This window comes from Piliocolobus tephrosceles, chromosome 1 (assembly GCF_002776525.5).
Source record: "Piliocolobus tephrosceles isolate RC106 chromosome 1, ASM277652v3, whole genome shotgun sequence".
NCBI classification, from domain to species: Eukaryota; Metazoa; Chordata; class Mammalia; order Primates; family Cercopithecidae; genus Piliocolobus; species Piliocolobus tephrosceles.
Genome location: NC_045434.1, coordinates 24930486 through 25074664, shown reverse-complemented (window position 1 = coordinate 25074664; position 144179 = coordinate 24930486). Strand labels below are relative to the sequence as shown.

General features: G+C 42.0%; 1 protein-coding gene, 1 non-coding gene and 1 pseudogene across 10 annotated transcripts; 2 read left to right on the top strand and 1 right to left on the bottom strand.

Moving 5' to 3' along the window:
- Positions 1–49708: 49708 nt before the first annotated feature.
- On the bottom strand, positions 49709–137712 carry LOC111539304 (T-box transcription factor 19). Of its 9 annotated transcripts, XM_023207097.1 has the most exons (14): positions 137470–137703; positions 132127–132213; positions 131807–131892; positions 128530–128611; positions 127081–127116; positions 126935–126993; positions 124589–124618; positions 71425–71689; positions 69885–70019; positions 65211–65272; positions 62663–62724; positions 58336–58524; positions 54654–54789; positions 49709–50752 (listed from the first exon to the last, which is right to left on the bottom strand). In XM_023207097.1, exons 1-14 carry the CDS (start codon positions 137530–137532, stop codon positions 50458–50460), a joined length of 1587 nt encoding a protein of 528 aa, XP_023062865.1. In that variant the 5' UTR covers positions 137533–137703; the 3' UTR covers positions 49709–50457. The 9 variants fall into 9 exon arrangements, with proteins under 9 accessions (XP_023062865.1, XP_023062866.1, XP_023062867.1 ...); XM_023207098.1 differs by lacking the exon at positions 127081–127116 and having other exon boundaries at positions 137470–137706; XM_023207099.1 differs by lacking the exon at positions 131807–131892 and having other exon boundaries at positions 137470–137521.
- Positions 100020–100122, top strand: LOC111539378. The gene has a single exon (XR_002730654.1). It is a non-coding gene; the product is annotated as a U6 spliceosomal RNA (small nuclear RNA).
- On the top strand, positions 116460–118163 carry LOC111539306 (annotated as a pseudogene).
- Positions 137713–144179: the final 6467 nt, after the last annotated feature.

The window sequence follows — 144179 nt, the reverse complement described above, 5'->3', positions numbered from 1 at the left end:
CTCCAGAGCAGGACTGATGCCCACTCAACTCTTCCCCAGTCTGGGTTTGCAAAATGCAAAACTCTACATACACTTTTGACCTCTCCTATCTGTCGGTCGCTCATGCCGTCAGTATTTGCAGCTATAAATCTGATTTTGCAGGACTTCTGATGTGCACTGCAGGCATTTTGAGCATGAATTTCAAGCTAAACCCTGTGTGAGGTGTTAGTAATTTAGGCTGTGAACGGTGAAGAACAGGACCTCCCTGGGTCAGGCCCAGTGTCCAGTATTCCTTTATCTTCCCACCCCTCAGCAACAGATAGGCCTTATAGCTGAAAAGGCAAAGCTGAACACTGGCACGTCAGCCCCCGTTGCAGAGTTCCTGCCTTCTCCCAGCCCACTGCCTCTCTGCAGTATTCTCCCTAGAGGCTCTGCCCCAGGAGCAGAGCCATAAGTGAGGGGCCAGGCCCCCTCTGTGTGGCCAGAATCCAGAGCTGAGCTTGGGAAGCTCCTCTTTGAGTCTGACTCGCACCTAACAGAGGAGCTGATTGGACACTCAGGGGTCATCATGTCCCCATGTCCCCTTGCTGCTGGGGGTATTTCCTAATGTCCACCCAAGATATTGCCTCTCTTCCCTATTCTGCCTTAAGGCGAACGATGCCCCAATCCCCTCCGCTTGGGGCATACTGATGGAGTTCTCTGCCATCAAGGGTGTTAGATTGGTGCTGTGCCTCCCTCCTCTGCCCCACACCCTCCTGCTTTCTGTCCACCTGACTTTTTCCAGTGCTTTCCACTGTAACCCTGGGGAGGCACTTGGCTCAGTGATACATAATATGATTGTCATCATCCCTCCTCCATTTCCTCAGTCAGCTCTGTTTCTTTCTCCTAAACACCCACAAACGTGCATCTATTCCAGCAGCTCAAAAGCCTCAGTGTGCATGAGGCTCTCCTGTCCGCACTGTGAAGGAAGCAACTGCCGCTTCCAGAATCAGGGACGGCAGTGTCTTCCGACTTACTGAAGATGATGACTATCTTCTTACAGTCCCACCCTTTTCAAGGGCAGCTCTTCACAGCTCATTTTCCTTACCTGGCCCAGGTGTTCCCTCACTGTGGCCAGAGTGGTCATTCTAACATATCTTTTTTTTTTAACCATCTCCAAATGGTTTTTTATTGAACACCCACTTTAGCTAGGCGACATCCTCCCCCTGCCCTTTAATCCAGGCTCAGGTACCCCCACCAGGAACATCCTTAGAAGGCACTTCCAAAGACCAGGAGTGCTGAGAGATTGGGCAGCGGGTAAGGGACAGCAGGGATAGGGAGGAAAGTGAAGACGCCAGGGAAAGAGGAAAGGCCTAAACTGGACAGCTGATGCTTTTTCCTGCCCAGCACCCATTCGTCCCTTCTTCAGGTAATATCATCTGCCACCGCACCATCAGCACCAACTCTCAGTTTCTGCGGATACATGCCAGGCCTGTCCACTCAGGGTATTCCATCTTCCTGGCCACAATGATGACTTGAGGCTGGGTACCTTTCTCATCTGGACCAATGAGAACTAAATCCAGCAGTTCTGTCAGCAAATGGGAGCTCTTTTTACCAATAACTGGTGCTGTGGGGCCACACCATGAAGCCTGAGAATAAAGCCAACTCAAAGGAAAGCAGAGCTGAGAGCCGAAGAGACAGATCCCTGTTTGGAATTCTGGGATGCAGCCAGAAGCCCAATCTAGCCCTGCCTTTTCAGCTATGTAAGCCATTAAATTCCCTCTGCCCCAAGCCCACTGGAAACAGTCTCAATCAAGGTCCTTCCCATCTAGTTGTTCTTCAGGAATTATTCTGAGGACAAGGAGACTATCTTCCCTAGGATTATAAAAGTAATTGTGTGGTGACAGACTGTTCCTTGGTCCCTGGGGTGAGAGCCACCATGGAGACAGAGTCCAGCTGGCCTTTCCGAGGATACACACTCACGACTATCAACATCTTCAAATACATCAGCACATAATCATAAACTCCATTTGTTTGTACTAGCTATTGTTTTTGTCTTCCTAGCACCTTGTTTTGGAGGAGAAAAGGTCATGACCCAGATTGGATTAATCACGTGGCCAAACACGCATGGCCACAGTGACTGATCCAAGAGGGCATGGGACTCACAACAAACCACTGAGAACTTTGGGAGTTTCTGACTTAGAACTGGACTGGAGGAAACCCTTTATTCAGGACCCCCTAGCCAGGAAGATGCAGGTCTGGAGCTGTCAGCTGTTATGGCCCCAAATGGCACAGAGAAGGCTCATGTGCAGCAGGAGGAAAGGAAGCCAATACAAAGGCCTGGTTGAGTTTGCTTGTTGTCTCCCAGTGGCCATTCTCCCCCTACTCCTTTTTACTAAAAGAATCTCCTTCCTCAGAGTTTTGGCTGCCCAAGTAAAAACTAAATTTGCAGCCTCCCTTGTTGCTAACTGTGGTCACATGGCAAGACAGTAGAAACCTGGGTGCCTGATGCCATCATGGAGCCAGTCACTTGCCTGGCCTGGACCAGGTGACTATCTCTGCACTGTTAAGGTAGAGAGAAATTAACTTCCTTCTTATCTAAGCCATGTATTTTGGTGGTTTTAACATATGAATGGTTTTTAAAACTGACAAACTAGAAAGGAGTTCTAGATGGAAGTAGTGGAAATGATTACATATAGCTGTTTTATTTTGCAAACCCCACAAATGGACATTGTCAGGATAGCTCCTGCTAAATTCTCACCTTTAAGGCTGAACTGTTCTGCGCTATTCACTTACAAATCAGAGCATTAAGCAAGGCCAACTTTCTCAGCCCCTCACTTCTAAATCTTCCTTCTAAACTAAGAGGTCAGAGCAGAATCAGGAAGGGTTGTGCTATTGGCCAGAAGGAGATGGTAAGAACAGCCCTAGCAACTTCATTTACTCCTGGGGCTCTGTGCCCACAAACTGATTTTAAGAACCCTTCATGTATATATGCAAATGGGCTCTAAGTACAGATATTTTGGTGTGAATTGTGGAGTTTATGGCAAATACAGGGTAGACGGAATTTTTCTAGGACAGGGAACAAGAGCTTACAAATGCGGTGTCTTCAATAAAATAAGGTAAGTACCTTAAGGCAAGGAATAACCACCTGACTAATGCATCCACATGAGAGGATCAAATATAACACCTGGCAGAAGGAAAATCTGGGATGCTGAGGTCCCCACTTTTGATGAAAGCCAAAGGCCCTAGGTCAAAATGGTAAAAAGTCTTTTACTAACTACAAGAAGCAGTTCAACTAACTGCTTCTCTCACAAGGATGTCCAAATCTTAGATAGAAAACAGGGACTGTGGAAGGGAAGAGGCAGAGGCAGAGTCTAGGTCAGCAGAAGACAGCAACCACGAGCAGACCTGGACTCTCTCCTCAAGGCTGGAATATGACAAAGAGCACAGGACCTGGAACATTAGGGAAGGGCCTCTGGACTGCTGGGTGCTATCGGAGACCTGGCCTTGCCACTAACTTGCTGGACAGCCTTGAACAAATCATCTTTGCTCTCTGGGCCTCAGTTTCCTCACATATACAATAAACAATTTGACTTTTATGCTCTCTAAGGATTCTTCCAACTCTAATGAAGTGTGTCTATGATTCAAGTAATGTCATTCCTCCTTTCCAAAATCTGCAGTGGCTCCCCATCACCTGTAGAATCAAGAATCAGTAGGAAGCAGTGGCTCACTCCTATAAGCTCAGCACCTGGGGAGGTCAAAGTGGGAGCATCGCTTGAGTCCAGGAGTTCAAAAATAGCCTGAGCAGTGTCGTGGGACCCCTTCTCCACAAAAAGATTTTAATTACCCAGGCATGGTGTCATGCGCCTGTGGTCCCGGCTACTCAGGGGGCTGAAGTGGGAGGATCACTTAAGCCCAGGAGGTCAATGTTGCAGTGAACAATGGTCATGCCACCACATTCTAGCCTGGGTGACAGAGCAACACCCTGTCTCAAAAAAAAAAAAAAAAAAAAAAGTCAAATGTCAATATGACACTGGCTAATAGGATTGTGTACTCTCACTTTGGCCTGTCCCCAACTCCCAACTTCCACACAGTTGAAATCTTTCCCTTTGCGCCAATTCATCACGTCTATTCCCTGTTCCCCCATCAGCTGGTTAGTCTTCTACCCACAGTGTCTTCTCTCCTCTCTGCCCATCTGACATCCTCCCCTTTTTCAAGATCCAACCCAAATCCCAACTCCTTCATGCCACTTTCCCCAGCCAGCCCACCCAGGGGGCTTTGGCCTTCCCTGTTGGTCTCCATTTACAGGTTATATACATAGTACCATACTGTCTTATGTACTGCCTCCGATCTTGCCTTCATTGATCCCTGCGTATTAGTATCTTCTTCTCATAAGGGGTATGTGCTTCTCAAGAAAGGGGCCCTATCTTTATTTTCGCACCTTTCTCTCACCCCCTGCTTCCTATTCTGTTAGCCAGAGAATTGTATTGAGTAAACACAGGTTGGCTAAATAAGTAACTCTCTGACTGAATTATGCATCTTCTGAACATTCATAAGTGTTCAGAAAACATTGCTATACGCCATAATATTTAGGGAGCCCGGGTTTTCATGAAGACAGTTTTCAAATAACAAGATGCCTCCGAGTTTGCCGATGGTCTCATAAGTAACTATGCAGTCACCTCCCTTGTACACCAGAAGCTCTTTCACCTAAGACATCTATACATTCTGAGCTGTCCTCTGCTTACCGCCTCCCACCTTCATCCCCATAACTCTATGGTCACAGCACTGATGATCTGAAAAAAAATCAAAGCTTAGAGGAAATATAAAGAGAATAACCTATCAAACTGCCCCCTCCTTTTTTGGGCCTTCTGCCTCATTTAAATCCACCTCCAGATTTGTGGACCCTGTACTTTTCATGACTAATTTTACTTAAGTAGACTCTCCTTACTGTCATTTTTTTATTATTATTATACTTTAAGTTCTAGGGTATATGTGCACAACGTGCAGGTTTGTTACATATGTACACATGTGCCATGTTGGTGTGCTGCACCCATTATCTCATCATTTACATTAGGTATATCTCCTAATGCTATCTCTCCCCTCTCCCCCCTCCCGACAATAGGACCTGGTGTGTGATGATCCCCTTCCTGTGTCCAAGTGATCTCATTGTTCAATTCCCACCTATGAGTGAGAACATGCGGTATTTGATTTTCTGTTCTTGTGATAGTTTGCTGAGAATGATGGTTTCCAGCTGCATCCATGTCCCTACAAAGGACATGAACTCATACTTTTTTATGACTGCATAGTATTTCATGGTGTATATGTGCCACATTTTCTTAATCCAGTCTGTCACTGATGGACATTTGGGTTGATTCCAAGTCTTTGCTATTGTGAATAGTACCACAATGAACATATGTGTGCATGTGTCTTTATAGCGGCATGACTTATAACCCTTTGGGTATATACCCAGTAGTGGGATGGCGGGGTCAAATGGTATTTCTAGTTCTAGATCCTTGAGGAATCCCCACACTGCTTTCCACAATAGTTGAACTAGTTTACAATCCCACCAACAGTGTAAAAGTGTTCCTATTTCTCCACATCCTCCCCGGCACCTGTTGTTTCCTGATTTTTTAATGATCGCCATTCTAACTGGTGTGAGATGGTATCTCATTGTGGTTTTGATCTGCATTCCTCTGATGGCGAGTGATGATGAGCATTTTTTCATGTGTCTGTTGGCTATATGAATGTCTTCTTTTGAGAAGTGTCTGTTCATATCTTTTGCTCACTTTTTGATGGGGTTGTTTGTTTTTTTCTTGTAAATTTGATTGAGTTCTTTATAGGTTCTGGATATTAGCCCTTTGTCAGATGAGTAGACTGCAAACATTTTCTCCCATTCTGTAGGTTGCCTGTTCACTCTGATCATCACACACCAGGTCTTTTGCTGTGCAGAAGCTCTTTAGTTTAATTAGATTCCATTTGTCAATTTTGGCTTTTGTTGCCATTACTTTTGGTATTTTAGACACGAAGTCCTTGCCCATGCCTATATCCTGAATGATATTACCTAGGTTTTCTTCTAGGGTTTTTCTGGCACAAGACAGGGATGCCCTCTCTCACCACTCCTATTCAACATAGTGTTGGAAGTTCTGGCTGGGGCAATCAGGCAAGAGAAAGAAATAAAGGGTATTCAGTTAGGAAAAGAAGAAGCGAAATTGTCCCTGTTTGCAGATAACATGATTGTATATTTAGAAAACCCCATTATCTCAGCCCAAAATCTCCTTAAGCTGATAAGCAACTTTAGCAAAGTCCCAGGATAAAAAAAATCAATGTGCAAACATCACAAGCATTCTTATACACCAGTAACAGACAAACAGAGAGCCAAATTATGAATGAACTCCCATTCACAATAGCTTCAAAGAGAATAAAATACCTAGGAATCCAACTTACAAGGGATGTAAAGGACCTCTTCAATGAGAACTACAAACCACTGCTCAGTGAAATAAAAGAGGACACAAACAAATGGAAGAACATACCATGCTCATGGATAGAAAGAATCAATATTGTGAAAATGGCCATACTGCCCAAGGTAATTTATAGATTCAATGCCATCCCCATTAAGCTACTAATGACTTTCTTCACAGAATTGGAAAAAACTGCTTTAAAGTTCATATGGAACCAAAAAAGACCCCGCATTGCCAAGACAATCCTAAGCCAAAAGAACAAAGCTGTAGGCATCACGCTACCTGACTTCAAACTATACTACAAGGCTAGAGTAACCAAGCAGCATGGTACTGGTACCAAAACAGAGATATAGACCAATGGAACAGAACAGAGCCCTCAGAAATAATACCACACATCTACAGCCATCTGATCTTTGACAAACCTGACAAAAACAAGAAATGGGAAAAGGATTCCCTATTTAATAAATGGTGCTGGGAAAATTGGCTAGCCATAAGTAGAAAGCTGAAACTGGATCCTTTCCTTACTCCTTATGTGAAAATTAATTCAAGATGGATTAGAGACTTAAATGTTAGACCTAAAACTGCCATTTTTAAAATAATAATGTCAGGAAACTCATTTCCTCACCCAGTGGCATGTATTATGAAATACCCAGTACTGCTATTTCTTTCACGAGCCTTCCAGTAACAGAAGAATCTGACACTCCCCTCTTTCCTTCCTTCCATTCTTTCCCTGCCCAAGCTTTCCCTCTGGCATCATCATCATCATCACCATCCTAACAGTGCTAGCCACAGCTGACACAGCCCTGTCATGGCCCTTATCTATTTCACCCTGCTCCAATTGCTGTCAGTGGACAACCAAGATTCTCAGGGGCCCTTCTCTCCCTTCCCCTGCCAGCCACCCCATAGCTACAGCATTTCCAGACCATCACATGATTTCTGTGGATAAAAGTGACCCACTCATGTGGTAGAGGAAAGTGTTCCAGAGAGAGGCAGGAGCCAGGAAAGGTGGCAGGGAAGGGCTGTAACAGGAGGACAGACATAAAGCTAAAACCCAAAGATCAAACTGAATGGCGGGTAGAGATACCAATCCCATTTAGAAAACTGCTTCTACTCCTTTGGATGTCATTGCCAGCTTGGGGTTTTCTTAGTATCATGATAAGGTGAAGTGTTGGAACAAATGCTGACAGCAGCACTTCCTTTCCTTCAAACACCAGATGGTGCCAGATACAGATTTCTTTCAGCCATAAGTCAACCTAGTGACTTAGAGAGTAGTCATCCAATGAAGCTCACAGAGCAGCCCTCATGAACAAAGGGATTGTGTTCCATTTGTGTCCAAGTCCATTTCTGTGAACTTAAAAATGCATTTTCCCATAGAATTGTTTTTATAAAAGACGGCTGGGTTCCAAAACCACCTGCAAAAATTCCCATCCAAAATGTAGTTGAAAGAAAAGTCACCTAGTAGGGAGAGAAAAATGACTCTGACACTAAGAATTAATGTCAAAGATGATTTTAAATAATGGGTAAAACTAGATTGGGAGTTCTTTGAGGGCACGATTTTTTTCTTATTTTATTATTTTTCTGCTTTCCCAGTCTTAGCCCACTGCCCATCACTGAATGTTTTTCTCATTAAATTTCAGTACTTGAGAAAAAAGCAGGTTTCCTTAAAAGTGTATTCAGATGTATCTAAAGACTTATGTGGATTTTCTGGTTTTTTTCTTTTTTTTTTTTTTTTTTTTTTTTTTTAGTTTCACCATGTTGGCCAAGCTGGTCTCTAACTCCTGACCTCAAATGATCCACCCACTTCAGCCTCCCAAAGAGCAGGGATTACAGGCGTGAGCCACCATGCCAGACCTAGATTTTCTAAAATGACTTCCAGGACTTTTGATCCTGACTATACAAGTTGCCTAATTTCACCCTCAGGTATAGAACTTTCACTTCCACTGATGTTTTGGTGGCAAAATTCATGCCTTTATCAATGATAATAAAAAAAAATTGGTCTACAAATGAACTAAACAAAATAAAAGAGATAAAGGAGGAAAAAAGAAAAGGAAGTAAGTAAAGGAGGGAGATTCTTCTAAAGTACCTGGCCAAAATTCCAGGGGATAAGGTGGGGAATATTGTTAAGCTAGAAAGGAAAGAAAGAGAGAGAGAGAAGAAAAAAGGGAAGAAAAGAGGGAAGAGGAGAAGGAGAAGGAAAGGGAGGAAAAGAGCAAAACCAAGACAAACAAGACAGGGGAAAGGGAGGAGACAATGCATTGCCTGTTCTTCTAGGTAGGGAAAGAAAGACTGAGGCCAGGACGAGATATTAGAGCTGACACTGCCACCTGCGCCTCTCACAGTCCACCTTGACTGGGTGGCTTATGTCTGCATGGTGTGGTTTGAGCATATCTCTGTGACCACACTGGAGGCAAGATTACATTGATCTTATGCTTACAGAGTTTCTCTACTTCGAAAGTAAACATTACAGTGAGTCAGAGAAGAGCAAGCTCTAGCCTAAGGAATATACTATTGGCATTTTATGAAGGTAAAGGTGAAATTCACCTTTTTTCTTCCCACCTGCATGATGGGAGAATATAGTACAGTGTTTAGAGCTCAGGCTCTGGAGTCAGAGAAAGTCTTAGAAATCCAAGCTCCTACTCTTCCTTGCTCTGGGACCTTGGGAAAGTTACTTAATGATTACTGACCTCTGTTTCCTCACTTATAAAGTGGAAACAATTATATCTTCCTCAAGGAAATGAAGATTAAAAGAAATATCACATGTAAATACCCAGGTACCATGCTTGGTATCTGATACATTTTTTAACATGGCAGCAATTATTTTTCTTACTATTATAAGACAGTTATTGGTGTCACAAGATTATTAAGGCTACCATGAAGACTAAATAATCTCATGCCAGCAAAGTGACACATTACATATCACCAACCAGCATAACCGGGAGATGAAGAACTAGCAAAAAGAGAAGCTGCTGAATGGGGACTGAGTGCAAATCCACAGTATGAGTCAGATCTGCAGGGCAAGTCTGTCCTCCCAACACATGGAGCTCACTGGGAATATGAGCATTCATGTGGTGGGGAAGTGGGGCAGTACACAGAGGACTTCTGCCTCACTGTCCAGCTGGTCAGCAACTAACTGTCTTAGTCCACTTGTGCTGCTAAAACTAAATACCTGAGACTTGGCAATTTATAAAAAAAGAAATTTATTTTCTCACAGTTCTGGAGACTGGAAAGTCCAAGATCAAGATACTGGTATTTGGTCTGGTGAGGACCTTCTTGCTGCAACCTCACATGGCAGAAGGTGGGAGGGCAAGAGAGAGTCAAGGAGCAGGCTAGCAAGCCAACTGAATGCTGGCAGAAGCATCTTTAATGAGTGCCTTGATCCCATTAATGACAGAGGAGCCTGATGGCCTAATCACCTCTGAAAGGCTCCCATCACCTAATACTGTCACATTGGCACCACTTGAATTTTGAAAGAGACACATTCAAACCATAACAGAAATCCACATTCTATTTGGAAGAATTTCCTATTTTTGTGAATCTTGGTAGGAGAGAGTTTGCCTCCTACATACTACAGGAACCAATTGAACTCTCTCACCCAGAGATACCAGTAGAGATACCAGTCCCATTTAGAAAACTGTTTCTACCCCTTTGGATGTCATTGCCAGCTTGGGGTTTTCTTAGTGTCATGATAAGGTGAAGTTTTGGAACAAATGCTGACAGTAGCACTTCCTTTCCTTCAAGCACCAGATGGTGCCAGATACAGATTTCTTTCAGCTGTAAGTCAACCTAGTGACTTAGAGAGTAGTCGTCCAGTGAAGCTATGAGTTATGAAAAAAGCACCTTGGCTTCCTGCCTCATGACCCACAGGAGCCAACCTGGTTCTGTTTTCGGTGATGGGTATGTGAGTTACCAGCAGCGAATGCATACAAGTCTGAAGCAAACTCAATTCTTGCCGCTTCCGAAGAAAAAATTTGACTGAGGGACATAAGGCAGAAGAAAAAACTGAGGCAAATTTTAGAGTATGAGTGAGAGTTTATTAAAAAGCTTTAGAGCAGGAATGCAAAGAAAGTAAAGTAAAGTAAAGTAAACTTGGAAGAGGGCTAAGCGGATGTCTTGGAGGACAAGTGTGGGATTTGACGTTTTGGCTTGGAGTTTTCTATGTTGGCATACTTCAGGGGTTTTGCATCCCTTCTCCCTGCTTCTTCCTTTGGGGTGGGTTTTCTGCATGTGTAACGGCCCGCTGGTGCTTGAGAGGGCAGCATTCAGTGTCTTTACACATGCTCACTTGAGGCATTCTTCCCATTCCAGTGCAATGCCCGCAGAAGGTCATATACCAGTTAAACTCCACCATTTTGCCTCCTAATGCACATGCTTGAGCTCACTCGCCCAGCTCCTGAAATTTTATCAGGAAGCTACTAATCACCAGTTTCAGGTTTTTTCTATCTATAAGGAGACTGCCTTTCCCTGGCACTGGCTATGACAAATTATTATTTTAGAGAGATAGTTGAAAACCACCTGACCATCACCCCATATTATTAGGCAGATCCGCCTCCTGCCCTGCTCATGCCTGACTAACTACCTATTGTAACAATTCCTGCATGCTTGTCATGCCTGGTTGTTCAGCTTCCCAGGGAGTTGCAAGCCCCAGATTCTATTTCTGTTATTTACACCCAGAAGAGTTTGACCTGACACCTTATAAGGTCAGCGGACTCAGTAGTTCCTCAGTTGCACTTCTTACCCAGTGATGACCTTTGTCACTTTATAAGATCATTTCCCTCTTCAGAAGCTACAGAGCATCTTGACAGTCCAACATCCCAACCAAAGCAGAGATAAACTGTACCTTACTCCCAATCAAAGACCCACCAGTCCCTCCATCAACACCTGAGTTATGGTTACTGAGTACTTAGGGAGGAATTCTTCTAAGTCCTTTGCAAGAACTAATTTATTCAGTGCTTGCACTACCCTATAAAGTAGATACAATTATTTTCTTATCCCCTGTTTCATAGAGGAGGAAATAGAGTTCAAAGAGGTTAACACACATACCTAAAGTTACAGAAAAGAAATAGGACTAGGATTTGAACCTAGGCAGTCAGACTCCACAGCCTAGCATCATATACCAACTTATATTGCTTCTCAAAAGCTGCCTAAAAATAAGTACACAGAGTTATTTAGTGCTAACATGTGCTGTGAAGAAAAACACAGTAGGGAGATGGGTAAGGAGGAAAAAAAGAGTGATGAGCTGATCTTTTTGTAGGATGCTCAGAGGAAGGCCTGTTAGAATGGAGTTGCTATAAACTGAGAGAGTGAAGAGTGAAGAAGAGTGGGTTTGGAGAACTATTTCTGGCCTTTGGTGCCACTCAGAACTAGTCAGTCACATTTCTACATAAAATATCTTCCAAGATCTGAAGAAAACTCTCTCTTCTCTACGCTTCCGTAAATCACCCCATAATTTTGTGCAATGTTCACTTTCCAGTGTTGTAACCACCTTAAAGGCCTGTTTTGACCACAGCCCTGACTCCCAATGTCTTCCTTAAATGGTAGGTCTGCCACCGACTCCAGACTCAGACCCAACAGCACACAGGCGAGTTCTTTACACTCAATCTAGACCTTGCCTGCCTCTGAACTCTCATTGTCTCTGTAGCTGCTGTATTTTTTGGCTCCCAGATCTTTTCCCATGAACAGTTCTCATTCTATATTCTTTCTTCATATGAGTCAAGGATAAAATTCTTGAACAGGACAAAGTCAAGGCCCAGGACAGAGTCCTCTGCCTCAACCAGAGACCATCCCACAGGCTGAGAATGGGTGTTGTTTGTTTCAACAAGTCTGGGTACATCTGACAACAATAGCAACCAGTCATATATTATACACTCTTCTCCACCAAAATAGCCAGAACACACATTCCTGAATGTCAGGCAGAAATGACAATACATTGTATCTACAGATGTCCCTGAGCTTACAAATTAGCTGCTCTGTTTTAAAAAGCAGAACGATGTTAATTTCTTGTATGTTCTTCCTGTAGGAATTTATCCCTGAGCCTATTGCAAATATGCATAATTTCTTTAAGAAATGGTCATTTGAATGTTATCTGTGTTGTAACTTGCTTATCTGCCTGTCGCTCTGTCATTTCTCAGCTGTTACCTACAAAACTCTGAAGTCATATTGGCACATTTCTTCAGCAGAGCTCACCACTGCCTTGCCTGGGTTGAGAGTGGCCTGCCTCTTTTTTAATTCTCCCTTCTCCCTTCTATAGAAAAGCAGACTTGCGGCAACCCCTTTTTGGAACACATTGGGAAATAAATAAGCATGAATAAATGTAATATGAGAATCACAGGAGAAGATTTTTTTATCTTGAATCAACTTCTTCATGTAATGAAGACTTCTGGATAAAAACAAAATTTCAAAAGCCTTTTCTATTATGCTCAGCAGTTTTTACAAGCCTTTCTTTCTGGCACCTTTTCCAATTATGCTTTTTCCTAGAAATCAAATCTAATGTCCTTTCCGTTTCTTCCAAAACTCCTTCTGCCAGTGCGAGCAGGGGAAAGCTCAAACCGGAGGCCAGATCCAGCTTCTCCCTGAATTGGTGTTTTGACTCATTGTGTGACTTCATGCCACCACCCACAAATCAACCACGAGCTCACCATTCCATTCCTATGGTCTGTCTTAAAGGAACTTGGTAGAGGTGGTAGAGCAATGGGATGGTACGAGTCTGAATCAATAGTTGAACATTTCCCCTCAAGTTAAAGGAGAAAAAATGATGCACACTACAATGAAGAAAATAAAACACAGTATAGTTACCTAATTAACACTCCACTGCCATTATCTAAGCATTACCTGACAATAAACTGCTTAAGGGCAGTAAAACCCTGCTTTCTCCCAACCATTTTAAGGTTTTATAGGGAATAAAATGATGCATTTGGGAAAATGGTTTTTAAAATGATAATGCCGGCCATATTGCCCAAAGTAATTTATAGATTCAATGCTATCCCCATCAAGCTACCATTGACTTTCTTCACAGAATTAGAAAAAAACTAGTTTAAATTTCATATGGATCCAAAAAAGAGCCCATAAAGCCAAGACAATCCTAAGCAAAAAGAACAAAGCTGGAAGCATCACACTACCTAACTTCAAACTATACTATAAGGCTACCGTAACCAAAACAGCATGGTACTGGTACCAAAACAGATACATAGACCAATGGAACAGAACAGAGGCCTCAGAACTAATGCCACACATCTATAACCATCTGATCTTTGACAAACCTGACAAAAACAAGCAATGGAGAAAAGATTCCCTATTTAATAAATGGTATTGGGAAAACTGGCTAGCCATATGAAGAAAACTGAAACTGGACCACTTCCTTACACCTTATACAAAAATTAACTCAAAATGCATTAAAGATTTAAATGTATGACCTGAAATCATAAAAACCCTAGAAGAAAACACAGGCAATACCATTCAGAACATAGGCATGGGCAAAGACTTCATGACTCAAACACCAAAAGCAATGGTAACAAAAGCCAAAATTGACAAATGGGATCTAATTAAACTAAGGAGCTTCCACACAGCAAAAGAAACTATCATCAGAATGAACAGAGGAGAAAAATTTTGTAATCTATCCATCTGACATAGGGCTAATATCCAGAGTCTATAAGGAACTTAAACAAATTTACAAGAAAAAAACAAACAACCCCATCAAAAAGTGGGCAAAGGATATGAACAGACACTTCTCAAAAAAAGACATTTATGCAGCCAACAAACATATGAAAAAAAGCTCATCATCACTGGTCATTAGAGAAATGCAAATGAAAACCACAATGAGATACCATCTCATGCCAGTTAGAATGGCAATCATTAAAAAGTCAGGAAACAACAGATGCTGGAGAGGATGTGGAGAAATAGGAACGCTTTTACACTGTTGGTGGGAGTGTAAATTAGTTCAACCATTGTGGAAGATAGTGTGGGGATTCCTCAAGGATCTAGAACTAGAAATACCATTTGACCCAGCAATCCCATTACTGGGTATATAACCCAAAGGGTTATAAATCATTCTACTATAAAGACACATGCACACATATGTTTACTGTAGCACTATTCACAATAGCAAAGACTTGTAATCAACCCAAACATCCATCAATGATAGACTGGATAAAGAAAATGGGCATATATACACCATGGAATACTATGCAGCCATAAAAAAAGAATGAGTTCATGTCCTTTGCAGGGACATGGATGAAGCTGGAAACCATCATTCTCAGCAAAGTAACACAAGAACAGAAAACCAAACACTATATGTTCTCACTCATAAGTGGGAGTTGAACAATGAGAACACATGGACACAGGGAGGAACATCACACGCCGGGGCCTGTTGTGAGGTGGGGGGCTAAGGGAGGGATAGCATTAGGAGAAATACCTAATGTACATGATGGGTTGATGGGTGCAGCTAACCACCATGGCACATGTATACCTATGTAACAAACCTGCATGTTCTGCACATGTATCCCAGAACTTAAAGTATAATTTTAAAAACCGATAATGCCTAATGCTAGTAGGTTTATGGCAAAATCAGTGCACTCATTTATTGCTTGTAACAAGTTAAATTGACCAGTAATTTTGAATTGTTAATGCATAGCATGAGTCAATATGAAGTTCACAACTTTTAACTCAGTCATCCCACTCCAAGGAACTTCCCCAGAAGAAATAATTAAAGAAGAAAAAGAAGGCAGAAGAGGAAGAGGAGGAGGAGGAGATGTGTTTGTGTGTGTGTGTGTCTGTGTGTGTGTGTGTGCATTTTTTTTTTTTTTTTTTTTGAGACAGAGTCTCGCTCTGTCGCCCAGGCTGGAGTGCAGTGGCCGGATCTCAGCTCACTGCAAGCTCCACCTCCCGGGTTTATGCCATTCTCCTGCCTCAGCCTCCCAAGTAGCTGGGACTACAGGCGCCCGCCACCTTGCCCGGCTAGTTTTTTGTATTTTTTAGTAGAGACGGGGTTTCACCATATTAGCCAGGATGGTCTCGATCTCCTGACCTCGTGATCCGCCCGTCTCGGCCTCCCAAAGTGCTGGGATTACAGGCTTGAGCCACCGCGCCCGGCCGTGTGTGTGTATTTTTATATACACACATACATACTTACACATATAGGCTCAGAGATACTCATTACAGCATAATTTTCATCCTTGCAAAGTCTTGGATATGCATCAAAACTATTTGCTGAAAATTCAGTATGTCCAGCAGTCTAATAATGATTTAACAAATTTTGGTACATTAATAAGATGAAACATTATACCAAAATTAAAATTATAACAGGAAGTCTATTAAAATATGGAGAAGAGGTCGGACGTGGTGGCTCACATCTGTAATCCCAGCATTCTGGGAGGCCAAGGCGGGCAGATCACATGAGGTCAGGAGTTAGGGATAAGCCTGGAAAACATGGTGAAACCCCATCTCTACTAAAAATACAAATATTAGCCAGGCATGGTGGCATACACCTGTAATCCCAGCTATTTGGGAGGCTGAGGCACAAGAATCACTTGAACCTGGGAGGCGGAGGTTGCAGTGAGCCAGGATCACACCATTACACTCCTGCCTGGGTGACAGAGCAAGACTTCATCTCAAAAAAAAATATATATATATATATATATATATATATATATATATATATATATATATATATGGAGAAGATTGCATAGTATAAAATTAAATAAAAGTATCACATTTCAAAGCAATATATAAATTAATTGTAATTACAGTCATTCCTCAATATATACGGGGGCATAGCTCCAGGATACCCTAGTATACCAAAATCCATGTATATTCAAGTTCAATAGGGCTGAAGTATCAACATACATGAAAAATTAGCCCTCTGCTTACACAGGATTTGCATCCCATGAATACTGTATTTTGATCCACATTCCTTTGAAGAAAATCCATGCATAAGTGGACCCACATGGTTCACGCTCACGTTGTTCAAGGGTCAACTGTAAATAAATGTGTATACATAAGGAGAATGATATGCTGAAATAAAAATAGTTATGAAAAATGAAGGCAGAAATTTTTTAAAGTTTCTGAAATTAATGAAAATAGGAACACAGCTTACCAAAAATAGGAACACAGCTTACCAAAATCTCCGGGATGCAACTAAAGCAGTGTTAAGCACTGCTTTATAGCACTAAAAACCTTCATCAAGAAGTTAGAAAGATCTCAAATTAATCATCTAACTTTGCACCTAAAGGAAACAGGAAAAAAGAACAAACCAGCTACAAAGCTAGCAGAAGAAAGGAAACAACTAAAATTAGAGAAGAACTGAATGAAGTTGAGATGCAAAAATTCATACAAAAGATCAATGAGATCAAAAATTGGTTCTTCGAAAAAATAAATGAGATTGATAGACCACTAGCTAGATTAACAAAGTAAAAAAAAGGTCCAAGTGTGGTGACTCACACACCTGTAATCCTAACACTTTGGGAGGTGGCAGGAAGATCCCTTGAGCCCAGAAGTTCAAGACCAGTCTGGGCAATACAGGGGGACCCTGTCTCAAGGAAGGGAGGAAAGAAGGAACGAAGGAAGGAAGGAAGGAAGGAAGGAAGGAAGGAAGGAAGGAAGGAAGGAAGGAAGGGAGGGAGGGAGGGAGGGAGGGAGGGAAGGGAGAGAGGGAAAGGAAAGATCCAAATAAGTACACTCAGAAATGACAAAGATGACATTACAACTGATCTCACAGAAATATAAAAGATCCTCAGAGAATACTATAAACAACTTTATGCACACAAATTTTAAAAATCTGGAGGAAATGGATAAATTCCTAGAAACACAGTCTCCCAAGATCGAATCAGCAAGGGATTGAAACTGTAAATAGATCACTATTGAGCTCTGAAATTGAACCAGTAATAAAAAGTCTACCAACCAAGAAAAAGGCCTGAACTAGATGAATTCACAGCCAAATTCTACCAGACATACAAAGAACTGGTACTAACACTATTGAAATTATTCCAGAAAAATCAAGGAGGAGGGGCTGCTCCCTAACTCATTCCATGAAGCGAGCATCAGCCTAATACTAAAACCTAGCAGAAACACAGTGAATAAAGAAATCTTCAGGCCCATACATCTGATGAACATAAATGCAAAAATCATTAACAAAATACTACCAAACCAAATCCAGCAGCACATCGAAAGTTAATATACCGTGATTGAGTAGGCTTTATACTTGAGAGGCAAGGTTGATTCAACCTATATATGCAAATAAATAAATGTGATTCACTACATAAACAAAATTAAAAGCAAAACATATGATCATCTCCATAGACACAGAAAAATCTCTTGATAAAATCCAACATCCCTTCATGATTAAAAACCCTCAACAGACTAAACATTGAAGGAACATACTTCAAAATTATAGAAGCCATCTATGACAAACCCACAGCCAAAATCATATTTAACAGGCAAAAGGTCGAAACATTCCCCTTGAGAACTGGAACAAGACAAGGTGCCCACTCTCACCACTCCTATTAAATATGGTACTGGAAGTCCTCGCCAGAGCAGTCAGGCAAAAGAAAGAAATAAAAGCCTTCTAAATAAGAAAAGAAGTCAAACTTTGCCAACAATATTATTCAATACCTAGAAAACCCTAAAGACTCTGCCAAAAGGCTACTAGAACTGATAAATGATTTTAGTAAGGCTTCAGAATACAATATCAACGTACAAAAATCAGTAGCATTTCTATATAACAATAATGTTCAGGCTGAGAGTCAAATCAAGAACACAATCCCATTTGCAATAGTCACAGAGAAAATGAAATACCTAATAATACAGCTAACCAAGGAGGTGAACATGTCTATAAAGAGAACTACAGGCCGGACGTGGTGGCTCATGCCTGTAATCCCAGCACTTTGGGAGGCCAAGGCGGGTGGATCATGAGGTTGGGAGTTCAAAACCAGCCTGGCCAAGATGGTGAAACCCCGTCTTTACTAAAAATACAAAAAATTAGCCAGGCGTGGTGGTGGCACGTGCCTGTAATCCCAGCTACTCCGGAGGCTGAGGCAGAGAATTGCTTAAACCTGGAGGGGCGGAGTTTGCAGTGAGCTGAGATCATGCCACTGCACCCCAGTCTGGGCTACAGAGCGAGACTCCGTCTCAAAATAATAATAATAATAATAAAGAGAACTACAAAACACTGCTGCAAGAAATCAGAATGACACAGATAAGTGGAAAAACATTCCATGCTCAGCGATTAAAAGAACCAATATCATTAAGATGGCCAAACTGCCCAAAGCAATTAACAGATTCACTGCTATTCCTATCAAACTACCATCATTCTTCACAGAATTTGAAAAAAACTATTTTAAAATTCACATGGAATAAAAAAAGAGCTTGAATAGGCAAGGCAATCCTAAGCCAAAAGAACAAAGCTGGAAGCACCACACTACCTGACTTGAAACTATAATATAAGGTTACAGAAACCAAAGCAGCATGGTACTGGTACAAAAACAGACACATAGACCAATGGAACAGAATAGAAAATTGAGAAATAAAGCCACACACACCTACAACAATCTAATCTTGCACAAGGCCAACAAAACAAGCAATGGAGAAAGGACTGCCTTTCACATGCAGAAAAATGAAACTGGACTCTTACCTTTCACCATATACAAAAATTAACTCAAGATGGATTACAGATTTAAATGTAAGACATCAAACTATAAATATTCTAGAAGAAAACGTAGGAAGTACTCTTCTCAATATCAGACTTGGCAAAGAATTTTTGGCTAAGTCCCCAAGGGCAATTGCAAGAACAAAATAAAATTGACAAATGGTACCTAGTTAAACTGAAGAGCTTCTGCACAGCAAAAGAAACTATCAACAGAGTAGAAAACAAGTTAATCCTATAGGACAGAAAAAGGAAAAGGGGAGGAGTCATAAGGGGATATAAGCATAAGATACCCAAGACAGAAACAGCAACCCTTCCGGGTCCCCTTCCATGGTGTGGAAGCTTTACTTTTGCTTTTGTTTTACTTCTGCTTTCACTTTAATAAATCTTGCCACCGCACACACACACAAAAGAAACTATCAACAGAGTAAACAGACAACCTACAGAATGAGAGAAAATATTCAAAACTTATGCATGCAACAAAGGTCCCATATCCAGAATCTATAAAAAAAATTAAACAAATCAACAGGCAAAAACAAATAACCATTAAAAAATGGGCAAAAGACATGAACAGACACTTCCCAAAAGAAGACATACAAGTGTCAAACTGAAAAAAATCCTCATCATAACTAATCATAAGAGAAATATAAGTCAAAACCACAGTTAGATAACATCTCACACCACTCAGAATAGCTATTATTAAAAAGTCAAAAAAAACAACAGATGGCGGCAAGGCTCCAGAGAAAAGGGAATGCTTATACTGTTGATAGGAATGTAAATTAGTTCAGCCACTGGAGAAAGCTGTTTAGAGATTTCTCAAATAACTTAAAAACATAGCTACCATGTATGCCAGCAATCCCATTACTGGGTATACACCCAGAGAAAAATAGATCCTTATACCAAAAAGACACATGCACTTATCTGTTTATCACCATGCTATTCACAATAGTAAAGTCATGGAATTAACCTAGGTACCCATCATTGGTGAGTTGGATAAAGAAAATGTGGTACACATACACCATGAAATACTATGCAACCATGAAAAAGAATGAAACCATGTTCTTTGCAGCAAAATGGATGGAGCTGGAGGCCATAATCCTAAGTGAATTAACATCGGAATAGAAAACCAAATACTGCATGTTCTCACTTCTAAGTGGAGCTAAACACTGAGCACACATGGACATAAACATGGGAACAGTACACACTACAGACAACTAGAGGAGGGAGGAAGGACAGCACGGATTGCAAAACTACCTATTGGGTACTATGCTCACTACCTGGGTGCAATATACCATGTAACAAACCTGCATATGTATCCCCTGCATCTACAAAAAAGCATAAATTTATTTTTTAAAAAAAGAAGATATAAAAAATAAAAATAAATAAATAAAATCTGGAGCACAAAAAATAATTATGCAAAGTGAGAGAAGTGAAAACATTTTTTAAATTTATTAGATTTTCTTGTATAGTGTTGTGTTTTCTTTGACACTTCAGAAGTGCTTTTTACAGAAAGAAAAATATACCATCTATAAAGGCAAAAGATGGGAAAGTTCATTAGGAAAAAATTTTTTCCATGAATTTTTCATTTTTATTTTCATTTTTTCAACCACTTTATTGCAGTATGATTGACATGTAAAAAGTTGCATATATGGCCAGGCGCGGTGGCTCAAGCCTGTAATCCCAGCACTCTAGGAGGCCGAGACGGGCGGATCACGAGGTCAGGAGATCAAGACCATCCTGGCTAACACGGTGAAACCCCGTCTCTACTAAAAAATCCAAAAAGGATTTTTGGATCCCGAGGTGGCGGGCGCCTGTAGTCCCAGCTACTCGGGAGGCTGAGACAGGAGAATGGCTTAAACCCAGGAGGCGGAGCTTGCAGTGAGCTGAGATCTGGCCACTGCACTCCAGCCTGGGCCACAGAGCGAGACTCTGTCTCCAAAAAAAAAAAAAAAAAAAGCTGCATATATTCAAGTATACCTCTCAATGAGTTTGAAGATAAGATAAACATATCCATCACCTCTCCAAGTTTCCTCTGCCCCCTTTAATATCATTAATGTTATGATTATTTTTTGCTTGGTAAGAACACTTAACAACATCTATCCTCTTAGCAAATTTTAAGTACAGAAGACAGTATTGTTAGCCATAGGCACTACACTGTGTAGTACATCTCCAGAACTTATTTATCTTGCATAACTGAAACTCTATACCCTTTAACCATCACCTCCTCATTTCCCCTTCCCCTGAGCTGCTGACAACCACCATTCTACTCTCTGCTTCTATGAGTTTGGCTGTTGTAGATTCCACATATATGTGAGTACGTACAGTATTTGTCGTTCTGGGTCTGTCTTATTTTACTTAGCATAATGCCCTCCAGGTCCTTCCATGTTGTTGCATATGGCAAGGTTTCCTTCTATTTTAAGACTGAATGATATTCCATCGTATATATATACTAAACTTTCTTTATCCATTCATCCGCTGGTGGACACTGAAGCAGTATTCATACCTTGGTGGATGTGAGTTATGCTATTAATACAGTGAACATGGGAGTGCAAATATCTCTCCAAGATTCTGATTTCAATTCCTTTGGATATGTACACAGAAGTGGGATGGCTGGATCATACGGTAGTTCTATTTTCGGTTTTCTGAAGAACCTCCATACTATTTTTCATAATGGCTGTACCTCTTTGGGATAAAATTTAAATGGTCATTTAAAATCAGTTTGCATGACTTTTGGAAGGTTAAACTTCCCAGAGCAGATCCCTGTCCAAGAGAAAGGGCTGCCTTTGTGGGCAACCTTGTAGACATCACACTTAAGACAGCAATGCCCAACCTAGATTTCTTCCTTCTTGAAACTTGTCAGTGGACTTAATATCTCAGGCCCAATAAATTATACAATATCCTAGCAACTACTTTGGTATTAGACAGGAGCTTAGGTTCACTTGTTTCTGTTTTAGAGCTGCTACCTGCAAAGTGCCAGGCATTTGACAAGTATTATCTGCCTTAATCTCAAAACAGCCCTACAAGCTAAGTATTATGGGGTCTCACCCTACAGACGAGGTGGTTACGGCTCAGTAAGCTTTAAAAATGTTGTCAAGTGTCTCAGCTCAGAAAGGCAGAGACAAGGTTTTAAATTAGGTCTGCCGAGCTCCCAAGATGATGGAGCCTTTTCCACTCGCCCATCCTGTTTTACCACAAAGTCCAGCAGAAAAAAAATCTGCAGTGGAAGCAAGACCTTGATCCTTAGCAGCATCTGGCTATTTGGGGCCAGCTGCTCAGAGCCCCAAGAATAAAAACACACCATTGATTCGGGCTCAAGTTATCTCTTTTTGCCAGTCTTGCCCATCACTGTCATGAGCAAGACTGGAAATTTCACTCCAAATTTCACTTTGAATTTAGAGAGCATTTGTCTGGATTTTCATAAAGAAAATTCTGGCCTGGCGCAGTAGCTCACACCTTTAATCTCAACACTTTGGGAGGCTGAGGTGGGTGGATCACGAGGTCAGGAGATCGAAACCATCCTGGCCAACATGGTGAAACCCCATCTCTACTAAAAATACAAAAATTAGCCGGGCATGGTGGCGCTTGCTTGTAATCCCAGCTACTTGGGAGGCTGAGGCAGGAGAATTGCTTGAACCCAAGAGGCAGAGGTTGCAGTGAGCTGAGACTGTGCCACTGTACTCCAGCCTGGTGACAGAGCTAGACTCTGTCTCAAAAAAAAAAAAAAAAAAAAAAAGGAAAATTATACTTTTTCTACAGTAACTACACTGATACTCAGGGAAAAAAATTAATAAAACTACCTTTAAAAATCAAGAGACAAGCTTGGCATAGTGGTGCAAGCCTATAATCCCAGCTACTCAGAATGCTAAAACAAGAGGGACCCTTGGGCCCAGGAGTTTGAGGCTGTGGTGTGTTATGATCATGCCTGTGAATAGCCACTTCACTCCCAACTGGGCAAGGTAGCAAGACCCTGTCATTTAAAAAAAAAAGAAATCAGGAGACAGAGGAGACAGTGAGGGAAAACATTATGGCAAATTAACCCACGTACTGCATCATTTTCATTTTGATTTTTATCTGTCTTAGACCGGGTCACAACAACTCCATTCCTTATCATCAGGTATGTGTGTCCAGCACCTAACTATGTTAAACTCAGAACAGTTTAAGATACCCAAGTACAGTATGGACTTCAGTGACGGAAAACCTTCCTGCCACTTCCCAGCTGAGTGCCCTAAGACAATGCCCTTACTTAACTTCTCAGCCTCAGTTTCCTATCTATAGCATGAGGATAATCATCTTGGCTAACAGCGATAGGGCAAAGGCCAAATCCGGCAAAATATCTGAAATCTCTGTAAGCTATAAAGCACCATGCCCATATTTTTGGACATTATGTTTTATACATTGATTTACTTAACATTCATCCTGGCAACCTCCTCATTTGCATGCCCTCTGGCAAACAGAAATCTGGGACACAGCACAGCAACCTTGGAAGCATAGAGAAAATGCAAACTATGAACAAACCTAGCATAAACACACAGATTTACCAGGAAATCCTTTATACTGTAAGCAAAGAAATAAATATTGGTCCATAAATGTAGGGGATTCATTATGAACTGAATCTTACTCTTTAGTCAAAGAAGGTTTCCTGAGTTATGAGTGAAGAAGGAGGGACGTCAGGCCATTTTTAAATACCAGAAAGCTGGGCCTAAGATGCACTTATGAGGGGTAAGTGGTCCATTGGCCCAGGACAGCAAGTAGATGTATCTCATCCCATCACCCAGGCTACTAAGAGAAGACGAGGGGTATGAGAAGACATTGAGTACATGGACCAAGTTCCCTGTTTCACTGTGAGTCACATGAAGATCCTGAAAGGTGAGATGTCAACTCACAGCCTACAGATGGCAAAATCAGGTTGCTTATCCTCTACATACTTACAGAGCTCTACTAACCCTTGGAATTCAGGGCTGCTTAGATGATAGAGAGAAAAAGACAAGATATCTGATGGGGGCTATCACTCTTGCTCTGATTCTGGCTTCCTCTCCTTGGCCTTTTGTCTCATCTCCTGGGGGTCTCTAGAGCTACCCAAGTAGCTAACAAGCAAGCTGTAAAACTCATCTTCAGCAAGATCGCTTTTGCAAGCATAACAGCCTCAGATGAAATAGACTGGCTTCTTAAAGGACTTTGACAGCACTCTTAAAAAAAATCCGTGAAGCAGCAGTGCATGTGAGAGGGAGTGGGGAGCAGGGATGGTGGGGTGGGCTTACGACATTCTAACAACCAGAGGTCTCATGATACCTTGGCTTTTCCTAGAGAGACAGGACTCAGGTGTTCTGGGCCCTAATAATCCACTCTTGTTCTCTCTGCCTCCTCTGTCCCCCACTTGTCCTTGTCCTTCCTCTAGGAGGCAGCAATACAACAGGTCTGTGTTACCCAGTGGGCTTGATCATCCACTCTCCAAAAGGCTCAAAAAACACAGATGGATTCTTCCTCCTGAGTAAATCCTCCTCAATTAGAAAGCTCTTCAGCTGGCCCTTTGTTAACATTTGCCTGAGGTCCATATACTGTCTACGAGATGCTCATTAGTACTGCAGGCCCTGGAGTCATCGGTTAGACCTTGGACACCAGTAAAACACGCAGAACCATCTCCTCCAGAGCCAACAACTTAATATGAAACCTTCACATTTTCACTGCCAAGCAGGCAGAAGCAGGCCTCAGAAAACCACAAGCCTTGTCTCTTTTCATACACCTCTAATATAGAGTTGTCAGGTCAGACAACTCGATCAAAATTGCAGTATAAAATCTTTTATAGAGTAAACAAAGAAATTTATTTCAATGAACCACTTAACCCGCATAAGTGCATCTTAGGCTCAGCTTTCCGGTATTTAAAAATTGCCTGACACCCCTCCTTCTTCAGGAAACCTTTTCTGACTGAAGAATAAGATTCAGTTAATGAATCCCCTGCATTTATGCAACAAGATTTATTTCTTTCCTTACAGAACCACATGTATTTCTTTGCACCAGGACCAAAATTGCATTATACCTTCCTCAAGAAGCTTTGTAAATAATTATTTGGTTTTGAAGTTTGTTTGTTTTTGGTGTCTTGCTGGTCCTACTCAGAAGGCAGCTTTTATCCTGACGACGTTTCAGTTTTAGCTATGGCTCTCTTTAAAGCTGCTAGTTTCACATGGGTAGCTCCTTCTTTAGAAGGAAAATCTGCAGTATCTTTTTTAAGTTCTGCGTCAGAAGACGGCCGGGACGCAGTTGGGGGTGATTGATGAGTCGGAGCTTTGCTGCCACCTAGTGTCCAACCGAGGAGGATGACGCGATTCCCTAGATAAAGACTTGCAAGCTCTAGAGCCTCATTTGCTTTGCTGTGGGCGTGGGTGATTGTGCAGAGTTCTGGGTCACGCGCTTGGCTCTGATTTAAGGAGGTCAACCACACATACCCACAGGCAGAAAAGCGGAGGCTGGCGCCTGCCGTCCCACCCCATCACCAGGACAACAGGGGTGGGACCAGCACTCCCCATTTCCACAACCTTTCCCATGGCCCTTGGGTGACTTTTCCTGCGCTCCTCCCCCAGTACGATATTCTCCCCTGAGGAATAAATGGAGAGACAGAGGAGGAAGCAGGAAAATGTAAGCAATGTGATCTTCTCTGGGCTCCTCGTTCCCCTGCAGAGAGCTCTGAGGACTAAACCCAAGACTTGAAGGAGAGAAATCGATTTTAATATCCAAGCTCTGAAATCTCCAGTATATGCAAATCATTAAAGTGAGGTGAATGGCCTCCCATAAGGAGGTCCCACTAGACAATGGGATAGGTTTAGAGCTGTTAAAAGAAGAACTTTAGACAAAACAAATTTAACAGAGTTTATTTGTCCAAAGAACAGTTTATGAGTTGGGCAGCCTCAGAACCAAAAGCAGTTCAGAAAACTGCTGCAGCAGCTTGGACAGCAAGTTCTTTATGGGCTAAATACCCCATTATTGTCTTTATAGACAATGCCCCATTAGGGACTCTTAAATTAATCTTTAATTTTTCTGTTAGATAAGCTTAAACTTATGTTCAGCAATTAATATCTCAGCATTTTATCTTATTTGGAAATAATCTCAATGTTTAAATTAAGAAACTAAATATTTAAATGAAGTTAAGAAACTTCAAAGACAAATACAGAAAGTTACATAGTTATAGAAAAGCTTTAGCTCTTTTAATAGTGAGAACTCAGTTTTCTTAAGTAATTGAAGCCCTAGTAAAACAAGAACAGACCAGTACTCCAAGGAAACTTTGTACTAACATACTTTTGACACTGAAGCTTGTAATTTTTAATAACATCAATAAATTCATATAAATCTTAGCCAACTTGATCACACATAAAATTCCTTTTCAATATTTTTCTTCCACAAACCTTCTACAACTTTCTTTATATCCATTCAGTTTTGTCCTACACCTTTCTCCTGTCCTACTGTGGAATAAGAAGTCATTCAATTTTAAGACAAAAATTACTTTCTTTTTCCCTTAGCAACAAAACTATAACAACAAAAATCCTCATACCTAATAGTTTTACTTACCAAAAACATGTCTTACACACCTCAGATATGAGTTGTTTCTCTTATTATTTCTAGTTTTGATTACCAGATGTTAACCAGAATTCTTAACTCTCATTAACTTTAATTTTTAGAAGCATGTACTTTCTCATAGCATGATTTTTCAGTGTGGCACAAGACATGTTTGCTAACAGACCAAATATCTTTAATTTTTCTGTAATAAGAAGCTAAAATTAGATCACCTTAAAGAAATTAATGTTTCAGTATTTTATCTTATTTGGAAATTATCTAAATATGTAAATGAATATTCATCATTTAATTTCATTTAGCGAAATTCCAAGGGTGTAAGTTACCAAAGAGATTTGGGAAGCTATTTTTAAATGGACACATTATAATACAAAACAAAGCTAACCATCATCAAGTTATTCTCTATTAGCTGTTTTTACAGTATGTGCATGTCAGACAGTCATCATGAAAGCAAGAATCCTAAAAAGTTAAATACATGATTTTTGTTGCTATTTTACTGCTACATATGATATACCTGAAGTAATGGACACTGTACTTCCACTTGTACGTTTATTCTTAGGTTGACCTCATAGATCTATCATCTGAAACATGTAGTAAAGATAACATAACTTATTCGACTAGTAAACCCAAGTAAAATTAAAATGTTATGCTGATATTGTACTCAAAACCGGTAACTCAAAAGACACAACTATTTTTATTAAACCAAAAGTACTGAATTAGTCTTGTTTTGTTTTCCAGAGATGTATCTAAGTCATGTGAACTTGAAAAGCGTTTGGGTTAGTTTCTATACTTCCAAGAGTTTAAAGAATACTTAATTTATATAAGCACTCATTTTTCTCTAAGCCAATTAGAGCTCTTTTATAATTTTGTCTATACCATCCAGAGGTAGAAAAATGTTACATATATATAACATAAATAGACTTTCTTAAACATAGACATATGCCGAGATCCTATAGCTTTCATTTTAGTTTTAGTCACGTACCAGGTACAATATATAAAACTCATCGGTTTGTAAAAGAATATCTGAATCAGAATTGTATTTCTGGCCAATGCAATGAGATTATCTGCACAGAAGGCTAGAACATTTTACCAATATTTGTAGAAAAGATTTGAAATATTTTGCATTTGCTAGTTTCCACATAGCTCCTTTTTTGTTTTCCTCCAATAAATCATTTCCCATAAATTTGCATTTCCAAAGTGCTCTAAGATAAGACAAGGTAGAAAATTTACATTTCAAAGACATGGAGCTTAGACTTTATGATTAAATACCATCATTTGTGGAAACAAAAAAGCATATAGGTGAAGGACCAGTTAAGACAAGGAGGCCAGGAAGGTAAGGCTTGTTATGTAGATTTAAGCCAATTCCTTTTCCATTGTAACAGTTTTTAGTGATGCCTCCTTCTTCTCTTTCTGATGCAGAGAGGCCTTACAAATGAAGGTTTCCTTTATGGAAGTATATTTTTCTTACAAAAGGTTCCCAAAATAATCAGCTGAAAATAGTACTTACGCTGAAAAGGCATATTTTGGAGACTAATTTAGCTGAATAGGCAGCTTCCTAGCCCAGCCTGTGTTTTTCAAACTATATTACTGAGTTTAGAGCAGAACCCAAAATGGATAGGGCAGAAAAGGCATTTTCTATGCCTGGACTCAGCATGAGACCAGAATGTTTTACAAATAGTACTTCTGATCTTGCCTTATAGTCAGAGACCGGTTTATTCTTTTTTTGTTTACAAGATGGAATGACAAAATAGTGGACTTTTTTTGAGGGAATATTTTAGGAATGGATTCTAGGAGATTATTTGCTATTTTCATAGTCTTCTATTGGTCCATTCCTGAAAGATTGAGTGGTTGGATCTGTCAGAGGCATTTGAGCCAGAGCAACTCCATCTTGAATAGGAGTTGGGTAAAATGGGGCTGAAACCTACTGGACTGCATTCCCAGATGGTTAAGGCATTCTAAATCATAGGGTGAGATAGGAGGTTGCTATAAGATACAGGTCATAAAGACCTTGCTGATAAAGCAGTTTGCAGTAAAGAAGCCGGCTCTAACCCACCAAAACCAAGATGGCAACAAGAGTGACCTCTGGTCTCCCTTACTGCTACACTCCCACCAGCGCCATTGACAGCTTACAAATAGCATGGCAACATCAGGAAGTTATCCCATATGGTCTAAAAAGGAGGCATGAATAATCCACCCCTTGTTTAACTTATCATCAAGAATTAACCATAAAAATGGCCAACCAGCAGCTCTATGGGCGGCTCTGTCTAAGGAGTAGCCATTCTTTTATTCCTTTACTTTCCCAATAAACTGGCTTTCACTTTATTGTATGGATTCACCCTGAATTTTTTCTTGCACGAGATCCAAGAACCCTCTCTTGGGGTCTGGATTAGGACCCTTTTCCTTAACACATCTTTGATATCTTTCTCAAGTACCTGCCATTTGGCTTCAGTTATTAATTTATGGGCTTTGCCAGGTGCAAGTATCATGTGAATAAATGGTAAAGATCAAGAGTCTTAGATTATATCCTTCAATGAGAATTTTAAATTCCTAAGCAATTTTCTGAGGTTTTTCCTTCAAATGAGGAAACCATTTACTATACATCTGAACTCAAGATTTTGACCAAAGAAGTTAAAGAAGCAAACCTGGTTTATCTGGGCCTAACTTTATAAGGCATTTATCTACTTTTATTTTCATCTATGGGGTAGGAAAGTATCTAAGTGAAAAATTTTTCAGAGTAAGAGAGAAGGATAAAAAGAAAATAAGAGTAATGAGAGTTGTCAGGCAAGATATTATTTCTTCTGTTTCATCAAGTAGTTGCTTAAGATTTTCATTTGCCTTTTGTAAGGATTTTTTTGGAGGGTCAATTTTTGATTCATTTTGTCTTTTTGGAGCCTCCATATGCCAATGAAAAAATACATCCCATTGTTTCTGAGGAATTTTGAATCCTTTATTTTCTAATGCACTTCACAGGTGAACAATTTTAACTAGGTTAAAAATTCTTCACTGTGGCCATTGTAACTCTTAAGTTGCCTTTGGTAAAGTCTATCCATTTTCCCTAGGAAAGCACAGGGCCTGAGTCCATAGTCCTCATACATGAGATTGGCTAGAGTTCCAGATGATGGAGTTCTAGACTCCTTGGATCCAGATGAACCCATGATTCCCTGTCTCCTCATATCTTACCTACTAGAGGCCTCTCTTCTGGAACCAGTTTGGTTTTTATCATGACTTCCAGACCCAGCCCAGATTTAAAATGTTCAAATGAACTCAGAGAACTTGACAACAGTTGCAGAGCTTATATACAAGCACAATCTCCAAATGCACAGCAAGAAGCAGTGAGCATAAAGGGTTCAATGAGGTACCTATGCCTGTTTACTCATTGCTCCCAGGAGTCATCATGGGGGGTTGGGGTAAACTCCTTCAGATTCTAATTCTGACACCAAAACTGTTACAAGAAAAACTTTAGACAAAATGAATTTTCGAAAGTCTATTTAAGCAAAGAACAATTCATGAATTGGGCAGCACTCAGAACCAGTAGTGCAGAGAGCTCCACTGCAGCAGCATGGGCAGAAAGTTTTTATAGGCTGAATACAGAAGGAAGACAAGGAAAATATATTTGGCCAGGTATGGTGGTTCACACATAATCTCAGCACTTTGGGAGGCCAGAGCTGGGGGATTACTTGAGGCCAAGAGTTTGAGACCAGTCTGGGCAAGATAGTGATACCCCATCTCTATTTAATAATAGAATATATTTAAATATTGTTGCAAATATTGAAATTGACATTTTAATATAATATTAAACATATAAATATATTTATATTTTAATATAATATTAACTATATATTATTGTATATTCATATATAATATATAAAATATATTTTATTATATATAATATATATGTTTTTTGTTTTTGTTTTTGGCAATTTCTGATTGTTAAATTCTCTGGTTCTGTCTTACTGTTTACATGGGGCTTTGATTTGCTCAGTAGGAACGTAAAGCCCTGGAGCCACTCCAGTTTAATAGCCTCCCAACTTTAAAAAAGTTTAACAGAACTTTCTAACAGAGTTGTTCAAGTCTACATTGCAAGAAAGTAGTGGGCCCACCATAGAGTTCACAAGATCTAACACTGTAAGATGTCATAGAAATAATTCCTATCATGGGTTAGGGGTTGGCCTAGAACACACACACACACACACACACACACACACACACACACACACCTATAACATCTCTTTTTGGCTCAGCTACTTACCAGCTGTGTGACCTTAAGCAAGTTTCTTAACCTCTCTAAGCTTCTGTTTCCTTCTCTATAAGAAAATAATGGAGCCTATGTCATGGAATGGTTGTAAGAACTAGACAGATAATACATGTACAGCATTTAATGCCTGGTACATTAGTAAATCTTCAATAGATGTTAGATCTTACACTAACTCTCAGAGTTAATGATCTTAAGTGCCCCGTAAGTTACAGAGAGGTGAATATAACACAGTAGGAAGGAGTATAGGCTCTGGAGCCAGACTGCCTGGATTTCAAGCGCAGCTCTACCATGTAAATAATTTAACTTCTCTGTTTCTTGATTTTCTCATCTGTAAAATGGATATTATAATAATCCTTACTTCAAAGCTTGTTGTGAGGAGTAAATGAGCTAATATATGTCAAGTGCTTAGTAGTGTGCTTACTATGTGTGAGTACAGTCATGCATCACTGAGAACAAGAATATATTCTGAGAAATGTGTTTTTAGGAGACTTTGTTGTGCGAACATCATAGAGTATACTTACACAAACCTAGAGGCTATAGCCTACTACACACCTAAGCAATATGGTACAGCCTATGGCTTCTAGGCTACAAACCTACAACATGTTACTGTACTGAATACTGTCTGCAATTATAACACGATGGTATTTGTGTATGGTTAGATATAACCATAGAAAAAGTAGTAAAAATACCATATAAAAAATAAAAAATGGTACACCTGTTTATGACATTTACCGTGAATAGAGCTTGCAGGACTGGAAGTTGCTCTGGGCGAGTCAATGAGTGAGTGTGAGTGAACATGAAGGCCTAGGACATTACTGTACACTCCTGTAGACTGAATCAACACTGTATACTTAAGCTACACTAAATTCATTTTAAAAAGTGTTTTTCTTTCTTTGATAATAAATTAATCTTAGCTTACTGTAACTTTTTTACTTTATATTGTAAGAACAACTTAAGACACAAACACATCGTATATTTACACAAAATGATTTTCTTTATCTCCATATTCTACAAGTTTTCCCATTTTAAAATTTTTATTTTATTTTTTACTTTTTACACATTTTTGTTAAAACCTAAAACACAAACATACACGTTACCTAGGCCTACACAGGGTCAGGATCATCAATATCACTGTCTTCCACCTGCACATCTTATCCCACTGGAAGGTCTTCAGGGGGATTAACACACATGAAGCTGTCATCTCCTATGATAACAATGCCTTCTTCTGGAATACCTCCTAATGGACCTGCCTGAGGCTGTCTTACAATTAACTTCTTCTTATTATGTATAAGGAATGCTGGCACAGTGGCTCATGCCTGTAATCCCAGCACTTTGGGAGGCTGAGACGGGTGGATCACCTGAGGTCAGGAGTTCAAAACCAGCCTACCCAAAATGGTGAAACCTTGTCTCTACTAAAAATACAAAACATTAGCCGGGGCCTGTAATCGCAGCTACTCGGGAGGCTGAGGCAGGAGAACTGCTTGAACCCAGGAGGCAGAGCTTGCAGTGAGCTGAGATCCCACCACTGCACTCCAGCCTGGGCAACAGAGCAAGACTCTATCTCAAAAAAAAAACAAAAACAAAAAACTTCAGAAAAATTAAGTATAAGGAGTTCACTTTAAAATAATGATAAATAGTACAGTAAATACATAAACCAGTAACCATAGTCATTTATTATCAAGTATTTTGTACTATACATGATTGTATCTGCTATAATTTTATGTATTTTATGTGCTGGCAGTACCCATAGGTCTGTTTATGCCAGCACCACCACAAACACATGAGTAATACATATATGATTGATGGATAGATGATAGATAGATAGATAGATAGATAGATAGATAGATAGATAGATTTATTACAGGGATATGACCTTATGCAACTGGGGGAGATGGCTAAGCAGTTTCTGTAAAATTGTTGTCTTCATGTCTGATGCTGGAACTTGAAGTCCTCAGGGCAAGCAGTTGGGAAGGGAAGGTGAGTGTACAGTGGAGAACAAGAATAAGCTGGAACCCATACACATGAGCCAAAACTCACACAGATAAATAACTAACATCAGTTCTTGTTGCCTCAACATGGATAGTATGAGCGTCCTACAGAAACCAGGTCCATCATCATTGGAACTAAACAGTCGCACCTGGCCCAGGAGTCGGAGAAGCTGAAGGAGGAGTCAGATAGGCTGGAGCAATTGCAGGCCCAGCCACTGCCTTGCTCCAGTGGATAAGCGAGAACTTGTATGAGCTGAAAAGTGGATGCTGCTTCACTTCCCATAAGACTCTCTCTGGGGGATCCCCTAAGTGGCAATACATAAGAAAGAGATTCTGGGAAATGTAGTTCAGCCTAGCAAAATTCACACATGACAAAGCTACTACATTGAATCGGAGAATGCAGCTAAGACCTGAAGTCAAAATGAGGCTCTTGTCTCAACTCAGACCTTAGGGCAGGCCTGTGGCAATTGATCTGACCTAGAGAACAACAGAAAAGGGTGTGCAGCCTCCTTGCACACCGGAGGATGGCAGAGTATAAACCGGGGATTCGGTGGCTTTACCAGTGTGGCAGCACCCAGAGACAGGATTATTACTAAGCTAAGGAGGTTTAAGTATCAGAGCTATTACTTGCAAAGATCTGTCCAAGACGTTAGGGGGACACTATCAAATCAATAGTCATAATTTTTACATTTCCAAAATTGTTCAAATGAAGGCATGACATGACCTCGGTCCCTCCCTCAGTCTCTGCTTAACCTGGTCCAGTGGGCATCAGATTGTCACTGAGTTCCCTATATGTTATTTATTCTACCATGGAAGAAAGTAAGAGAAATGGAGAGGTGGCAGAATTTTTTGTCCCCAAAACTTCTTCTGGGGGAAAGAATCTCCTAAAGAGAAAGTTATATTGCCTAGTGTCTTTCTTTAAGGGTTGATAATGGAACAATGGGAAAAAAGACAAATTATCACAATCTGTAAAGAAACCAACCAGCTAGTCACCAAACTCATTTCCTCTTCTTCATGGGCACAGGACTAGACATTTCCCACCTTCTCTCGTGGCCTGTGACAGATTTCTAATGGAATGTGAAAGCAAGCAACAGGCACTGTTTCCAGCTTTGGCTGATAAGAATCATCCATATACAATTTGTCCATGTACTTTCTCCTGCTAGGTGAGGTAAAAGAGAGAAGACATCCACCACCACTACCACCAAGGGAAACTTGAGAGGCTGTGTTAAAAATGGAAGAGCCACGAAATGGCTTCTTCCATCCAGAAGCCGTGTCAGAATGTCACATAAGTAAAAACTGAAGTCTTACTGTGTGAATTCACTGAGATTGAGGGTTCTAATCTATTGCAGAAGCTAGGATCCTGTACAAAGACACATACCTATATAATTGTTTGTTTTTGGTTTTGGGGAGGTATTTTTGTTTTTGTTTTTTTGAGATGGAGTCTTGCTTTGTCGCCCAGGCTGGAGTGCAATGGCACGATCTCGGCTCACTGCAACCTCCACTTCCCGGGATCAAGCGATTCTCCTGCTTCAGCCTCCCAAGTAGTTGGGATTACAGGTGCGCAGCACTATGCCCAGCTAATTTTTGTATTTTTAGTAGAGACGGGGTCTCACCATATTGGTCAGGATGGCCTTGAACTCCTGACCTTGTGATCTGTCCACCTTGGCCTCCCAAAGTGCTGGCATTACAGATGTGAGCCACCGCACCTGGCCCAAATTAGCCATTTTCTTAAATCAAAAATAAGTATCATATGAACAATGTGGTAAAGAAACTTAAAGAGAGAAAGATCCGTTTTGTCAGCCATGAGAGCTCCATAGGTAGATGGATTGTGTATTGGACCTTCAAAGTTAAATGCGGTTTAATAGGAAAATATTAAAGAAAGCAGCTCCACATGGAGAAACAGTAAGAGCCAAAACTAAGATGTGGAAAGGATAATAGTAGACTGGCTAGGACATAAGTTTTATGTAAACAAATAATGGACAATTAAACTGGAATGGCATGTTGAGGTCAATTTTGGAAGGTTTTCCATGGCAGGCTAAGGAAATTGGCTTTTATACTTATATTTCCGGTAGTGAGTCATGAAGATTCTTGAGCAGAGTGATGACACAACCCAAATGGAACTTTAGGAAGATAGTGCTCATAGCAATTGTAAGATAGCCTAAAGACAGAGAGGGGAAACCACAGCCATAATCCAAAAATATGAGAATAAGAACCTGAATGACAGCAGTGTTGTGAGACAGTTCTTTATGGGCCTCTCACAGTTTAGTTGTCCAAATAATGTCAAAATGTATTGTAAGCTCTAAAGCACAATATAAATATCAATTATTATTTTTATTACCATTAACATTATTAAAGGAAAAGGAAGGGGATGAAATTCTGAGCCAATGTTGCTGCTTAAACAAGCAATCCTCAATAAAGTTGGAGGTGGGAGACAACAGATTAAACTAACGGTTAAAGTGGGTTTTGGGGATTATTTGTAATTGTCAGTTTTTAAAATTCTCTCAGTCTCCCCATTAATATGGAAACTTCAGAGTCAATCATATCGGAACCAATGGGAAACATCTGATAAGGGATTAGAGAGAGACACAGAAACATTATGCTGGGAATTGTTAAGAAGAAGATTCTCCCATGAATAATGGTAAGTTTCTCTTTAGTGATCATAACATTTTTATTTAAAATGCATTTCTGTGTTGCTTATTTCTCCTAACTTCATTCATCTTCCACTCTTCATTTTTTTGTATCCACAAGTCACACCAGCTTTGCTGAAGTGATAACTGATAACACTCAGCCAGGATTGAGACTAAGCATAGCACATCATTGGAGGTTTCAGCCTTTTCACAGGACTTGCAATGTCAATAGAGCATACATTGATGGGAGGGAAGATGAAATTCGTACTTGCTTTTGTATTTGGATAGAAACAAGAATGTAAGCATCACTCCATGGGGACCAGTACAGGGAAGATGCTTTTCTACCCTGGTACCTTTTAAGTGCATTACACTGAAATATTTATGCTTGTTGCTTTGCAAATAAAAGGAATCCAATAAATGCTAAACTCATAACATTATTAATTTATTGGACATCTATGGTCTTGTACCTCCAGTAATCACAGGAAGTCTTCAAACAACAAACAATTCTTTAAAAAAAATAAAATAAAAAAGATAAAATAATGAGGTCAGCAGAAATAAATGGATACTTGTTAAAAGTCAGAAACATGACATCAGAATAAAGGAAAGAGAGTTTCGTTCAGTTCAGAACCGCTCACTGAGCCCCTACGATGTAATAGGCGTTTGTGTAAGTTGCCAGAAATACAAAGATGAAGGACACAGGGCCCGTCCTTGGGGAGCTTCAGCCAGTGAAGGAGAAAGAGGCCTAAAAATATAAAACTGAGGCAATTATAAAAATCATTACCTTCAGATGTCTACATTGTCAATAAAAGATTGGACTTGACAAAGTCCACCAACTGATACAAGAAGAATTATGTGGAAGGTTCTCCATTTTTGCCTAGGCTCTAGGAGGAAGAAAAATTTTTCCTTGATAGTTTAAAATCTCACACTGAGATCTTGAATTTAGGGGTGGACAGTTTAAAATCTTGAACTTGAGACTCTGGATTTAGGGTTGGTTCAACATGTGGAGACAAGAAAACCCCAAAGTAAGAAATTAACATTAAAATTGCTCCTGAACTGATCTGGTAGATTGTTTTGTTTTGTTTTTTTTCAAAAATGGCCATAAGAACATTTCCCATGCCACGTGCTCTTCTTACAAAATCCCTTTGACATACTTGCTATTAAAAGGTGGAGTCCACTTTCCCTCCCCCTTGAATCTGAGTGAGCCGCAACCATGACAGAAGTGACACCCTATGCTTTCCAAGGTTAGGTAACAAAAGGCAAGACAGCTTTTTTTCTGGCTGTCTTCTGGATGCTCACTGTTAGAACCCAGCCCCATGCCATGAGCCCAGTCACTTCAAGAGGGCACATAGAGGCTGTAGGCAATCCAGCCAACAGTTCCAGCTGAGGTCCCAGATAACATTCAGCATCTACCACCAGACATGTGAATGAAAGAGGCTTTATATGACTCAGCCCCCAGCCTTTGGTTCTTCTCAGCTAAGGTCCCAGGTACCATGGAGCAGAGACCAGACAGCCCCACTGTGCCCTTTTTGAAGTTTTGTCCAATAGACTCCATGAGCTAATTAAATGATGGTAGTTGTTTTGTATCACTACACTTGAGGGGGTTAGTTTTGCAGCAACAGCAACTAGAACAAATGGTGATATGTCAGAGGTACAGCATGAAAGCAAATATAAGCCTTTTTGAAAAAACACCCATGATTCAAATCACAGACAATGGGAGAGACAAAGACAGAGAGAGAAAGCCTCCAAAGAAGATGAGCTATCCATCAAAAATACAAATGTACAAAAAGAAATCATTCATGAGTGTGAGTCAATAGACACAGTAAGCTGCAGAATTAGATCCCAAGAACTTGGAATAGTAGTGTGATAATCAGACAAGCATATAAAATAAGTATATTTAAAATCATGTACATTTTTAAAAAACAAAAGCTGTTGTAAGACTTAGGAATAGTTTCACTGGTACAAATAACACAAAACCCAAAATAATTTACTTAAGATAGAGGTTATTTTGTCTTATGTAAACAAAGCCCAGAAGTAAGAAGTCTAGGGCTGATATGATAGCTCAAAGAGTATGGTGAACTCATAGTCCTTCTATCTTGTGACTTCTACCTCATAGTTAACTATAATTTGGTTCTCAAATCATTATAACTACTCAATCTCTAATTATTACATCTGCATTCCGGCCACAAGCAAAGGGAATCCAGGCTAAGAAGTTCTCATCCCTGCCTTTAAGAACACTTCCTGGAAGCCACACCATATTGGAGCGCATTATTTGTGGCTTCAGCCTTTTCACAGGACTTTCAATGTCTACAGAGGATAAATGTGAGGGAGGGAGGAAGGATAGAATTTGTATGCTCTTTTGTCTTTGTATAAAAACAAGAACGTAAATATCACCCCATGGAGGCACAGAACTGGGAAGATGCTTTTCTACCCCGGTACATTTTAAGTGCATTACACTGAATTATTTACATGGACAGTATGCTTAAACTCTGTACTGGGTTGAATAGTGGCCCCCAAAATTCATATCCACCCAGAAACTCAGAATTTAACCTTTCTGGAAATAACATATTTGCAGGTATAATTAGTTAAAATGAGATCATACTGGATTAAGACGGGCCCTAATCCAGTGACTAGTGTCTTTATAAAAAGAGAAAACAGACAGACACACAGGGAGAATGCCATGTGACAATGGAGGCAGACATTGGAGTATGGTATCTACAAGCCATGGAATGCCAAAATTGCCAGCAGCCGTCATAAGGTAGGAAAAGGCATGGAAGTAGCCCTCCCCTAGAATCTCACAAGCATGGCCCTGCCAACACCTCGATTTGGGACTTCTGGCCTCCAGAACTGTGAAATAATGAATTTCTGTTGTTTTAAAACACACAGTTTGTCACAGCCCTAGGAAACTAATATATCCCCCACTGGTCAGAATTTAATTACATGGGCACACACATCTGTAGGAGAGGTTGTGAGGTGCCTTGATTCTATGCTGCCAGAAATGACATAACAATTACATTCATTTAGTACCGCTGTTTGTTAGCTATATATTCTGATTGCCTCATCATACAATGATTTTTGTAATATTATTTTCCATAGAGAAACTAGAAAAATAATTCAGTCTATCTCTAACATGACTAATCAAGATTTAGTGTGGTGGGATTCGGGGTTATTAATATCTTAGAACAGTTTCTTTCCACTTCACAAACAGTTGTTGCTAATTTCATGTATATTTCTAAAATTGTCAAATTTAGGGAAACTTGTATTAAATTTCTTTTATATCTGAGACATTACAAGTGTATTTGCTGCTTATGGTGTTGCTAAGGGTTTCTGCCTTACAAACACAGGACTTCTAATATATACATTTTTAGAACCCCAGTCAAAGAGAAATAAAGTATGGTATATTGCCGGACATGGTGGCTCACACCTGTAATCCCTCTGGATTACTTTGGGAGGCCAAGGTGAAAGAAACACTTAGGCCCAGGAGTTTGAGACCAGCCTGGTCAACATCATGAGACGCTCGTCTCTATAAAAATAAAAAAGATTTGTTGGGTGTGGTGGGACACATCTGTGTTCTTAACTACTAGGGAGAATGAGGCAGGAGAATCGCTTAAGCCCTGGAGGTCAAGGCTGCAGTAAGCCGAGATCATGCCACTGCACTCCAGCCTGGATGACAGAGTAGGACCCTGTCTCATTAAAAAAAAAAAAAAAAAAAAAAAAAAAAAGGTGTGATGCATTTATGGTTGTATCTGTTTATTCCTGGCAGGAGATAATTTCCATTTTGACTAGATGTCACTGATTACTAAGTTCTCCACTTACAGATCTACATGTCTGACAACCACATCAAATAAAATTTCACAGAGCAGCTTCTGGTTCTACACGCTCCAATCTTGCTTCTCTTCCATTACCTGGACTCTTCTGATGCCATGTGCCACAGGACATGTTTATATGACAGTGCAACCTCTGGTACTTTATTTTCACATCATGAGCAGCAGGAGTATCCCTGGAAGACATTTCTTCAGTGGGAGAGCCAGGAATAACATGAAAAATGACTCAGAACCCCATAAATATATTTTATTAAATCCAAACTAAATGTATTCCCAACTCGGTTTTCCTTCACTTTGATTCCAAAATGCCCAGCATCACCCTGCACAAAGAGAGGTGTTATAGAAGGGAAGTAGGAGTGGAAAGAAAATTGGTCTTAACCAAACAGTGTTAAAATAGTTTATTTTTGCAAATTAAATACATACATATGATTGTGTAAACATATTGCGATGTCCCTTCCCAGGGCACTGAAAGAAGCCTGTCTAAGCAAGGGGCCCTAAAGCTAAGTTTCTTTAGCTTTACAGTAGATTCGCTTCTGCTAAAAAGAGATACCATCCAGAACCTGTAAAAAAAAAAAAAAAAAAAAAAAGACAAATTAATGATAACAATTATGGGCATAAGAAATGAAAACACTTTTCATAAAAGAGAGAACACAAATGGCCATAAAACTATGAAAAGACATTCAACCTTACCTAAGATGAAAATTAAAATAGCCATTCCAATTAAAAAATATTAATAGCTTTGTAACACAGGGTGATAGCAAGATTGGAAACTTACTTATTACTGTTTACATTGCAAATTGATGCAACCAGTTTGGAGAACAATTGAACAATACCTGCAAAAGTTGAGCTACACATATTCTAAGTCTGGGATTCTACTTTGAAGTATCTACCCTGCAGAAACTCTCATATATGTTCACCAGAGAAATGTACAAGGATGTTCATTGCAGCACTGTTATGTTAGATAGGAGGAATAAGTTCTAGAGTACTAGAGCACTGTCCGATGACTATAGTGAACAGTATTATATAGTTTCAAATAGCTAAAAGGAGGATATTGAACATTCCCAACACAAAGGAATGATAAATGTCTGAGATGATGAATATGCTAATTATTCTGATTTCATCATTTTACATTGTATGTATCAAAACATCACTGTGTATCCCATACATATGTACAATTATTATTCATCATGTAGAAAATAAAATTAAAAAATAAATAAATCTCTACTCACCCAGGCCCTTACACATTGGCATTTCCAGAACTTTATTTCCTTTTGCCAATGGAGCCTCCATTCCATTCCAGGCTTCCTCTTTTTGGCTCCAAAACTCACAAAGGAGCCTAAAGTTGGTCTTTGGATACACAAAAGATTCACCTGTATTTCAAAATAAACTCTAACTTATTTTGTTAGAAATAAGTGAATAGCTGTCTAAGATATTTTAAGGTATTATATATTAGTATCTCTGCAAGACAGTACTTTGGCAAGTTATAAGAGGTGGTCATTTTTCAATCTGCTAGAACTTTAGGCTATTGTGACCTAAAGTATTTTCTCAGTTAGGGTTCAAGGCTTATTACTGTGATTTGCATTTCTGGGTAAATGGAGGAAGTAGCAGTGGAGACTGAGAGAAGGAAGTGGTAGGGTTAAATTGAAAAGTATTTCTGAGGTAGCAGAGACCAGGTTTAGTGGCTAATCAGATGCAGCAAATGAAAGAAAGGGACTTTAGTACCTGGGCAAATGGTGATGTCATTCATCCAAATGGGTAATATAGAAAAAGAAGCCATTATTGAGTCTTAGGTGTGTTGACATTGAGGCAGCCATAGGAATAGAGTGGAAATGTTCTGCAGGCGGTAGTATAGTGTAAATGGAATCCAGAAACAAGAGAAGAGGTCTAGCTGAAGAATATTTATAAGCTGTTAGCACTTACATAGAAACTTGAAGTTATGGGCTTGGCATATCATTCGATGAGCATATAAAGCAGTAGATTTTAATTTTGGGGGGGTGATGGATCCCATTGGAAATCTAATAAAGGCTATGGATCCCTTCCCCTCACTTTGTCTCTTCACCTCCCAGAAATTATCCTATGTGCACATAAAATTCTGTCTATACCAAAGACCTTACTTATGAAGTTGCTGATGTCCCAGGTTTATGTACAACTCTGAGAACATTCAAGAAAGTGCTCCCTGGCTCACGTCTGTAATCCCAGCATTTTGGGATGCCAAGGCAAGGGGATCACCTGAGGTCACGAGTTCAAGACCAGCCTGACCCACGCAGTGAAACCCTGTCTCTACTAAAAATACAAAAAATTAGCCAGGCGTGGTGGTGCACACCTGTGATCCCAGGTACTTGGGAGGCTGAGGCAGGAAAATCCCTTGAATCCCGGAGGCAGAGGTTGCAGTGAGCTGAGATCACACCACTGCACTCCTGCCTGGGTGACAGAGCCCAGGTTGTCTCAAAAAAAGAAAAAGAAAGAAAGAAAGTGCTCCCCAAGCCCTTACCCTACCCTTATCCCACCTATAGTATAACTTATCTGGACTTATGAGGCACTAGCCCACATGGCAAGAGATCAGGGCACTGGAAGAATGCTTTGTTTTCTCTACTTCCTATCTCCTCCCTATGTAAACCCATTGATGAGGTTCCTACCTCTTAACGGTCAAATAACTGATCCTGGGCAATGTCATTACCACACTCCCACGACCTCCTTTGGAACACCTAATGTCTGAACTGATGAATAAGCCCTATCCCTGTGTTTCAGAGTGCTGCGAGCCTGCATGACTCACCAACTCTGATTCTTGATCTGTTTTGTGAACTCCCACCAGTTCTGGGCCATGCTCTGGGTCTGGAATTTTACAATAACTTTAAAGATGAAAATCTTAGGCCGGGCGCAGTGGCTCATGCCTGCAATCCCAGCACTTTGGGAGACCGAGGCAGGTGGATCACGAGGTCAGGAGATCAAGACCATCCTGGCTAACATGGTGAAACCCTGTCTCTACTCAAAATACAAAAACTTAGCCAGGCATGGTGGCGGACACCTGTAGTCCCAGCTACTCGGGAGGCTGAGGCAGGAGAATGGCGTGAACCCAGGAGGTGGAGCTTGCAGTGAGCAGAGATGGCGCCACTGCACTCCAGTCTGGGCGACAGAGCGAGACTCCGTCTCCAAAAAGAAAAAAAGAAAGAAAAGAAAATCTTAAAATCACATGCCAAAAAAAAAATGAGAGAGAGATCACATGCTATTTTCCTACGTCTCAGATCATAGCCAAGTATTTAAGGGGTACATTTCACAGGGCTAGGAGAGATAAACAAGATTGTCTACGGTGAAATAAAACAGCTGCTTTTACTGCATCCAATGCTTCTAGCTGCTCTATGTAACAGTTTGCCTCCTGTAAATAATTGTGCTAAACAATAGACCCACCTACAGGATGCTAAGAAAAGTGCAACCATAGGAATTTAAGGCCATCTGTTAGTTTTTCTACTCTCTCTGCTCATCTCTGCCCTATCTCTTTTCAGAAAAATATTCATTCCCCATGTGGTCAACACAGCAGGATTCTGGACTCTTGCTTGTCATCCCACAAGTTCGTGTCCAATGTTATAGGTTGACCAACTCATCCTGAGCAAATCCAGGCTGTCTCCATTTTAAATCGAAATGGAAATTTTATTGGAAATAAATGGAAATTAATGGAAAATTTATCCATTTAAATTGAAATTTTAAATTGAAATGCCCATATCCCAGGAAGCCCCTCAGTCTAAGGCACTGACAAGAAAGTATCAATGGTCCCTGTATCTTATCCTTTCTGCAGAGCAAGAAATTTATGGCATCATCTTGCTGGTAACTGACTTGGCAGCAGGCTGACCAAACAGTAGTATAACTTACACATATGGGTTCCTAATTCAAAGTCTAATCATCATAAGGATCACAAAGTCCTTCTCCCTTTCATCACCTTTGTGAACTTTAAAACTGCACAGTTGAGTCTTGGATTTCTGAATGCTTTGGCTACAGCACACTTCACTTTTGTTTTGGTGTCAGTAAGTGCACTTTTCAAAATGTCTATCCTGAAATCAATCACCTCAATACCAATCAATATTTGCCAGGCTTCGTTAGATTTTGAGATCACATTGCTCTTAATCGAATGATAACGTACTCATACCCACATTCTCCTGCTCCAGGAAATTCAGTCTTTCACCAGAATCTGCCCCAAAGCGTTTCCGGAAATGCCCTAGAGATGCTTCCCTGCTAGCCAGTCCCTGGAAGACCAGCAGTCTGCCACCAGGCCCCGGATGGTCCCTGGCCCATGAAGCCTTGCTCATTCCACAATCTCCCTGTCTCCCGCTTTCCCACTCCCTACGCCGAGCCTCCTCCCGAGAGCGAACACAGGCTCTTTTCCCTAATCGCCACCGCAGACCTGGGAACCTGATGTAAATGTAACAGGAAACTAAGGGGAAGTGCCAGCTGAGTAACGTTAACTGCTCCTGCTTGGGACAATTCTCAGTACAGGGTGACATCGAGTTGTGAATGGGAGCAAGAACTTCACCGTCAGGTAGGCCTGAGTTCTGCCCTAGTAGTTGTGTTACCTGAAAACCCCATCTATGTTCTCTGAGCTGGCTCCCTCCATCCGTAAGATGAAGAAAATGATAAATAGTATCTATCCCACATGAAAACTCATACATGAATGTTGAAGAAGTTGAAACATCCCAAATGCCCATCGGCTGATGAATGGATAAACAAAATGTGGCTGTATTTATCAATGGAATATTATTTGGCAGAAAAAGAAACGAAGTACTGATATACGGTACAGCATCAAGGAACCCGTAAGTGAAAGAAGCCAGTCACAAAAGACCATACATCATATGACTCCAGCCAAATGAAGTGTCCAGAATGGGAAATCTATAGAGAAATAAAGGAGATCAGTGACGGCCTAGGGCAGGGGGTGGAGGTGAGTAGGAAGGAAATGGGCAGTGACTATTAATGGGCGTAAGCTTTCTTTGTAGGATGAGAAAATGTTCTAAAATTAGATTATGGTGATGGGCACAGAACACTAAATACACTAGAAAAATCCAATGAATTATATATTTTAAATAGGCTGTGTAAATTATGTATCAATAAAGCTATTAAAAATAATAATCCGGCTGGGCACAGTGGCTCATGCCTGTAATCCCAGCACACTGGGAGTCCAAGGTGCGTGGATCACCTGAGGTCAGGAGTTTGAGACCAGCCTGACCAACATAGTGAAACCTCTCTCTATAAAAATACAAAAAAAAATTTGCCCAGGCATGATGGTGGGCGTCTGTAATCCCAGCTACTCTCCTGGAGGCTGAGGCAGGAGAATCACTTGAACCTGGGAGGCAGAGGTTGCAGCGATCCAAGATCATGCCACTGCAGCCTGGGCAACAGAGTGAGACTCTGTCTCAAAAAAAAAAAACAAAACAAAAAAGCAGAAAAAAAAAAAACTTTTCCAAAGAGATACGATCTTACAAAGACATAACTTTGACAAAAAATATACAAAGAACTTTTTGTCAAACCAAACATGTTTCCCCATCTAAAATTCCCAAGCACTGATAAGGATTATTTCTAAAAATTCTGGATTAATACCTGTGGGGTGCCTACCATGTACCTACCAGGCACAAGTCCAAGGTGTTGGAGGTACAGCAATGGAAGACAGTTTTTGTCCTCAAGTATAACCAAGACAGTCATCCACCCTGTAACAGCACGATTAGCCATTTCTCTAATTTAAATTTCTAACTCTAGTGACCATCAACACACCTACCTGCTCAAGTTAATAGAAATCCAGGGAGTATCCTCACTCTCTCATGACTTCCTGTTGTTACAACCCTGGACACTTTCCCCCAACATATCCCACTTAGCAACTTTAGCCCAGGCCCCAAGTGTTAAAGCTTAAGGATCAACTTTTTTAACTCACACACCAGCCATTTTCTCAAGGCATACCAGTGTCCAGGTGGCTGCATGAGTCGACACTGGGTCAAGAAGCATCTCTTACCTCCAGTTGTTCTTGTGTGGAAACCAGTGATCCGTTCAAACTACTCCTCCCACTGTGATAATATAATTTTGTTTTTAGAGGAAATATACTTTTCCTGCTGCCCAACCTTGGTCATATTGGCTAACCCAAGCCATCCAATATATTTCACTACATTTTAACCACAAATAGAAAAGGTCTTTCCTTCTAAGAGATTACTGTGTTCCCACCTAAATATGTCTGATTCCTCCTCAGCAACCTCCAAGCTCCAAGCCCTCCCCATCTAACAGGTATGTAGGAGGGATACCACAGCTCCATCCTCCAGAACCAGCCCTGCTTAACCCAAAACTCCTTGTTACACTCTTCTCCAAACTCCACTCCCCAAAAAGTGCTCTTTCAGAACAAAGTGAGTCTGTCCCAAAGGTTTACTGACTTATTCTCTAGGGACAGGAAACTCATCACTAAATAGACATACTTGTGCATACACACACACATGTATAAACACACACACAGTGACTCCTACAAGGTGCTCTAAGTCAGAGTGGTCATGACCAGAAAACATGAATTTCCAATGTTTCCATGTTGAGAATGAGAGTTTGATCAACTTCTCACCCCCAACCAGTTGAGTTCTAAGTCGTCACTTGGGCCTGACCAGTTGCTCTGGCCTCCAGGTTTCCCAGACTCCAGTTCTATTTCAGTAGCCTGGGTACTTTGGCAGGGAGGGGGCTGGAGAACTGAAACAATTGATTGGCTGGAGATGAAATCACAGGGACACCTAAAACTGTCTTCATGTGGCTGAGTCAGTTTCTGGAAGGGGGCCTCAGGACCAGGTGGCATCTCTTGTTCTGTTAAAATGCTGAATCTGAAAAATATCTCAAAGACCAGTTCGTTAGGTTTCACAATAGCGATGTTATCTACAGGAGTAGATGGGGGAGTTATAAATCATGTGACCCCCAGTCTTGTGATTCTGGGGTGGTAAACAACTTATAGAAAAACAAACTAAGCAATTCCAGGTCATTGTTTAACTATGCCTATTCTATAGCGAAGGTCAAGGCCCTACCACAATTTTAGCCTTGTCTTACGAATGCAGCTTCAGTCTACAAACAAGGAGTAGGGGGTAATTTTCCTTGCCTCAAAGTTTAACTGTGAACTAAATTTCTGTCATACTTATCTTGGCTTCCATGCTAGAAAAAGCAAAAAAGTAACTTAGCCTGTGAGGTTAGAAGCAAGATGGAGTCAGTCACGTTAGACTTCTCTCATTACTTATTCCAAAAAGGCAGTTTCACCAAGAGTTTGGGGGGTTCTAATCCTAGAAGATTGGGGGGTTGGACAGACAACACCACAGATGTATCTATAATGATGATGATGGAAAAGTTTTGGTGTCTTCAGACCACAAAGGCTGTTCCTTTATATCTTTTTTGGTACCACATATCCCTACCTTAACCTCTGTTCCAGGATGCCCATACTCTCTCTGTTCACCAATCTGGCCAGTAGCCAACAATTGGCTCAGTAAAGTGGGAATGGGTGGAGAAAATAAAAAGGAAGGAGTTGAAAGAAGTGCCACTTGAATGCCCCAGTTGCCATCCCCTACTTTGACCCGCAATTTGCACAAAACAGAATTCATATTCTTCACAAATGTGATATTTTAAGTTGCTGATATTCCCTCAAATCTATTCTAGTCTTGGAGAAAGTGGCGAAGACCTACCAAGCTTCAAATATCCCTTACTGAGTTTTTTTCTTAATAACTTAGGTGATGAAAACATTCCTTCCCTGATTTGACCACCTTTCAGTTCTGGGGAGTGTCCACCAAGTGACACGAAGGGAATCAGCAGTTTCCCATAAGCATCTGGCTCAGCATGGTGGGCAGAGGTGGTTGGTAATGACGCTGGTTCATCCAGGGAAGGGAGGGCTGGTGAGTGGGTGTGTGTGTAAGAATCACAGCAGGTTCCAAGCTGAGCATCCTATAAGACTGAGAGACAGGATCACCCCAGATTCAGCTAATGCTCATGTTATCACGCTGCAGAGGACCCCATTCAGCTGAGCAATATAATTGAAAATATAATGGAGGTTACGAGCTTCTTTCTGTTCTGTGCCCCTGGGCCCCAGGTCTTCTGTCTGCTCCAGGCTAGGGGAGGTGCAGGAAGGGTGAGACTCAAGGTGGGTTTTTATTCCCTAATTACACTTGCTGAGCTCTTGGTACAGGACATGTGAAGGACTTGGTGCCAGGACTCGCTGCAGTGACTGGTGAAGAGGCCTTGGACAGACCTGCTGGGGCAATTACAGGCCACAACAGCCTAAAGTTCTAGCAAATTGAGAAATAACCACCTGTTATAACTTACCAAAATACTGTCTTGCAGAGATACGAATATATTAACACCTTAGTGAGCTCTAATGGTATTGTAAACGGACTGGGACACAGGAACAATGCTGCCTTGGGGGCATGCTGACCAGACAGCTTTCCAAATCCGTGGATGCATTGTGCCTTGGCCACTCACATGCCAACTAGTGGCCCAGAGCTCTGGCCAGGCAACCTGAAGTCAGGTAATGTGTCTTCCCTGGACACCACGTAGCTGGAGTAGTATTGTTCCCTGAGATGCAAAAAAACAGAACAGCACAGAAATATTGGGCAGTGACACCAGCTGTGACACCATAGCATGTTAAAGGGCCTTTTGCTGTCGAAAGAGCCAACAACTCAATAGTGCCATGTTTGGACCCCTCAGACTAAGCCTTGGAGTGTGCTGGGTTTGCACAGGGTGAGCTGGTGGAACAGTGGTAGAAGTAGCTGAGCCAATGCTAGGCTCCAAGTGGAACCTTAGACTCCTCAAGTGGCGGCCCTGAGAAGGGCTGCTCAGTCAGTGCAGTCTAAAGTCGATGTTTGGAGAATGGCTCATCACCCAGGTCTGGAAACCTCGCTCCCAGAGTTATTAGCACATCCAGTAGTAGGTAGAAAAAGAAGAGGAAGACTCATGAAACTGATTCTGCTGCTCACTGGTTACAGCAATGACCTTGGCTTGAGCAGAGGTAAAAAGTCATCTGAAATAAGGTTCCTAGAGTATTTATCATTCTATTTCTCTCTTCTAGGCAAGGAGTTTCCAAACCTAGCCCAGGACCAATGCCTGGAGCTCTTGTTTGAAATGCAGATTGCTGAACACCAGCCCCAAAGATTCTGATCCAACAGGAGTGGGGTATACCCAGGAATCTGTATGTGTATCAAGGGCCCTGTTCCAAGTGATCCTGACTTAGGGGATCCAAGGACCAGCATTTGGGAATAACCACTCTAACACACCCCATCTCCATATATTATTGTCATTCACTGAGAATTGGTGGTGCCTCAGATGAGGAGCCAGTGTAACAAACAGCCAGCATATTCCTACACTACCGCACGGACACACCTATGTGTCATGGGGCATGTGTCTCTGAGATCTGCCTCCCAGCCACTTCATACCATCCTTGTAGCACACATGCACATTACACCAATTCAGTTCAGCAAATGTTTATTTGGTACCTACAATAGGCAAGGCACAGTACCAGCTGCTGTGGGCTACAAACACAAGAAGGCTAGGCCTCACCCTCGAGAGGCTTACAGTCTAATAGGGAGAGATACACTCACAGTAACAAAAATACAAGGCAAAATGAGGTGAGCTCTATGGCAGAGGTAAAAACAACAGGAGAACAGCGAGCAGGAATAGATCAGACATATCTCAGCCGATCAGATGTTGGATGCAGGGAGTGGCGTTTCCCAGGCCCCGGGAGGTGGGTCGGGTTCACACAGGTGAACTGGAGAAGCACACTCAGGCACAGGCAACGTATAGAGGTGGGAAAGTGCAATGAAATGCTCAGAGAACAGAGATGCCTGCCTTGACCAAAACGCAGGAGGCCAACAGGATAACAGAGGACCTAAGTTGGAGAAGTGGTTTCAGGCCAGATGGTGGGATCGCTCATAGCAGGATTTTGTTCTTTTTTTTTTTTTTTTTGAGATAGAGTCCCGCTCTGTCGCCCACGCTGGAGTGCAGTGGCACGATCTCGGCTCACTGCAAGTTCTGCCTCCCGGGTTCACGCCACTCTCCTGCCTCAGCCTCCCGAGTAGCTGGGACTACAGGCGCCAGCCACCATGCCCAGCTAATTTTTTTGTATTTTTAGTAGAGACAGGGTTTCACCATGTTAGCCAGGATGGTCTTGATCTCCTGACCTCGTGATCCACCCTCCTTGGCCTCCCAAAGTGCTGGGATTACAGGCGTGAGCCACCGCACCCAGCCTCTTTTTTTTTTTTTTTTTTTTTTTTTTTTTAATGAGACAAAGTCTTGATCTACCGCCCAGGCTGGAGTGCAATGCCACAATCATAGCTCACTAGAGCCTCAGCCTCCTGAGATCAAGCAATCCTCCTCCAAGTAGCTGGGACTACAGGCACATGCCACCACACCCAGCTAATTTTGTGTGCATGTGTGTTTTTTGTAGAGACAGGCTCTCACTTTGTTGCACAGGCTGGTCTCAGACTCCTGACCTCACACGATCCTCCTACCTTGGCCTCCAAAAGGGCTGAGATTATAGGCTTAAGCTACCACACCCAGCTATAGTGAGGAGATCTGACTCATTCCATTGGTGATGGTGAACCATTGAAGGTTTGTGAGCAGAGGAGTGACATGACTTCATTTCCACAAGTCTGGGCACACTGCTATGAGGAATACATGATGAGCTTTATTCTTTTTGTTAACCTTACTCTATGGCTTACACCCACGCCTGGTCTCAAAGCAGAAGTGCAAACCTGAGCTCCGTAACCACACATACTTTCCAGGCTGCACAAAGCAGGAAGCAGTGGCCTTAGATAGGTAAACTTTGAGCTCATTTAACAGCTTTGCACCTTCTCCACAGAAAAGGAAGTGAGGCTTTCCAGAACGATTTGAGAGTAAGGGGCAGAGCACAAGGACGGTACTTCACAAACTTCTGTCACCTAAGCATGGCAAGAATAAGCTGCAGAGAAAATGGGAGTGCAGAAGAAAATGGTGGAGAGATGCAATTGACATAACTAGCATCATCCAAACTGAACCCTTTCCCAGTATGACTTCTGTAATAACTCACCTCCGCCTCCAGCTAGTGGGAAGGGAGATTCCACAGTCTGACTCACTAAATCAGTAGATGGGGTTTCTAAGCGCTCTACACATAGAAGGATCTCTGTGGATAGAGGCTCCTAGGATCCTGCTTAACCATCCAATGAGGAAGGAGAATGGTGCCCACCCGCTCCTGGGCCACCCCAGCCCGCGAAGGGATGCGAGGCCACTGCTGTCCAGGTGGACACAGCAATGCTGGTTAGCGAGGGCTCCCCCAGAACCTCCACACCAGCCGAAGTGGGTGCTTGGGTGGAGAGCACAGAAGGGGGTGAAGTCACAGCTGGGTTTCCGAGGAGATATGCTCCTGGGGCGCTGGCATGCACCTCCGGGCCTGGCCCAGTGGGGCCTCCGGCACCATTGCTGATGGTCCACAGGCACGGATAGGGGCTGCAGAGACAGAGAAAGAGGGGAAGGGAATGTTCAATGGCACCCCAACGAAGGAGTGCCGCCTGACAAGCACGCACATAGTACTGAGAAGTTACAAGAGGGCTTCCGGCCATGGCTTTATTTGTAGCTGTGACACAGATTAGTCCTGTTTCTGCAGAAAAGTTAAGAGAAGCAGCAAAGTATGGTGGAATGATGATAAGATTAAGTATTCTGGTACTGGCCCTGCCACCAGTGAGTTATTTGGTTTTAGACACAGAATTTCATTTATCTGGGCTCCCTTGCAGCCTATGTAAAATTGGCAGGGCAGTAGAATAAAGGTATTAAAACTGTATGATTTCTGCATCTGATCTCTCCCTGGCCAATGTGGCATAATAACCAGGAAACATCACTGTCAGAAGACTTGAGTTTAAATCCCAGCTCTACCACTTATTAGCTCTGTGGCCTTGGCTACATTATTTAACATCTCTGAGTGTCAGTTTTCTCATCTTCAAGATGTGGAATCATAATTTTACCTACCTTACAGAGATTGCTACAAGGATTAAATAGGAGAAGAATATGGTCCTTAGCATGTAGTACTCAGTAAATGGTGGTTGTTATCATTATTTCTTCCATTCCTGGTCTCCACCTGTGATCTCTGGTGCTTGGCAGAAAGGCTGAGATCTAGAACACTTTCTTTGCCTTCTCTAGTTCTATAGCACTGGTTCACACACTTGGTTGCACATTCAGCACATTGGAATCACTCAGGGAGTTTTTAAAAGTAATATTGCTGCCTGGGTCCCACTCTCACCCCACTCTCCTGCCCCAGAGATTCTGATTGAACTGATCTGGCATGCAGCCTGAGTATGAGGATTTTTTTAAGTTTCCCAGGTGATTGTAATGTACAGCCAAGCTTGCACCTTAATATAGATGCAGTTGGAACAGGTGCAATGATCCCAATGTTTTCAGCCTTTAGTCATCACTACATTTCTTACATTTCAGAGTTTCTGCATTGCCCAATAATATTGCTTGATAATGGGCTTATTATCCAAAGGCATTATTGAATACATTTGTTTTGTTTTGTTTCTGACAAAATATTTATGGAGTCAGGAATTAGTTAAACACACCAACAGGGAAGCCAGAGTTGGCAATGCCATCATTCACCTGGTGCCATTTTTCAGTGCTACAGGCCTCCTTGGACCATATGAAACCTACAGTAGCCCATCCTCTGAGCTCTCTCTGAGCTAGCTCAGCTTATGTGGATTCTGGCCCTAATCTTCAGAAGACGCTCTTCTACATTATCTCTTACAGACCCTTTCTGATGCCACCTGGGCCAGTGGAAGAACCATGGGCTCTGAGCTGTACTGCTTACTACAGAAACTTTAGGAAGTTTTTAAGGCCTCTGAGCTTCAGTTTCTTCATCAGCAAAATAGGAATTTTAATACCTGCCTTATAGTTGTCTTTGAGTACTACAGATGACTTATATATGGATGACTTATATATATGTAAGTATCCAGTATACAACTTGGCACATGATTATTTAATATCTTCTGGAATCCCAATCTTCATTTTCTTTTTGACTTTCTACCACAGCCCAAATCAATGCTTTTCCCTCGGATCCTCTAGATCAGTGTCAAATGCAAATGATGCTCTAGATCAGTGTCAAAATGCAAACCACAAATGCCAGCTGCATATGTAAGTTTAAATTCTCCAGTAGACACATTTAGAAAAAAAGTAATAAATTTGTTAATATTTTATTTAACCAAAATATTCCAAATATTATCATTTCAACATGCATTTGATGTAAATATATATTATATACATATATTTATATCACAATATTTACATAATAACATCTATATTTACATATACTATTATATTTTTATATGTTTATATATTTTTTATATTTTAAATATAATATATATTAAAATATATTATATATTTATATATATTATATATTTATATATAAATTGTAAATATATATTAAAATATATAACATATGTAAAATATAAATTGTGGTTTTTTATGTATAATATATAAAATATATACTATATATTTGAATATATTCAACATATATTAATATACATACTATATATTTAAAATATGAAAATACATAAAAATATATAATATAGTAGTATATATTGTATATATATAAAAAATTGGGATATTTATTCTTTGTTTCACACTAAATCTTCAAAATCCTATGGGTATTACACTCACAATGTATCTCAACTTGGACTAGCTGCATTTCAAGTGTTTGACAACCACAGGCAGCTATTGCACTGGACAGCACAGCTTTATACCCTGCTATATCAGCAACACCCAGGAACTTGGTAGAAATGTAGAATCTCAGGCCCCTACCCAGACCTACCAGTCAGATTCTGCATTTTAACAACAACCCCAGGTGATTCTAAGCCATCACATTCTCCTTTTTCTAGACTTACAAATCATAAGTCATCTGATGTGTTCCCAAATCCAATCCTTTTTTTTTTTTTTTTTTTTTTTTTTTTGAGACAGAGTTTCACTCTTGTTGCCCAAGCTGGAGTGCAGTGCCTCAGCTTACTGCAACCTCTGCCTCCTGGGTCCAAGTGATTCTCCTGCCTTAGCCTCCCAAGTGGGAGGCATGGGATTATAGGCATGCACCATCATACCGGCTAATTTTTGTATTTTTAGTAGAGACGGGATTTTACCATGTTGGTCACGCTGGGCTCAAATCGGGGGATCCACCTGCCTTGGCCTCCGAAAGTGCTGGGATTACAGGTGTGAGCCACTGCACCCAGCCAAGTCTCATCTTTTAATTTTGATTCCACTTTGGACCTTCTCAAAATTCTGCATAACCATATTGAACATAATAGCTGACATTTACACAGAATGTTACTGCTTACAAAGCATGTTAATGCATTTTCTAATTTCTGCATTTGATGCTCACGGTAACTCTGCAAAGTAGGTCATATTATATCCATGAAAGAGATAAGAAAGCTGAAGCTCAGTAAGGTTAAGAAAATTGCCCAAAGCCACAAAGTCACTACTGAGGTAGAACTGGGACTCAAATCCCTGCCTGTCAGACTCAAAGGGGCCTTCTCTTCCCAGTTCACCACTCGGATTTCTTTAAGTCAGAACTTAATGCAGGTCGCTGGTGTGAGGACTAAACCATGGGGTCCTCCATGCTACACTTAGCCCTCTTACCAGGGTGGTGAGACCAGGCATCCACAATATGTCCCCCTTTTAGGATGGGTGACTCACGGGAAAGTGGACGATAGTGGGTCTTGACTTCTCAGTGTATGTTTATACTTTTTCTCTTCAATTCCTCTACAGTCAGTACCTATTTGCTACCACCATAGTTTAAAGTGTTTCTGACTGGTTTATGACAAATGATCCCAGGCCATAATGTCTACCCCCCCGCCCTTTTTTTTTTTTTTTTTTCTTTTTGAGACGGAGTTTCACTCTTGTTGCACAAGCTGGAGTGCAATGGCGCGATCTCAGCTCACTGCAACCTCCGCCTCCCAGGTTCAAGCGATTCTCCTGCCTCAGCCTTCCGAGTAGATAGGATTACAGGCACACGCCACCATGCCCAGCTAATTTTTGTATTTTTAGTAGAGACAGGGTTTCACTATGTTGGCCAGGCTGGTGCCGAACTGCTGACCTCAGGTGATCCATCTGCCTCGGCCTCCCAAAGTGCTGGGATTACAGGCATGAGCCACTATGCCCTGGCTATCCTTTTAAATATAAGAAACGGGATATGACTGAGCTGTTTCTCCAGTTATGAAAGAACTCCATCCTGTTGCCACCTTGACTTCTTAGTGGTTTAGAAGTCAGGACAATAGGTTAGACCAAGCCACCCTAGGAAAAAGAATGAACTTGAGTCCCCAGTGCTAAAGTAAACCCCTAAGACCACCAATGAGCGAGCGGATGGTGTTGGTCTTACCTGGGACCTGGATTGATTGGTCCGTTGGTGTGGGGTACAGACAGGATGCTGGCATGGGGTGTGGAGGATAAGGAAGTCCAGCTGTCAGGTCCCGAGAAAACTTGCAGATTATTGCTTGAGCTTTCTATCAAATTCACTTTGAGGAAATAACAACAGTTGAATTGACAGCAAATGTAGAAAACATAAAGATGGTGACCAGTGACATTATCCTAAGGCAAAATATAACCATGGCTTGCACCACAGGCACCTACAGTTTGTTAGTTCTTTCTCAGGGAAATAGAAAATAAAAAGAAACGTAGGTTTCTTGAATGTCGACCATATGCCAGGTGTCATTCATAGTTTAATCGTCACACTAGTGACTCCTTAACTCCATCTTATAGATAAGCCTCAGGGTGGTAGAATTATTTGCCCTGGGTATCACCGATCTGTCTAACTCATTTCACCACCGTCACTCTCTTTTAAGAAGGGACCATACCAGCCTCCCCTCAAGCTAAGCCTAAGGGCCACCAGTGCCCCAGATGAGATTTCTGAGGTCCAGGAACTCACTCTTCTCAACCATCCCCTAGAAGGTTTAACTATCTCAAGCACAGTGCCTTTTGACCAGGTGTGGTGCTCACACCTGTAATCCTGGCACTTTGGGAGTCCAAGGCAGGGGGATCCCTTGAGCCAGGAATTTGAGAACTTTCTGGGCAACACAGAGAGACACCATCTCTACAGTTAAAAAAAAGAAAGAAAAAATCATACCTTTTTACAAAAAGAAGTAGATTGTATGATCTCACTTATATGTGGACTCTAAGATTAAATTTGAATACATAAAAGCAGAGAGTACAGCAGTGGTTACCAGGGGTGGGAAGCTGGGGAAATGAGATATTGGTCAAAGGATGTAAAATTGCATTTATGTAGGATGAATAAGTCTAGAGATCTAACTTATAATCTGAAGACTATAGTTAATCATACTGTACTGTGTACTGGAAATTTGCTAACAGAGTAGATTTCAGGTGCTTTCATCATGAAAAACAGTAACTATGTGAGGAGATGGACATGTTAATTTGCCTGACAGCAGTAATCACTTCACTATGCACATTATATCAAAACATCATGTTGTACACCTTAAATATACACAGTTTTTATAGAGAGGAAAAAGAAGAATGTCTTCCATTTCTTTGAATCTCTATTTGCATAAATAGTGTATATATAAGAGAGAGGAAGAAGGCAGAGGGAGGGCGGAAGGAAGGGAAAAGGGGGAGAAAGGAGAGAGAGGAGGAAGGGTCCAATGTCTGTCTCTGGCGCTATGGTTTGAATGTGTCCCCCAACGTTCATGTGTTGGGAACTTAACTCCCAATGCAACAGTGTTGAGAGGCGGGGCCTTTAAGAGGTGATTAGGCCTTGGGGGCTCTACCCTCGTGAATGGGTTAATACCAATATTGCAGGAGTGGGTTTCTGATAAAAGGACGGGTTTAGCCTCCTGCCCTCTCCCCCTCTCTGTCCCTGACTATCCGTGTGATGCCTTCTGCAACATTATAATACAGCCAGAAGACCCTTACCATATGCGGCACCTTAATCTTAAACTCCCCAGCCTCCAGGACTATGAAAAAATAAATTTCCATTGCTTATAAATTACCCTATCTCAAGTATTTTCTTATAGCACCACAAAGGGGACTAAGACACCTGCCCATGTCTCTTCTTTTTACGATCTGGCACTTGCAAGCTCTCCAGCCCTAACTCTTGCATTTTCCATCTGTCTGCACTCCCCCTACATTCTGCTCCAAAGCTATTCCCAGACAACCTAGGGTCTTCTCCCCTTCTGTATCTTTGCTCAGCCCACTCTCTCTACCTGGAATGTCCTGCGCCTCTGCCTGCGGCACATGCCATCCTACACCTTTTACCCCTGCCCACTCCCACTCTGTCCTTTTCTATTCGTCTTTCAAGGCTCAATTTAAATGTTAACCCCTCTGGGCAGCCTTTGCTGCACCACCAGGCATATCCAGCTGCTCTTTTTCCTTCATTCCCATGGCACCCTGACTTGTGTGTTTTGTAGGCTGTTTCTCAAACTCTAGAGCACTTATGAATCCCCTGGAGATCTTGTTAAAATGCAGACCCTGATTCAGGAGTAGAGGCTGAAAGTCTACATTTCTGACAAGTTCCCAGGTGATGCTTCTGCATTATATTAGGATTTGTTATTTACATATTTGTGCAACCCTGAGCTCCTCCAGGGAAGAAGCTATGTCTTTTATTTTTGAGACAGTATCTTGCTCTTATTGCCCAGGCTGGAGTGCAGTGGCACGATCTTGGCTCACTGCAGCCTCCACCTCCCAGATTCAAGCGATTCTCCTGCCTCAGCCTCCCAAGTAGCTGTGATTACAGGCGCCCACCACCACGCCTGGCTAATTTTTGTATTTTTGGTACAGACGGGGTTTAACCATGTTAGCCAGGCTGGTCTCGAACTCCTGACCTTGTGATCTACCCGCCTCAGCCTCCTAAAGTGCTAGGATTACAGGCGTGAGCCACCACACCCAGCCCTGAAGCTATGTCTTAATCACTTTCCTATCCCACTGCCTAGAAGAACATGGTATGCAGTAGGTGCTCAGAAGATGTGATTTGATGCTGACCACAGGAAAGAACAAGGAAGTAAAGTGAGCCACAGATCAGTTTCTGCTACTGGTAAGCTACATAATCCCCCCTCCTGGCAGCAATGGTTGAGGTTGCCAAGGGTAGCAGGCTAAGGGACACAGTGACAGGTAGCTGATGACCAGGAGGACCCTCTACAAATGCAGAGCTCAGGGTGTCACCGAGGAAGGAAGGAGGCTGGAATCCAAATACTCTCCACTATCTCCCATGCCATGAACTTTGCTTGTTTTGATGAGTGTCAATCTCTTCATATTAGTATAGAATCTCCATACGGGCAGGGCATCTGTCCGTTTCATTCCTGTGCTTGAAACAGAGCCTGGCATATAGTCGATCCTCAATAAATATTTGTTGCATGAATAATTTAATGAAAAAGTAACCATTGTTTTCATTTCTCCCTTCTTTCTACAAATCTAATAACCAGGCAAGGACGGGGTCTACATAAGGCAAAGGTGGAAAAGGCAGTAGTCAATGAGAAAAAAGCACACAAACAATACCGCTAACTTAAAAAAACAATCAGACAGCAAAAATTATTTTAAAATATTAAGGTTGGGTTTGCACGTCTCCAACTGAATCCAACTAAGGCCTGAACATACAGGGATCCAGCTCCCCAGAGACCTTCCTAATAGCTCCCTAACACTAGACCCAGTATTCCCTGAACTGAGCCATGAATGCAACCATAGAAAGGAGCCACGTGAAGGCGATGAACTGAGTGTTTCAGACCCACACAACTTGACGTGGCTTTTAGAGATCTGCCTGAACTGCTCAGAACACCAGTGTCCTGGCCTTTCGTGCCAATTAGAAATCAGAAGACTGCAGGTTTTATGAAATAACTAAAAAAAAACTAAAAAACTAACATTGTTATACCTAGTTAATCAAATCTTTGTACATAAAATAACAATAAAATAAAACATAAAAACAATAATATCATAGATGTATATATTAGATGAAAAGGGTTCCATCTTGAGCTACTCCTTTTCCTAGCTGTTTATCCATTTCTCCTGGCTGCCCCAGCCCCAGCTCATACCCCAAGGGTTTAATCAGCAGAGTCACAGACCTGAGGGAGAATGGTTTCTATGCATGTATGCAGAAGGGTAGGGAGTCTGCCGGTGTCCTCGGAGGCCCGAATAGTGCTCACAGCCATGGTGGGTGTGGGGAGCAGGCAGAGGCAGAGGAGCGGCATACTGGTAATTCGAGTTTCCTGCTGTGCACACTCCTTCCGGATTGGAAAAGATCCAGCCTCCCACTAAAATAGACAAGAGGAAGACACCAAGACTGAGTCTGTGAACTCCCACACCAAAAATCAGGTGACCAGCTACTTTATACAACTACAATTCTTGTAAATGACACTGATGCCAGCCTGTGTGTTGGTACCATCCCCCGGCTGCCACTGCCCTTGCCCATGAGCAGGTAACTTGGCTTCTCTGGAAATGCATGACCAGTCCTGAAACTGCCTTTGCAAAAATTATATCAGTGAGAAAATTATGGCAGTCGGAGAGATCTAATCTACCCAATCTCCCTCTTGCCTTTAGCCTTCAAGCTGCCAAGCTAGCTTTGGAAGACATTTAGCTTATAGTTTAAATAATAGTAACCCTTCTCTAAAACTCAACTGCCTTTGTAAAGCAAATGAAAGACTACCAGGTCAGGAGCACAGAGGAGCCTGAATTCTGCTAATGTGTAGACACACATGATTGCCAGCCGTTATTCCAGATTTCACAAGATAGGCAACTTTCCCAATTACTCCTGCAGATTACATCACTATTGTAGAACCTCAGATAGGCCTTCAGAGATATCTTTTCAGGTTTTTGGCATATCTGACAGCGGTGGCTCCACCTGGACCCACCAACCAACCCCACCTGTGGCCCCACCCAGAAGTGACTCAGCACCAGAGGACAGCTTCGATTTCCTACGATTTCATCTCCGTTCCAACCAGTCAGCAGCAAGCACCTATTGCCTACCTACCCCCACTTCTTCCCTGAAATTACCTTTGAAAAAGGTAACCTAACCTACGAGTTTTTGAGAGATCGATTTGAGTGAGAGCTCTGTCCCCCACATGGCATGGCCAGACTCATGTCTATTAAACTCTTTCTTTATTGAATGCTGTCATCTTTGTGTTAGAGGTGTTTGAACCAGAGTGACTCCAACTTGAATAGGGGCTGGGTAAAGTGAGGCTGAGACCTACTGGGCTGCATTCCCAGGTGGTTAGGAATTCTTAGTCACAGGATAAAATAGGTGAGGACAACATACAGCAAAGACCTTGCTGATAAAACAGGATGCGGTGAAGAAGCCGGCCAAAACCCACCAAAACCAAGATGGCAATGAAAGTGACCTCTGGGCATCCTCACTGCTCTTTATATGCGAATCACAATGCATTAGAATGCTAAAAGACACCCCTGTGAGTGCCATGACAGTTTACAAATGCCATGGCAGTGTCAGGAAGTTACCTTATATGGTCTAAAAAGGGGAGGAACCAACCCTCAGCTATGGGAATTGCCCACCCCTTTCCTGAAAAACTCATGAATAATCCATCCCCTGTATAGCAATATAAACAAGAAGTAACTATAAATATACTCAGTTGAGCAGCCCATGCCTCCGTTCTCTCTATGAAGTAGCCATTCTTTTATTCCTTTACTTTCTTAATAAACTTGCTTTCACTTTACTCTGTGGACTTGCCCCGAATTCTTTCTTGCCTGAGGTCCAAGAACCCTCTGTTGGGGTCTGGATCAGGACCCCTTCCCAGTAACATCTTTTTGTGCAACCAGCAGGAAGAACCTATCGGGTGGTTACAGTCCTATTAAAGGACTCCATCAAAGGGTAGAAAACCTCTAAAGCAACACGGGAATATAGCTATACGAAATACGATCTGAACGCAGAAGTTAACAGAAATGCAAACTTCAGGTGCTTCTGGCTTAATTAAAGTAAAAGTCAGTCTAGGAGGCATTACACATACATGTAACTCATGGACCTACAGCTACCAGGGAATGTAGGGAATGATTAATGTGGTTACCCAGGAAGAGTGAAAGCCTCTCTATTTCTGCCAAGTGGGAAGGTGCTTTCAGTTCTTACTCTAAGCAAGAGGAATCATGATGCCTCCCAACCCCACCCCACAAACAGAATTCTGGCAGCACAGAAAGGGGAAGCTGGTCTAGCACACCTTGACAGCAAGCATTTTGGTTTGTGTTTGTTTTTTTCTTTTTCCCCTTTTTTCTTCTTTTTCATTCCACTTATTTACTGACAGGTAGCAAGCATTTTGCAGAATATTTTGGACAACTGCAAAATGTTTTGTAGAAAGATTCTGAACAGAAGACTATTTCGAGTGAGTTCATGGGCAAAGACTGAGACTTCGTAATGCAGGTCCCGAAACAAGAAGCATGTTCTCCCGCTGACGGTGCCTCAGCTGAGGGATCAACGGACAGCGATTCAGATAGGACCAGAGCTGTTCCTTAAGAACACTGACTAAGGATTGTCACCTGGGCTTCAGCAATGAAGAAATGGAGCTTGATATTAGAACCCACTGTCTTTGCTTAATACTTTTTAAATACAAGTAAACAAATTGTACAGAGTTCATATTACAATCATTCCCAACAAATCCTTTTGTCATCTTCATTCCCCTAGAGTTGCACAAACTTATGACCCAAGGGGTCCCTATCTGACTAACAGAATCAAGATGCAGGCACCCAGTGTGCAAGCCCCTCAGAACCACTAACTTTGCCACATATAACATACACGTGTCAAGAAGTTTGCTGAGAAGATTGCAACACATGAACTTTGAACTCCAGTGGTTCTGCACATGGCCCTAACCTGCACAACAAGGTTTTTATTCCAGTTCATTCCACCTAAAGGAAAAAACTGAGGGGGAAATGATAAATGAACAATAGCTCAGAGCAGTCTGAGTTATGTGAGGCATACAAAATGTATCAGGCCCAGGGGGATGTGAGTGTGAGGAGCACCTTCAGTCAAGGGCACCCCCTGCACCCATGCCCGGGGGGCAATTCTTTAAAGGCATTTTTGTTCCTGACTAGCTGCCTCACCCATTATCTTCATGTTCCTGGAATGTGTGATACAAAGAACAATGTATAACCAATCAATAGCTCATGTTACGGTAAACAGTTTATGAATCGTCTCTTTTTTTTCCTTTAAAAACCCACTTGTAACTGCTGCTAACCCAATCATACATTCAGGGGAACTTGAATCTATGCTCCCAAGTTGTAGTCTTCAAACTTGGCCCAAATAAACTTTCTACTTACATTAATGTTGCCTCAGTTTTTTCATTTAGGTTGACAGTCACTTTTAAAGAGTGCTTTTCGGCTGGGCGCGGTGACTCACGCCTGTAATCCCAGCACTTTGGGAGGCCACAGCAGGAGGATCACAAGGTCAGGAGTTCGAGACCAGCCTGGCCAATGTGGTGAAACCCCATCTCTACTAAAAATACAAAAATTAGCCAGGTGTGATGGCGCATGCCTGTGGTCCCAGCTGCTCAGGAGGTTGAGGCAGAGGAGTCGCTTCAACCCCGGAGGCAGAGGTTGCGGTGAGCTGAGATTGCGCCATTGCACCCTAGCCTGGGCAACAGTGAGAGTCTGTCTCAAAAAAAAAAAAAAAAGGAGTGCTTTTCTGAGAGCTGCTTCTCTTTATGCGGCTATACTCCCAGGTCTGGTATGGAAGGTGCACTAAGATGGAAGGGAAGGAAGAAGTAAAGAACTCCACAGCTGGCAAACTGCATAAGGGTTCTTTGCAAGCCAATATAATCCAAATTAAAGAGGGTTTCAGACACCAGGGCTAACTTTCCTACTCTGATGTCACTGACCGTGGGTTGCATTGCAGGTGCAGAGGATTCCCTCCGCCATCCTGGGACATGGACGAGGTAACACGCTGATGGGGACGTTCAACACTCCCTGCAGAATCCCAGCTATGTGACTTCACCTCTTCCTACAGCCTTCCAGCCCACAAATAAAGACTCTTCCCCACGGAGGCTACAGCCTGCGTGACACATTGCTATGGGGACCACTCCAAAATTAGCAAACACTAAGAACAGGAGAACTCCAAAACACCAGAGTGGCGAGCATAAAATTAGTAGGCAAGCCAAGAACACACTGTTGAGGCTTCAGTGCCTCACTGACATGAAAACCAGAGTCTAAGAAATTCATCGTTTGCATTCTTATCTCCTGCCTAAGATTTTTTTAAGCCCCTTAAGCCTAAGACCATTGGCTCTCTCTCTGGAAATTCTGGAAAGGGCATACATTTGTCCTTAATAGAATAAACAGTGTATTGGGTTTTGATTTGGAAGAGACCTTAAGCAGTCCTGACAGGCAAAGACTCTGAGTGTGGAGGGAATTGGCTCCAAGTACAGCCCCAGGCATCTCCCGCCTCGTGTACGCCAAACTCACAGTGAGAACAGGTCACATGCTGGCTTTCAGAGAGAGCCTCCGGAACGTCTCTTAGGTGATTTCTGAAAGACGAAAGAAAATGCACCACAGTTGTCCAACTTTTTATGTATGTCCACCATAAAGCATACCCAAAATTCTCCTTGAAGAGCAATCAATTTCTTAGAATAAGAAAACCAAACATTTTTCCCTACGCTCCTGTCCTTCCCCATTCTCCTTCCTTCAAGGTGCTGTCTCTACTTGTGCAATTGCTCTTAGAGTTCCAGTTTTACTGTTTACCTCTCTTTACCATATTAACAGCTATCCCTGTTTTTTGTTTTTTGGTTTTTGTTTTTATCTGAATAATTTGGGGATATTGTTCCTGACTGACAAGATTCAAGCAATAATAACAGCACAATTCTAGGGCACAATTACATATGTGATATGCTAGATCCACCAATGACTCTGTGAGGGAAATATTAACATATTTTTCTAATTTTGTAGATTAGAAAAGTGGATCTCGAGGAGGTAAACTGACTTATGCAAGAAGAAACAGCCAGTAAATTACAGAGCAAGGATTCAGTCAGGACCTCTTACTCAAAGTCCTAAATTCTTTGTATTATACCATGCTACTGTCACTTTGAATCTAGATTCTGTCATGTCACACGTCAGTTTATCCTTTAGGCCTTTTGTTAACTGAAAATGTTATAAGCGTGTCTTGCATATCATCATAATTTATTCCAATATTGGAGCTAGGCACAGTAACTCACTCCTGTAATCTCAGCAACTAAAGAGGCTGAGGCAGGAGGATCACTTGAGGCCAGGAGTTTGAGACTGTCTGGTCAACATACTGAGACCCCCATCTCTTAAAAACAAACAAACAAACAAAAAACAAAACCACATAGCCAGGCATGGTGGCACATGCCTGTAGTCCCCACTACTTGGGAGGCTGAGGCAGGAGGATAGCTTGAGCCCAGGAATTTAAGGCTGCAGTGAGCTATATCACACCACTGTACTCCAGCCCGCATGACAGAGCAAGACCCCGTCTCTAAAATAATAATAATAATGTATTCAAATATTGGACAGGACAGGGTCCTGTGATGTATCATTATGAACATCCGTCCATTCATGTAGAGTCTTATCAGAGCTTTTAAGGTGAACAAGAAAGATTAGACAGTTAAAAAAACTACTTAAAAGATTTGAAACTCAAGCAATAAAATCTGAACATTAAAAAGATAATCATATTTATAGTGTAGGCTTTGTCAATTAAAAAGTCAGTGATGAGCACCATAATCTTTTTCCTGGGATGGAAAACACACAGAGGCTGAGCATGGTGGCTCAAGCCTACAATCTCAGCAATTTGGGAGGCCGAGGCGGGTGGATCTCCTGAGGTCAGGAATTCAAGACAAGCCTGGCCAACATTGTGAAACCTTGTCTCCACTAAAAACAAAAACTAAAAAATTAGCTGGGCGTGGTGGCGGGCACCTGTAATCCCAGCTACTAGGGAGGCTGAGACACGAGAATCGCTTGAACCCAGGAAGCAGAAGTTGCAGTGAGCAGAGATAGTGCCACTGCACTCCAGCCTGACTCTGTCTCCAAAAAAAAGAAGGAAGGAAGGAAGGAAGGGAGGAAGGGAGGAAGGGAGGAAGGGAGGGAAGGAAAAGAAGGAAAGGAAGGAAAAGAAGGAAAGGAAGGAAAAGAAGGAAAGGAAGGAAGGAAAGAAAGAAAAGATATAGAGATGGCAGGTCGCTGACCCAAAGTAGCAGAATCATCACTCATACCCCTAGAAGTCTCTGACTCCTTTTCTCGGCACAGGAAATGTGAACCTCTCCCCATTTTTCACTTTTCCTAGGCTAAGTGTAGTTTTTAAAAAGCAATGTATTAAAGCCATGCTACTCAGAAGTAATTAGGAAAAAGGCAGAGTGAATTATTATAAATATAAATCATTTAATTTTTTTAATGTGATTTGCTACTTTTAAGAATCTGTAGTAAAACAGGTCTTTAAAAAAACAACAACAACAACATTGTTAGTTAACAGTGCTCCTGGACCCCTATTATAAGGAATAGCTAATTATGATTTGAATTTTCTAGATCTTGTTGAATATTGAATTGAATATTGGAAGCATATTTCTACTTTTTTTTTTTTTTTTTTTTTTTTTTGAGATGGAGTCTGGCTCTGTCGCCCAGGCTAGAGTGCAGGGCCACGATCTTGGCTCACTGCAAGCTCCGCCTCCCGGGTTCATGCCATTCTCCTACCTCGGCCTCCCGAGTAGCTGGGACTACAGGCTCCCGCCACCACACCCGGCTAATTTTTTGTATTTTGAGTAGAGACGGGGTTTCACCGTGTTAGCCAGGATGGTCTCGATCTCCTGACCTCCTGATCCACCCACCTCGGCCTCCCAAAGTGCTGGGATTACAGGCGTGAGCCACCGCGCCCGGCCAAGGAAGCATATTTCTATCAAAGGTAATGCAAGTGCTACTGGTCTAGTTCCTTTCAAGATAATCATAAATTCCACATTTGTATTTGCATAAACCATTCATTAGAAGATTTCACTAAAATTTCTCTACTTACCTTTCCTTGGCATCCAAGAAGGCTTTGGCAAAAGGATTGTACTTGATTTTGAGAGCTGTTATCTTGCATTTACAAAGACAAGAAGTGTTAGTAAGAGTAGGATACACACAGGCAGACAGAACCCTTTGTCTTCTCTAAAACCAGGTTAATTCCCTCTCTTTTCGTTCCCTTTCCTGCCAGGCATGGCTTATGCCTGTAATCCCAACACTCTGAGAGGCAGAGGCCCTTTGCATCTTTGCTTACTCCAGCACTTAATCACCATTACGCTGTCTCTGGCAGAGGGCATTTTATCATTGCATGTGAGGAAAATGCTAATGCCATGTAAAGTGAGAAAAGAAAGGGCAAAGCACTGGAAATAAGCAAAGCCCTGATGTGCGAAGCCTAGCATTCATTCTTTACTCATTTATTTATTTTTTTCAACAATCCTTGATCCCCTACTGCACGTGATTTACTCATCTAGTCACTTGGAACACAGTGGAGAGTAGCACAGGTCTGATCCTGCCCCTCTGGGAGACTGCCATCTAGCATCGAGTCCCTTATTCATAAAAAACAGCTTACACATGGGGCCGTGTCAATGCAAAAAGCAAACTATCACTCCCATTCACTGTCACTCTCTTTATCTGCCTTAGCCTGAGCCTGCTTCACTTCTCATTAGAGACATATAGATAGATAGTCAGTGTGATAGAGATAAAAGAGATAGAAACAGAGAAATATTTATTTTTCATCTCTCCCCACTGGGATGTAAGTGCCTTGAAGACAGGGTATTCATCTGTTTTATTCATTGCAGTATTTCCAGCATTTAGAACAATATCCAGCATGTATTAATGCTCAGCAAATATTTGTTGAGTAAATAAATATTTAGAGAATATATATATATTATATGTATATTTAGAGATATATATATAGCTCTCTTTTTTTTTTTTTGAGACAGGAGTCTTGCTCTCAGGCTGCAGTGCAGTAGCTCCATCTTGGCTTGGCTCACTTCAACCTCCGCCACCTGGGTTCAAGTGATTCTCCTGCCTCAGCCTCCTGAGTAGCTGGGATTAGAGGTGCCTGCCACCACACCCAGCTGATTTTTATATTTTTAGTAGAGACAGGGTTTTGCCATGTTGGCCAGGTTGGTCTTGAACTCCTGACCTCAGGTGATCCGCCTGCCTCAGCCTCCCAAAGTGCTGGGATTACAGATATGAGCCACCACACCCAGTATACAGAATATTTATATCAGCAAGGATCTGAGACTTGATGGAAGAAGGAAAGTAAGACCCAGATATGGTTTGGCTGTGTCCCCACTCAAATTTCATCTTGAATTGTAGCTCCCATAATTCTCACATGTTGTGGGATGGACCCGGTGGGAGAAAATTGAATCATGAGGGCAGTTTCCCCCATATTGTTCTCATGGTAGTGAATAAGTCTCACAAGATCTGATAGTTTTATAAGGGGTTTCCCCTTTCTCTTGGCTCTCATTCTTTTTGCCTGCCGCCATGTAAGATGTGTCTTTTGCCTTCTACCATGACTGTGAGGCCTCCCCAGCCATGTGGAACTGTGAGTCCATTAAACCTCTTTTTCTTTATAAATTACCCAGTCTCAGGTATGTCTTTATTAGCAGCAGGAAAATGAACTAATACAGCGCCCAACTCCTTTTGGCCCAGAACTTGTGAGAAGAAATCAGGAGAAAGAAGCAAAAGAGGTATGGGGTCAGATAGGTACAACCTAGTCTTTCTCTTGGCTTAAACCTGGAGAGGTAGAAAAGTGTGCATGAAGCTAGCAGGGGGTGCAGAGGAGACATTGGCCTCCTTCACATAGTGAAACCCCATGCCCACTCGCCACCCAGGATGCGTCTGCATGGACTTGGCAGGGAAGCTTTGTTGACAGACGGAGGTGCTGGGGCTAGGCTTTCCAGAGCTTGATTGCCATGGGGCATGTTCAAGACCCAGAAGTAGCAAGTCAGGCTGGGAGATTGCTGGATGGGTCACAGACGACCAGTCAGGTGGTTCAGAGAGAACTGTCCCGCACCTGCAGCCAGGGAAAGCTTCTGAGGGTTTACCAAGTCAGCAGCCAAATGACAAGTTCCGCACACCACCAACTAAGCCAACAGCACACAAGTGGGCAGGGGCCTTGCCTGGAGACCAGAGGAGGTTAGGACACAGTCTCCAATTCCACATGCACCCCCGACCACCTACTTCCCAGAGTTACAAAGGCCATACCTCCCCTCGTAGACCCAGACTCCAGCCCAGGGAGAAAAGCTGGGAGACAGAGGGCTATCTGCAAAACGGATTTACTTTATCATCAAAAGACTGGTCACCAGTTGAGGGACTGTTTACGTTATTAGCTAGTTCATTTCTGTTCCCATTGGCCGGCTGCAGGGGCTCTGCCAAGAGGCCAGTTTACTTACAGAAATGACATTTTCTCTGCACATCTGTGATGTGAGTTAAATCTGCAACTTCATTTCACCTGTAGGCACTAAGACAGTAGTTTCCAAACCTGGATGATCAATAGAATCTTCTGGGGAGACTTTAAAATCTACAGATTCTGAGCATCATCCTTGGAGATTCTGACTCAGTTGGCTGGGTGGGTGTCAGCCCAAAATCTGTCTTTAAAGCTTCCAAATAAATACAGATGGAAGCAACAACAAGATCTTCTTTTTTTTTTTTTTTTTTTCCCTGAGACCAAGTCTTGCTCTGTCACCCAGGATGGAATGCAGTGGCACAATCTCAGCTCACTGCAACCTCCACCTCCCAGGTTCAAGCAATTCTCCTGCCTCAGCCTCCCAAGTAGCTGGGATTACAGGTGCCCGCCACTGTACCCAGCTAATTTTTGTATTTTTAGTGGAGACGGGGTTTCACCAGGTTGGCCGGGCTGGTCTGGAACTCCTGATCTCATGATCTGCCTGCCTTGGACTCCCAAAGTGCTGGGATTACAGAAATGAGCCACCACGCTCGGCCAAGATCTTATTTTTTTTTAACCTATCAGAGTGTCAAAGATGACAAAGATTGATAATAGTGTTGATCATGGTGTGGGGGCTATAAATAGAGATGCCGTTTTGAGGGAAGCAATTTGGCCATATCTATCCATTTCCAGGTATTCACCCATGCAAGCAAATGACAGATGCGCCAGGATATTCATTGCAACATTATTTACAATAGAAAATACAGGGCCGGGTGCGGTGGTTCACACCTGTAATCCCAACACTTTGAGAAGCCGAGGCGGACGGATCACCTGAGGTCAGGAGTTCGAGACCTGCCTGGCCAATATAGTGAAACCCCATCTCTACTAAAAATACAAAAATTAACCAGGCGTGGTGGTGCATGCCTGTAGTCCCAGCTACTTGGGAGGCTAAGGCAGGAGAATCGCTTGAACCTGGGAAGCGGAGGTTGCAGTGAGCCAAGATCACACCACTGCACTCCAGCCTGGGTGACAGAGCAAGACTCTGACTCAAAAAAAAAAAAAAAATTAGCCAGGCATGGTGACAGGTGCCTGTAATCCTAGCTACTCAGGAGGCTGAGGCAGGAGAATCGCTTGAACCCAGAAGGCAGAGGTTGCAGTGAGCCGAGATCACACCGCACAGCAAGAGTGAAACTCTGTCTCAAAAAAAAAAAAAAGAAAAAGAAAAAAAGAAAAGAAAACAGTTGGAAAGAACTTAAATGTCCATTGGTGGGGGGCTGATTACGTGAAATAGTGTATTCATACAACAATATATTCTGCAGGCATTACAGAAAAGGAGATATATGTAGGTGTAATTACATAGAAAGGTAATCATAACGCACTGTTAAATTGGAGAAAAAGAAATTTGCAGATTAATAATATATACAACATGAGCCAATTTATGTGAGGAAATCCACATTCACATATATATTTACAAATACATAGAAAAGTTGTCAAAAAAAACACACTCTAAGTAATTCTTCGTCATGTCCATGGGGAGTGAGGTTCCAAAACCAGAAGAAAACAGTACAGCTTTACCTTATGGTCTTCATGTTTACTTTATATACTTCTGTACTGTCAGTTTATTATGTGTTTTTAAATAAATAAATATTATCTTTAAAGAACATTTTTAAAGTTTAATCAAAAAGAATTCAACCCTCTCTGGGTTCTTCTGATAATCATCAAAGCATGTGAACGGACCCAAAGCAGCTCACAGACAGGCCAGGCGCTAACCACTGAGCCCTCACAGCCAGGCGGCTCAAGTCACTGGGCAGCAGCAGACTTAGCTGTGCTCAGATATTGAACATTAACAAGCAGGATTGATAGCATAACAAAACCCAAGGGAGGGTACACGTTTGGATCACTTGCTACAGACTTGCTTCTAGAGCAGGAGATCCGACAGTCCCTGCCCAATTGTACCCATTCAAGACACACTCAACTCTGCACAGGCCAAGGGCACACAGGGGCCTGACAACAAAGACTCCAGAGTTTCAACAGAACTCAGGCGTTTCATGACAATGCACAGCTGTGCCTTGTTGGCATCAGGAGAGCACATGCTGGTGAGCCTTTAGCAAACAGGCAAGAGGGAGGGAGAGCAGCTACTCCGTTGTTCAACTTCATGTCTACTGAGTGTATCCAAATCCTGGAAAACCTACCTTTTATCTATAAGGACTCCCCTACCTCCCATCCTGCCATGATCTCCCAGGTGACAGTTACACACACACGCACGCACACACACACACACAGTCTTACCTCCTCATTCTGATACGCAGTCACGGCTATGAACTGGGTTTCAGGGAAGGAGCAGTTCGTTACCATTCGATGAGCACTTCCAACACGCACTATGTGAACCTGGGGTTCATACTTATGCAGAGAATTCAACATTATCTGTTGAGGCAGGAGAAGAGAAAGAGGAGAAAAGCAAAGCCCCGCGTATCACAGGTGATAAACGAGCCAGCATCTCCAGTTGGTCCCAAGCTCAGCACCACCCCAGTTAGGGACACACATTTCAAATCCTAGGCCACCTGAGCTGCCACCACACCTCTAAGAAACAAATGAAGGGAATTTTCCAGAAGCTCCAGGAAGCATAACATTGAAGCCTTTACAAGGGTGAGGGGTAGGTTGTCAGAGAGGAGTTATTCTTAAGAGTTTTCCGTTTTCTGCCAAAATCTTGGCTTCCTTTTTTCCTTCCCCTATTTTCAGCACAACAATGTGGATTTCAATCTATCAAAACATATTGTTTGCCTTTTTTTTTTTTCATTTGAGGAATCCTAATAACTCAAAATGCTGACAATGGGTGCATTTTCCAAGTGACTAAAGAATAGTGAAATCTGACATCTGACAGTTACACTTTCTATGAGTCAAATGAAAGGTGTAATGACAGTCTCCTGCTGTGAAATCTGGTAGGCAGTAACAATTCACTGTTCAATTGCCCATTTTAATAAGGAACTAGAAGCTTCTGAGTACCACACAGACTCAGGTAGTGTTACCTCTGGCCACATGAACTCCTATGGTCCCTGCCGTCTAAGCACAGAGATCAGAGAAGGCGCACATGGGCACAGGGTGGGAGGCTAAGGGAAAATCAAACACGCAGGTGGGGAAGAGAAGAATCCAGACCCTTTCATCCCATCCCTCTCCAATCCCCAGAAACCGCCTACATTATAGAAAGTAACTAACAACCTTCCATAGCAGACTAGTATTCACAATCCTAACACAGAAAACAAGAAGAAAAAGCCCCAGATGCCTGTTTACTCTAATTGGAGACCTGAAATAAAACCTTCCTTGTTTAAGGAAGGTTTGTTTTGATTTTTTTTTTCTGAAAAACCAAAGCTGATTCAATATTCTATTGATAATTATCGTAATGCCCAAGTGGAGGTAGTAATTATTTCATTTAGAAGCAGCTTTTTCTGAAGGTATTTGTCTATTGCCAGCATGCCACTTATACTAAAACAGGGGAGAGGGACTAACAAAACCCTAGTACCCACAAACATCTCCCTCTCAGAGCTGGGTAAAAAGCACAGCACACAAGACAAAACTCTGAAAAGGGCCCCAGTGATTAAGTAAACCACTGCTCTCTCACTCTCCTAACATCAGGAAGTCCATTAAAAACTGAAAGCACCAATTAAGAGCTGTTTATTCTTGTTTACATTTGGACTCCAGGGAATAATTGGCTTCTGTGGGAGAAGAGGCTGGTGAGGACACCTCTAATTGCCTAAATGCACCCTTGATATTTCTTGATTGGTGTTGCGGGGAGGCTGGAGCGGGTGGCCAGGCCTGCCCGCCTCATTCATACCTGCCCGCCTCCATTGAGCTTGTTGGTCAGCTTCACTTTGCTGAAGGAGATGGGAGCTTTCATCCAGTGGGCCCCAAAGTTGGGGGAGTCCGGGTGAATGTAGACGCAGCTGTGGCTGGAGACCTCTGGCTTGCCAGCGGGCACCCATTCCCCATTGACATACTTCCAGCGGTGACTGTCCGTAGGGACAAAGTCCAGCAGGAGGGAGTACATGGCATTGGGGTCCAACCCTGTGACACTAATCTTTAGGACTGGAAACATCCGTCTAAAAGGAAAGGGAGAAACTTAGCCACAGGAGGCACGTTAGAGGAACTCTCACCTTGTCCAGGGGCCTCTCAATACTGAGGCCTTCCGTGGAACACCCTGTGAGGAGGCCAAAAGAACAGGGCCCAAGTCCACAATCCCAATGCTACTGGAGCTTCTTTTTATAAATGAATTTAATACTAAGATTTCACTTTAAAACATGCTCCATTTTAAAGTCTGAAAACCACTGATGGAGTCATTTGACACAACAGGAACCTGAAGCCCAAGATGTATCAAAGGCCACATCCCCAGATAAAGCTTTCTTCAAAGATTTCCCACTGGCACACTGATGCCACGGACTAGCCCTTCCCCACCTCATAAAGAACACTATTCCTAAATAATAGTAATCACATTTATAGCAAAACATGCCAGACTGGGCAACATAGTGAGACACCCCCATCTCAAAAAAAAAGAAAAAAAAAATTAGCTGGGCATGGTAGTCCCAGTTATTCGGGAGGCTGAGGTGGGAGGATTGCTTGAGCACAGGAGTTGGAGGCTGCAGTGAGCTGTGATGGTGCCACTGCACTCCAGCCTGGGTGACAGAGTGAGATCCTGTCTCAAAAAAACAAAAACAGGGTTACATGGTCAAGTAACTGAGAGGAACTCTTAACTGTACGAAGTGAGACCAGTTCTTTCCTCCAGGGTGCCTCAGGGCCTTTAACATACCCTTGTACACCATGGGACTTTTTGAAGAAAGCGTGGGAATGTGCACACCCTAAACGTATGTGACAGTGGGATTATCATTTAGCTAAGCATTTTATGAGAAATTTGTGTCCAAAGAACACACTTTGAGACATGCGGATCTAGATTCATCAATCCTTCTTCTACATGCTAGAATAATACAAGTTTAATAGTTTAATACAAGAACAATACAACAAGTTTACTCTCACAAATATTTGGAGAAACTATCCAAGTAGCTGGCTTATAAGTCTAGAACATTTTCATCATCCCAAAAAGAAACCCCATGGCCATTAGCAGTTATTCCCTATTCTATTTAGACTTCTTTTTTTTTTTTTTTTTTCCAGACAGAGTCTCTGCTTCCCGGGTTCAAGTGATTCTTCTGCCTCAGCCTCCAGGAGAGTAGCTGGGATTACAGACATGTGCCACCGTGCCTGGCTAATTTCGTGTTTTTAGTAGAGACAGGGTTTCACCATGTTGGCCAGGCTGGTCTCAAACTCTCAACCTCAGGCAATCCACCCGCCTCAGACTCCCAAAGTGCTGGGATTACAGGTGTGAGCCACCACACCCGGCCTCTATTTAGACTTCATATCACCAGAAAAAAAAGCAGAGAGAAGTAGTTTCTGCCCGCTAGGCAAAAGAGAGGCAGAGTTGACGTCCTTTGTGCTTCCAACTCTAAAGTCACTGCCTAAGGTAAGATTCTGGAGCCAAAGCAAAGCCAGGCCAGCCAAAGGGCTTGGGTGTAATGGTAATACAGCCAACACTTACAGAGCACTCACTAGGTGCCAGGCATGGGAATAAGCACTTTACATGAACTAACTCAGTGAGTTCTTCACAACAGCTTTATGAGGCTGTGTTGGTGTGTTCAAGGAGAGAAAATTAATTTAAATGGGAGGCTAGGACAAGTATATAAATTAAGTTACATTTCTAGGGAGAAAAATGCATCAGATGATGCATTCCAAATCCAGGTCTTTGCTGAGAACTTCATTATCCACCTCAACACTCCTCGTCCCTTAGTGAGATGATTGCACTTTTACGTTAACTAACACGATACACCTCCAGGGAGGCTGCCTGTGTGATGTAAAATCTTTATGTTGCATTTTCTTTTGTTCTTTCTTCAATAGGATTATTGTCTTATTTTCTACTACTATCAGATTAATTCCCTTTTATGATATATTTTAATTTTTTCAGTTATCTTAATAATATTGGCCAAGTGTAGAAAACAGAAGGATCCTGAGAACACAAATGCCATTTGCAAAGAATCATAAAAGTGGGCATCAGAAATGATGCTAGAGATTATATAGGGTTATTCTGACAGCCAGCAGTCAGACCTGTTTATATGAGGTATACAGAGACACAGTCTCTGTGTTCTGGTCCAGTGCGTCTTCTGAAGTACTAAAGTTTACTTTTTATTTTATTTTAAAGAAAACACAACAGTGGCAAGTGTATAACTGTCATTTTGCATACTAAAGTTAAAAAGTACGAAAGGAGTTTAAGACCAGCCTGGGCAACATGGCAAAACCCCATCTCTATACAAAATACAAAATTTAGCCAGGCATGGTGGTGCACACCTGTAGTTCCAGCTATTGGGGAGGCTGAAGCAGGAGGATCACTTGAGCATGGGAGGTCGAGGCTGCAGTGAGCTATTATCACACCACTGTACTCCAGCCTGGGTGACAGAGTGAGACTATGTCAAAAAAAAAAAAAAAAAAAAAAAAAAAGTACCAAAACCTTTCTCAATAAGACTATATGGCACACGTAAAAGTAAGAGAAAAAACATATAATGTATTACTCATGCACTAAACTGCCAGAATAACAATGCAATTGTTCAAGCATGAGAGCATGGCTGGTGTCTTCATGATAAGAAATGTCAGGACGTTTCATAAAGTTCTGAATTATGATTTAAGAAATTACTTAATGCACTGGGTGCGGTGGCTCAAGCCTGTAATCCCAGCACTTTGGGAGGCCGAGACGGGCAGATCACGAGGTCAGGAGATTGAGACCATCCTGGCTAACACGGTGAAACCCCGTCTCTACTAAAAAATACAAAAAAAACTAGCCGGGCGAGGTGGCAGGCGCCAGCTACTCAGGAGGCTGAGGCAGGAGAATGGCGTAAACCCGTGAGGCGGAGCTTGCAGTGAGCTGAGATCCGGCCACTGCACTCCAGCCTGGGCAACAGAGCGAGACTCTGTCCCAAAAAAAAAAAAGAAATCACTTAACGCAAGACACTTTCATTTGTTTTATTTTTATTTAAAAAGTGTCTGACTGTGTTGCCCAGGCTGCTTTCAAATTCCTGGGCTCAACTCCTACCTCAGCCTCCCAAAGTGCTGGGACTACAGGTCTAAGCCACAGTGCCTAACTGCAAGATTGTTTTTCTAGTGATAATAGTTATCATGTACAGTCAGGCCTCCACATTCCCACAGTCTGCATCTGTAGATTCAACCAAATGCAAATGGAAAAATTTGAAAAGAAATAATACAACAATAAAACATAATACAAATAAAAACAATACAGCATAACTATTTACATAGCATTAACATTGTATTAGGTATTATAAATAATCCAGAAATAACTTAAGCATACGGGAGGATGTGCATAGGTTATATGCAAAATATTCTAGTTCATTTTATGTAAGGAACTTCAGCATCCTCAGATTTTGATATTTGCAGGGGCCTGGAACCAATCCTCTGTGGATGCCAAGGGATGGCTGTACTGAGTTTTACTCTGCACCTAGGACTTTGCGTAGGTGAATATTTCACTTAAGTGAAATATAACTTAAGTCTTACTTCACCCACAAGGAGGTTATTATGCCAATTTTATAGATGAGGAAACTGGGACTTAGAAAGCACACATTACGTTACATTCACCACTCCTTTTTTTTTTTTTTTTTTAACTCTGTTTTCCTTTCTTATTAGCTTCTCAAAGGCTAACATGGTTGAGCCACAGTAAAAGGAAAAGTCCCCCTCAATGTTTTCCCAAATCTTAATACCTACTTAGAGATTTATCTGCCCATTTGACAAATGGTTTTTTAGTACCTGCTCTATGCCAGGAACTGTTCTAGGTGGGGATTCAATGACAAAAATTGCAGACCCAGTATCCTCTTGCTCATGAAGTTTGCATTCTAACAAAGAAGTCAGGCAACAAAAATGTCAATACATTTTTGTTGTTTCTTTAATGTATAAGATCATTTGGGGCTGGGTGTGGTGGCTCATGCCAATAATCCCAGCAATTTGAGAGGCCAAGATGGGAGGATCACTTGAGGTCCAGAGTTCGAGACTAGTCTGGTCAATTTAGCAAGATCCCTATCTCTATTTAAAAAAAAAAAAAAAAAAAAAAGATCATTTTAAATTGCAAGAGTGCCATGAAGGAACTAAAATGCACTATGTCACAGAAGGAGACTAAAGGATGAGAAGCTACTTTAGCCAGATCTGAACAGGAAGTGACATCTGAGCTAAGACCTAAATAATGAGAAGGAATGACTCATGCAAAATGTTAGAGGAGGTGCACTTAGAGGCAAAAGAAATAGCAAGTACAGTGGCCCTTAGATTTAAATAGCCCCACTCTATTCAGAAACTAAAAGAGAAGACCAAAGTGGCTGAGGCAAAGTGAAGGGAAAATTCCAATTACTATCCTCACTGCTAATAGGTTAGAGTGCCCTCTTCTTAACTCTCTCAACTATATTATGTGAGGTCTCATAAAGAGTGTAGCATGACTTTTCATTCCAGAATAAGAAAATGTGTAATGGCTTTCCATCTTTCATGCTATGGTCGGAGCTGTACCTGGTATTTCAAAGAAGCCATGATCAATGAAAAGATGCTTAACATCATTAGCCATCAGAGAAATGCAAAACCCAAACTACAGCGAGATGCCACTTCATGGCCACTAGGATGACTGCAATATGAAAGGCAGACAATAAAAAGCATTGGTGAAGATGTAGAGAAATTGGAATCCTTATACATTGCTGACAGGAATATAAAACGATGCCGCCACTTTGGAAAATAGTCTGGCAGTTCCTCACCTGGTTAAATATACAGTTTCTCAATAATCCAGCAATTCCACTCGTAGGTATATACACAAGAAAAAATATAAACATAGTTCCACGCAAACATTTGTACACAGAGGTACATAGCAGCATTATGCATAATAGCCAAAATGTAGAAAAACCCAAATGTCCATGAAGTGATGAAAGATAAATAAAATGTGTTATATCCATATAATGGAGTATTTGTCAATAAAAAAGATGAAGTGCTGATACATGCTACAACATTGATGAACATTGACAACATTACACTAAGTAAAAGAAGTTGTTCACAAAGGACCACGTATTGTATGATTCCCAGGATATCAAATGTCCATGATATGAAATAGGTAACTCTATAGAAACAGAAAGTAGATTAGTGGTTGCCAGGGGCTGAGGAGGTGACAGCTAAGGGCGCAGGGCTTCCTTTTGAAGCAATAAAAATGTTCTAAAATTAATTGTGGAGACAGATGCACAACTGTGAATTACTGAGAACCACTAAACTATACACTTCAAATGGATGAGCTGTATGGCATGTGAATTACATCATCATAAAGCTGTTAATAAAAACAAAGAAGTCACAGTGTCTTGTCTCTTAGAAGGAGGATATATCTGGGAAATGGTAGAATGATAAATTGCTCTATTTTCTTTAGTATTCCATTTGCCAAGAACTTTATAATTTTTTTGTTTTTATCACTACATAAATAAACTGAGAAAAGATATATTTTTAATCCATTCCCTATTTTAATACATTTTTTAATACATTCCCTATTATGGCAATGAGGAATAAATAAAAGTCAGTCAATTTGCCTAAGGTCTTGTAACTGGGACCGGAACTAACCCTGCCTCCAAGCCAAGTTCCCCTCCTCCCACTCCACTTTCCCCTCTTTTGTGTCACAACGACAGGGATGCATTATCTAGGGATCCAGTAACTAACTGATCTGTGATTACCACTCATGATCAGGCTTTATTTTCAGGAATGAACTGCACTTCCAATCAAGGTGATTTTTTCCCCATTTTTTCCCTAGATCTAGCTAACATAGAGAAACCCAGAGTCTGAGGGATAAGAAATATGTAAATCAGTCCCTAAGTAACAGCATAACTTCACTTAAACCACCCTGGAAAGAAAGCCTCCTTGGAGATAAAGAGAGGAAAATGTGGCAGGGTAAATAAGCACTCCTCAAGAAAACTATACCTGAAGAACCACAGGTGGTTGGGCTTTGCCCGTAAACTGTTCGGCTTTTATTATGAGACCAGTTTTCCAGTTTTATTTCACTGACAGGGTATCTCCACAAGCCAGTGCTGCTGGAGCAGGCTATGAGAAGTGAGGTTTGCAGGAAGAAAGGGGGGCAGAGATGAGGCAGATTTTACAGGTGGGGGAACAGCAGAGATGGTTAAAAGCAAATTCAAAAAGTTAAACTTGTAAACGCTTTTCTCCATCTCTCCACAAAACTCTACTATTTATCAAATACTCATCAGAACTTTCAGAGGGGTGTGTGTGTGTGTATGTGAGAGAGAGACACACATGGTGCATGGATGCTGACATTTATATGAAGGTGAGCGGGCATAAGAATAGCAACAGGTGTCAATTAAAAATAAATAAACAAAAGGAAAAAAAGAACAGCTTTAGGGAAGCGAGGTGGCCCGGTTAGCGGCAGATTACATAAATGCATATGATCTTCTTGAGGTGCAATTTTAAAGTTCAGAGAAAAATACTCATGGGCTATAGGGACATGGAAATGTATTGGCCTGATGTGCAACCTTACTTTTCTCCTCTCTTGTACTGCCCTTACTGGAGACTATGACCATCAACTCGGTGGCACTGCACCAATACCCCTTAATCACTGACAAATTTAAACTTAGTAATTCCCACTTCTTATTTTATGATAACAAGAAATATAGCATTTTCGCCTTACGTGAAAATGTTACAAAGAAAACAAAAGCAAGAGATTTGATTTTTTTTTTTTTTTTTTTTTTTTTTTTTGAGACACAGCCTCACTCTGTTGCCCAGGCTTGAGTGCAATGGTGTGATCACTGCAACCTTGACTTCCCCAGGGTCAGGTGATCTCCCACCTCAGCCTCCCAAGTAGCTGGGACTACAGGTAGGTGTCACCATGCCCAGCTAATTTTTTGTATGTTTTGGAGAGACAGGGTTTCTTCATGTTACCCAGGCTGTTCTAAAACTTCTGAGCTCAAGTGATCCACCTACCTGGGCCTCCTGGCTAATTGTTTAAATTTTCTGTAGAGAAGAGGTCTCCCTACATTGCCCAGTCTGGTCTCAAACTCCTGGGCTCAAGCAATCCTCCCACTTCAGCCTCCCAAAGTGCTGGGATTACAGACATGAGCTGCCATGCTAGCAAGCAATTTAATTTATTTACCTCTGAAGTCTGAAATGAATTCTTTCTGTGAACTAAAGTATAAGTTTCCAGCTTAAAGGATGGACATGAAAGGAAATACTGGCTGGATATACTAGAGATGACTCAAATGAGCTCCAAGGAGGTCTTATACTTATTACTGTTATATCTAAAGGACTATTAACTACGAATAACTAAAAGTACTAAAAGTTTTCCATTTTAAAAAGAGAGGGAGGAAGAAAAGGAGAAAAGGGAAAAGAACTAGTAGAATGGGGGAGGGAAGAGAGAGAAAGAAAAGGAGGAAGGGAGAGAGAGAAAGGAAGGAAAGAAAGGAGGCCAACATCAGGATCCCAGTTTCTGGAGATAATTCCATGTTTTTCAGGGAAAAGCTTTTCTCTTTACAGCTTCTGATCAATGTCAGAGGCAAGCTTCCTATTTATATATATGAAAGTAGATCTCCACTTGACAATGAGTCTTTTCACTCTTTCATCAGCCCATCTTATGCTCTTGCAAGATTTGCTATTTTAATGCAGAACAATGATACCTCAAGTGTACAGGAGTTATCACCCCAAATGATGCTTTTTTAAAAAGTCAAGGTGACAATGTCAATGAAAAAGGGCCCAGGTCACAATGTGAATGAAAAAGGCTAGGACTGGGTAATCATACCAGGAACATTCTTCTCCACAGGGAAGGGCCACAAATCTACCTGCACCAGGCGTGGGAGTCGATGTGGAGGGCAAGGATCTGAAGGAGACACAGAGAGTCTATAGATACAGGAGAATGAGTAGAAAGGAGGCATTGAGGAATAAATGGTTAGGGAGAAAAGAAAGAAGGAAGAAGGTAGTAAAGAAGATGAAGCAAGAAAGATGTCTATATTCACAAAGGTTAAGTGTGACTAATGGTTTCATCTGAGAAACTAAGAAGTTGGGAGTAATTTCAGACCAAGTTCATTCATTATTAAGTACATCAATTTCTTATGGACTTGTCTTCCCTTCTTTAATCAAAGTATAAAGGGAACTTTCTATCTCCTGGCAAAATCTTGACCCTAAAGGGCTCAGAGAACTTAGGAGAATTTAAGAAAAAGATTTCATTTACAGGAAGAGGGGAAACACAGCAGGACATCCATAGATAAGAACAACCAAGTTCACCGCAATTAGACTTCTTCTACAAAGAATATTGTTCATGTAGTTAATATTAAATGACTTTAAAGATGAAGGATTTTGTTTTGCTTTTTAAAGACAGGGTCTCACCATGTTGCCCAGACTGCTCCTGGGCTCAAGGATCCCTCGCCTCAGCCTCCTGCGTAGCTGGGACAACAGGAGCAGACCACCACGCTGGGTTAATGTGAAGTATATTACATGTTAAATAGAGTGGAAAATTATATAGGCAATAAAAGGCAAGACAAAGTGTTTCTTAAATGGTAAAGGTACATTCCAAGGTAACATATTATTAAATTGGAATTTAATAATATGTTATTATGGTTTCAGAAACTTTTATTATTTATTCCTTATTGAAATAGATGAACCATATATTTACTTGGTGATTGTACTTATTTTTACCTTAATATATGGCCAATTTGACAGCCAAATCAATAGCATGAGGCTATTAGTGTAATTAGTATCCAATAATACAAAGAATAATAAGCAGAATGTTCTACCTATTGTCAGATAAAATAAACTTTGTACAGTTGCATCTTTGCCCATCTTTAAAGGGCAAAAGATTAAATCCAATTAAGAATTTGGGGTAATTCTGTGAAATTAAAGATATGTTTTATGTTTTCTTCTATGAAAGAAGCTAAAAATAATGTACAAATACAGGTCAAGAGAAAGAACAACTATAATTACAGTAACAAATATTAAAAGCAATAAATCTATATGAAATAAGTATGGAACCCATTTTGAGAAAGAAAATATAAAAATCAAGCAAGGTTGATATTCCTGCTACTGGTATAATTGCAATTTCTTGAAATGTCCTAATTCAGGTATGGCTTTCATTTTAGAACGCACTTTAATGCCATGTAACAGCTCCTGAGTTCACAACTCTCCAAGACTGACAAGAAATAGTTCATTTTCTATACTGTGCTTTATTAAAATATAGAAAACCAAGATATCAGGAAAGGAAGCATTTTGCACAAGGACAAAAGCCTGACAGAAAGAAGTTCAGATGGCCTCAGCTCTTCTCTATTATAAGAATTCTCTCGAGGGTGTCATAATTAGAGTTCAGCCAAAACTAAGCCTACTGAAAGTGCCTTTCAGCATTTTGTACTTTTGTGACCATGTGTATGAAAATATATGTGAACATCAGCTGAATGTTGGAGCTAGTTTGGCCAAGCTGCAAGCGGTGAGATTTTGTTTCAAAATATTTGCATCTCCTCTACAAAGTGAAATCTTCTAATATTACCTTGACAGCCCCTTAGCAGACTAGGTTTAACAGAATCTGAGAAATGCCAGCAGAGATCAGTTTCAGTTAATCCCTCAATTTGTTGCACTTAGAGGAAAGAAGGCATTTTCTCTTCTCTAAAACAGTATGATATGTTTTCATTCACTATTACTGCAACAGCTTTCACATCATCACAAACACACACAATCTCAAATGAACACTCACCACAAACACACACGGGGAAGCAGGTGAAGTGATAGGCAATGAGTTTACATTTGCCCGTTTGCTTCCACTCTTCAACTAGTCAAACATTTCTGGCAAGTTTGCAGTACTTAGGAGGAGATCATCCAGCTTCCAAATAAAGTTGTGTTTCACCTTATCTGGACGGAGTTAAGGCTTAGGTCTGTGATAGGGTTTGCAGCTAGTCACAAATTAATATTATTTTCTGACATTTGAGTCCATTTGCCCATCCCAATGGGGCATGCCCCCCACTTTATGGTAATTCCCCAGAATTTCTCCATTTAAAATGCACGTAAGACAGGTGGCTTCATCCTCTGATGATCTCAGAGAAATTAATTAAGTTGGCTGGAGGAAAGCCGCTGGAGACAGTCGTTCCTGTAAGCATGTTTAATCAGATCCCGCCGCCTCTGAGCGAAGAGCGGCAACCTCTTCAATATTCAAGGGGTCTCATCTCTCCTGCCAAGCCCTGCCAGCCCACGCAGGGCGGCAGATAAACTCACCTGCCATTCTTGGTCACAATCATCTCATTAGTGACTTCCTTGAATCTCTGCCAGAGAGGTGCATCCTCCAGGATGATCTGAAGTTGCTTCTCTGTAGGGTCGCCTTTTTCCCTCCCTGCCTGAAGCTCGCTCTCCACCACATTGAGCAGATGAGAAACAGTGCCATCGCTGGGCTTCCGAGTGCCCAGCTCACTCATGGCCACAGGCACTTCTCGAACTTTGCCGAGAGCCGTTACCTACCTTGCCTGCTTCTAGCTTCTTCCTTCCCTCACTTGCCTGCTTTTCAAACCCACTTGAACAGTGCTTGGGGAGTGGGGAGAAGACACCCTGGCTCTTGCCTAAGCTCCTAGGATGGCACCCTTTAAAAGTCTCCACATCATACCACCAACCTGTTAAGCTTTAGTTGGGGAGCGGGATGGAGGGAGGGGAGAGGTAGGGAAGAAAAAGCCCTCTCTTAATTACTCATTGGATCAGGTGGGAGAGAGCCTGGCTTTCCCATTGGCTGCCGTGCACAGAGTAGATATTTAAGAAGAGTACTCCATCCAAATTATCAGGCTTTTATCTTGTTGTACCTGAAGAGGTCTAATCGGTGTATTGAGGACCATTTTCCCATTAATTAAAATTATTCCAGGCCCAGACTGCACTGTCAGGCAAATCATGTTTGTGCATAAATCATGACATGTGGCACCTATAAAGAAAAGGGTCCTGGGGAGAATCGACAAACTTGATGCCAACCCAGGCTATAAGCTACTCTCCAGCATCTTAGACAAAGGCTCTGGAGAGAAGCATATACAGAAGGTCCAAGGCACTGTGCCAAGAAACATGACAACTGCACCGGAGAATAAAGGAAGACACTCTGTGTGCCACTGCTCAAGGGTCAGGGCTCGGGAGAAAAGAAAAGAGCTCAGGACCTCTTTCTCCCAGGGTGTCCCCTACTCATCATCTCTCTCCTGTATGTCCCAGACTTGCTCACACCCTCCTCATCTCAAGGGCCGTGCTCACCTCCTACAAATGGAGCTCTGAATGCTGTCCTTCCTCCCTAGAGTCTAGAACCCCAGTTTTTTGTTTATCTCTAGCCTTTGCCAGAGGGAAAGAAAAAAAGCAGCTAGTATCATATTAATCTCTCTAAGGAACACTCTGCCCCCAGTCGGTGAAAATAAGCTTTTTACATTATTATGCAGAGCAATTTCTATCTTTGGTCCAGAAAGGCATTATTGTTTTCTCTTTTGACAATTCATCCTTATTTTGGCATTCCAGGATGAATCCCACATTCCCTGGGAAGAAACAGTAGTAGAAAGCTTTTCTTTTGCCCTCAATACGCAGTACTAATGGCGAGTGAGTGGACAGTGGGTGGAAGGGACAAGAGCAGAGGAAGCTCTGCCTCCTCTAGCCCCCAGCCTTGAGTAGAGCCTGGGGGTAGTGAGTTTTTCTCATTTCAATACAAAGTAAGAAAACAAGAACAAAAGGAAAACGAACCCACAAAAGTAAGATAAAGTCAGGGTAAGGATGACAGAAAATGTATTCAGGGCTTCCTAGTGCTACATACCTGTGAAGCATCACATACAGCAAGGAACAAACAGAAACGGCCTGCGCCTTTACAGAATTAACCATCTGATGGAGAAAATAAATGATATAAAGTAAACAACAACTAAGTAATTATCAGTAGTGATAAGTCTATGAAGACTACATAAAAGGGTGAAGTGGTCGAGAAAAATGTGTGCCCAGCAGGGTAGGGAACTCCAGTTAGGTGGAGTCGTGTGGAACAGCTTCTCTGAGGAGGAGACATTTCACATGAGACCAAAAGCTCAGCAAGGATGTAGTTGGCAAAGAGTTGGCAGAGTGCCAAGCTGAAGAATTGCATGTGAGAAGCATGGCTTGAGCCAGGTCGAAATCTCCAGGGAGGCCAGTGTGACCAGAATGTGGTGGTAAAGAGAGTAGAATGAGATGTTCTTTGAGAGAGGGCCAGGTCAGATCACGGGGCCTTAGAAGTCATGATGAAGAATTTGGATTCTCTTCAACATGAGATAGGAAACAATTGGAGAGGATTAAGTAGGAAAACAGCATGATTTGCTTTGTGTTTGCAAAAAACCTGATTGATTTGTGGAGAATAGACTAGGAAAGGGCAAGAGCTGAAGTAAAGGACAAATTAGAGGCTATGATAGCAGTTCAGGCAAGAGCTGGTGATGGCTTAGCCTAGGGTAGTGGCAGTAGCCAAAAAATGAAGTGTATGGGTTCTAGATACACCTTAGAAGTCGATATGACAGAACAACATGAGGGACTGGATGTGGGGGTGAGGGAGAGCAGAGAACTGTGTGTCTGATGGGAACATTTATTACATGGCAGGGCCATTTACTGAGATACAGAAGGTGAGGGAGGTGGAAGGGTAGGCAGAGGTACAGTTTGGTTAGGAGACTCAAAAATTTCAATTTCATACAGTTAACATTGAAAATAATGTGGTAGGCTGAATGAGGACCCCCAGTAAATGAGGCCCATTTCCGAATCCCCAGAACCTGTGAGTGTACTACCTCACATGGGAAAAATAGACTTTTCAGATGTGATTGAGTTAAGGATCTTGAGATGGGGAGATTATCCTGAATTATCTGGTGAGCCCAGTGCAATCACAAAAATAAGAGGGAGGCAGGAGGATCAAAGTCAGAGCAAGAAGATGTAAGGACAGATGCAGAAGTCAGAGGGGAGAGAAGATGCTACACTCCTGGCTTTGAAGATGGAAGAAGGGGCCAGAAGACATGGAATGTAAGAAGTCTCTAGAAGCTGGAAAAGATAAGGAAATAGATTATCCTCTAGAGCCTCCAGAAGGAACATAGTCCTGCCAACACCTTGGTTTTAGCCCAGTGAAACTAATTTTGGGCTTCTGATTCCCCAAACTGTAAGATAATAGGTTTACATTGTTTTAAGTCACTAAGTTTGTGGTAATTTGGTACAGCAGCAATAGGAAACTAATGCAAAGACTATTAGGTATATAAGTGGAGATTTTGAGAAGGCACTGCTTAGAACTGTGATACAATTGTGGCTCTGAGCTTCCAAGCAGCCAATGCAAAGTGGGGGAATATAATCTGGCATACATTAAACCGTGTCCCTAAAATAAAAGCAAGCCTTGACCTGTGAGAAATTTCCCCCATAAGTCTTTATAAGGAAAACACTGTGAGATACAGTGAACAACGTCTCCCCAGTCTACCCGTAAGATAAAAATCCTTCCTTCAAATAGTTTTACAATCTAGAAAGGACAGAAAGACATGCTTGAGGAATTCCAGTACAGAAATGTGAAGTGTTCTGAAGCACTAGTAAGGGAGAAATGAAGAAAAAAAACAGAACTAAGACTGGAATATGACAAGGATGACCACTTACACTACTGTTATTCAATATAATACTAGAAGTTCTAGCTGCAGCAATCAGACAAGAGAAAGAAGTAAAAGACATCCAAGTTGGAAAGGAGGAGGTCAAATTGTCCTTGTTTGCAGATGATATGATCTTATATTTGGAAAAAACTAAAGACTCTACCAAAAAACTATTAGAATTTACAAACAAATTCAATAAAGTTGCAGGATACAAAATCAACATACAAAAATCAATACAGCACTTCTATAGGTCAACAGTGAACAATCTGAAAAAGATATCAAAAACGTAATCCCACTTACAATAGCTGCAAATAAAATAAAATATCTAGGAATAAACTTAACCAAAGAGGTGAAAGATCTCTACAATGAAAACTATAAAACATTGATGTAAGATATAGAAAAGTACATTAAAAAGTGGGAAGAGAGTCCATGTTCATGGATTGGAAGAATCAATATTGTTAAAATGTCCATACTGCCCAAAGCAATCTACAGATTCAATGCAAGCCCAATCAAAATATCAGTGACATTCTTCACAGAAATAGAAAAAAATCCTAAAAATTTATATGGAACCACGAAAGATGCAGAATAGCCAAAGCCATCCTGAGCAGAAAGAAAAAAACTGAAGGAATCATATTGCCTGACTTCAAATTATACTAAAGTGATATAGTAACCAAAACAGCATGGCACTGGCATAAAAACAGACACATAGACCAATGGAACAGAATAGAGAATCCAGAAATAAATCCTACAGTTAATTCATTTTCGACAGAGGTGCCAAGAACATACATTGGAGAAAGGACAGTCTCTTCAATAGATGGTGCTGACACAAACTGGAAAACCTAAAAGAAATGAATGAATTCCTGAAAACATACAACCTCCCAAGATTGAACCAGGAAGAAATTGAAAGCCTGAATAGATCAATAACAAGTTTCAAAGTTGAATTAATAAAAAAATTTACCAACCAGAAAAAGCCCTGGGCCACATGGATTTACAGCTGATTTCTACCAGACATATAAAGAGCTGGTACCAATCCTACTGAAACTATTTCAAAAAATAGAGGAGGAGGAACTCCTCCCTAACTCATTCTATGAGGCCAGCCTCATTCTGATACCAAAACTTGGCAGAAAAAAGAATCTTCAAGCCAATATCCCTGATGAACATACATGCAAAAATCCTTAACAAAATACTAGCAAACCAAATCCAATTCACCACAATCAAGAAAGCTTTATTCCTGGGATGCAAGGTTGGTTCAACATACATAAATCAGTAAATGTGATTCATCAAATAAACAGAACTAAAAACAAAAACTGCATGATCATCTCAATAGATGCAGAAAAGGCTCTTGATTAAATTCGACCTCCCTTCATGTTAAAAATCCTCAACAAACTAGGCATCAAAAAGGAACACATTTCAAAATAATAGCCATCTATGACAAACCCACAGCCAACATCGTACTGTTGGGCAAAAGCTGAAAGCATTTCCCTTGAGAACCAGAACAAGACAAGGATGCCCACTCTCACCACTCCTATTCAACACAGTACTGGAAGTTCTAGCTGGGGCAATCAGGCGAAAGAAAAATAAAAGGTATCCAAATAGGAAGAGAGGAAGTCAAATGATCCTTCTTTGCAGACGATATGATTCTATACCTACAAAACCCCACAGTCTCTGCCCAAAGGTTCCTAGATATGATAAACAAATTCAGCAAAGTTTCAGGACACAAAATCGATGTACAAAAGTCATGAGCATTTCAATACACCAACAACATCCAAGTTGACAGCCAAATTATGAATGCAATACCATTCACGATAGCCACAAATAAAAGACTAAAACACCTAGGAATATGGCTAACCAGGGATGTGAATGATCACAACAAGAATTATAAAACACTGCTAAAAAAAAAAAAAAAAAAAAATCAAAGATGATCCAAGCAAATGGAAAGTCTATGCTCACGAATAAGAAGAATCAATATTGTTAAAATAGCCATACTGCCCAAAGCAATTTACAGATTCAATGCTATTCCTATCAAACTACCCTCATTTTTCACAGATTTTGAAAATATCATTTTAAAATTCATCTGGGACCAAAAAGGAGCCCAAATAGCCAAAGCAATCCTAAGCAAAAAGAACTAAGCTTTAGGCATCACACCACTTAACTTCAAACTATACACAAGACTACAACAGTAACTACAACAGCATGGTATTGGTACAAAAGTCAACACAGAGATCACTGGTACAGGTTAGAGAAACCAAAAAAAGAAACCATATGCCTACAACTATCTGATCCTCAACACAGCTGACAATAGCAAGCAATGAAGAAAGGACTCCCTCTTCCATAAATGGTACTGAGATAACTGGCTAGTTATCTCAATCTTCTCAATATGCAGAAGATTGAAACTGGACCACTATATATCACCAAATATAAAATTCAACTCAAGTTGGATTAAAGACTTAGAAGTAAAACCTAAAACTATAAAAACCCTAGAAGAAAACCTAGGAAATATCATTCTGGACATTGGCCCTGTCAAAGACTTCATGATGAAGATTTCAAAAGCAACTGCAACAAAAACAAAACTTGGCCAGGTGCAGTGGCTCACACCTGTAATCCCATAACTTTAAGAGGCCAAGGCAGGTGGATCATTTGAGCCCAGGAATTCGAGACCAGCCTGGCCAACATGGTAAAACCCTATCTCTACAAAAAATACAAAAATCAGTTGGGCATGGTGGTACATGTCTGTAGTCCCAGCTGCTCAGGAGGCTCAGGTGAGAGGACTGCTTGAGCCTGGGAGGTGGAGGTTGTAGTGAGTCAAGGTCATGACACTGCACTCCAGCGTGGGTGACATAGCATGACCCTGTCTCAAAAAAAGAACAACAACAACAACAACAAAAAAGATTAAAAGTGGGACCTAATTAAACTTAAGAGCTTCTGCACAGCAAAGAAACTATCAATAGAGTAAACAGGCAACCTACAGAATGGGAGAAAATAATTTGCAAACTATGCTTCTGACAAAGGTCTAATATCCAGCATCTATAAAGAACTTAAATAAATCAACAAGCAAAAAAAAAAACTTTATTAAAAAATGAGCAAAGGACATGAACAGACACTTCTCAAAAGAAGACATACAAGCAGCCAACAAGCATATGAAAAAATGCTCAATATCACTAATCATTAGAGAAATGCAAATCAAAACCACAATTAGATACAATCTCACACCAGTCTGAATGGTTATTACTAAAAAGTCAAAAAGTAACAGATGCTAGAGAGTTTGTAGACCAAAGAGAATGCTTATACACTGCTGGTGGGAATTTTGTAAATTAGTGTAGCCACTGTGGAAAGCAGTCTAGAGATTTCTCAAAGAACTTAAAATAGAACTACCATTAGACCCAGCAATTTCATTACTGTGTATATACCAAAAGAAATATAAACCATTCTCCATAAAGACACATGCACACGAATATTCATCACAGCACTATTCACAATAGCAAAGACATGGAATCAACCTGGATTCCCACCAGTGGTGGACTGGATAAAGAAAACGTAGTACATATACACCTTGGAATACTATACAGCCATAAGAAACAATGAGATCATGTCTTTTGCAGCAACAGAGATGGTCATTATCCTAAGTCAATTAACACAGAACAGAAAATCAGATTCTGCATGTTCTCACTTATAAGAGGGAGCTAAACACTGAGTACACACAGATGCAAAGAAGAGATCAATATACACTGGGGCCTACTTGAGGTTGGAGGGTGGGAAGAGGGTGAGGGTTGACAAACTACTATCAGGTATTATAGGTATTATGCTAATTATCTAGGTGACAAAATTAGCTGTACACCAAACCCTGAAACATGCAATTTACCCACATAACAAACTTGCACATGTACCTCTTGAGCCTAAAAGTTGGAAGGAAAAAAATTAAAAAATAAAATAAAAATTTGGGATCAACAGAAAAGAATGTTATGATAAATAAAGCTGAGAAAACTGAATATCCTTATGCAGAAGAATGAAACTAAACCCCTATCTCTCACCATATACAAAAATCAAATCAAAAGGGATTAAAGACTTAAATCTAAGACCTCAAACTATGAAACTATTAATACTAACAGAAAACATGGGGGAAACTCTCCAGGACATTGAGTTAGAAAAGGAAGGAAGGACTCAGCCATATGTGGTGGCTCACGCCTGTAATCCTAGCACTTTGGGAGGCCAAGGTGGGTGGATCACTTGAGGTCAGGAGTTCAAAACCAGCCTGGCCAACATGGTAAAACCCCATCTCTACTAAAAATACAAAAAAAATTTAGCCTGGCATCATGGCAGGCACCTGTAATCCCAGCTACTCAGGAGGTTGAGGGAGGAGAATAGCTTGAACCCAGGAGTCAGAGGTTGCAGTGAGTCAAGATCATGCCACTGCAACTCCATTCTGGGTGGCAGAGCGAGACTCCATCTCACAAAAAAAAAAAAAAAAAAAAAAAAAAAAAAAAAGAAAGCAAAGATGTCTTGAGTAATACCACAAAACCACAGACAACCAAAGCAAAAATAGACAAATGAGATCACATCAAGTTATTAATAAAAACCTTCTGCAAAGCAAAGGAAATAATCCACAAAGTGAAGTGACAACCCACAGAATAGGAGAAAATATCTGCAAACCAGAATTATTAAGGGATGAATAGCCAGAATATATCAGGAGCTCAAAAAACTCAATTGGAAAAAAAACTAATTATCTGATTTTAAAATAGGCAAACGATCTGAATAGACATTTCTCAAAAGAAGACATACAAATGGCAAATGAAAAGTGTTAAGCACATCACTGATGATCAGAGAAATGAAAATGAAAACTACAATGAGATATCATCTCACCGCAGTTAAAATTGCTTTTATCCAAAATACAGGCAATAGCAAATGCTGGTGAGGATGCGGAAAAAAGGCAACCCGTAAACACTGTTGGTGTGAATATAAATTAGTGCAACCACTGTGGAGAACAGTATGGAGGTTCCTCAAAAAACTAAAAATAGAATTACCATATGATCCAGCAATCCCACTTCTAGGTATGTACCCCCAAAGAAAAGAAATCAGTTTTTTTTAAGACATACCTGCACTCCCATGTTTACTGCAGCACTCTTCACAATAGCCAAGATTTGGAAGCAACCTAAGTGTCCATTAACAGACAAATAGATAAAGAAAATCTGGCACATACACACAATGGAGTACTATTCAGCCACAAAAAAAAATAATAAAACCCTGTCATCTGCAACAACATGAATGGAACTGAAGGCCATTATGTTAAGTGAACTAAGCCAGGCACAGAAAGAGAGATTTTGCATGTTCTCACTAATGTATGAGAGCCAACAATCAAAACAATTGAACTAGAGAGTAGGATGCTGGTTACCAAAGGCTGGGAAGCATCGTGGGAGAGTAGTAGGAAGTAGAGATGGTTAACAGTTACAAAAATATAATTAGACAGAATGAATAAAATCTAGTTGCATTGTTGACTACAGTCAATAATAATTTATTGTAGATTTTTAAATAACTAAAGGAGTATAATTGAAATGTGTATAACCACAGAGAAATGACAAATGCTTGATTGAGGTGATGGATATCCCATTTACCCTGCTTTGATTTTTATGCGTTATATGCCCATATCAAAATATCTCATGTGCCACATAAATATATATACCTACTAGGTACCCATAACATTAATTTTTTTTTTTTTTTTCTTTGAGACAGAGTCTTACTCTGTCACCAAGGCTGAAGTGCAGTGGCATGATCTTGGCTCATAGCAACCTCCACTTCCCAGGTTCAAGTGATTCTCCTGTCTCAGCCTCTCAAGCAGCTGGGATTACAGGTGCTCATCACAACGCCTGGCTAATTTTTGTATTTTTCGTGGAAATAGGGTTTCACCATGTTGGCCAGGCTGGTCACCAAATCCTCTCCTCAAGTCATCCACCTGCCTCAGCCTCCCAAAGTGCTGGGATTACAGGCGTAAGCCACTGCACCCAGCCTAAAAATAAAATATTTTTAAACAAGTTTTTAAAGTGAAGAAAATGACTGCCTTTTAGCCCTATGAGTAAATAAAACACTAACAAGATTTTATAATTTAATTTTTTTAATTTAACAATATACAAAAAATATTTTCCCATGTCACCAAATAATTTTCTACACTATTTTGACATTTGCAAATTATCCCATCTTATAAATGAGCCATTTTTTAACCAATCTAATATTCATATGTATTTACTATTTTTCTTTTTTTTGTAGTTTTAAACAATTAAAATTCCATATAATAAATATTTAAGAACATCTATGATTGTTTTCTTACACTGTATTTTTAGAAGTAGTGTTGACAATAATAAAACATGCTAATCATATTCACATCTCATTTATAACAATCTTATAAGGTAAGTGGTAAAATTATACCCATTTTGTAGGTGAGAAACTTGAAGGTCACGGTGGTTAAGTAACTTGACCACAAGTACATAGACAATAACTACTAAGGCAAGTATTTAAGCCCAGGGAGTCCAAACAGACTTCATTTTAACCCTTCTATTTCCAGGAATTCATTTATTCAGTGACAAAATGAGAAAATCAGGAGATTCTAATTGTCTCCATAATATACATGAAAAAAGAACAGGTAAGAAAGGAAAAAAGGACTTGTCCAATATTCAATGAACCAGGAGAAGAGTTAGAAAAGGAATGACTCAGCCATGCACAGTGGCTCACGCTTGTAATCCTAGCACTTTGGGAGGCCAAGGTGGGTGGATCACTTGAGGTCAGGAGTTCAAAACCAGCCTGGCCAACATGGTAAAACCCCGTCTCTACTAAAAATACAAAAAAAAAAAAAAAAAAAATTAGCCTGGCGTCATGGCAGGCACCCAGGTACTCGGGTAATCCCAGGTACTCGGGAGGTTGAGGGAGAAGAATAGCTTGAACCCAAGAGGCAGAGGTTGCAGTGAGCCAAGATCATGCCATTGCACTCCATTCTGGGTGTCAGAGCAAGACTCCATCTCAAAAAAAACAAAAAAGGAATGACTCCCATCCCCAATTAATCTCCATCTGAGCGCAGAGTACCAAGGTGTACAAATCATGTCACTTTTAGGGAATATAGCAAGAAAGACTTTCTCACAAGTGGTCTCAATTCCCTTGTCAGGCTGGGTTAACAGAAAACTAGCAGGTGGAGCTCCTCCACCCCACTCTACTTCCTTTAACCTTAAAAATTCTTTTCTACCTGTTATATATCGGGCTGCCATAAAGGTTTTGTTATAAAGAAAAACTAAGTGAGAAAGTGTTTTCATATTTTTTAAATTAGATATAAAAGTTTTTAAAAATGTTTCCAAATCTCTGGACTAAATAATGTCTAAGGTATTTCCCAACTCTAACAATCTAGCATTCCCTCTGATATGTATTGACGGTGTAAGGAAAATGGCTGTGCTTCAGTCAGGAGTAGGCTGAGGAAGACATCCAGCATAGCATAACACAGTGGGTTTGGAGTGCAGGCACACAATCCTGTGCATTATATAATCACATGTATGTAGCCATTTGATGTAACTAGTTTGTGTGAGATCATACCTGGCTTTGAGCTATGATTATCTGTGAGTAGTATAACTACACTGCTGACTCTGTAGGAGAGGAGAAAATAAAGCCATGTCCCAATTGTGTACGGTTCCTTGAGTGTTCTTTCAGATACCCGCCACCAGTCCACCAAACTCCCCTTGGACCTCAGCTAGGGTTGGAACCTGACAATTGGCCTAGTCAGCAGGATCCCAAGGTGAGTGAGCCCTTGGCTCTGATGATCCCAGGTGGGCCATGTGGCCCCAGCATGGGTTATGGCACCAGGTGGCAGCTGTGCTGCTAGGATGGGCCCCAGTGGAACGGTGGTGGACAGGTCCCTCCTGAGCATGGAGAAGGGGCTGAAGCACCTGGAAGGACAGAGCACCCAGAAGAAGCGTGCTGTAGACAGCAGAGTTGGATGGGCGTTTTTGACTGTGCTATGGGAAGTGCACGCTCAGTCCCTGCGGGATGCAGCACAGGTAAGGGACCTCCACGCACAAGCAGAGTGCCAGGAGGCCCGGATACACAGCTTGGAATGAGAATTAGGAGCTGCCATTATTGTGGGCCTGGGCCCACCATCCCAACCAGAGACCCTCACTCGTTCTGATACCTAGGAAGAAAAACCCCTGTTTCGGGCTCGCCTAGCTGTCTATCAGAAAATAGAACATGAACAGCTTTTGGAGCCCCAGGGACGGACATAGGGACCCCCTACCATGACGGAGCACACGTCATGCAGTGCCTATACCCCAAATGAGTTGCAGGAATTAGGTAAACAGCTTTGGCAGTGCTTGGGGGAACCCCTATCCTCCTGGACGCTCCACCTTTGGGATGAGGTAGCCAACAGTATCGTCTGCTCCACCTCTGAAATGGAAAAGTAGACCTCCATTATGACCCATCTCTCCCTCTGTCGGTGATTGCAGGTGAGCAGGCAGTTAGCACAGGGCAAGGCGACCACACTTTAATTAAATAGCTGATGGTAGCCCTACAAATGGTATGGAACAATGCCAGAGAAACATCAGAAACTATGAGTAAATAGCAGTTGTATACAGATTTGGTGCAAGCAATTCAGGAGATGGGTATGCGGCAGGCTATGTTCAATCTGAATACCCGAGGGCCAGATGATGAACACTTTACTTCCCACAAGAGGGACCCTGTGTTAGGCTCTGCACACCCAAGTGCCTTCGGCTCCCAGGCCATTGTCCTCACTCCATATGTGGGGCACCACACACACGAGGTGACTACCACCATGGTGGTCCATAGGGCAGTAGAGGGGGAGTCTGTGCCACAAAAAAGGAGAAGGTACCGATTCCACAGAGGGCCACCTCATGGGACAAAATGTGACCCCAATGGGTGACCCACATGCAGTTGTGAATTGATTTGATTTGGCTGGGGTTGACCGAGAGAAAATTGATAGGCAACCCAATGAAGTGCTGTTAACTTTGTGGAGGCAATTGTCCCCGGAGCAGCAATTCCAGAGAATGCCCAAGAGGGAGAAGAATGATGCTGCTGGACCCAGTCCCACCCAAGGCTCCAGCTCAGGACTACTTGCAGACTGGTGGAGGTATAGAGCCTTTTGTGTTTGATTAGGAAACTGGCCGAGGTGCCCGGCTTGGGGGGACACCAGACAACCAAAGGCCACATGTGAAACAGGCAAGCCACTGGTCCCCCACCAATGTACGGTGGGCGATGGCGCTGGTAGACACCAGTGCAGACTGTAGCCTCGTCTATGGGAACCCAAATAAATTTCTAGGCAAGCTTGCATATACAAATGGCTATGGAGGCCGGTCAGTGAAAGTGAAACCTGTATCTTTGCACCTTGGCATCGGCCACTTAGCTACCCACTTATAATTGCGTATGTCTCTCCCACACCTGAATACATTCTGGGGTTGGATATTTTACATGGCTTGGCTTTATAAACCACAGTCAGAGAATTCAGACTCTGAGTACATGTGGTTAAGCTGGTACTGTGCGGACATACGCATCACCAGCCCCAGGTCCTGCCATAACCCTGACAAGTTACTTCCACCTGTCAATACCGCTTTCCAGGTGAGCATACGGAGATAACAGAGACCATTAAGAAGTTAGAGGAGGTGCAGATAGTGCATGGCACCCACAGCCCCTACAGTGCACTGGTATGACCAGTCAGAAAGCCTGATGGAACCTGGCCGATGATGGTGTATTATTGAGAACTAAATAAAGTAACACTCCCTTTACATCCAGCTGTACAGTCTATCACTGATTTGATGGGCCACTTAACGACGGAATTGGGACAGTACCACTATGTGGTAGACTTGCCAATGCATTCTTCTCAATTGACATTGCTCCAGAGAGCCAGGAACAGTTTGCTTTCACCTGGGAGGGGCAACGAGGGACTTTCATAGTGTTGAGGCAGGACTACGTGCCTAGCCCCAGCATACGTCATTGTCTCATGGCCACAGATTTAACCACCTAGAAATGTCCAAAGGAGGTCCACCTATTCCATGATATTGATGATACTATGTTAGCCTCTGATTCTCTTGCAGATATAGAAGCAGCGGCACCCCTCTTGCAATAACATTTGGCAGCATGCAGTTGGGCCATCAATGAATCCAAGGTCCAAGGGCCTGGATTCCAAGGTCCAAGGGTCTACCAAATTATTGAGAGTTATCTGGTGAGGTAAGAAGAAGGATATCATAGAGGCCACTGATAAAATTCAGGCATATCCCTGCCCCGCAATGATGAAGCAGCTACAGACTTTTGTGGGCCTCTTAGGATATTGGCGGGTATTCCTGCCCCATTGAGCTCAGATGATAAAACCGTTATATCGGTTGACAAAAAAAAGGGAGCTACTTGGTATTGGGACAATGATGCTGAAATGGTTTTTCTGGCAGCCAAGTGGGCCATACAGCAAGCATAGGCCCTACGAGTAATTAACCCAGGGTGCTCATTTGAACTCGATGTGCATGTGACCGCAGATGGTTTTGGCTGGGGCCTATGGCAGCCCATGGAGCACTTTAGAACACCGGTAGGCTTTTGGTCTCAACTTTGGAAGAGAGCTGATCTCTGGTATCTCTCAATAGAGAAGCAATTAGCAGCTGCATATGCTGCCCTTCAGGCTTGCGAGAGTGTGATGGGACAGGCTACAGTCATCCGTGGCCGACTTACCCAATAGCAATAGCAGGGTGGGTACATTCATGGGTAACCACCCCCCGGACTGGGACAGCACAGACATCCACCTTAGCAAAGTGGGGCGCCTACCTAGAATGGCAGAGCACACTGAGTACAATCCCCTTAGCAGCAGAATTACAAGAACTCTTGGGACCTGCAGTTCTGATGTAAGATATGGCTATGGGTCAGCCTGAGGCACTCTTAAACCCTAAGCCATCACTGTTTAAAGAAGGGCAGCCCCCCCATTCGTGATGGGCATGGTATACGGTTGGGTCCAGCCAGGGTGCTACTGCTGCCTGGACCACTGTCGTGGTCCAGCCTAGTACTGAAACCACATGGTGTGATACTGGGTGCAGATAAAGTAGTCAATGGACTGAACTAAGGGCAGTGTGGATGGTGATCACCAAGGAGGAGACCTCTGTGGTAATCCGCACTGATAGCTGGGCAGCATATCGAGGCCTGACCTTGTGGTTAACTACCTAGAAGTTACAGAATTGGCTAGTTGGCCACCTGCCCATTTGGGACCAGGCCATGCGGCAAAACCTATGGGAAATGGGCCACCAAAAGGATGTAACTATTTATCATGTGTCAGGACGTGTGCTTTTTGCTGTGCCCAGCAATGATGAGGCAGATACCTTGGCCAAGATCCAGTGGTTGGAGTCAGCACTTACACAAGACATAGCCCTATGGCTGCACTGAAAATTGGGCCATGCAATGGGTAAACTAATGCAACAGGTCAGTAAGCACTGGGGTCTATCCTTGCCCACATAGGATATCTGAGAGGCCTGCCAGAAGTGCCCAGCATGCGCATGGACATACACCAGACAGAGGCAGCTGCCCAGGGTTACACAACAAGTTGATCGTAGGGTGGATGCCCTTGGCTAGATGGCAAATAGACTACATTGGGCCACTTTCCAAGGTCACGGGGCATACACATGTTCTGACAGCTGTAGACATGGCCACCAGTCTGTTATTTGCCTACCCTTGCAGGACGGCTGACCAACACCACACCATTCAGGCCCTGCGACACTTCGGTGCCCTATATGGTTGTCCCCTGATCACTGAAAGCGATAGGGGAGCACATTTTACTGGACAGCAGGTACAACGGTGGGCACAACAGATGAACATAAAGTGGAGGTCCCATGTTCCACAAGCTGCTGGTATGACTGAATGATATAATGGACTCCTGAAAAATGGGTTACGCTTGCATGTTACTCCCCCATCTTTGCAGGGCTGGAGTTCGTGGTTGGACCTGGTGCTCCAAACCTTGAATGAATGGCCACGGAAAGGTGGCCTGGCCCTGGTGGAGGCACTGTTACACCGGGCCACTGCCCCCATCCAGTTACAGATACACACCAGGGATGACCTCCTCCGACTAGGTATGGGGACAAACAGTAACCTGTTGTTGCCTGCCCCAGCACCCCTAAAGTCAGGGGAACAAAGAATCTGGCTTTGGCCATGGACCCTCCAAGCCCCACATTGCCAATGGTTAGCTATTGTAGCCCCTGGGAGGAGGGCCTACAGTATGATTTACATGTCACTCCTTAGGTATTTAATGTATGCCCTCTGTGATTGACCGTTCATAGAGGAATGGCCAGGGAAGGAATCCTCCTCTGGGGTCCACATGTATTATCTGTGTGACCTATTATGAGCTCCCCAGTGACTCTGGCACAGATACAGGACCCAAAGGAACCATGGGGAGCTGAGAAGGTGTGGCGCCATTGCCTAGGGCAGAAGGCCTTGGTGGCTGCATTGTTATCCAGGAATGAAAGGTTGGCCTGTATTTTGCCCGAGGGGTGTGATTTACCCTGGTTAGTAACTGTGCCTGCTTTATCGTTTTGACCATAGGTTGACATGCTCCAACAGAATTATGGACTGGGCCCACACCTACACTGAGGTAACCAGTGTTTCCAACTGCTGAATCTGCACCGCTCTTCCAGCAGCAGCTGTGGATGGCTTGCCCTGGCACATACATCTAGCGTCTATGGAAAACTGGACATGGTTAGACATTTGGGGTCCCATGGCCAACGTTTGGAATGCAACATGACAAGCTTTGGATAGAGGATGCCACAAAACCCATAGCATGCCCGCCCCCTGGCTGACTCATAGCGACTATGATGGATGGGGCTGGTTAGTGGGAGAACATGTGGTGCCCCCACCACAGGTACCACAATGTATAGAGCAGCATTGGGGCAAGGCCACCATGGGGTGGCTACCTGCCATAGCCTGCACAAATATAACATATGTCATCACACCACAGGTATGGTGGAATAGGCGGCCTCATCAATACTGGGCCCCAGTGGACTTAGTGCCCCCCTGGAAATTTATAGACCCATGAAGACACAGGATGGCCATCTTTGCCATCTTTGCCAGTGAAATGGACTGGCTGCTGTACCTAGGGGGGGCCTTATGTGCCTGCCGCTGTTATTCCCACATTACCTAGATGCCCAAATAACTGGGAGGCACTACGTTCCCAGTTTTTGTGAGTGCGACGAACCCCCTGGTGGCTCTGCCCCTTAGCATTAACCATCCCTGGAACAGGCGTCACCTGTAGAAATGCAAGTTGCCGCCCTTGCAGAGCACACTGCTTGAGCCTTGAATTACACCCAGATTGCCCTCCTTCTGTTGACAGATGAGGTTGATCAAACCAGGAAGGTGGTACTGCAGAACTGGGTGGCCCTCAACATATTAACTGCTGCCCAAGGTGGCACCTGTGCTCTTTTGGGAACACAATGTTGTGCCTTCATCCCTGACAATGAACAAAACATAACAGCAGTTTTGCAAGAGTTTCCCAGGAAATCAAGGCAGTTGACCGCCTTACTGATGACACCCTACAGACATGGTGAGCATCTTTAGGCTCTGGCCTATGCTGGACTCTGATAATTATGGGCAGCATAGCAGGAATATTAGTAGTGAGTTGTTGCTCCCTATACTGCTGCTGTGGCCTATGAGTCCAAAGTTCCACCCTGTGGACACGTCTCCCCACTACAAGGACTCCCTCGGCCTAGAGGGTGGAGTGTAAGGTAAATGGCTGTGCTGCAATCAGGAGTAGGCTGAGATAGACATCTGGTACAGTCTGACACAGCAGGTTTGGAGCATAGGCACACAGCCCCATGCAATATGTAATCACATTTATGTAGCCATTTGATGTAACCTGCTTGTGTGAGCTCATATGAGGCTTTGAGCCATTATCGTCTATAATATAACTGCACTGCTGACTCTGTAGGAGGGGAGAGAATAAAGCCATGTCCCAACTGCGTATGATCCCTGGAGTGTTCTTTCCATTACCCTCCACCTGTCCACAAATTCCCTTCAGACCCCAGCTCAGGTTGGAACCTGACAGATGGTACTACATGAATGTTGCCATTTCACTTATTAGTGAGGGGCTAATTATTGTGTGTGTATATTTTTTTAAGTGGGCAAGGCATGGTGGGTCACACCTATAGTATCATCACTTTGGGAGGCTGTGAGCCCTGGAGTTCAAGATCAGCCTGGGCAACATAGCAAGATCCCATCACTACAGAAAAATTAAAAATTAACTGGGCATGGTGGCATGTGCCTGTAGTTCTAGCTTCTTGGGAGCTTGAGGCAGGAGGACCACTTGAGCCCAGGACCACTTGAGGCTATAGTGAACTATGATCACACAACTGCACTCTAGCCTGGGCAAAAGACCAAGACCCTGTCTCAAAGTCTCAACAAACAAAAGCTTATAACATTTCATGGAAGCCTCATCTTCCTCAGATATGATGTTCTGGCTTTCTATTATAGTGGGTTACTGGCTTTCTGAATTATTTTCTAAGAGCTTCACGTTTGTGTTCCTGGCATATTTTGTAAGTAGGTCCTGGCCAAGCTTCTTAGGAACAAGTCACTCATTTTTTTCTCTCTTCAGGTGTCTTTGCAGCACAGTACTTCCGTGAAATACAAAGTTCAATCTTAGACAATGTGCTATACAATATATCTTCAATATTTGAAAATAGAGACTCATATCTGCATCTTAGGATTAAATCACTAAATTGTTTTGCCTACAATATAATAAGCCCATATTACTTTTAACCATAAGACCCAACAGCTATGCTTGCTTTGGTAGCACATTTACTAAAACTGGAATGATACAGAGAAGATTAGCGTGGTCCCTGTACAAGGATGACATGCAAATTCATGAAGCGTTCCATATTTAAAAAAAAAAAAAAAGATCTAGTAGCTGGCACAGAGTAGGTCCTTTATTATTACTGTTTGGTTTATTATTAATCTCTCAAGGTGTAATGAGGCAAAAACTGATATTAAGAAAAAAATTAATAACATTTGGAGGCATCATATTTACTGAGGCATTTTTAAGAGAAAACTGATATTTCATAAAGTTTTTTTCAAGAACATTTTTATTTTTAAATAATTTGGGGCCAGGCACAGTGGCTCACCCCTGTAATCTAAACACTTTGAAAGCCAAGGTGGGAGGATCACTTGAGGAATTCAAGACCAGTGTGGGCAACATAGTGAGACCTTGTCTCTATAAAAAAGTTAAAGAAAAATTAGCTATTTATAGTGGTGCATACCTATGTCCCAGCTACTTGAGAGGCTGAGTGGAAAGGATCCCTTGAACTCAGTAGCTGGAGGTTAGAGTGAGCCATGATTGTACCACTATACTCCAGCCTGAGCAACAAAGCAAGATTCTATCTCTGAAAAAAAAAATTATGCATCTTTGCTGTATTTGAGATAGTCCAAGTGTGAAAACATTAAAAGATAACTTCCCATTCAGAAATCAGAAAACATTTTTCAATAACAAATAATAAAACTATTTATGTTTTCAGTCAAATGTTACATGCTTCTTCTCAGATTCTGGGAATGTTGCACTTTCAACAAAGTGTCCAATCAAATAAAACCAAGACACACAGACATCTCCCCCCCAAAAAATCAATGCAATTTAAAAAAATACTGACATTCCGTCTATGAAGACTATGAAGAAGCTATGCCCTGGTGATTTAATATTAGGATGGAGATGGAAGAACTGAGATGTCATGCAAAACTCTGAGCACCTTAAAACTGTGGCTCGAATGAAGCATTGCAGGAGAAGGAGAAGTAGAGGAAAGTGTTCACTTGGAAAGGCCCCAAGAATGATCTACATGAGTGAATCAAATAGCCAGGCACAAGGAGGTCTAGAAGTGCTTTTCTCCCAGCACAAGCATGTCCGAGTCTCATGTTAGACAGCTGAGTTTTATTCCTATAGAAGTCTAGCTATTTATGCAAATGTCTGAGATGCGTTTTCAGTTGCTTACGCAGAGAGCTCCAGCTTGCAAGTGGAAAGGTCACGCGGGAGCCCAGGCAGGAACCCCGCTCACTTGAGGCTTGCTCCTCAGCGTGGGGCCTGCAGGTGCCCACCTTCCCCGTGTGGGCCACCTTATCAGAAGGAGTCTGAAATATTGAAGTCCACAGGAAACAGTAAAAGAATGAGGGTTCTAGATTCTGCCACAAATAATCCTGTGTCCGCAGGCCATTAATTTTGCTGTACCTTTTTCTTCACATACTAGAAAAAGCTGAAAAGAAATCTTTGAGATCTCCCAAACATCCTCTGATTTTAGAGATGGGACTCATGATAACACGGATAGGAGTGACTTTCCTGGCATCATTTCACCCATTCATTCACCCACTGAGTGTTTACTTTGTGCCAGGCATAGTGGACCTCAGGGAGCTTGCAGTGAGGAGACCAAGTTTCCTGCAGCGGAAGTCTGGGAGAAAGCGTAGAACGGAGAAAGCCTGCCATTATCTGCGGGAACCAGGGACACCTTCACAGAGGAGGGAACATATAAGCTCAGTTTTGAAGTAGGCATTTGCCTTGGGCCAGGGAGGAACTACATTCCAGAAAAAGGAGACTATTCCATGACAAGCTCAGGAGGCATTAACACATTGAGTATTCAAATAGCAGCAAGTTCAGCCAGTGGAATATCAGACTAGAGAGGAAATGATTAAGGGCTTGGAATGTTCCGTATTTCCACAAGGAAATAATTTTAGTTGGCATATGAACTAACGTTTGTTACTATAATAGTTATAGCAGAGAAATGCAACTAGAATTTGAAACCTATGCCTTTAAGGAGAATGTTGCTTAGAACAAGAGCAAAACTAAACAGAGAGTAGTGTGAAATGCCTGTAAAGCAATAGTGGTGGTAAAACTTGAAAACAACAAAAGGTGGAAGATGAAAGGGGGAGGGAGGAAGGGAAGGCAGGGGGCAGAGGTTGAGAAACTATCAATTACTATGCTCAATACCTGGGTGATGGATCAATCATACCTCAAACCTCAGCACCATGCGAGGAACAGGCAGGTGCAATGCAGGAAAGGGCATAGCAGATGTGAGAGCTATTTAAAGGTAGAATCCACAGCAATTGGCCATTACTGGATATGGCTATTAAGGGAGAAGGTATCCAGGATGATTGTTTAGCTATCCAGTTGGACAACGGGGCAAACGGCAGGACCATTCTCCAGGACAGAGAACACAAGAAGAGTCGGGAGGAATGATGTTGCATGTTCACCATGAGCAGGGGCATTAATTTCAACCAACAGTCTGCAGTTCACAGGCTGGCTATAGACACACCCGTGGACACCAACTTGAATATTGGGAACGGGGACGTGGGGAAAGGAGATGCCCAGTGCTGTGACCTCTGGACTGGAACCCTGCTGAAATGATTAGGAGGGCTAAATGTTTCTCTTCTGCTTAATAATGTAAGTTCTATTTCACAGGCTCAGCAGCTGCCCTGTAGCTAGTTGTTGAGGGGGCCAAGACAGCTATTAATTAAGGTGTGCAGTCTAGCTGACACCTGATAGTACTGCTGTGTCCTCTGGCACACAGCAGCCCATGTCTCCAATTTAAAGGGCAGAAATTAAAAGCCATGCAACCTGACCTCACAAGCTTGAGCTCCCCTGAACTGTGGCTGGATCATAGACATTCTGCCTAGACATACACCAGGCAGAATCCACGTCTGTACATTTAGTCCCTGCAGCCTGCAGAAACCTAACACCTTTTCCCACCCACTTCCAGTGCCACCAGGAAATTAGCACTCACCCAGGTACTGGGTCATAATTAAACTGAACAAAAAGACAGCTGTTCCTACCTTTCTTTTTTAATCACCAACATGCAGCCTTGGGGATTACCAGCTTTGGGTTGATTTAGGGAGGATTACTCTTTCATTAGTTTCCAGGGTCAGTTCCAATATACTGACATGAGAGCCCTTTAAGATGCCCTTCCATGCCAACAGTTCATCCCTTTCCATGACTGAAAGGTTAGGTTTTTGGAAGCCACTGGCAGCCTACTATTTGCCAGACCCCCAAATATCTGATTTTTTAACCAGAAACAACACCCCAAAATGATTCTGCACTGATTTTCTAGTGTATATGAGACGTCACTCTAAATCCCCAATGTAGTCTCTAATAATGATGAGAAGGAACAAATGTGGAGAGCTCAAGCTTGTGCATAACAAAGAAAACCATTTACAGAGTGAAGAGAATTCACAGAGTGGGAGAAAATATCTGTATACCACACATCTGATAAGGGGTTAATATCCCAAATATATAAGAAACTCAACTTAATAGCAAGAAAACCTGATGTTTAAATGGACAAAGGACTTAAATAGATATTTTTTAAAAGATGACATACAAATAGCCAACAGATTTATTTAAAAATGCTCAACATCACTAATAATCAAGGAAATGCAAATTAAAATCACAATGAGAGATTATCTTACACGTGTTAGAATGACTGCCACCAAAAAGACAAAAGATAGGCCGGGCGCGGTGGCTCAAGCCTGTAATCCCAGCACTTTGGGAGGCCGAGACGGGCGGATCACGAGGTCAGGAGATCGAGACCCTCCTGGCTAACACGGTGAAACCCCGTCTCTACTAAAAATACAAAAAATTAGCCGGGCGAGGTGGTGGGCGCCTGTGGTCCCAGCCACTCAGGAGGCTGAGGCAGGAGAATGGCGTGAACCCAGGAGACGGAGGTTGCGGTGAGCTGAGATCCGGCCACTGCACTCCAGCCTGGGCAACAGAGCAAGACTCCGTCTCAAAAAAAAAAAAAAAAAAAAAAAAAAAAAAAAAAGATAACAAGTGTTGGCAAGCATGTGGAGAAAAAGGACCACTTGTATACTGTTGTAATGTAAATTAGTACAGCCATTATGGAAAACAGTATGGAGGTTCCTCAAAAAAACTAAAATTAGAATACCATATGATCCAGTAACCCCACTTCTGGGTATATATTAGAAAGAATTGAAATCAGTACACTGAAGAGATATCTGTACTCCCATGTTCACTGCAGCATTGTTCACATAGCCAAGATATGGTATCATGCTAGGTATCCATTAACAGAGAAAATGTGGTATATATACACAATGGAATACTAGTCAGCCTTTAAAAAGAAGGAAATTCTGTCACTGGGACAATATTGTGACATATTGGACTGTGTGAAACAATCTATGCACAGAAAGACAAATACTACACAATCTCACTTATATGTGCAATTTAAAATAGTCAAACTTACAGAAGTAAAAAATAGAAAGATAGTTACCAGGAGTAGAGAGTGGATGAGAGATGCTGACCAAAGAATACAAAGTTGCAGTTAAATAGGAGAATAAATTTTTGAGATCTATTGCACAGTACGGTGACCATAGTTAATAATAATGTATTACATATTTCAAAACTGCTAAAAGAATAGATTTTAAATGTTCTCAGTATAAAAAACATAAAGTATGTGATACATATGTTAATTAGCTTGATCTAATCATTCCACAGTGACTACACCTATCAAAACAGTACATTGTGCCCCATACTCCATTAACATATATAACTGTCAATTAAAAGCAAAACTTTTTTTTTGGAGACAGAGTCTCACTCTGTCTGAAGTGCGGTGGTGCAATCTCAACTCACCGCAACCTCTGCCTCCCAGGTTCAAGCGATCCTCCCACCTCAGCCTCCAGAATAGCTGGGACTACAGGTGTGTGCCACTGTGCCCACCTAATTTTTTAGTAAAAACAGGGTTCACCACGTTGGCCAGGCTGGTCTCAAACTCCTGACCTCATGTGATCCACCCACCTAGTTTTCCCAAAGTGCTGGGAATACAGGTGTGAGACACTGCACCTGGCCTAAAAATAAAACTTAAAAAAAAAAATAGATGAAGAAGGATATACCATGCCACCATTAATCAAAAGATAGCATGAGAAGCTATATTAATTTCAGGCAGAGCAAGCTTCAGGGAAAGGAAAGGTATCACAGATAAAGATGGGACACTGCATAACACTAAGGGAGTCAATCTCCAAAAAGGCATAACAATCTTTAATGTATATGTACCTAACAACAGAATACCAAAATGTGTGAGGCAAAAACCAATAGAAATGCAAAGAGAAACAGAAGAATCCACTATTATAGTGGACACTACAAAGCCCTTCTATCAGAAATTGACAGATCCAGCGGGCAGAAATTCAGTAAGAACACTTGAATTCAACAACACCATCAATCAACTAAATATAATGGATATTTATAGACTAATTCATCCAACAACAGCAGGATACATATTATTCTCAAGTTCATGTGAAATACTCACCAACATAGACCATATTCTGGGCTCTTAAAACATCTTAACAAATTTTCTAAAAATAGAAATCATGAAATTGGATCCTTATCTTATACCATATATAAAAATCAACTCAGAATGGATTAAGGACTTAAATATAAAACCTGAAATGTACAACTGGAAGAAGAAAACACAAGGGGAAAGCTCCATTATTTTGGCCTGAACAATAACAGAAAGATAGCTGGAAAATCTGAAATTACTTGGAGATTAATCAACACACTTCTAAATTACACATGAGTCAAAAAAATCAAGAGAAATTTAAAAATATTTTGAATTAAATGAAAATGAAAATACAGCTCATCAAATTTTGTGGGATGCAGCAAAAGTAGTGCCTGGGGAAATTAAAGCATTGTATGCACATATTAGTAAAGAGGAAAGCTCCAAAATCAATAATCTTCCACCTTGGAAAACAAGAAAAAGAAAAGCAATTAAACCTGACATAAGCAGAAGACAAGAAATAACAATTAGAGTAGAAATCAAAAAAACTGAAAACAGGAAATCAATAAAGAAAATCAACAAAACCAAAAGCTGGTTCTTTGAAAAAAATCAATGAGCCTCTAGCCAGGCTAACTAAAAAGCCAGGGTGGTGGTGGGAAAGGCAAATTACTAATATCAGAAATCACAGAGGAGATATCACTACAGATGTCACAGACATTAAAAGGATAATAAAAGAATTCTATGAACAACTCTATGATCACAAATCTGATTACCTAGATGAAACTGATCAATTCCTTGAAAGATAAAATCTGCCAAAACTCACACAAGAAATGACAATCTAAATAGATCTATATTTATTAAAGAAGTTGAAACAATAATTAATAAACTTAAAAATACAGAAAATTCCAGGCCTAAATGGGTTCACTGTTGAATTCTGTGAGCCATTTAAGGAAGAAATTATACCAATTCTCTAAAATCTCTTTCAGAAGATAGAAGTAGAAACAAAACAATCAGGATTTATCCTATGAGCTCTGATTTATCCTATGAGGCCAGCATTACCTAATACCAAAATCAAACAAAGACATTGCAAGAAAAGAAAACTACAGACCAATATCTCTCATGAACATAGATACAAAAATCCTCTGCAAAATATTAAGTCCAAGAATGTAAGAAAGAATATATATCACAACCACAAGATTTATCCCAAGTATGCAAGGCTGGTTCAACATTCAGAAATCAATTAACATAATCTATCACATCAACAGGTTAAAGAAGAAAAATAACACTGTATCTTTTTTGTTGTTGTTGTTTGTTTGTTGTTTTTTTAGACAAGAGTCTCACTCTGTACCAGGCTGGAGTGCACTGAAACAATCTTGGCTCACTGCAAACTCTGTCTCCCGGTTTCAAGTGATTATTGTGCCTCAGCCTCCCAGATTGCTGGAATTACAGGTGTGGGCCACCACACCCAGCTAACTTTTTTTGTAATTTTAGTAGAGACAGGGTTTTGCCATGTTGACCAGGCTGGCCTTGAACTCCTGACCTCATGTGATCCACCCACCTCGGCCTCCCAAAATGCTGAGATTACAGATGTGAGCCACTGCACCCAGCCTATCAATAGATGCAGAAAATGCCTTTGACAAAGTCCAATACCCACCCATGATAAAAACTCTCAGGAAACTAGGAATAGCGGGGAACTTGCTCAATTTGATCAAGAATATCCATTAAAAACCTATAGCTAACATTATACTTCATGGTGAGAAACTTAAGGTTAAGAAACTTAAGGTTAAGACCATAATGGCAAGGATGTCCCCTCTCACCACTCCTTTTTGTCATCATACTGGAAGTCCTAGCTAATGCAATAAGACAAGAAAAGGAAATAAAAGGGATAAAGGCTAGGAAGGAAGAAATAAAACTCTGTTCATAAATGACAGGGTACTCTTTGTCAAAAATCCAAAAGAATCAACAAAAAAATCCTGGAACCAGTAAGCAATTATAGTAAGGTTACAGGACACAAGGTTAATATACAAATCAATTGCTTTCCTATATAACAGCAATGAGCAAGTGGAATTTGAATTTAAAAACACAATACCACTTATATTAGCCTCCCAAAACATAAAATGCTTATGTATAAATCAAACAAAATATGTACAAAATCTGTATGAGGAAATCTTAAAAGCTCGATGACAGAAATTAAAGAACAAAATGGAGAGATATACCATGTTCATGAATAGGAAGAGTTAATATTTGGCCAGTCATGGTGGCTCACACCTGTAATCCCAGCACGTTGGGAGGCCAAGGCAGGAGAATCACTTGAGCCCAAGAGTTCAAGAGCAGCCTGGGGAACACAGTGAGACTCTGTCTCTCCAAAAATTTTAAAAATTCACCAGGCATAGTGGTGTGCTCCTGTTGTCCCAGCTACTCAGCAAGCTGGGGCAGAGAATCACTTGAGTCCAGGATCAAGGCTGCAGTGAACCATGATCACACCACTGCACTCCAGCCTGGGAAATAGAGTAAAACCCTGTCTCAGAAAAAAACAAAACAAAAACCCTCAATATTTTCATATCAATTCTTCCCAACATGAGTTATAGATTCATTGCAATCCCAGTCAAAAACCTGGCAAGTTATTTTGTATAAATATTTTAAAAAACTAATTCTAAAATTTATATGGAAAGGCAAAAAGGCCTAGAATAGGCAACACAATATTAAAGGAAAAAAACTAAGTTGGAGAACTGACACTACCTTACTTCAAGACTATGAAGCTACAGTAATTAAGGCAGTGTGGTATTGATGAAAGAATAGACCAACATATCAAAGGAACAGAATTCAGAACCCAGAAACAGACCCACATAAACATTATCAACTGATCTTTGACAAAGAAGCAAAAGAAAAACAATGGAACAAAGATCATCTTTTTAACAAACAAGGCTAGACCCAGACATGAAAAAAAAAAAAAATGAATCACAGGGGCTAAATGTAAAGTAAAAAACTATAAAACTCCTACAGGATAATAACATAGGAGAAAACCTAGATGATCTAGGGATTTGTCTTGTCTAGAGACAGGTCTCGCTCTGTCCTCTAAGCTGAAGTACAATGGCATGACCATAGCTCACCATAGCCTCAAAATCCTGTGCTCAAGGGAGTCTCCCACCTCAGCTTCCTGAGTAGCCGGACTACAGGAGCACACCACCACATCAAGTTTGTTTATTTATTTATTTAGACTAAGATGGTAGGCCATAAAATAAGTCATAATAGATTGAAAAGGATTAAAATGATTGAGACAAATTCTGACTATAATGAAATTAAATTAGAAATCAAGAGATCTGCAAAATCCCCAAATGTTTAGAAGTTAAACATGCTTGTAAGTAAACACGCTTGCAAGTAATCAATGAGTCAAAAAAGAAATCACAGGAAGACAAGAAAATATTTTGAACTGAATTAAAATGAAAACACAGTATATCAAAATTTGTAAGATGGAGCTAATGCAGTGCTGAAAAGGAAATTTATAGCTTAAATTGTGTTAGAAAAAAGGTATAAAAATCAATGGTTTAGGCTTCCACTTTAAATAGCTACAGAACAAATTAAACCCAAAGTATGTATAAGAAAGAAAATAGACTGGGTGTGGTGGCTCATTCCTGTAATCCCAGCACTTTGGGAGGGCGAGGCAGACTGATCATCTGAGGGCAGAAATTCAAGACCAGCCTGACCAACATGGAGAAACCCCATCTCTACTGAAAAAATACAAAATTAGCTGGGCGTGGTGGCACATGCCTGTAATCCCAGCTACTTAAGAGGCTGAAGCAGAAGAATCACTTGAACGTCGGAGGCGGAGGTTGTGGTTGAGCCAAGATCATGCCACTGCACTCCAGCACTCCAGCCTGGGCAACAAGTGTGAAACTCCATCTCAAAAAAAAAAAAAAAAAAAAGAAAAGAAAGAAAATAATAAAGAGGAAAAAAATCAAATAACAGACAATGAACACTGAAAATCAATGAAACCAAATACTGGTTATTTTATTGTAAAATATAACACAATAGAAAAGTACACAAACAAAAAAATACATATATAGCACAATGATTTATCAAATACCATGAAACTACCACATGGTCTTTGAAGAAAGACCATGACCAGCACCCAGAGGCATCTTCCCATCATGTCCCCTCCCAATTCTGTCTTTCCCAAAGTAATGACTATCCTAACTCATGCAAATAACTTCCTTGCTTTTCATTACCACCAGTGAAGGCACCTAAGAACTTGAAAGTCCAGAGTTATTTTACCTATTTTTTTAATCTTCATATAATTCAATATGTACTAGATATGTTTGTTGGCCATTCACATATCTGCCTTTGTGTGTTCAAATCTTAACCAAGCTGCCTTTGAAAAGATGAGCAAAAAAAAGCTGACAACCTTCTACCTATGCTAAGCAAGGCAAGAGAAGGCTCAAATTACCAACATTAGCAATGAAAGAAAGGACATAAGTAGAAATCTTACAGATATTAAAATAGGAAAACATCATGAACAACTTTATGTCAATTAGACAACCTACTTTACACAAAATAAATAAAGCAGCTAGGTATAGAGGAATATGCCAAAACAGGCCGAGCACAGTGGCTCATGCCTGTAATCCCAGCACTTTGGGAGGCTGAGGCGGGTGGATCACCTGAGGTCGGGAGTTCAAGACCAGCCTGGCTAATGTAGTAAAACCCTGTCTCTACCAAAAATACAAAAAGTAGCTGGGTGTGGTCATGCACGACTGTAATCCCAGCTACTTCAGAGTCTGAGGCATGAGAATCACTTGAACTTGGGAGGCTGAGGTTGCAGTGAGCCAAGATCACACCACTGCATTCCAGCCTGGGCAACAGAGTGAGACGTCATCTAAAAAAAAAGAAAAAAAAAAGTATTTGTATGTATGTATGTATGTGTATATATATATATATATATTTTCCCCAAAATAAATACTTAAGGAAATTTCTTACCTTTTAAAAACCTTCCAAACTGTCCCTAGACCCACGTGAAACCCTGAGTCATTTAAAAGAGAGGACTACAAGTCAAGTTAGGCCCGCAAAAACATCTTTAAGTGCTATAATGTGTGCTACACACTGAGAATTCAAATTAAAGATACGGTTTTTTCTTATAGTTGTACAATCTTCATGTGGCTTAAAGACTTCTGGAAATACAGACATGAGTAAGAGACAACACTAGATTTATTAAAGACCATAATGCTATAATTTATTGAAGAAAAAAAGCAAAAAAAAAATTGTGATGGGGGAGGAAAGACAGCTTGGCAACATTCCTTTTAAAGTTAAGTTAGCATAAAGAAAACAGTATTTATTAAATGAAATAGATTTTCAAGGTAGGAAAAGTAGTACTCAAGAATGTATTTTTGGATACAAAAATTCAGTTACACAATCAGTAGCATTCAAAATTAGTTATGAGTATTTATACAATTACAAAAAAGGATTCATGTTTCAACAAAGTGTTTTAAAAGCTCAAACATTTTAAAACGGGCACAATATTCTAAAGACATATAAATTCACCATGGGCTTTTGAATGTCCTCATTCCCAACTTCATAATCAAAATTTACAGAAGCAGAAAAAGATCAGAGTTCAGAGGGCTTTTTTCCCTTTACTTATTAAAGGTTGCAAACACATTGACAAAGGCAAAATAAACACCTTTCATAGCAGAAAGACCAAAAAATTGAATGTAAACTATAGCTCTCCCTTAGGAGATTAAACAAATACAAGGTTCATTTGTACTTAGAACAAGGCTCATAACTTCTTGTCGCATGGACATTCAACAGGCACAGAGCAACATTCACCCAAATACCAGCTGCAATTTGTCCTTTAAGGATGCCTCACAAGGATATTATGTCCAGGTAGCCAGTACATATCAGGGACCAGCTGTCCTTTTGTTGTTTGTGGCTATGTATTAAATGTAGTCGCATTACTTTGTTGTGAATATGTACCATCATTTGCTACAATGCTATGAACTGACCTTTAATTTTACTTTTTTTAGCAAATTATTCCAAATCCTGAATAACCTTTCATTTTAAACAGCAAAGTTTCTCCTGTCTAGTAGACTCATGGTTACAGATCATCCTATCTACAGAAAATCATTCTGTACATTTCTTAGCCCATTATCAGTTTATCTACTCCTGCTAGAAAAGGAAATAATTTTTTGTCAATTTACATTAACAAAGGCACTGCTACTCCCCATTTATCTCGCTGCTACAAAAACTGGTAAGTCAAGGGTAAAGCTTAAGTAACAGGGACTATGACTTTAGGGTAGAAGTGAAAATAACCAAAGTGGAACTAAATACCCTATTCTTGAGTGAACTGAGATCAAGTAAACTTTGCCAGACTTTCTTCTTAACTATAAAACTATTAACCCAAGGTAAAGTCACACAATTTTACCTCCCAAAAAACTTTTCAAATAAAAATTTCCAAAAACGTTAGATGTCTAGGTTTTGTTATATCTTACCAAGAGTTACACAGTCGTAAATCTATATTTAACTTCAGCTACACATCTATTCACTTTTTAAAAATGCTGTCCGCAAATAAACTACTGGACATCTTAAGCTTACTAAAAAAAACTTAAGATTTTTAAATTAAAAAAAAAAACTAGAACAAAAATCTAGCAAATAGCTTCATGTATCTTTAAACACTGATTCTTAAAAATTTATACGTTGAAATGAGGTTTGAGAATAGGTATTTTAAACTATTTATAATCCTACAGTCGACTCTAGTCAGAAGTTATCTGAGCAAAGAGAAAATAAACAAAGTCTGGCGTAAACAGTCCCATAGAAAATAGAATCCACAGCCACGGGGCTGCCCTTCAATTTCCCAATTCATTCCACTAAGTCTCATGATGCAACATCTGTCACTTTCATAGGGAAAACTGAAGCCAAGCCAGATCCTCCACACTTTAAGACATGGTCCCTTATTATCTATTTTAACAGAAGTATCAAAAAGTGATTTTTTTAAATTTATTTATTTTTGAGACAGTCTCGCTCTGTTGCTCAGGCTGCAGTGCAGGGGCATGATCTCGGCTCACTGAACTGCCACCTCCTGGGTTCAAGCAATTCTTGTGCCTCAGCCTCCCTCCCAAGTAGGTGGGATTACAGGCACACGCCAGTTACCCTGGCTGATTTTTTTGCTGTTGTATTTTTTGGAGAAATGGGGTTTCGCCATGTTGGCCAGGCTGCTCTTGAACTCCTGGCCTCAAGCGATCCACCCACCTCAGCCTCCCAAAGTGCTGGGATTACTTTGGGAGTGTGAGCCACTGCACCCAGCCAAAAAGTGATTTTATTTGGAAGGCATTTCATGATTTTATTTCTTGCTCCCTGAGCATGCAGTGATTAGGGTGGATGGGAGGTGGCACTCAGGCAGATAATTCACAAAGTCACCACACAAGGGTGATAGACAGATGATCCAGCACTGAGATAATCAACCCAGTGAAAACGCTACACTGGGGTAACGTTTTGCCCTTTCCAGAGACAAGGTATCTTGAGCTGGGGTCTGAGCTACGGCTATTGGAGGAGCAGAACTAAAGGCTCCCTTGGAGCCCATTCTGCAAACGCGGATGCATTTCAGATAATGAGCCAAGAGATGGGATTGAGTTAGTACACAGCACGCCCAATACCCAACAAGCAACCTCAGAGAGGCTGCGACAAGACAGAGAGGGGACTGGAAGCCATCTCTTCTGGTCTGAAGGGCAGTGCTCCTCCCAAGACGGCATTCAGAGAGCCAACAGCCCAGGGCAGATCACGCCAGGACAGTGCTTCCACATGGCTGGCTGAGTACCACATTCCCATCTGCAAAAGAGTCACCTTATTGGTTCCCTTAACTTCCAAAATGCAGCGAGCCCTCCTTCACCCAGCAGTGAACAGAAGAGAAGGGAATGCAGGTCTGCAGGGAGATAGAGACCATTATTAACCACAGGTCTGAAACCCTAATTCTTTACTCACTCATCAGGTTGCTTTTAACCACTGCTGTTGCTTGGTAACAGGTTTCAGCAGATTTGAAATGGATTTCTTCCTCCCACAGTCTAACAAAAACAAGTAGGGAAACAACTAAAGAATAAGGTAACTTAAGGAAAACCCTGGGAGGCAGGGTCATGCAAAAGCTGCCTATGGTGTCCTGAGGGGAGCTGTCTGAGCAAACTGGCCACAGGCAGTGAGTGAAAGCAAAGCAGAAGCCTTTCTACAAGACCCATCTCCTGCCAAGAACCCCTCCCTGATGCCTCCACTGGTGGGGTCTGGGATAGGTTCTTTACCCTCTCAGAGGATGGAGGCAATACCATTCACTGGGCAGTCACTGTGAATACTGAATGAGAAAAAACATGGCAGTGTCCACAGGGCCAGGCACATAGTACTAGATAAGTATTTGTTAGATAAATTAATGATTAGAGACATTCACTCTCACCTTCCAAAGTTGCCAGTTATTTCTGGGATTAAATAACACCTACCCTACTGAGGCTCTACTTATGCCAAGCCCTATTCTAAGCACTTGACATGGCTCACTGACATCTTGCAATGACCCAGCAGGAATTGTTATTCCCATAATTTTTAAACAGATGAACAAACTGACGAACCAGAGGTTAGGTAACTTGTTCAATATGACACAACTAGTGTATGACTAGTCCCAGCTCACACCAAGATGCAACTGACTTCAAAGACTACATTCAGTACTATTATGCTATAAATAAGCCTATAAAGCCCTGGTAACATCTTAATACCCTGGCCTCATGTCCCACAAAGTCAATCCAGGGATTAAAAAGGACATGGGGCTGGGCGCAGTGGCTCACGCCTGTAATCCCAACACTTTGGGAAGCCAAGGCAGGTGGATCACTTGAGATCAGGAGTTCGAGACCAGTCTGGACAACATGGTGAAACCCCATTTCTACTAAAAATACAAAAATTAGCTGGGTGTGGTGGCACACGCCTGTAGTCCCAGCTACTTGGGAGGCTGAGGCACGAGAATCGCTTGAATCCGGAAGGCAGAGGTTGCAGTGAGCTGAGATCATGCCACCACACTCCAGCCTGGAAAATTGAGGGAGACTCCATTTCAAAATTAAAGCAGTGTGTAGAGGGAAATTTACAGCACTAAATGCCCACAAGAGAAAGCAGGAAAGATCTAAAATCGACACCCTAACATCACAATTAAAAGAACTAGAGAAGCAAGAACAAACACATTCAAAAGCTAGCAGAAGACAAGAAAGAACTAAGATCACAGCAGAACTGAAGGAGAGAGAGACCACAAAAACCCATTCAAAAAACCAATGAACCAAGGAGCTGTTTTTTTTAAAAGATCAACAAAATAGATAGACCGCTAGCCAGACTAATAAAGAAGAAAAGAGAGAAGAATAAAATAGGCACAATAAAAAATGGTAAAGGGGATATCACCACCTATCCCACAGAAATACAAACCACCATCAGATAATACTATAAACACCTCTACACAAATAAAGTAGAAAATCTAGAAGAAATGGATAAATTCCTGGACACATACACCCTCCCAACACTAAACCAGGAAGAAGTCAAATCCCTGAATAGGCCAATAACAAGTTCTGAAATTGAGGCAGTAATAGCCTACCAACCAAAAAAAGTCCAGGACCAGACGGATTCACAGCCGAATTCTACTAGAGGTACAAAGAGGAGCTAGTAGCATTCCTTCTGAAACTATTCCAAACAATAGAAAAACAGGGAATCCTCCCTAACTCCATAGATGCAGAAAAGCATTCAACAAAATTCAACAGCCCTTCATGCTAAAAACTCTTAATAAACTAGGTATTGATGGAACATATCTCAAAATAATAAGAGCTGTTTATGACAAACCCACAGCCAATGTCATACTGAATGGGCAAAAACTGGAAGCATTCCCTTTGAAAACTGGCACAAGACAAGGATGCCCTCTCTCACCACTCCTATTCAACACTGTATTGTAAGTTCTGGCCAGGGCAATCAGGCAAGAGAAAGAAAGAAAGGGTATTCAATTAGGAAAAGAGGAAATCTTAAATGTAAGACCCAAAACCATAAAAACCCTAGAAGAAAACCTAGGCAATACCATTCAGGACATAGGCATGGGCAAGGACTTCATGACTAAAACACCAAAAGCAATGGCAACAAAAGCCAAAATAGACAAATGGGATCTCATTAAACTAAAGAGCTTCTGCACAACAAATGAAACCATCATCAGAGTGAACAAGCAACCTACAGAATGGGGGAAAATTTTTGCAATCTATCCATCTGACAAAGGGCTAATCTCTAGAATCTACATAGAACTTAAACAAATTTATAAGAAAAAAAACAAACAACCCCATCAAAAAGTGGGCAAAGGATATGAAAGACACTTCTCAAAAGAAGACATTTCTGCGGCCAACAAACATATGAAAAAATGATCATCACTGGTCATTAGAGAAATGCAAATCCAAACCACAATGAGATACCATCTCACGCCAGTTAGAAAGGCAATCATTAAAAAGTCAGGCAACAACAGATGCTGGAGAGGATGTGAAGAAATAGGAATGCTTTTAGACTGTTGGTGGGAGTGTAAATTAGTTCAACCATTGTGGAAACAGTGTGGTGATTCCTCAAGGATCTAGAACTAGAAATACCATTTGACCCAGAGATCCCATTACTGGGTATATACCCAAAGGGTTATAAATCATTCTACTATGACACATGCAAACTGCAGCACTGTTCACAACAGCAAAGACCTGGAACCAACCCAAATGTCCATCAGTGATAGACTGGATAAAGAAAATGTGGCATATATACGCCATGGAATAGTATGCAGCCATAAAAAAGGACGAGTTCATGTCCTTTGTAGGGACATGGATGAAGCTGGAAACCATCATTCTCAGCAAACTATCGCCAAGAACAGAAAACTAAACACCGCACATTCTTACTCATAAGTGGGAGTTGAACAATGAGAACATATGGAAAAAGGAGGGGAACATCACACACCGGGGATAGCATTACATGTATACCTATATAACAAAGCCGCATGTTCTGCACATGTACCCCAGAACTTAAAGTGTAATAAAAAATAATTTCCAGAATCTCGTATAAAAAAAGACTAAAATTTAAAATGCAGTTTATGTAAAAGATCAACAGAACTTAAAGATAATCACTGTGAGTGACTTACAGTAAAAATTCAACAAATGAAAAAGACTAGTGTACTACAAGACTATCTGAAAAAAAAAATATCACAGTTAGAGAGTATCAACAACTTGAATGGGAACAAGAACTCTGCAGTTTGAGATTTCTGATAGTCATGAAAAAGAAGACCTGTTGCATAAAAACCACTTGATGTAAAATGAAATGGCCAGGTTCAGGCTGGAAATAGACACAATAAAAAATCAAATCCTGGAAAAGAAATACCTAAAAGACATTGAAATTATAAAAAGAAAGCATGAAGACCTCAAAAGGCTCTAAAACAGAATGGGGAAACATCAACAAAAGCGATAGCCCATTATAGTGGACAGCTTACTGCTCTGACAGATGAGAACACAATGCTCTGTTCCAAACTGGAGTAGGAAAAACAAAGCAGGCAAAGACTGACGAAATGGAATACCATCGTAGACTGAATGCTGCTCTACGTGATCATGATCAAAGTCACTCAACAGAAAGAGACCGAGAGCTTGATTTCCAGGGCATGGTAGAGAAATTGTGTCATTTACAGGAAAATTTGAATTCTCATGTTCTGATTCTTTCTCAGCAACTTTCTAAAGCTGAGAGTAAGTTCAGGGGCCTCAAAACTGAGCTCCATTACATGAGAGGCTCTGAAAGAAAAGGCTTTGGTTTTTGATCACATACAAAGAGAGCTAAACCAAACAGTGTCAAATGAAGGACATTGAAAAAATGTACACAAATGGCCAAGATAAAGTAGAAAAATGCACAGAAAAGCAAGTAAGATTATGTCAACTACAAAGACAAACTATGTTGCTTCAACAGCAACTGGATGATGTTCACAACAAAGCTGACAATCAAGAAAAAACAGTAATTGATATTCAAGCCAAATGTGATGCTACAGTACAAAATCTTCAGGCTGAGTACATAAAGCACCGTCTTTTGCTAGAAGAGTAAGAGGATGATCAATAAAATTAATCATTTGAAAGAAAAACAAAGTCAATATGAAAGACAGAAAGCAGAAAGAGTAGTAGTTGTGAGACAACTTCAACAAAAACAGGGTGATGTCCTAAACAATCAACAACAAAAGCTTTGCTGGATGCTTCATTGCGTCACTGCATCCGTCGAGAAAGTGAGATGCAAGATTCAAGGAAGAAATTAGGCCAGACGAGAATTCAATTTCAAGAAAAACAGTATCAACTCACAGCAACTATAAGATGTACTAAGGAGACCCAAGGCCACATACAAAAGCTCGAAACAAAATTCCACGTTAAGAAATACAATTAAAAAGCAAGATGGCCAAACTGAGCAGCTTCAGAAAATCCTGCAAAGTTCAATGCAGCAGTTGTTGAAAGAAAATGAAACTACAGAAACAGATGAAGCTTCTTCTGAATTTAAATCTGGATCCTCCATAGCAGAGGTCCCCAACCTGCAGGCCACGGACAGGTCTATGACCTGTCAGGAACCAGCTGCACAGCAGGAGAGTTACTGTGGATCTTCTAGATTATCTGCATGCCATGTGACTCTTATAACCAGTTTTTAATTTCTACAAAAAAAAAAAAAAAAACACCTGCTTGGCTTTGGATGGGGACTGTACTGCATCTATAGATTAATATGGGAAAGAATTAACATCAACAATGTTGAGTCTCTCAGCCTATGAACAAGATACTTACTTAGGTCTTCTTTAATTTTTCTTAGCAATGCTTTTTAGTTTTCAGTGTACAGATATTCCACATAGTTTGTCAGGTTTATTCCCAAGAATTTTATATTTTAATGCTAATGTAAATAGTATTATTTTTAAATTTTCAATTCCTAATTCTTCTAACATAGAGAAACATAATTGATTTTTGTGTATCAATTATATATCCTGCAGTGTTGCAAAACTCACTTGCTGGTTTCAGTAACCTGGTAATGGATTTTATTTGGTTTTCTACATAGATGATAATATCTGCGAACAGACAGTTTTACTTATTTATTTTCAATCTAAAGGCCTTTTATTTTTCTCCTTCCCTCCCTCTTTCCCCCAACTCCCAATTAAAACATGATTGCAGTGGCTAGAATTTCCAGTACAATGTTGAATATAAGTGGTAAGAGCTGACCTCTCTGTCTTACTCTCAATCTTAGGGGAAAACATTCAGCCTTTCATCATTACAAAGGATGTTAGCAGAAGATATTTTAAAGATGCCCTTCAACAGGTTGAGGAAATTCTCTTGTATCCCTAGTTTGCTGAGATTATTTTTTAAATAAAGAATGGTTGTTCAATCTAAAAAAAAAAAAAAAGGACACAGACATGGAGGGGTGAGCCTTCTAGGTGTCTTATTCCAGGTTGCTAGAGCTGCTGGAGCTCACAGTGACTAGCCAAGCCTCATATCAGTTTTAAAGAAAAGGAACCATGAGCACTCCTGACCTCCTCCATGCCCCTTCTGACACCACAGCCCTTCTAAGATCTGTCTTCAAGAGGTACCTGGGATGTGAAAGAATCCCACAAAAGCCAAAGGGATAGCATAAAATTTCCCCTCCTGGCTGAGGACAGGTTAGGGATCTGAGCAGATGACTGGATGCTGTCAATAGCCTAGAAAGAACCTGGGAAGCCTAGCTCCTCTCTCTGGCCCCGTCAGGCTTATTCACACCTCCCCAGCCTCAGAAGACAAGACTGGCAGGGCACAGTGGCTCACACCTGTAATCCCAGCACTTTGGGAGGTCGAGGCGGGTGGATCACCTAAGGTCAGGAGTTTCAGACCAGCTTGGCCAACATAGTGAAACCCTGTCTCCACTAAAAACACAAAAATTAGCACAGGCATGGTGGCGGGCACCTGTAATCCCAGCTACTTGGGAGGCTGAGGCAGGAGAATTGCTTGAACCCAGGAGGCGGAGGTTGCAGTGAGCCGAGATCACGCCACTGCACTCCAGCCTGGGTGACAGAGTGAGACTCCATCTCAAAAAGAAAAGATAAAAAAAGACCAGTCAGTCTGAGTTCTTAGCCACAGTAGGACAAAGAAAGGTTCAGCAATTAGCCACAAGCAAGGAGACAACCATCAGGTCACTTCCTTTGGTTTAGTGGTGACAGAGGAGGAGCCCTAGTGGACCAGTTGGCCCTGTGCAAAGAGCAGAAAGGCAATCCAGATAAATGTAATTTGTAGGATGACTCTGGAGGTCCTGGAGGGCCAGGGACACTGGCTGACAAGACAGGATACTAATGGTGGTCAGGCAACCAGCAGGAGCTGACAGGGAACACAAGGGACAGTGAACATCCTACAGATCCAGGAAGAAGCTTCCAAAAGAGATGGGCAGGGACAGCCAGGTAGGAGATGGCTTGGCTGATGAAAATGGGGAAAACAGTCATAGGCAGTTACAGGAGGCACAACCAGAAACAGGCCAGAAAACTCTGGGTCATGAAGGAGGCTGGAGCTGTGGCTTTGGGTGGATCCAAAAACCAGTGTGGGCCTTGATTTCCTTGACTGAACAGTGGGATAACAATCCCTGCTTCCTTACAAGGCTGTCCATAAGAACCAGGTAAGATCACGGACACAAAAGCACTTTGTAGGTTAGGCATCAGGCTGATAAGAGACCACCTGCAGTTTATGGGATCCTCCCCAGTGTCCCCAGCACAGGCTGAGTGCAAACACTGGGACTATTTAAAGGTCACTGGGCAGGCGTGCCTACTTCCTGTTGGCCACACAGCAGGGATCTGTCTTCCCACCCCACTCTCCCCTGGCCCAACGCCAGGGGAGAACGGAAAATAAAATCAGTTTAAAAGCAAACATTTATAAATAATGAAGAAAAAAAATATAGCTGAGAACAGCAGGATTTTTCACCTCTTATGGGCTCTTGTCCAAAAAGAAATAGCAGTGTTTTCTGCTGCTGCTCTGTTCTTTCCCCATCTAGTGCCAGGAGGTCATAAAGAAAGATATGTAGGGAGAGGGAGGGAGGGATGGGAAATAAAGCCCAAGAGAAAAAGAGTCTTCACCTAATGTCAGAAAATACATTCCACAGTCAGGCGTAGAATCGGAACACCAAGAATGCTTAGATTCAAATTCAGAAACAGCATATACCACCAAAAAGTGCTTCTTTTCTACCTCACTCCATGGCCAGGCTCTTCAGGGGCTTGTGTAAAGCAGAGTCACTTGTTCTTAAGATGCCAGAGCAGAAGCAGACTCACTCTATGCAGGACAGTGGTGATGGTTTCCACACTGAGGGACAACTGGACCCCAAAACTCTGTCCCTTACTATTGCTCCCCTGTGATCTCTGATAGGGCTACCTTTTGCCAAGTGGGAATCACTTGCAGCCAAGGGTTATCTGCTGCTGCTGAACAGGTTTGTATTCATGGGAATTCAGTGGGACAACATCCAGAGAGGAAACAGGTACATGAGGAAGATTCCACTCCACAAGATATAGAACCCACTTCTCATCCTGTGCTACTGACATTCAGGTTCGAGAATGTATTGTTGCTTCCAAAAGTAACACTCAAATGTTCGAATCACAAGCAACACATTGCTGCAAGATAAAAGGCACATGTCTGTAAGACAGAGGTTTCGAAGATAGTTACAAAACTGTCCACCAGCTTCTGTCCATAGTGCCTTCCAAAACTTCACAAAACTGGCCATGAATTATGCAAGACACACGGCAAAACACTTCTTCACAGCATCCCTAGGAAAGAAAAGATACAAAGATGAGTGGAACGTCGTCACCCCAAAGGCACTTTAGAGGGCACCCAAAGTGGAAGCTGCAGAGTAGAAAGCACCTAGACTGAAAGATCAGACCTACACAGCATCAAACTGCAGCTTCAACATTTATTAGTAGTACTATCCTGGGAAAGTTCCTTGTCCTGTTTGAGTTTCAAATTCCTCATCTGTAAGAGGGGATGTCCCCACTTACCCCACAGTCTGATTATGGGAATAGTCATCATAATCAGAGAAAAAGATAATATAGACTATCAGAAACTAAGAAATCAGGCAGGACTGCTGTACTTCAATATCAGCCAAAATCACAGAATGCACTGAGAGCATTAAATATTAACTGGGACCTTTCTTCATTCTAAGCAGGCAGCAGAAGGGAGTTCACTATGGGTTCTGAGCACTTATTAATATACTATATTGGCCTTATCACAGATATATACCGCTTGGAATTCAGTGTAGAGGGTGCAAGGAAGAGTTGGTCTTCAAGAAATTACTATTCTACCCAAGTAAGCACCTCCATTTCCACCACACCACACCACACTGTGCAGCGTGGCACTAGGCTTCTCATACCCCAGTTCTGTTCCATGTTCTCAACTGTGCTGCACTTAAGGACACTGGGAGTCACATGAGGGAGAGAGAGGTGAATGGATGCATTTCCATGAGTAGACACTGCATTTTAATATCAAGATGATTCCAGGGCAGCACTTCTTGAGATACACTCTGCACTGTAGTCCCAGACGAGTCTCTGCACAAGAAGGGTTTTATGGCCACATAAGTCCCCCTCATGGCAGCTCACAATACACACAGCATATGGAAGGACCTAGCAAGCCAGGCAAAGAGGAACTTACCTAATTTTGCTTAACCTGTTTCTCAGACTTACTTGATCATAGAACTCTTTTCTTCCACAGAAACACTATTTCTGTGGAACACCATGGGAAAAGCTATTCTAGGGGAACTTACAAATAGAAGGGTGGGGCCAGGCATGGTGGTTCACACCTGTAAACCCAGCGCTTTGGGAGGCCGAGGCGGGCTGATGACTTGAGGTCAGGAGTTCGAGACCAGCCTGGTCAACATGGTGAAACCCCGTCTCTACTAAAAATACAAAAAATGAGCTGGGAGTGGTGGCGTGCGCATGGAGGCTGAGGCAGGAGAATGGCTTGAACCCAGGAGTTGGAGACTGAGGTGAGCTGAGATCGGGTCACTGCACTCTAACCTGGGCCATAGAGTGAGACTCCATCTCAAAAAAAAGAAAAAAAAATAGAAGGGTGGGATCTAGCTCTGTGATTCCCTCCCTACTAGAGGAGTAATTCATTTGCTCAGCACAAGAAACTCACTATCTCAAATAAAATTCCATCATTCTATCAATCACTTGTACATAAATTTTATACATGCCAATCCAGATCAAGCCTGAAGCTCTAATGAATGACTCCAAGCAAGTTTCACGAATGACACCTGTGCATCTGCATTGGTCCCATACTTAGAAGGGTTCACATTGGGTTTAATGCCTTGATTTGATGATGTTGCCATCTTGAAATTCATAATCTTTTTTTTTTTTTTTTTTGAGACAGAGTCTCGCTCAGTTGCCCAGGCTGGAGTGCAATGGTGCAATCTCAGCTCACTGCAACCTCCGCCTCCCAGGTTCAAGAGATTCTCCTGCCTCAGCCTCCTGAGTAGCTGGGATTACAGATGCAGGCCACCACGCCCGGCTAATTTTGGTATTTTTAGTAGAGACAGGATTTCACCACGTTGGTCAAGCTGGTCCTGAACTCCTGACCTCAGGTGATTCACCCACCTCGGCTTCCCAAAGTGCTGGGATTACAGGCGTGAGCCACCGCGCCCGGCCTGTGATTTTTGAACAGAAGCTCACATTTTTATTTTGCACTGGACCCTGAAAATTATGTAGCTGGTTCAGGGACCAAGAAATATTCAAATGTTGGCAGGCTGATCAGTATCTCATTGGATCCTCAGTTATGATGGACTCTGGCTTACTTCACATAAAAATCTAGCTTCCCAGGACATCCCTGCCCATATTCTTCTCAGAAAAGCCACCAGGCCCCAAAACCAGCCAGGTCTGCATGGAGTATTTCATAACTGTTACCCTCCTAGAATTTATCAATGAAGCCACTCAGCTACCTTTCACTTGAAACGCTTAACTTCGCATCCAATCAATCACTCCTCAGCACTTTCAAATCACTATCAGCAACAGTCTTGGAATTTGTTAAGACATAAGATTGCTCTTCCTCCTTCCCAAGTCATGCATAATTTTTCATTTCCTCAGTACAGTTTTTTTTTTTTGAGACAGAGTCTCGCTCTGTCACCCAGGCTGGAGTGCAGTGGCATGATCTTGGCTCACTGCAAGCTCCATCTCCCAGGTTCACACCATTTTCCAGCCTCAGCCTCCCGAGTAGCTGGGACTACAGGCGCCCACCACCACGCCCAGCTAATTTTTTTGTATTTTCAGTAGAGACGGGGTTTCACCGTGTTAGCCAGCATGGTCTCGATCTCCTGACCACGTGATCTGCCCGCCTTGGCCTCCCAAAGTGCTGGGATTACAGGCGTGAGCCACTGCACCCGGCCCAGTACAGTTTTTTTAAAAAGCTTGCTTTTAATTAACAGGTAATGATAAAAAAAGAATAGAAGTTAAATAGTTGCATTAGAACAAAGTCAGAGGCAAAGATCATGCGGCTAATTTTGAGAGGTTCATCACTGAAAGTGCTTAAAGAGGTTTGGAGTATTAGAATTTCAGAGCTAAAAGAGGCCTCTGGAGATGATCTAGACCAACTCAGTCTACTTATCAATGCTTTGAGGCCAGAGGGGTCAAGAGAGTTGCTTGAGGTCACCCTGCTAGTTAGGAAGCCCTGGTACTGCCTACTCTCCATTTACAAACTCTTGTGAAACTTTTCCAGCAGTGGGATACTGCAAGAAGCATGAATTGAGATCCCTCCATATCTTACTCAGTGATATTAAATGACATTCACCTTTATTAAAAAAAAAAAAAAAACCCTACTCAAAGCTACAGGTTAAAAGAGTAACAATGTGCATATATGCACCATATATAAGAGTAGAATGTTCACAGCATTGGAAATTGATGTACCTGGGTAAATATCCATCATTAGTTGTATAATTAGAGTGGGTGGTGGAGTGACCTTTAACTTACTTAAATGAGATGTATAGTATTTGTCTACTTGGCTCAAAAGACTTCAGTAAAGATAAATAAAATAGGATGTACTCTCTGAAAGCAGACTCTAAATTAAAATGAATGACAGAAATCATATTTCCAAATACACAGTCTTACCTTGCAAATGGTATGAAGGAAAGGCTATACCTATAATGAAAAACAAAACAAAGGGTCAAATGAGATGAAGGGAGTAGCAGATTATCCAGTGGAATGGGCTTCTGAGCTTTAAGCGTACCTGCACTGATTTATCCAGACCCTCTCCCACCCTCAGCCTGGGGGGTGAGCATGTGCACACAAAGGCCCACGCATATACATGTATGTGTACCCAAACACACACACTATGGCCATGTACAGACAGGCAGCCACAGAAGAAGGGCAAAAGTTCATGTGGCGATAACCCCTATGACCTCAGCCTCACTGCAGTACTGCTATAACCTTGAGCTAGCAGCAATCGCCTAAAACAGTCAGATTTCAGATACCCGGATGGCACAGAAACTCTATTCTGAAAAAGTATCAAATAAAACCCAGAATAGTTGAACCGCCCCCTTTTTTTTGAGACAGGGTCGTGCTCTGTCACCTAGGCTGCTGGAATATAGTGGCTCAATCATACCTCACTGCAGCCTTGAATTCCTAGGCTCAAGCTTAGGAGGCTCAAGCAATCCCCTTGCCTCAGCCTCCAGAATTGCTGGGACTAAGTATGTGCCACCATGTCCAGCTAATTTTTTTATTTTATTTTATTTTATTTTATTTTGCAGAGACCAGGTCTTGCTACACTGTCCAGGCTAGTCTCAAACTCCTGGCTTCAAGCAATCCTCCCACCTCAGCCTCCCAAAGTCTTGGCATTACAGTGTGAGCCACCCGTACCTGGCACAGTTGAACTCCTAACATTTTATAAAGTCTAAACAGAATTTAACTTCTACCCAACTGGGATAAATTTTCTGCTCTGCTCCTATTAATTTTAAAAGAAGAGAAAAGAGAATAAAAAAGAAGAAGAAAAAAAAAATGCTACCAACTACTCTATGGGTGAAAATGTAGTATGTCCAAAGGTATCTTGGTAAATCCCAGTTAGCTCAGCCCTGTTGCTTAGAAGGGAACCATATACAAGGAAGAGGCTCCAGAACTCTAAAGAACCAGGCACTGTGTGTCAGGCAGGCTGTAAGCTGGTCAGCCCTTAGAAAAGCAAACAGAACACGTCAGTGTTGCAGGGAATATCACCATTCAGCTGAACCCATGTGAATGCTGAACCTTTGAAACTGGATTCAAAATCAGTCTATAAGCAAAGCAAGGTGTGTGTATATGGGTACCAATTTCTGCCCTAGAAGAAAATCAAAATATAAACAGTCTACCACTCAAATGTGCATTTAAACACACACACACACACACACACACACACACACACACACACAAACACCATGATCCTTCTCCATATCTTATACCTACCATGTACAGAAGCTCATTTACTTGTCAACATAGTAAATTCCAAAAGGCAATTTGAAACTATATTTATTCAAAAGTCCAAAATTGCTAAAGGGAGGGTTGGGAGTTAAGCTTACAGTCTTAAGATTCATTTCTACCAAATAGGAGTTAAACCAATTCTTGGGAACTTTAAAATGTCCAGAATCCTGTTTTCTTTGCATTGTAACAAACATTTTTTTCAAAAATAGGTGAGTCACATCTATATTCAAACTGTTCTGGCAGATACCACCCCTTGATATACTTTGAAAGAACTATAGAAATGTCTTGGAACCTACAGATTCCACGTGTGCCACCACCCCCTCACTCTGATGTCGTATAGGTTTGAAAGGACCAAGAACCTACAGCCCCATTCATGGTTTCACAAAATGTCTCCAGCGTCCCTTTTACTATGCTTGGCTCTGGAGTTACAATTTCCTGCTCTTCAGCTGAATTACCAAAAATCATCAGGCCTCTAAGCACATACGCAGATCTTACAGCCCACAGACACACGTTTTTCCATTTCGTCAGTGACTGTTCCTCATCTCCTGCTGACAAGTCACTCTTTGTCCTTCTGTTAAATGATTCATTCTATCACAAATGTAACATTCATTATTTTTCTTACCGCTTTCCGTTTTTGTTAACCTCTATTGGACTCACAAGCCTTTTTAACATCCCTTATAATACTTTTATTGTCCTTGCACTTACCGGACATGAGTGGTTTAATAATATTTGTAACATCTCAAAAATCAACCATTAGTTCAGCAAAAAACACAGCAGGCAAGCAGCCTCCTGTGACCACTCAAGACCACTAATGCCATCTATTGGCAGTGGGCTGGGTTGATGGGCATTTGCTCTGGAGCCTGACTTCACTTTCATCAATGAGAATCCTTAAATTAAAGAGCTTCTGTGTTTTCTTAATTCTCCCACCCACAATATGTGAGTTTTATCTCCTTCGGCTACATTAGTCAGTAGGCTATGTGGGAGGGGATTGTTTAAAAGGTTACTTACCACGTCAGTGCCAAAGACTGCAAAATGCAGAAGATAAGTGCAAGTCCCTTGTTATGCCACTGGAAAAATAATAATATGGTTATAGAAGAGTGTGAGACAAGGGGCAAAAGCCAAAATGGTTAAGAAAAATTAAAATATACATTTACCCAAAAGGCAGAACACAGGGTAAGTGCAAAACACAACTAAAGGGAGAAAGGAAACATTAATTAATGACAATAACATGGCAGGAAAAAAAAAAAAACTCAAAACTTGTTATTCTTGACAAACGCACAATATTTATGCATCCTTCATCTCAAAGCAGTTAACCCACCTGAGCACCCATGTTTGGCAGAACAGTTAAAAATCTCCACGAAATCAAACTAGCCAATAAAGATTCACATAGCTTAAAAAGAGAAAGATGTTGTTTTACTTTCAAGTTTTCCCAGAACCTCTGCCCAGCAAACAAATCACATTTCAGGCCCACCCATTCATCTGTCCATCCATCTTTTCATTCGAATGCACTAAAGTAAGCTTAACACAAATCTATTTTACCTCCTACCGAATGCTAGTCTCTGCAGCAGAAAGCACATGCAAGGACAAAGGTTAACATGAGATATCAATCTCACAGTCAGCATGCCAGTTATTTGTTTATCTATCACCTAACACTTTCCCTCAGGCCATTCTTAGAAAGCTCTTTCTACAGGAGACTTGTCCAGGCCATGGACATCTGAGGCTGGCCAAGGACAACTGGTGCTAGAGCAGTTAGCCATGCCTTTCCTCGCCATCCTTCTATAACAGTAGCTACTCAAATATGTCCTAAACATTCTCTGTGTCCAGCATTGTGCCCAATACTCTAAAAGGACACAAAATAAATAGTTAATGTGGTCACAGCTTTTGAGAACTCACCTATTTGAATAAATGAGATTACACAAATGAAACTAAAAATAAAAGTATGTTCATCAAGTTCCAAATGTTGTAATAGTTGTAAAAGTCCAGAGAATGCAGGTCTGGGATGATTTTGACAACCACAGGGAAGAAAATAGGCCAAAAATGAGAGGCATTTGGGGTCAATGGGACAGGAAGCTATAACAAAGCTGAAGACAATGTTGTCAGAGCAGGGTACAAGGATGACAGGCCATATGGAGGCCATTCCCACTTTGGGGAGACTGATGAAAAACAGCAATAAGTCCCCAAGTCAGATAATGAGGAATAAAGAGGCCATTCCAGAAGGCAGGACACCCACCCTAGAGAATGAGTCCTGCGTTTCTGAGTTACTCCCTCTAAGCCCTGCCTGTGTGTGGCTTCAACAGTCACCAGGAAGGTGTCTGAGCTCCCTTACTACCACCATACCACTCTGGCTAATGTGACAAGCAATGCCCTCTAGAGGTGCTTTTCAGAACCGGTAGCACCTTGACACCCACTGAAACAAAGTAGGGGAGGAGGGGATCGCGGCATTAGGTAGAGTGTTCCCTTCTGCCACATGGTTATAGGAATAAGGTAATAAGTCAAGCTGAACGGAAAAAGAGAAGAGGTCCTTAGGTTTAAAAGGAAAAAAATCTTATACAACAGAAATAAAAACTCCCATTTGAGAAGTCCAGCCAAAAAGCAGACCTTACCAGCACCATGATAGTTGCAATCAAACGTGTAGGCTCAAACATTCGCTTCAGCTGTTTCACTGGTCCCATGAGGAAGATGGTACTAAAAGGCAAACACACCCACACAAGCCATTCAGAACAGAACTGCACTAGGCACACTGAGGCGCCTCCCAAAGATTTCCTGCGGCAACAGTAGCTAACATTTGAAAAGCTCTTTTTCTGTGGAAGGCACTGTGCTGAAGGGCTTTTGTACATTATTCTCATTTAATCCATCAACAACCAACCCATAAAGTAGGAACAATTACCACACAGAGCCCACGGAGTTACTTTATCCAAGGCCACCCAACTAGGGAATGATAGACCCAGGCTTTAAATGCATGTGGGTGTGACTGTAGAATCGTATCATACCACTAGGTTAGATAAGCCTTCTCCTTGAGAGGTGCTACCTTGCCTCCCTGACAATACCTACTCATGGAAACAAACAAGGCTCAGGAAGTTTAACGAAAAACCATACCTTACAGGCTTAGGTAGATTACGTTAAAAAGTAGAGCATTTCATTTTCTTTCATAATCTTCAGGGAATAATTCTAATGATGATATCATCATGGGTTATTTGTTGAATGTTTGCTAAATGCCAGATATTACATATATTACCTCATTTCTTCTCAACAATTTTGTGAGTTATGTATTACACTTATTTTAGAGATGAGAAAATCACACAGCTACCAAAGAGCTGGTACTTGACTCTATAGCTACTGGATTCCATAGCTCTAAAAAGACAGTCCCAGCACGCTTGGGTTTTTTGTCTGTCTGTTTGTTTGTTTGTTTGTTTGTTTTGAGATGGAGTCTTGCTCTGTCGCCAGGCTGGAGTGCAGTGATGTGATCTCAGCTCACTGCAACCTCCGCCTCCCAGGTTCAAGTGATTCTCCTGCCTCAGCCTCCAGTTAGCTGGGACTACAGGCACACGCCACCACATCCAGCTAATTTTTGTACTTTTAGTAGAGACAGGGTTTCACCATGTGGGCCAGGATGGTCTCGATCTCTTGACCTCGTGATCCGCCCACCTCGGCCTCCCAAAGTGCTGGGATTATAGGCGTGAGCCACTGCGCCTGGTCCCCAGCATGCTTTCTGTATGAAGGAGAGACTGCTAGCAAGAATAATCACAAATGAAGCAGACTGTCATGTCTAACACATCAACTTGGCGTGAGCCACCACACTCGGCCAATAAGTCTTCCTCTCTTTGAAGTGCCATTAAGTTGCAAGGCTTCACTCTCAAGTGCCCCAACTAAAAGAACACTTCTTTAACCTACACCGAATAAGAAGCAACAGTCAGGGCTGGTCCTAAAAATTAAATACAGCATACACACAAAACTATAACAGACTACAGGCAAAGACACAAACTCCCAAATACCCTGAAAATAACAATTTGCTCCCTTTATTATTTCCCTATACAGTGCTATGAAGAATCCAGCCCATAGGGATTTGCTAAAGAGCTCTTCTGGACTAAGCAACACACCCATATATTTATGCTCAGTCTAGACTATACAATGTAACTTACACTGTCTGCCCAAAACAACCCCTCACCAAAAGTTAGTATTGGAGAAAGCTTTAGAGGCAACAAAAGACATCTCTAAGGGTCAGCATTTTACTGTCATAAGCACTAATAAATTAAGCTTTAAGCAGGTGGCCAGAATCATGCACTCAATCATTTAATTAACATCCCCCATTTCCAGCCAGACTCAGAGCTAAGTTTGGGTACAACTGGGGACAAATAAGATACATGTGCAGCCCTTATCAAGTGGCTTACAGACCTAACAAGTCAGTGTAGTAAAACGCTACCTGCACTGGCACATAAATATAGATGGAATACTGAGAGCCCAAAGGAAGAGGTCATCAATTCTGGAGAGGAGGAGGTAATCAGGAAAAGCTTCATAGAAGAGGTGGCTTTTGAGCCAAGTCTTAACAAATGAGCAAGAATCTACCAAACCACGGCAGCTACAGATAGGGCAGCATTCCAGAAGGAGAAAACAACCTAACAAGGGCACAATGACATTTTGGGAAATGCAAGAAGTTCAGCCTGGCTGGGAAGCACACTGGGTAGGGAATGGGCCAATGGTGAAGCCAGATCTCAAAGAGGCTTGACTGTATGCATGTTGAGGAATTTGGACTTCATCTGTAGAGACAAAACACGGAGCCACTCGAGGGGGCTAAGTAGGGTTATAAATGAATGGCTCTACAGCGCAGTGGAAAATGGCCTGGAGAGGGGCAATGGAGGACACAGAGAGACCCAGCAGAGGCATCCTGTTCAGGTAAGGGTGATACAGGCCAAAGCTAAGACGAGCTCAGATATCACCTTCTCTAGGAAGCCCTCTGTGACTCAGGTCATGTCAGCTGCCCCTCCTTGAGCATCTCTTTCCATATCTTGTTATATCATGAGTTATATGTCTGCCTGGCAGGGACCAAACTGGACTTGTCTTTGTATCCTCTAAGCCCAGCACAGAGTGTGATCAATGCTTACCCACTGAGCATACAAGTCAGTCAGTGAAACACAAACAGCCATGGGGACACAGAGGAAGGAGCCAGTAAGACAGGGATACATCAAGCCCTGGTGAGCAATCATGGAGGGGAGACTTGGACCCCCAGGACTCTGAAGCCATTTACAGAGACACAGGGGAAGGGAAAAGGGGCAAAAAAGATGCCTGAGTTCAGGTTCCTGCAGGTCATTCAGGTAGAGGCCAGCCCAGTGCTCGCAGCTGGAGAGGGTGGAGTTGTTAGCACCAGTGTGATTGAAGCATCAGTGTGAAAGCTTGACCTGGAAAGTCTGTGCATTCACAACATGCAGAATGGGCTGCCCACCTCCAGGAAGCGCTCAGATGCTCTGCCCACGAGCTGCTACTCAGGTCTGGGAAGGTCTGACACTTAATCAAAACGAGTTTCCCTTATGGCCACTGGAGTGATGAGCCCTTTGAAAACCATCAACTCAATCTCTGACAGCAGTAAGAATACAGCAAGCAGGAGGACTGGGTTGTAAACCCTGGAGAAATCACTGAACTGCTCTGTGCTGCAGTTCCTGAACATGTAAAATCACAATGGCAACACAGTTGCTGCTTTCTCCCAGGTGTTTCAAACTAAGAGATAAAATGTTGTCAAATAAGAAGATATGAATGTGAGATAATCTAACTATTTCTCTCCAAATCCCTTACAACTACTGGAGCCTCTTCTTTCACCTCCCTCAAGGGCAACCAAAATCCATTTTCCCATCTAATGATTAGCTAAGATTGGATTTTTAAAAAAGTTACCTCCCAATTGATGCGATATTACCAAAGGTATAAAACACTGCGAAGAGGTGTAATCCCTTCCTGGGCACCCACAGCAGAAGAGTACCCTAGAATTTAAAGCACAGTGTTTGCACATGAGCAACCCCTCCCACCTGGCCACACAAGCAGAGCTCACAGAGGAGGCCCTGAGGAGGCCGTTTCCCTCCCCACCTCCCTGATTCCCCTCTCCTCTCATCCATGCATTTTAGTGAAGGGCAAAAGGGGAAAGGAGGTGGACAAAAGGGGGAATATATAGCAAAGACAGGTAGGAGGAAAAGACAGAGGAGGGAGGGAAATCTTACCAGCACTGAGCAGAGAATTCCTATAGCAAAACACGCAATGAAGCCTTTTATCCTGGTCCCCCAGCTTAATGAAGATGCCTCAACAACCTAAAATTGAAAAAAAAATACATATACACACACATTTACTAAAAACAAAGCAAGCACATAATTAAATCTAGAAAGTGTTAAGTTGTACTAGGGAAGGCAAGGAGCACAGAATCCTACACACTCAGGTGATGGGAGTCATCAAATCCAGACTTTATCACAGCTATAAAGTTATGATGCAGATATGAATCTCCTCTCCAGCAGCTGACAGCTGTGCCTCCCGCTGAACATCTTCAGAGGCAGAAACTCTTTGCCTCGAGCACAACCCATTTCATGAACAGGAAGGCTAGACAGCCAATCCTAGAGTAGCCCAGAGCCTTCCCACAACCCACGCAGGATGAGGACCACACCTGGAAAGGCATGAGTCCACCTGGGACCCTCCACCAGGCAGGGTCCCAGGAAATAAGGAAAAGATGAGGGGACGGCACTCAAGCAGCTGTTCCACTGGTCATCCTCTCCTACGTCAACTCTCACCCGCATTATTTACTCTTGGTTCAGATGTTGTACTTACAGGGTGCCAGCATCAGTCAACTCATCCAAGTGCGAGACAGATCCTGGTTAATTAATTACTGTCCTGCTCATCCTGATTCTTTGCCATCATGATTAATCCCTTCCTGGAGCAAAGTTCAGGAGAAGCCAGGAGTTCCAAAAACACTATTGAAATAGGAGAGCCTGTGAGTAGCTCCCAGTGGTTCTTTTCCCATGTCAAAAATGACAACAGCCGGGCACAGTGGCTCATGCCTGTAATCCCAGCACTTTGGGAGGCCAAGGTGGGCGCATCACCTGAGGTCAGGAGTTCTAGACCAGCCTGACCAACACAGTGAAACCGTGTCTCTACTAAAAATAAAAAATTAGCCAGGTGTGGTGGTACATGCCTGTAATCCCAGCTACTTGGGAGGCTGAGGCAGAAGAATTGCTTGAACCTGGCAGGTGGAGGTTGCAGTGAGCCGAGGTTGTACATTGTACTCCAGCCTGGGCAACAAGAATATAACTCTTGTTGTCTCGAAAAAAAGTGACAACAAAGTCTCTGCATTGGTGACCCTGCTAGTCTGTCCACCTGATGCAAGTGGGAACAGTTGTTCCAAGCTGGACAAAGACAGCTGCCAGTGAGAGACCAACACCACACAGGGCAGCTAGGCCATGTATATTCACACAGGGCTCACCTTGTATGGCCAGCATGGTCTCCATCTAGCAATGTGGTCAAAGTTCCTTACCATATTTCCACCGGGCTGATGGAAGAAGGTAGATAGGGGCAGAGAGTCAAGAGTCATTAGACTGGCAACTCCCTCAGCCTTGACTACCCCCAGCTCAGGGATCTGTTTTCAACCCTGTCTCCAGAGTTCCTGTCAAACCAGAAGCTTGAAAAGAACGATGAGAGGCTCCCCTCAGGTGTGGCACGTATTGCCAAAGACTACCTCAATCTCCACTCAGGAGAAAGGTATTTAGGTCAGGTTATACATTCATACGTATTGGAACTGAGCCTATGACCCTGCACAGAAGGCACAAATTAGGGATGATAACAGGTAGCAGGGGCCCAGTGTTAAGACCTGACAGATGAGCCACCTGGTTTTACGCTGAGGTAAACCTCTCCTGGAGGAGTCTGGTTTCCCAAACCCCCTTGGACTCCAAAATGAGCCATGTGATGATGCTCTGGTAGCAGGCTTTACAAGGCCCCAGACAATCTAGTCAGGCTACTTCTGACTAAAGCATTTAACCGCTCACCAGTCTCATTTCAGTGGTACCTAAAATGAGAAGGTACCACTCTTCCTACTCACGCAAGAACCAAGAACTTACTTTGCCAAGACGAGAAAAGAACTAGCTGGGGTGGGAAGAAAAATTGGCCTGGCTTGTTCATAGGAAGAAGAGTGGTAGTGGGACTGGCCTGACTTGTTCACAGAAAGAAGAGCAGTAGTAGGATTGGCCTGGCTTGCTCATAGGAAGACTGTAGGATTGGACTGGCTTGTCTACAGCAAGAAGAGTGGTAGTAAGATTGGACTGGATGGTTCCCTGAGCACTACATGTCATCAACAGGGATACTTTAAAAGATTCAACCTTTCTATTGTAAGAGGATAAACCATAAGGTTAAGAATGAAATCTGAATTGGCTTTGACATCTAGATTGCTAAATAACCTCAACAGAATAGTGAGATTCCAGCCCTCATAAAAATCAAAATAACTGACAATAGGAAGCAGTTCAGCCAAGAATGTGTTTCTGGTTTCTACCTTCAGAAAGGAAAGTGACACTCCATATTCAAGTCTCTCAAGCTGAATCCATCCAAATGTTACTGTTTGCCAAAATGGAAGGGGTGGGGGGCATATTTCACCACTGTATTTTTCCATTACATGTGGTTGCAAGTTCTTTTACATGCACATTTGGTCAGGGAAGGAGGAAGCTGTTGTTCCACTTCTTCTAACTGGACTCAGTGAAAGCAAAACACTTCTTTTGGCCAAATTATGAAAACAAACTCATAAAATGCCTGTAAATTCATGACTGCTGGAAGCTGTGCTAGCATACTGTTTTTGGAAATTAGAGTAGCTAAAATGGTACCTGGATAGAATGTGTAGGCAATGCGCTCCCGGGCAGTCAGACTGACTGGCAGCTATTCACAAAGGTCCCTTTCACTCTGCGATGTGGCGAGAAGAGAGGCTCTTGCCAAGAAGAAGTAATACTAAGAATTGTTCAGAAAAACAGGATTGGTAGCCAGAAGGTGAGAAAGGAATACTGCTTCATTTCCACACTTTAAAATCAGATACTACTCATACCTTTCTTGTCCCCAGAATCCTTTATTAAAAAAACATAAAACCTATACTTTCAGAAAGAAGTCCATTGAAACTACAGACTTAAGGTGTACTTATGAAGATGAGGTATCAATCACAAAATTCATCGTGGGTTATGATTAGAGACTGCCATGCAAATTTTATAACTACCTAGGAGAGGTAGGAGAAATAGAACTAGTCATACCTTTATGGTTTGCATTAAAGGAATAAAAGTTTTAAAAAGCACTCTCTTCTAGTGACCTCTTAAAGAGATTTTAAGAGTGCCTAATTCAACTTACCACACAAAACAGCAATTTCCCCACGGAATCCTCCAGTTCTACCAGCCCCCAAACCATGAAAAATATGAGACAATTAAATCAGTACTAATATTTTAAAGGAAGCTCTGACCTAATCAGTAAACACTAAGCTGAAACAGCCTGGAAGATGAAGTCAGTCAGCAACAAAACATTTCCCAGGAATTCAAGACTCGGGAAGTGCCATACAATGACGTTATAAACAGAATCTCACTCAGAAAGAGGAAACTGATCAAAGTATTTTAGAACAACAACGAAGCACCTATTCCTTTTAAATTAGATCCAACAGATGCCTCAGCATAACACATTACAGCCCTTCTCACAGTATCCAACACAGACATTCACCGTTTTAGGTTAAAAACAAGCTCAGCATTTATGTTTGCAAACTTTACTAGTCGTCCACTGTTGAGGGTCAGCCCACTGCTTCGTGATGATTTTCAAGACAATAATATCTGCATCATCCCACTGTCAACACTCCACCCCCAAGAGTCTGCAGGGAGACAAAGTGTCTCCCTCTTAAGCACCAACTGTTCATAAAGGCTTGTTGACAGTCAATGGAAATAAAGCTTTAAATAACGAGGGCCAGCTACCTACGAGTCAGACCTTTCTTAGGCCTGGTCTGAGGTTCCACTTGAGATTCATAATAGAGGCTAGAAATAAAAAAAAAAAGAACCCGTGAAATTATTCCTGAGCCTTGACCAATTAATAAAGGCAACAAATTAAAAAGAACCCACCAACTAGTTTTGAAATGTCAACAAGTTAAACTTCAGTGCCTTCAACATCGATCCCATAGGGTTACTCCCTCAAGGTGAAGATTAAGAGGGCAAGTTTTGCATTCTGAGATGTCATGCAGAAAGTGTTAAGTCCCAGTATCACACAAAACAAAACCGAATAAAATCAGCAACCACAAACGAGGGTGAAAGCAGCCTGCTGAGAAAGAAGACCTTGCTGGGAAACCAGAAGAAACACCGATTAGTTTCCAGTTGGCCATATCATCTTAACATCCTCATTTCACAGATGAGGAACGGAAGCTAAAGAATACACCAAAAAGTAAAGAGAAACGTTATTTTGTCATCCAAAAAGGAAAACAAAAGCTAAAAGCACCCCAAATAGAAACGCAGCATTCTGTGTGGTTCTACAACATAGGACATTAGTAGCCAGGTTCCAGCACGATTAAAACTTTTCTAATAGGCCGGGCGCGGTGGCTCATGCCTGTAATTCCAGCACTTTGGGAGGCAGAGGTGGACGGATCACTTGAGGTCAGGAGTTCGAGAACAGCCTGGCCCAGATGGTGAAACCCCGTATCTAATAAAAATACAAAAATAAGCCGGGTTTGGTGGCGGGTGTCTGTAATCCCAGTTACTTGGGAGGCTGAGGTGGAAGAATCGCTTGAACCCAGGAGGCGGAGGCTGCAGTGAGCCAAGATAGCACCACCGCACTCCAGCCTGGGCGACAGAGTGAGACTCTGTCTCAGGGGGGAAAAAAAAAAAAGCTTTTCTAATAAAACAAACCAACACGCGGGCAGTCTCCCGAGAAGCTGGGTGTCTAGAGTCTAGGTGTGCGCACTGTAGACACAGAGACACAAGACGTGGTCCCTGTCCTCATGGGATAGGGGGCAATTTCTCCCCCTCAATCACAAGGCAATGTGTACAGGGAGTGTATAGGAAATGTCACACCTATAACCTAAACCGGACAGAAAACCAAGGCAGAGCTCGGGGCGCGGCCACCAGCCCCGTCGCGAGGTGGGGGCCGCCACCCCAACACCCCAGCCCGAGTCTGGCGCTCCGACCCACCCCAGCCCGAGTCCGGCGCTCCGACCCACCCAGCGAGGGCTCCTTCCGCCAGGACCTCGGGGCCCCCAGCCCTACCCGGCCCTAAAGCACATTTCCCGGCCGGGGCCCACAGCCCAGTCGCCCGCCCTCCCACTCGCAGCTCGGTCCAGGGATTTCCTCCTGCGCCGCCCCGTGTCAGGGAGAATGGGCTGAAGGGGCGCGGGGCAGAAAAGAACGCCGCGGCCGACTGCCCCGTGCAGTGCCAGGGCTCCTCGCGGAGCCCTACAGAAGAGGAGGAGAAGGGGCAGAGCTACAGTCCAGAAACTCCAGGGAGTCCCCGCAGGCTTCCCAGGCCCGGGCCGGGGACGCAGAGCGGGAGCGCGGCGAGAGGGGGCCAAGGGCCCCGGGCTCACTCACCTCGGACAGGCCGCTCCGGTCCTCCGTGTCCTCCCCGCTCAGCACCTTCTTCAGCTTGTCCATTGCGGCCCAGTACCCACCGGCTCCAGCCCCTCAGCTGCAGCCTGTTGCGCCTCGCGAAGTTGACGGCTCTTCCGGGTACTAGGCAGCCGCCCCGCCACCCGGGCGCCAACCGCGGCGCGCCCCGCCCAGGCACCTGCCCACCTGGGGCCGCCCGGCATGCCCCGCGCGCCCGCGCCGGCCTTCGCCAGCGTGTTTTTGTCCCGGGAGGCGGGTCGGGCCGGAGGGGCTGGGACTGAAGTCACCAGGCGCTGCCAAACATTAATTGGGCGTCCGGAGCAGTTTCAAACACGAACGGGCCAAGCTCTCTCGCCCTACTTGATCCAGTCAACCAATGCTGAGCACCTACCACGTGCAAGGCTCTGGCGAAACAAAGACGGGGAAGAAGCCTTGTGCAGACGGGAACAAAGGCTGTGTTTCATCCATATTACGATCGTGCCTACACAGGAAAAGATTTTTTTTTAATTACTCAAGGCCTTAACCTGGTGTGGTGAGGCATGTCTGTAAGCCCAGCTACTCCGGAGGCTGAGGCAGGAGGCTCACTTGAGCCAAGGAGTTCCAGGCTATAGTGAACTGTGACCAGGATACTGCACTCCAGCACGGGCAACAGAGCGAGATTCTGTCTCACAAAAAAAAAAGGGGGGGGGGGACTGAAGGAATGTGGAAAGGAACAATAGATTGTTAAATTGTTTTGTGTTTCTACAATAGTTTGTTTTACTGACCTCAAAAAAGCTAAAAATAGACTGGGCATGGTGGCTCATGTCTGTATTCCCAGCACTTTGGGAAGATGGCTTGAGCGCAGGAGTTCCAGACCAGCCTGGGCAACATAGGGATACCTCACCTCTGCAAAAACATTTTTAAAAATTAGCCAGGCATGCTGGCGGGCACCTGTAATCCAAGCTACTTGCGAGGCTGAGGAGGAAAAATGGCTTGTTCTCAGGAGGTCAAGGCTGCAGTATGCCACGATGTCAGTGCAGTAAGCTACTACACGCTAGCCTGGGCAACAGCGTGGAAACGGTCCAAATGACGATCAACTTATTAATGGTATATAAAATGTGACATACCCATGCAATAAAAAGGAATGGAGTAGTGACACATGCTACAACGTGGATGCACCTCGAAAACATTGTATTAAGTGAAAGAAGTGTGGACCCCGAAAATTTGAGACAGGTCTCAGTTAATTATTTAGGAAGTTTATTTTGCCAAGGTTGAGGACCAGCACCTGTGACATAGCCTCAGGAAGTCCTGATGACATGTGCCCAAGGTGGTTGGGGCACAGCTTGGTTTTACACATTTTAGGGAGACATGAGGCATCAATCAACATATGTAAGAAGTACAATTGGTTTTGTCTGGAAAGGCGGGACAACTCGAAGCCAAAGCAGGATGACTCAAGCGGGGAAGGAGCTTTCAGGTCACAGATAGGTGAGAGACAAATGGTTGCACTCTTTTGAGTTTTTGATTAGCCTTTCCAAAGGAGGCAATCAGATATGCATTTATCTCCATGAACACAGGGATAACTTTGAATAGAAAGAGAGGCAGGTTTGTTCTAAGCAGTTCCCAGCTTGAATTTTCCCTTTAGTAATTTGGGGGAGCCCAAGATATTTCCCTTTCACAGAAGTGAGACACAATAGACCATATACTGTATGATTTCATTTATAGGAAATATCCAGAATAGGCAAACCCATGGAAACAGAAAGTAGACTAATGTTTGCCTAGGGATGGAGGAGGGGAAATGGTAATAAGAGACTAATGGGGGGATGTAAATATTCTGGAATTAGATAGTGGTAATGGTTGCATACACAACTCTGAACATACTAAAAACCATTGAATTGCATGCTTTGAGTTAATTGTATGGCATATGAATTCTATTGCAATAAAGTCATTTCACAAATGCTTAGAACAGTGCTCAGTATATATTTCACAATCCATTAATATTATCTATTGTAAAATGTAACAGGCATCCACTCTTATCTTTCCCCAATGTATCTGAGTCTGAACCCAGAATATGGGCTCCTGATTTACCTGCAGGTATATTTGCACATTGTGCAATTGGCCCATTACAAGGTGATTCATTGTAGCATTGTTTGTAATAAAAAAAAACTTGGAAACAACTTGAAAGTTCATGAATGAGGGAAGTGCTTGAATAAATTATGGTACATTCATTCACAAGAATACTAAGTAGTCATTAAACCCAAAAGAATGAGGAAGGTTTAATAAATGTCATCAGAAGGATTTTTCTGACTGTGCCACACCATCCCTTGAAGGATCTTTGTAAACATAAGTCTGACTCATTTGTTGCCCTGCTTAACATCTCACACAGTGTGATAAACTGAAAAATGTTCCCCAAAAGATATCCATGTCCTAGCCGGGCGCTGTGGCTCACGCTTGTAATCCCAGCACTTTGGGAGGCCAAGGATCACGAGGCCAGGAGATCAAGACCATCCTGGCTAACACGGTGAAACCCCGTCTCTACTAAAAATACAAAAAAATTAGCCAGGCATGGTGGCGGGTGCCTGTAGTCCCAGCTACTTGGGAGGCTGAGACAGGAGAATGGCGTGAACCCGGAAGGCAGAGCTTGCAGTGAGCCAAGATAACGCCACTGTACTCCAGCCTGGGTGACAGAGCAAGACTCTGTCTCAAAAAAAAAAAAAGATATCCATGTCCTAATCTCTGGAATGTGTACATGTTACCTTAGATAGCAAAAAGTAGAGTGGGGGTGGTAGTTTGTGCAGGTAATTAAGGATCTTAAAATAGATTATGCACATTTATCCAGGTGAGCCATAAATGCAATCATGTATATCCTTATAAGAGGGAGGCAGAGGGAGATTTGACACAGACAGAAGAGGAGAAGGCACTGTGACCACAGAGGCAGAGATGGGAGTGACGCAGTCACAAGCCAAGGAATGCCAGTAGCCACTAGAAGCTGGAAGAGGCAAGGAAAGTATTCTCCCCTAGGGCCTCCAGAGGGAGCAGAGTCCTGCCAATAGCTTGTTTTCAGCATTTCTGGCCTCCAGAGCTGCAAGAGAATCCATTTCTGTTGCCACTAAATTTGTGATATGTAACAGCAGCTGCAGGAAACTAATGCCCATGTTCCCTACCACCTATAGAGAAATTGCTACTGACTTCTCAGCAACACATACCTTCCTCTTTGGGTTCATCTCTCTCCTTTCTTTCACATACTCCAGGCTCCAGGCATAGGAGACTGTAGTTCCTGAACTCATTGTGTTCCCTACCTTGTCCTGGAAAGCACCTACTCTTTTCCATCCTTGTCTCTTTCCCTTCCCCCAACACACAGTCCTCTCAAGTCATCTTAATCTTACCTCCACCATAACACTTAGCACAATATGCTCCATTTGTTCACATTAGGGTCCCTAAGGGGCATAGATCTTATTTGTCTTTCCATCCCCAGCACAGTGCCTGGAATATATAGTAGGTGCTAAATAAATAATAACCTACTCTAGTCATTGGGCAGGTGAGGTGACTCATGCCTGTAATCCCAGCAATTTGGGAAGCCAAGGCAGGTCGATCAGAAGGTCAGGAGTTCGAGACCAGCCTGTCCAACATGGTGAAACCCCATCTCTACTAAAAATACAAAAAAAATTAGCTGGGCATGGTGGCAGGTGCCTATAATCCCAGTTACTCTGGAGGCTGAGGCAGGAGAATCGCTTGAACCTAGGAGGTGGAGTTGCAGTGAGCCGAGATCGCCCCATTGCACTCCAGCCTGGGCAACAAGAGCGAAACTCTGTCTGAAATAAATAAATAAATAAATAACCTTCTCTAGTCACTGGTCAGATGGCTCACTGTTAGGCATTCTCCTTCCCCACTGTGCAATGCAGATGCAAACAAGTCCTCAAGGCTGAATGCTGTACTCCCTCACAGCCTTTCTGTACCTCTGTTTTGCCAGGGTGAACAAACAGGCAGCTTTAGATGAAATTTTATGTGTGCTCTGTTAGATTTCACCCTCGTCTCAGCAAAAGCTAAATACAAAAAAAGTTCTTACAAAGTCTCTTAGAAGTATGTGTGCAAGGAAGCTCTAAGGAGTTAGTTTCCAAGGAACAGGAAATAGGGCAGTCCTCTGAGCATTATTAATGCATGAAATTAACACAGAAATCATCAGGGTGGACATATTCCTACTTGGTTATTAAGAAAAAGCCCTTAAAAAATCATGATTGAATGCCTTAATGTATCTAGAATAGGAAAAGGAGAAAGGAGGGAAGGCCATTCCTCAAACTGATTAATCCTAGAGGCCAGGAAAAGGAGACTCCTAAGGCAGTGTTGGCAAAGCCCGTTTAAGCACAGCACAGGTAAGCCATAGTTCTAGTGTCTGAGTCCCACATGAAGCAGGTATATCCTTATCACAATTGTAAAAGCCTAGGCCACCATGCAAATTCTGAACTTTGTTCCCTTTTTTTTTTTCTTTGAGATGGAGTCTCATTCTGTCACCCAAGCTGGAGTGCAGTGGCACGATCTTGGCTCACTCCAATCTCCACCTCCCAGCTTCAAGCGATTCTCCTGTGTCAGTTTCCCAAGTAGCTGGGACTACAGGCGTGCACCACGACACCCAGCTATTTTTCGTATTTTTTAAATAGAGACAGGGTTTCACTATATGTTGACCAGGCTGGTCTTGAACTCCTGACCTCAGGTGATCCGCCCGCCTCAGCCTCCCAAAGTGTTGGGATTACAGGTGTGAGCCACTGCATCCAGCCTCTTCTTTTATTTTGATTTCTTACACACCAAGAAGGCTTCTCCATTATAAAATCTGCTGCTCCCAGGAAGATGTCAGTCTTCTGAATGGTCGCAATTCAGACCTTGAAGCTGTGAAGCCAAGAGACAGATCTTTGAAGGACCCTTAGGGTTGTGCTATTCTGTGGATATTTGTAGGGGCAGCCAGGCCTCCCCTCTACTTCCGGTGGGTATTCTTGCCTTTTCTTCAGTCTTCCACATGAAGTAAGTAAGTGAAGTAGAAACCCTAGCTGAACCAATCAGGACAGTGCCTCTTGTTCTATTTTGGCATCACAGACCCTTTTGAGAGTATGATTGTAATGGAGCCTCTCTCCACCTGCGCCTGGGGAGAAAAGTGGCCTAAACTACCGGGGGTGTCATATATGCCAGGCGTTCCGCCATGACTAGGGGCCCTTGGTTGAAAACCCCAGGTTTAGAGGAAAACATTCAGATACACACCACCAGCCTTATGTATATCACTCCAAGCCCTGGATTGCTTTGTGCATTCACCTGATTTTAGTGGTGGAGTAAGAGTTTAAATGATTTTTCCAAAGTCCCTTTGAGGGAAAGGCATGACCATTTAAAGGTAGGAAAGGAAGCTGAAAAGTAACTGTTTCATGTCAGTATTCTCATGGCCCCATGGCTTCTTTATCAATTACAATATAGCTGGCTGATAAAAAAACAGTTATATAGACAGGGATGAAAGAAACCATTTAAATCCAGGAGTGTTCAGAATTGGGGATAATAAGACTCTCGCAGTCATCACTGCAGGAAAGTAACTTTGCAATACATGAATATTGTAAGGAGGGCTCTGATGCCCCACCTCATACCTGTTTGCCACCTGAATCCACGTGCACCAGCAATAGACATGCACTTTGATATGCTTTGGCTCTGTGTCCCCACCCAAATCTCATCTGGAATTATAATCCCCACGTGTCAGGGGAGGGGCCTAGTAAGAGGTGATTGTGTCAGGTGGGTGGTTTCCCTTACGCTGTTCTCACAACAGTGAGTTCTCATGAGATCTGATAGTTTAAAAGTGTGTAGCAGTTTCTCCTTCACTCTTTCTCTCCTGCCACCATGCCTAGAAGGTCCTTGGTTCCCATTCACTTTCCATGATGATTGTAAATTTCCTGAGGCCTCCCCAGCTATGCAGAACTGTAAGTCAATTACAATTAAACCTTTTTTCTTCAAAAATTACCCAGTCTCAGGAGGTTCTTTATAGCAGTGTGAAAACAGACAGTCGTTTCTCTCCTCATCCCCTGCCGTGTGTGTGTGTGTGTGTGTGTGTGTGTGTGTGTGTGTGTGTAGAGGCAAGGGGTGTGGGGGCAAGGGGAGGATAGCAGAAAGTGATTTACAGAGAGAAATCCCCCCTCCCTCTGCCTCTGTACAGGGGAGCTGTTTTCTCCTTCCTTCTGTCTTTCTTGACTACTGAACTTTTTGCTCCTTAAAACTACTCCACATGTGTCCATGTTGCTTTATCAAAATTGGTGTGAGACTAAGGACCCTGGTGTTCGAACACTTCAGTCATCAGAGCCGTCTCAGTACTGGGAAGGGGGATCCAGCCATCGACCCAGAGCCAAACCCCAACCAACGAGATGAGACTATAAATGGGACAATCTGGGGCTCGTTCCGCAAGGTTCTGCAGAAGTCTCCAGCAAGATTAAGCCCCTTTTGACCACAGCCGCAATCCCCACATTCATTACGACACCTTCTTTGCCTTTTCTCCCTGTCTCCCTTTCCCAGTTCTCACCTATTCTTCCTGAGATTGCCTGTCAAACTGCCTGCCTGCCTCCTGATGCTTGTCTCAGGGTACATTTTGAAGGAAACCCAAAGCAAGACGGGGGTACTATTTGCTGTAATGGGCTTTTATTTCTATCTTAGACAAATTCAGGTCTCATAGAAAAACCTGGCACTTGTAAACCAAAAAT

Bases quoted from the DNA above. Each gene is read 5' to 3' on its own strand.
- LOC111539304 (XM_023207097.1), bottom strand. From the start codon at position 137,532: ATGGACAAGCTGAAGAAGGTGCTGAGCGGGGAGGACACGGAGGACCGG. The intron at 132,214-137,469 runs GTGAGTGAGCCC...TTTCAATTTTAG, and splicing joins ACCGGAGCGGCCTGTCCGAG to GTTGTTGAGGCATCTTCATT. The intron at 124,619-126,934 runs GTAAGTAACCTT...TTTTCATTATAG, and splicing joins CAGTCTTTGGCACTGACGTG to GTATAGCCTTTCCTTCATAC.